This window comes from Ochlerotatus camptorhynchus, unplaced genomic scaffold (genome assembly GCF_037179485.1).
Source record: "Ochlerotatus camptorhynchus isolate MF236.1 unplaced genomic scaffold, CSIRO-AGI_Acam_v1.1 ptg000352l, whole genome shotgun sequence".
Classification (NCBI taxonomy): domain Eukaryota; kingdom Metazoa; phylum Arthropoda; class Insecta; order Diptera; family Culicidae; genus Ochlerotatus; species Ochlerotatus camptorhynchus.
This window is the reverse complement of record NW_027040840.1, coordinates 442,419-586,597: the sequence shown is the minus strand read 5'-3', so window position 1 is coordinate 586,597 and position 144,179 is coordinate 442,419. Positions and strand designations below refer to the sequence as shown.

The 144,179-nt window shown below is 42.0% G+C and overlaps 2 protein-coding genes across 2 annotated transcripts; both read right to left on the bottom strand.

The window, feature by feature from the left end:
- Nucleotides 1-32,154: 32,154 nt before the first annotated feature.
- On the bottom strand, nt 32,155-33,912 carry LOC135709160 (nuclease SbcCD subunit C-like). The gene has a single exon (XM_065231376.1). The coding sequence runs from the start codon at nt 33,910-33,912 to the stop codon at nt 32,155-32,157; it is 1,758 nt and encodes a 585-aa protein (XP_065087448.1).
- Nucleotides 33,913-35,052: 1,140 nt separating this feature from the next.
- LOC135709159 (uncharacterized) lies at nt 35,053-104,110 on the bottom strand. The gene is made up of 2 exons (XM_065231375.1): nt 103,454-104,110; nt 35,053-35,196 (listed from the first exon to the last, which is right to left on the bottom strand). The coding sequence occupies exons 1-2, from the start codon at nt 104,108-104,110 to the stop codon at nt 35,053-35,055; spliced, it is 801 nt and encodes a 266-aa protein (XP_065087447.1).
- Nucleotides 104,111-144,179: the final 40,069 nt, after the last annotated feature.

The window sequence follows — 144,179 nt, the reverse complement described above, 5'->3', positions numbered from 1 at the left end:
TAATATACCCGAGAGGCTGATAAAAGAGCACCAGAAGGGTGATCAACACCAATACATTGAGCCAACTTAGAAACCAATTCAGGGACATTTTCGTTAGCTTGTACTGGAAGACCAAGAATAACCGCATTATTGGAGATAGAGTCCTTGTTAGCCTTATCCGCTTTCACTTCCAGTTTGTGAACAAACTCTGTCAAAGACGACTGAGATTTTTTTAGCTCGTCTACTTCAGTTTTCAAGCGTTCATTATCCGACTTTAAATCTTGAACATCGGTCACTATACCATCAAATTTGGACGAGAGAAATTGTTGCGAATCTTCTATTGCGTTGACGATCGTATTTACCTCAGTTCTTACAACCTGTAGTTGAGCAGACACAACATTGGTCACAGTGTTTTTTATCTCAGTACTAAGCTCGGCAATCAATGCGGTACGAGCATTTTGCATTTCAACAATTTTTTTTGTAGATTTCAGAACATTTGGAGGAGCAAAAGTACATGTTTTCTTTGACTTTGCAAATAGCATTTTCAATGATATTGCGGCATTTGAAATGCGCACTTGAGAAGCAATACAGACACGTTACGAGTTTGCTAGGATCACTTTCTTTTTTTTTTACATTCAACGCAATAAACAACATCACTTTGATCTTCCGACATTCTTGAAGATGAGTACTGTAAACAAATTATAAACATTTTTTTTTTTTTTGAATGGGATCCACTACAACGAAAAAACTACAATAGGCTATAAACGAACATATAGAGTGTATATCGAAAGTAAGAGGCTGGCACAATACACTGAAAAAGTAAAAACCAAAAGCAAAGCTTTTCCAGTTCAACAATCGACTGTGGAAGAGTATTCGTAACTACGACGGGCATACAACAAATGGTGGTGTGTTAGATCCGACTATTAATTTGACTGATAAGGATCCCACGACCTACTGGCTACCAGAGGTGTCAGTTTCACTTCCGATTTTTTTTCTATCCAACTTCGCTAAATCTGCAGTACTTGACCACAGCCACCAGCATACCTACAGACTATTTGGTGCTAGCTGTACGCAGCGTAGATAGCCCTTGCCTTCGACAACAGAACCACTTTCATGTGCTACTGATGGATGTACTAATTCCAAAGACACAAACCAATCAAGAACTCAGAAGCTTTCGCCCACGGAACCGAGCAATATCAGCCGAATGAACAGTGTGTGAAACACACCACAGCTTATCAACACAAGAGTCAATACGAATGATACTCAGCCCATCAATACAATTGCTTCAAGGAACAACAAAACCATTTGATGATCACTTTAACAGGCAACAAACAGGCACTTTTCACTTTGATTTTGATGCAAACTCGCAACACTCGAAAAAACTTTGCAATAACCAAGGCTAAACTACACCTTTGGAAAAAATTATGATTAATTTAAACGTAAATCACTTAAAATTCTAAAAAAATAATTTGCACTTTAGGACAATAGTATTAGCTACCAGAAACAGCTACCAGTTATTAAATTTTATGTCTTTTTTTATTTTTACAGCTGCAAATTTCCAGAAATGTACAAAGAGAGAGAGAGAGAGAGAAGGATAGGTAATTTCCATTTAATTCCGCTCCCTTATTTGCTTATCTTTGACAAGGTTAGGAATTATTGTCAAGGATAATCAAATAAGGTAGTGGAATGAAATGGAAATTACTAACCCTTCTCTCTCTCTCTCTCTCTCTCTCTCTCTCTCTCTCTCTCTCTCTCTCTCTCTCTCTCTCTCTCTCTCTCTCTCTCTCTCTGTTTATATAGGTATTCCAGTAAAACGCCCACATTCATCAGGATTTTTCAGAAATGTTTCAATTCTGGCGTAAAAACCCTGCTTATAGCTTATGAAATTTAGCTGAAATTATAAACTAGACCTTAGCGATATGAGTTTAGTAAGTTAAATTTCTGATGCATCACCTATTTCTGCCAAAAAAAAAAATACCTGAAACCTCGCCACTTTGGAGTAATATGATGTGTGTTCACAACACATTCAATTGAAATAAAAAAAAATCAACTGAAATTCACTGATTTTTACTACCCTAACTACTGAATTATCACTTATTTAAAGCAATAAATAGCAGTAACAATTAGATTTTTTTATTGGAAATTTAATTATTATTTTAAATTATTCGTTTTCATTTTGGATTTTTGATTGCATCTTTTTGATTTTTGATTTGTAATTATTCAATAATGTATGGACATTAATGATTTGTTATTGCTCAAACATGTGTTTTCAATTGCTACTTTTGAATGTCTAGTTGCAACTTTTCAATTTATGGCTACCTTTTCTACGGTTTTACCATGAGCATGAGCATAGGCATGATTGACCGCCCACGGTTGCTACTCTGTTATTGCTAGATCAGCTGTAATTACACAGAGAGCCATTAGACGATGCTAGCATTCATTCTCAATATGTAAAAACTGGTGATCTCAAATCAGGCAATACCAGCGCCAGCCTTTGAGGAGAAAGCCTCTGTACTTCCACGAGAAATTACTGGAATGTTGGATAAAAGGGTTGGGTTTGCAGCAAGACTTATTTTAGTAAACGACAAGCTGATCCTATAACGTGAAGGAGCTTGAGATTGAACCCCCGGTCTTCTTCTTAGTAAGCAACACACCAATGATCGATTTGTTGTTATTCCAATGTACTCACATTAACAAATAAAGCGACTCACGAGTCTGGAATGTGAAGGGGCTTGAGATTAATAATGTTTTACTCAGAAAGCAAAAATGGTTGCTCTAAGGCCACCAAGCCCCTCATATCACATCATACAAGCTACGATTGCGTTGTTATTGCAACCATTCAATATCAGCCCCGATGGTGACGTTTATGACGGTGTTAAGTTTCACAATAATCAAGCGATGTTACTATAAGTCTGCTCAAAATGATGTATTCAAAGAACATGCGAGAATTTTTTATGTAACACTTCAATACTGTTACCCATTTTTTTTTTCCTTGATTTGTTTTCCGTCAATCTTGTTTTCCGTGCTGAGCACCAATGCTATCGACGCCAGGGAGGCAGCTCCCACACCTGGACCAACCTATCGAAGCATCAACTCATGAACCGGGGACCAACGGCTTTACTTCCTTTCCGAAAGAAGGCGTGATCGTAGATGTTATACCTCAGAACATCCCGGCGGCGCCGACAGGGATTGAACCCAGGCTTGCTGGGGTGAGAGGTAATCACGCTTACTACTACACCACCAACGCCGCTAATTGTTACGCATTTGACCACAAACGTTTGGTTGCTGCGTACATAATCAAAGAGTTTGGTGGTGATGTGGCTGGCAGCAAGGCGATCGAACGTGCAACGATAAATAACTCTTAAACAACAATAATTAATGGTGGTCCTTAAAAGAACTGGTTTTTGGTGATGGTTGAGTAATACTGAGCTATTAGGGTGTTTAACACGGATGAGGCTGTCGAGCTTTATGTTGTTTGGAACGAGAGTGACGCGCTTGTCATAGATGACCCACAGCGACTTACGGCGAGCAACTGATTCCGATCAGTAGCGGTGCCGCTTCTTCCTCATTCTTCGGTGAATCGAGGGCTCTTGAGAGCAGCCTTGATAGCTAGCTGCTTGCGGGAAGACTTTTGTTGTGTACTGGAGAAAATGGACAAATTTAATATTTCCCGGTGCATTTCCTAGCTCATAAAACCTTTGACTATTTTCACCTTCATTGCGATAGTAATTGGTTCACTGAACTGTGCTAATGCGAATAGAAAATCGATGTAGAGAATTGATCTTCGCCGTTTGGCCCTTATGATTCTGAACGCTTGAATATTTGTTTACGTCCATTCGTTCTGCACTGCCTCATCCATCAACAAGTGAAGCCTACAAATGAACTCATTGAAAGCGACACGCCGCCGAAGAAAATTACACCATCTCACAGCTTTTACACGGCGTGTGTGCTAAACGCATAACCACCAGGCTACACCCGTATTATTTACTTGCACAGCGACATTATCCTTGCTATCATGCGGAACAATCATAAATCTCATCTCGTCACGTTATGGAAATGTACACGCTCTACACAACATTTACCCAACCATAAACGCAAATAAGGGGAGCCTATCAAACATACCCTTGGCGTGGCGTCGGCGTCGGCGGTGGCGGCTCCCATCAAAATTATGGGTCTACTCGAACATGTTACCTACGCCACTCACCATACCATATCAAGAAGGTGGTCCGCGGTGCGCCTTCGATCCTTTTTGTAGATTTTCCCCATTTCGTCCTTGCCGTAATTTCCCAGCAATTTTCCACTTTGTTGAAGTGGGCGTTACCCCCAAACTCGTTCGAGTTCCATGGGTATAGGCAAGGATGGGACTCCAACCAAGACGAGCGCGTTGACGTAAGATTTATGTTGCCCTTCCTTCGTTAATTGAAAAATGAACGCACGAACCTTTTATTATTACACTAGGCAGCTGACGACGAGTGTGAAGCTGAAAACAACCAAGTCTCTCCATCATTGTCGCCTTCACTGGCACACCACCGGCGCGTCGGAACTCATTAGCCCCAGTTTGTTGGGTATTCAGGTGGGTGTAAGTGTAGAAAGGTTTTGGGACCGAGATTGGCATAATCAACGGAAGGGAGTTGGGGGAAACTTCCTGGCATTTACCTCAACCGTGGATTTTGGTTGCAAATGTCACCTAGTTAGGCTATTTAGTAGCTCATTACCGTGGGGGGCAGTTTAATCGGACTGATGAACAAGGATGGATGATAAATTTCCGGGTGAGGGAGACATTGAATAAACAACCAGTTTGGAAGTTCTAGGAATAAGGTCATGGTATTTTAAGGAATTAAAAATGTCAGAAAATTTGTTGCGAGCGATTATGTTCGTTTCAACCTTATATCAGAAGTTAATGCAACTTTCTTCCGTCCGTTGTATAATATTTACATGAAGCAAGGACACGAAAAGCCCTGGCACGTAATCCGTAAACCATTACCTCAGACTGATGTAGGTAAATGCCTATTTTCAGTATGTCGTTTTCCTCGGTTCGTTTTCCGCTTGCCCCCACAAGTAGGACCTGATTGCTGCACCTGCCAGCATTAGCACGGTAGTTTGTTGTATTTGTACACGTACACATACCGCCCAGGTAGCGATCGTTATCGGGGTTTTTATTTACAAAATTATGTTTCCGTTCCGTTTTTCCGATAATTTATAATGTTGACCAAGGGAATTTATGTGTCACCACTGCCTCCTCTGAAAGTTGGGGTCAGTTGAAGTCAGTTGGAATGAACCAATCGTGCGATGCATGCCAAATACACAAATGATGGCTTAGATCAATGCTAGTAGATTCGCAATTAATTAAACCTGTAGATTCCCAAGGAACTTTGCAAGTTTTTTGGAGGTTTTAAAGCATTCTTCAAGCCTAATCATTATCTGCAAGAGTGTGATAAAACCAAAATTGCTCCTTGGGTTGTGTTTTTATATTTTATTCCTTTTTTTAATTTCAAGTAAAACTCTAACTACACCTGATTAATGTACAATTTGTAAAAGAAGTTCTCAATTGATGAAAATTTGGAATCACCATGTTTCAAATACTGCGAAGCGTTTGACCTAAAGCAAAAGTTTGATAACTTTTTGCAAAGAATTCGAATCATCGGTCTCCGAAAATGACAATCTGCATTGTTTATGTATTCTTAGTCTCAGGATTGGGCTATTTTGAGAAAGTTTTGAATTTTGTCTGCGCTCCTTTTCGAGTATAAGAGGGTGATTGCAGTTTGTTCAAAAGTGCCTGAATAAAATGCAAGTACTTTCGATGATTACCCGTAGTTGCGACAGTGAAGACAGAAACTTTTTTATTTGATTTTGTGTTGGGTTCCGGGTGTGAACGGGCATATGGGTGATAATAATAAGTTTACGTTAGGATAAAGTTGAAACTTTGAGAAGTGTATCGCTTCAATTAGAGAAGTAATTCATTTCGTAACCGATGACACATTATGATGGCCCACATTACCGTGCAGGCGCCGTGGGTTGGCATGGTCCGATATGGGTTAGCGTGATGTTTATAAAGTTCTATCAGTTAAAACTAAATTTTCGAGCTTTATATCTATTTGGTGTTTCCTATCAGATATTCATGTTGGTGTTCGCTGATTCAAAAAATAAATGGGATAAACATTGAGCTGTCCATAGTTGGGCCTTGATGAACTTGTCGTACTTGCACAATATTTTATGTGAATATCAAAGGAACCATATAATCACAAAATAACTTTAAATGTAGGTTTAGAGTGAGACAATGTCACTGAGATTCGATATGGTTAATTGGGAATTCAGATGAAACTATAACTTTAAGAAACTAATCCTGGTTTTATTTCTTTTTCGTTTGCATGCAACACTGTTTGATATTACTAACCGTACCGAGCGTTCATTCCGGGTGGTGACCCGAGCAAAGTCTGAGATCAAATTGAAATCTAAATTTGATGTTGTGATTTCGCTGATAATGATTACTCAGGTTGCTGTCGTTTTGGTCGTTTTAACGGTTAAAATATCAAAATTGAGAGCAAAAAATTTTCCTGTGACATCACATTGAAAACTATTTCTGCTATCAGTGAGAGCAAACTGAAACCCAAATTTGATATCCATTTTTCCTGTTGATAACACAACAAGTATTAAATTTAAGGTATTGCTAAGGCAATGAAAACAAACCCGCAACAACATATTTTTGCAGAGCAAATGTACAGCAAAATGAAAACAAAGTTAGGTATCAAATTTGTCAATTGCGTAAACTGAAATCAAATTATGATTTCAGTTTGATGTTGATATCAAAACTTGATTTCAATTTGCTGTCATTTTGATGCTGGACTTTGCTCGGGGAGCGAACCTGGAGCAGAAGAAGAAGAAGAAGAAGAAGACTATACAATATGATTGGTACGATAGAGCCCCTTCTCGGAACGAGCGTATTGTTAAACGACCTGGTCTACGATTCAAGATTGGCTTCCGTAATGATTGGAATCACATAAAAGGTAAAATGTGTAGCACCATCTTCATCTTAATGTAAGTATTATTGACAATAATCATAACTAGATGAAATTCAAATTTATATGATAGGTAACTGGATCAACGATATTTAAACATGCGTATTCTCGACGACTTCTTATTCTGCATGTCAACACCTTTGACTCTCCTTTCTCTTATCCTTCACCTATGAATGTCCGCTTCTATGCTAAGAATCAACTTAGTGCTCATTTATTTTTGGCAGATTTCAATCGACTCGCATATTTTTGTAGACGTTATGCATCTGATTATCTGATTGTTATATAAGATATTACTATATATCAAATATTCGGGATGAGGAGGGACCATCAGGGCACCCAATTGAAGCGATTTGAATGGGAAGATGTCAACTCCCTGTTGCTAATATTTCATGGTTCTTCTACCGATTCATTGAGACATCGTCCTGTTGGATGGCTGGTTTTCCGACTAAATGGCTGATCAAGTTGTTGGAAGGAGATTCTTAACTATCAATCCATCCATTCGTTTTTCGCCCTTCATACAGCGATTTGCTGATGATAATCAGAGGTTATTAAGCTTGATCAAGTTCAATAGTGAGAAGTGTCGTGTTGGAACTCGGGACGAAAAGAAATAACAACCACTTCGCTGCGTAGTCTACCATCAACTCCCCGTGTATTTCGTTTTCTCTTCTCTACACACTTATTCTATGCTAGGGTTTACAAGTCACTGACTGCCGTCCAGTAAATCAGAATAGCTCTGTTACGCTAGACAGTTATCCCTATTCTACATCTTCCCTCCTTCTCGATAATCTGTAACTGCACCCAATCGATAATTGCTCAAGTACGCTGGTTTCTTGTTATCTCGACGGGGTCGTTCTGGTAGTGCCATAACTGCTGTTGATCTCGATGAATCTGTTGAAACTGAACTCTCTGGGCCAAGGCTGGAACTGGTCGACGATGATTCTGGAATTTTTGGGTTGTTTCCTGGTCTTGTTTCCAACCGCTTCAAATGGGACACATTCCGACGAAACACTCTTCCCGTTTCCTAAGAATGCAATTTGACGTCTGGGCCACAACGTTCTAATACCGTTAGCTCTTCCGGACTGAAATTGGTAGCGAGCTTATTGTCTTTCGTCATTCGCTTTGCTACCACCATGTCTCCCTCTGTAAGTGAATTGGGTTTAGCTCGTCGTTGAGAATCTGCGTACTCCGCCTCCTTAGCCTTCTTTTCACGATCCCTATCTAGAATTTCCTCAAGTAGCTTCATACCTGAATGTGGAACCGCTGCACACTGGGGACAAAATCGAAACAATGTGTTAAAATTCAATAACTTCGGTGCTCGCTGGAACAAGAGACTAAAAAATAGTCATTCTTATAGAAAAAAGTCTCAGGAATCGATTGGAGTGAGTTTCATCTTGGGCACGATAGGGTAAGATGGGGTTTTTCATAGTTTTACCCTAAAATCTCCTATTTTGCATGATTTGAATGCTGTATCTCAAGATACCGATGATATAGACGGATGATTTATTGGGCAAAGTTGATCAGGGGGTCAAGGATTGTTGGATGATGGACAGAACAATTCGGAATTCCTCCGCTAGGTGGCGCTAGGGATTATTGAAAGTGAATATATTTGTGTTGCTGTATCTCAAGATCCTGACTATTTACACGAATGATTTCTTCGGCAAAGTTTAGCAGGGGTCAAGGAATGTTGGATGATGGACAGAACAATTCGGAATTCCTCCGCTAGTTAGAGCTATCTATGATCTTCTCTGGCTATTACGTCCCAACTGTAACTTAACGCCTGCTCTCAACTTAGTGCTCTAGATGCACTTCCACAGTTGTTAATTGAAAGCTTTCCAAGCCTGTTCGATTTTAACATGTGTATATTGTGTGGCAAGTACAATAATATAATATGCCCAGGGAAGTCGAGAAATTTTCCAATCTGAAATACTAGACCAACCTGGATTCGAACCCAGCCACCTACAGCATGGTTTGCTTTATAGTAGAAGACTCTACCGACCGAGCTTATGGAGGCCCCCTGATCTATGAATTTAATCAAACTAAAATGCAAGATGGTAGCCTAATTAACAAGTTTTGAGGACAATTTGGTGAACCTAGAACGTCTTAAACATATCGAATTCAAACGTAAATAATGTGCATGATATGTTTAACCCTGTTTGGAGATGCTTTAATACAAAGGGCTTTGAATCTGTGAACCTGGATGAGAATTTGATCTGAACTCAAGGACAATTTGGAGAACCGTTTACTTGACTTTGTGTCTAGGGCACTGTCGAAAGCACCTGCGGCTGTTGCGCAACGTGTTAAAAACTAAATTGGTCAAAAACCCTCACTAAGGATCGATTCTTTAAGAAGAATGCAGAGCTTGAAAGCATATTCGAGGTAAGAATCCCTGGCCGTGCTTAATTTTAGAGAGTAGCATAAATTAACGAATAAACGTTTTTAATACGATAGCGTCGAACATTAAAAAAATTAACAGTTAGGAAAAAAAAATGTACCTGTTGAGCGAAGTGCTAAATTTTCAAAAAAAAAAACAACGGATTCCAAACCAATTTAAATTGAACTTGAATGAAAATTAGTAAAAGCGTGGAAATGCGTTAATGTAAAGCAAGACATACTACTGATGAAATCTGTTTTTGTTCATGTTTCTAAATAATCAATAGCATCAACCGCGATTAAAAGAAGATTTGATATTTGTATGAATATTTTATAAAAATCCTAAACAAAAACTACCGACTCTAAATTTCACGAAAAAATGCTTGAATATAATTCATCATCAATTATTTTATCAGGTCGAAGACCAACCCTCAGGATCCTAGCCTTCGAAAAATACGCGGGTTCATTCAAGGAAACCTAAAGATCCCTCGTCATAATTATCTCCTATTTCACCGCCTTTTGCCACTCCGGATTTGGATACCAGTTCCAACAGTCAGCGAAGACCGTCAACTCTAAAGCCTCGAGGTTGAAAGCGCAAGGAGTAGTTGACAAGATTTTCGAAATACAGACGCATTAACGGACTTTTCAAAGAACAAGGTCTTGATAACTTGCTGTATTAAGCCAAAATTGCTGCCATAAAGGCTGCTAATCCAGCAACTGCTCAAATCTTACAGCACTTGTTGAGCGGTGGTGAGGTTTGGGCAAAAGAGACCATCGAATCCGTTGACTCTGTTCGTGGAACATCTCTGTATTCGGAGGAGTCATCTTTGGCGATAAAATCAAAACTTGGGTTAAGTAAAACCAAATATGGAGAGCTGGCTCGATTCACTAAGAAGTATCTAGGTATGACAGTTTAATTAACGTATATATAAAAAAACTTAGTAGAACAATTTTTTGTTTAAAAAAGGTCAAGTTTCTAAATCTTTGATCAATTTTAGAGATGTGCATTGTTATTAGTCCCTTCATATTGTCCCATTTAGGTATTGCAATTTTGCAGCCCTGGAAAAAAGTAGCTGAATTTAGAAACGCCATAATTCCACCGTTCTCAACTCCAAACCGAGAAAAAGGATACTTATCGTCAAGCGTTTCAATCCGTGATATGGTTATATGCGATTTGCAACGGATTCTACAACTGGATGATGTAGCAGACAGGATTTCAAAGTTAAACCAGAAAGTGTTGACTTGTAAATTGCATGTCACGGCTGGTCCTGACTCTGCTACAGGTTTTACGCACTACAACCAGACTGGCTTTTTAAAAGAGGATGATTCTCTTCTCTCCGAGCATTTTATGAGCCTGTTGTTGGTATCCAAAAAGGAGAGGATATTTGGCGGAACCCGAAACCCCAGTCAGATTCGTTCTGCAGAATACGCTCTATTAATTGGACTAAAGAGACCAACTCGCTTACCAAGTCCATGTTTGAGCAGTTTTTTGCAGAGGTTGATTCTCTGAATCTGGATCACAAACATATTCATTTCAAATGCTCACTAGCGCCATCTAGCGAGAGAATTCCGGATTGTTCCTTGACCTCCTTATCAACTTTGCCGTAGAAATCATCCGTCTAAAAAGTCAGGATCTTGAGAAACAGCAGTACAAACATATTAACTTCAAATGCTCACTAGCGTCACCTAGCGGGGGAATTCGGAATTGTTCTGTCCATCTTCCAATAGTCATGGACCTCCTGATCAACTTTGCCGAAGAAATCATCCGTCTAAATAGTCAGGATCTTAAGATACAGCAGCGCAAACATATTCACTTTGAATGCTCACTAGTGTCGCCTAGCGGAAGAATTCTGAATTGTTCTGTCCATCATCCAACAGTCCTTGACCTCCTGATCAACTTTGCCGAAGAAATCATCCGTCTAAATAGTCAGGATCTTGAGATACATATTCACTTCGAATGCTCATTAGCGCCACCTAGCGGAGGAATTCCGAGTTGTTCTGTCCATCATTCAACAGTCCTTGACCTCCTGATCAACTTTGCCGAAGAAATCATCCGTCTAAATAGTCAGAGTCTTGAGATACAGCAGCACAAATATATTCACTTTCAATGGTCACTAGCGCCACCTAGTGGAGGAATTATGGATTTTTCTGTCTATCATCCAACATTCCTTGACCTCCTGATCAACTTTGCCGAAGAAATCATCCGTCTAAATAGTCAGGATCTGGAGATACAGCAGCACAAATATATTCACTTTCAATAATCACTAGCGCCGCCTAGTGGAAGAATTCCGAATTGTTCTGTCCATCATCCAACAGTCATTGATCTCCTGATCAACTTTGCCTGAGAAATCATCCGTCTAAATAGTCAGGATCTTGAGATACAGCAGCACAAACATATACACTTTTAATGCTCACTAGCGCCGCCTAGCGGAAGAATTCCGAATTGTTCTGTCTATCATCCAACAGTCCTTGACCTCTTGATCAACTTTGCCTAAGAAATCATCCGTCTATATCATCGGTATCTTGAGATACAGCATTCAAATCATGCAAAATAGGAGATTTTAGGGCAAAACTGTGAAAAACCCCAACTTACCCTATCGTGCCCAAGATGAAACCCACTCCAATCGATTCCTGAGACTTTTTTCTATAAGAATGACTGTTTTTTAGTCTCTTGTTCCAGCGAGCACCGAAGTTATTGAATTTTAACACATTGTTTCGATTTTGTCCCCAGTGTGCGCTGGTAGCTTATCGCGCAAAACTCTCCCAAACATTAATAGCGATGGCGCAACTCCTGTCGTTGAATGGGGTGTGGAATTGTACATGAGCAAATACATCCTTAAATCCCACTTCCAGTCTGAACCCACGGTTTCCTGGCTCATCTGCAATCTCTTCTTTAATGCTCGATTAGCTCTTTCCAGAAAATGTGTAGTGCCTCACTCACAAACTGTGGACCATAGTCCGTTTTGATTGGCTCTGGAATGCCGTATCGACAGAAAATTTCATGGAGAGCTTGAACCGTATGTTTAGCCGTTATTTCCTTCATGATAACTACTTCAACAAACCTGCTGAAATAGTCTACTATTACCAATAAGCTATGGCCTGACGGAAGTGGTCCCATAAAATCTACCGCAATATGCACCCACGGGCATCTTTGTTCGCACTAATGGCTCTGGTGGCCCTGTCGATGAAACCAGAACGCACTCCTTGCAGGTTTTTACAAAATGTTCCACCTGGTAATCCATACTCGTCCACCACACCTTCTGTCGCAATCGTCGTTTCATTACTACCATACCGGGATGACCTTCATGACCCAGCTCCAATGCTCGCTGGCGTAACGTATTTGGAATGACAATTATGTCACCTCTCAACAAAACTCCCTCCGTTTGATACAATTCTGCATCTGCTAAATTCGTGATTCCGGGTTCATAAACTACCTCGTAATTGAATGACTGCAACCGAAGTACCCACCGTTCTATTCGAGTACAGGGCTTGGATCGATGTTACCAACTTAAAATTTTCAACTCACCAAGCAAGTCCCAGTGCCTCCCGCTCGGTTTGAAAATACTTGCGTTCCAGATCAGACAAAGATTTACTCGCATATGTTAGATTTTTAGATTCCTGAAGCAGAACCGCTCCTAATCCGAATGGACTAGCATCAGTAACGAGAATACTTTTATCCTTATGATAAAAAAACCCAAGATATTGGATGTCGGACACTGCTGATTTGATTTAATCAAATGCGACTTGCTCCTTTGATGTAAATTCGAATTTCTTTTCAGTCCTCAGTAAAGCTCGCAGTGGGTCTGTTTTTGAAGCCAAGTGAGGTATAAATCGACCTACATAGGTTACTAGACCTAAGAAACTTCTCAGCTCCGCTACGTTTGCAGGTTCTCGAAACTGTTTGACTGCTGTTACCCGATTTTCTGTTAGTTTAATGCCTTCCGTAGATAAGTGATGCCCGAGAAATTCCAAACTATCAAAGTTAAAAAGACACTTCTGCTTATTTAACAAGACGCCATATTCCTCAAAACGTCCTAGCAACACCTAAACCCTCATGTCATGCTCTTCTTGAGACCTTCCGGAAATCACTACATCATCCAAATAAACAACTACCCCTTTGAGACCTACCACGATCGTTTCCATAACCTTCTGGAAGATTTCAGGTGCGCAACTAATACCAAACATTAGGCGCTTGTATATATGATCACAAAAAAAAAAAAAATTAAATATAGAAGATAAAACAATTTATTTATTGGAACCAAGAGAGCAAACAAAACAAATTTAGGCCTTTAACAAAGTTTACCTGAATAATCACCCGGGATCCTTCCGACAACTCCAACTGATGATAGGCATCTTTTACATCCACTTTGAAAAATTTGACTGCTCCATTTACTCTGCCTAGCAATTCTTCAATCAACGGAAATGGGTTCTTCTCCCGAAGGACAGCTTGATTTGCTTGCCTCATGTCCACGCAGAGTCTAATCTCTCCAGACTACTTCAACACCGGTACAAGAAGTGATACCCAGGGAGATGGCCCATCAACCTTTTCGATGATGTCCTTCTCTAAGAGATACTGCAACTTCTCGAAGATACGTTCTTTCAGTGAAATCGGTGCCCGGCGATAAGCCTGTTGCACAGGCTGCATATATCTCTGATCACGTCTTCCTTCGATCCCGGTCCATTTGTGTTGGATGGGTGCGATATCCTACGTAGGTGTAAAAGCTGCCTTCCTGCACATTCCATTGCCATCAATGGATGGCAATCGATGTCCGACCGTGATTGGCACTAGATTGTGGAACAGAGACCGACGTTGAATAAAGGAATGAAGATCGTTTTTAGCGAAGCGAGCGGGAGGAACTCTAATTGGCTGTTTCGGGTTCCGGCCACTAGATCAATGAATGAGTTCAACGTTCAAGTTAGGAAACACGACAGTCATCTCGTTATCCGTGTGGTGCTGTGCTTGCTACACTGAACCAAAACATCATCCTGGCATCGAATGATTATTGCCTCACTCAAGCCCTATAACTATTATCAGATGATTTTGATAGGATCGTCATTCAATTTATCATCTGGTGGAATATGAACAAAATGAAATGATAAATGATTTTAGATCGATTTGCGAAAACCAAAGTAGACATAAATCAAACATAAATTCATAGGATTATCCTATTATTTTCAACTAGTTATTAAATTGAAATTTTATGATCGATTTTCGGATGAGAATCAGGTGCACAACATCAAGCCATATTTTACAATATATTTATGATTATATTATTTACAAGTTGTGATTTAAACTGAGCTGGGTCCTTCAGAGAAGAATGATGATGGTGAGGTAGAGCCAACTGAGGGGCAAAGATGTAGTTATACAGCAGATTGATGATGGCTTCGTAGACCTCCCAGGAGTTGTCAACGAAGTCATTACAGGAGTGATTGCTCTGGCTCTTGGGAATCGTATCCGTAGGGAAATAATGAGAAAACTTCAATAGTCTCATCGTGCATGTGCATCTGGAAGAAAACTTATCTTCTGGCCTCGTTGTAAAATTCAGTAGCGCTGATCGTTCTCAATACTGACATTCTTGAACATTAAATGCATGTGGGTTAGCAAAATGATACGTATTCTTACATCTGAGCATTTCAATTCTCTTAAGACCTTTGATAATATATAACAACTTTGCCCTCAAGCTTTCACATACTGCATGTTATCATTTTTCTTCGTTTACAGTTTACAGTTGAAATCAAATGATTTTAGACTAAAATTTTTAGTTATGGGGCTATTTCAAATTATATTCCATTCGTTTTCATACGGAATGTTTTCATTATATCTATCATATTTATTGCTACAAAAATACATACAAAAACATGACAATACTCATTCACAAATCAAAAGAGCTTCACATGTTTCCGAATAGAAAATCATCCAACTGATTTTGTCATACGGTTCTAAGAAACATTGAAATTGGATGATGTTTCATTCTATAAATGGAGGATGATTTGGTTCAGTGTAGTGTTAGAATGTGTTTGTCAGAGTTTATTTATGTTTTGAGCCGGTCAACTCCGGTTTTTATTTAAGTCATTTCTGGTTAAAATTAATGCTAAGGTGGTGAAATTTGAATTCATAAGGCATGAACTCGCATCATTGGACATCGATGCGATTTGGTAAGCACGTTCCATTTGAAAATGTAGTGAATGTTCGTATGAATTTTTCATAATTCCAGAGAACTTTGAGATTTGGGCTTAATTGCTTTTGTAAACAAACATGTCAATCGTCGATTTCTCATGAATAAAAGAACAATCTCACCAACAAACTAGACCATATGATAGAGGAACCATTCATCTACCTGTTTGTGTTATTAGTTTTTGAGATTGAGCTTTAATTCGCGAGACAGACAGACAGACAGACAGACAGACAGACAGACAGACAGACAGACAGACAGACAGACAGACAGACAGACAGACAGACAGACAGACAGACAGACAGACAGACAGACAGACAGACAGACAGACAGACAGACAGACAGACAGACAGACAGACAGACAGACAGACAGACAGACAGACAGACAGACAGACAGACAGACAGACAGACAGACAGACAGACAGACAGACAGACAGACAGACAGACAGACAGACAGACAGACAGACAGACAGACAGACAGACAGACAGACAGACAGACAGACAGACAGACAGACAGACAGACAGACAGACAGACAGACAGACAGACAGACAGACAGACAGACAGACAGACAGACAGACAGACAGACAGACAGACAGACAGACAGACAGACAGACAGACAGACAGACAGACAGACAGACAGACAGACAGACAGACAGACAGACAGACAGACAGACAGACAGACAGACAGACAGACAGACAGACAGACAGACAGACAGACAGACAGACAGACAGACAGACAGACAGACAGACAGACAGACAGACAGACAGACAGACAGACAGACAGACAGACAGACAGACAGACAGACAGACAGACAGACAGACAGACAGACAGACAGACAGACAGACAGACAGACAGACAGACAGACAGACAGACAGACAGACAGACAGACAGACAGACAGACAGACAGACAGACAGACAGACAGACAGACAGACAGACAGACAGACAGACAGACAGACAGACAGACAGACAGACAGACAGACAGACAGACAGACAGACAGACAGACAGACAGACAGACAGACAGACAGACAGACAGACAGACAGACAGACAGACAGACAGACAGACAGACAGACAGACAGACAGACAGACAGACAGACAGACAGACAGACAGACAGACAGACAGACAGACAGACAGACAGACAGACAGACAGACAGACAGACAGACAGACAGACAGACAGACAGACAGACAGACAGACAGACAGACAGACAGACAGACAGACAGACAGACAGACAGACAGACAGACAGACAGACAGACAGACAGACAGACAGACAGACAGACAGACAGACAGACAGACAGACAGACAGACAGACAGACAGACAGACAGACAGACAGACAGACAGACAGACAGACAGACAGACAGACAGACAGACAGACAGACAGACAGACAGACAGACAGACAGACAGACAGACAGACAGACAGACAGACAGACAGACAGACAGACAGACAGACAGACAGACAGACAGACAGACAGACAGACAGACAGACAGACAGACAGACAGACAGACAGACAGACAGACAGACAGACAGACAGACAGACAGACAGACAGACAGACAGACAGACAGACAGACAGACAGACAGACAGACAGACAGACAGACAGACAGACAGACAGACAGACAGACAGACAGACAGACAGACAGACAGACAGACAGACAGACAGACAGACAGACAGACAGACAGACAGACAGACAGACAGACAGACAGACAGACAGACAGACAGACAGACAGACAGACAGACAGACAGACAGACAGACAGACAGACAGACAGACAGACAGACAGACAGACAGACAGACAGACAGACAGACAGACAGACAGACAGACAGACAGACAGACAGACAGACAGACAGGGCTACAAATGGTGAATTGACAACCTGGGAAGAGCGTTTTTCCTATCTCTGGTCCTCACAAGTTCCTACCTCACACCTCCCCGTGGTGTAGCCTGGGCAATGTTGTCCTTCTGACAATAGCAAAGTGAGGGGGTGCGACGCGAACACTGGCGCGGTAACCATAACACGGCGATCGAGGAAATGCTTCGTCAACCCGCAGGAGTGCCAACCGGCACATTAGGATCGACGCCAGTAAGATCCTTATTACGGCATACTGGATACGGCATGGAACTATGGACACGACACGGCACAATGGATTGGATACCACGCTACAGGGCTGACAGTCGTGCTATTCTGCTCCCTAAGTAAAGAAGGGTGACACCTTCTTGAAATGGCGAGTGGGCTAATAGTGCGGCTGCCCCCGTCCCGGTAAAACCTTGGCAGGCCTCCGGATACGTTCAAAACTCGTCACCAATTGGTGATTGGTGAGTAGTAGACTCAGATGTAAAATTCCTGACTTACGCCGATCTGGCTCTGAACACGGCCCCCATGAAGGACCGTGTCAACCCTAGCATGGCCTCCCTGCTTGCATAGATAACCATGGGATCACGATAGGCGACTACATACAACGAGTGGAGATAGCGGCCCGGAGGGGGGACCCAACAGAATGGAGAAAAACGGAGAAAAAAACAAAAAAGAAGAAAATGAGAAAACCCAAAAAAATATGAAGGACGACGGCAAGACGCCAGAAATTGAAAACGGAGGAGCGAACGTGTTCGCAAGGAGCGGGATATTGCAGAGATCACCAGTGTTGAACCTGGAGGCAACAGCGAGTTCCAACAGCAGCAGTAAGCCCCAAGGTGAGCAGCAAGGACACCAAGGAGAGCTAGGTCTTATGCTAAGCCAGGTGTTCACACCGAAATCCAGCAGTAGCACACCCCAAGAAGGATTGCAGCTTGGGAAGACCAAATTGATGGAGGTCAGGAGGAGGATCAATGAACTCCATGACTTCATCAAGGATAAGAGCAACGTCCACAAGGCAATAAAGGAAATGGTGACGGGCATCAAATCCGCCATTATTGCTGCCGAACGTGAACAGGATGCGCTGAGGACGAGGTCCGTAACTGCCGAAAGGGCACTGATCGAGGCCAAGGAGAAAGCAGCAGCTGAAATACAGGAGACGCCAAAGGGACCTCGAAATCCACGCTCGGAGAAGAGGAAAAGGGAAACTCCAGGAGAGGAAGAGGAGTTGAAAAAAGTCAAGAACGACAAAGAAGACAACAAGGAGGAAGGCTGGCGTACCGTCGAGAAGCCAAAGGAGAAGTGGAAAAAACGGAAGGAAAAAGACGTGAAGAAGAAAGCTGAACAGAAGAAGGAGATACCCAGGACTCGTCAGGAGCGAAGTAAGGGCGATGCTCTGATCGTCGAAGCTAAGGACAAAACGTCGTATGCAGCACTCCTCCGGAAGGTACGAGAGGATCCGGAGTTGAAGCAACTAGGAGAGAACGTGGTGAAAACCAGGCGAACCCAGAAAGGCGAGATCCTCTTTGAGCTGAAGAAGGATCCTGCTATCAAGAGCTCAGCCTACAAGGAGCTCGTTGAAAAGTCTCTTGGCGAAGGGGCGAGCGTAAGAGCTCTATCCCAGGAGACAGTGGTCGAGTGCAGGGACCTGGACGAGATCACCACAGAAGAGGAGCTAAGAAGTGCGTTGAGAGTGCACTGCGATCTGGGAGATGTCCCGATGTCAATCCGCATGAGGAAGGCGTACGGCGGCATGCAAACGGCGGTTATACGGCTTTCGACAGCTGCAGCGAATAAGCTGTTGGAGACGGGCAAGGTCAAGGTTGGCTGGTCATTGTGCTCGCTGAAAGCCACTCCTCGGGTTACCAAGCAATTGGAGCGATGCTTCAAGTGCATGGGATTCGGTCACCAGGCGAGGAACTGCAATGGCCCTGACAGATCTGATCTGTGCAGGAAATGCGGAGAGAAAGGCCATATTGCAAGAGGCTGCACGAAGCATCCGAGGTGTATGCTCTGCAAAAAAGAGGACGGTAACGATCATACGACGGGAGGCTTCAAATGCCTAGCATACAAAAAGGCGATGGCAGGCCAACAGTAATGGAGGTAACCCAAATAAACCTCAATCATTGCGACATTGCTCAGCAACTGTTGTGGCAGTCGACAACAGAAACAAAGTGCGACGTTGCAATCATTGCGGAACCGTATCGATAACGGTAACTGGGTTGCGGATAGAGCTGGGATGGCAGCTATACAAGTTATGGGCAGATACCCCATTCAAGAAGTGGTTGCGAGCTCATACGAAGGCTTCGTCATCGCCAAAATCAACGGAATCTTCATGTGTAGTTGTTACGCACCCCCCAGATGGACGATTGAGAAGTTCCACGAGATGCTTGATGGACTTACCGAAGAGCTGGTCGGACGACGACCGGTAGTCATCGGAGGAGACTTCAATGCTTGGGCAGTGGAGTGGGGAAGCAGGTGTTCCAATGCAAGAGGGCACAGTCTGCTGGAAGCTCTGGCAAAACTGGAAGTTATGCTGGCCAATAAAGGCACCAGCAGCACTTTTCGCAGAGATGGCCGAGAATCCATTATCGACGTTACTTTCTGCAGTCCGTCGCTGATGGCAAACATGGATTGGAGAGTGTGCGAAGGATATACCCATAGCGACCATCAGGCGATACGATATGGCATCGGTCAACGGAATACTGTGGCAGTACGGAGGACGAGAACTTGTGACCGAAAGTGGAAGACGAAAGCTTTCGACAAGGATTTGTTCGTTGAGGCACTTCGTGTGGACGGGAGTCCCGTAGATCTAAATGCGGACGAGCTGACAGAAACGTTAGTGAGAGCATGTGACACGACCATGCCGAGGAAACTGGAGCCAAATAACAGACGGCGTCCAGTCTACTGGTGGAACGAGGCACTTAGTACTCTCCGCGCTAGTTGTCTCAGAGCCAGAAGACGTGTTCAGAGAGCAAGAACGGAAGCAGACAGAGAGGAACGAAGAGAAGTGTTTCGAGCGGCCAGGGCCGCTTTTAAACGAGTGATTAAGCAGAGCAAGTCGAACTGTTATAAGGAGCTGTGTCGAGACGCTGATGCCAACCCCTGGGGCGACGCATACCGAGTCGTGATGGCGAAGATCAGAGGTCCAACGATGCCCGCTGAAATGTGCCCAGAGAAGCTGAAAGTCATCGTGGAAGGACTTTTCCCGAAGCACGACCCAACAACCTGGCCACCTATACCGTACGGAGAAGGAGAGGGAGATAACGTCGAAATCACCAACGAGGAGCTCGTAGTAGTGGCGAAAGGATTGAAGGTGAAGAAAGCTCCCGGTCCGGATGGAATCCCCAACGTAGCGTTGAAAGCGGCGATCCAGTCATCCCCGGACATGTTCAGGATGGTGCTGCAGAAATGCCTGAACGAGGGTCACTTCCCTGACAGGTGGAAGATACAGAAGCTAGTGTTGCTGCCGAAACCAGGAAAACCGCCGGGGGATCCAGCATCATACAGGCCTATATGCCTGCTGGATACACTCGGAAAACTCTTGGAGAGGATCATCCTAAACAGGCTGACGAAATACACGGAGAGTGAGCACGGATTGTCGGAGAGGCAGTTCGGATTCCGGAAAGGGAGATCGACGGTGGATGCAATTCGGACAGTGGTCGAGAGAGCTGAAAAGGCGTCCAAACAGAAGCGGAGAGGAGATCGATATTGCGCCGTGATAACGATCGACGTCAAGAATGCGTTCAACAGCGCCAGCTGGGAGGCCATCACCGAAGCACTGCATAGAATGAGGGTCCCTGACTACCTGTGCAGGATCCTGAGGAGTTATTTCCAGAACCGGGTTCTGGTCTACGAGACAGACATGGGACAGAGATCGATTAGGATCACGGCGGGAGTTCCACAAGGCTCCATCCTTGGTCCAACGCTCTGGAACGGGATGTACAACGGCGTGCTAACGCTGAAACTGCCCAAAGGAGTTGAGATCGTTGGCTTTGCGGACGACGTCGTCTTGACGGTAACAGGCGAGACGCTGGAAGAGGTGGAAGTGTTGTCAACCGAGGCAATCGACATGATTGGTAACTGGATGAAAGGAGCGAAGTTGCAAATAGCCCACCACAAAACGGAAGTGTTATTGGTCAGTAACTGTAAAGCGGTACAGCGGGCAGAAATCACCGTCGGGGAGCACACCATAGCCTCGAAGCGTGTGTTAAAATACCTGGGAGTGATGATCGATGACCGGCTAAACTTCAACAGCCACGTCGAATATGCCTGTGAGAAGGCTTCGAAGGCCATCAACGCGATAGCTAGAATCATGACGAACAACGCTGGTCCCAGCAGTAGCAAGAGGCGTCTTCTGGCCAGCGTGTCATCATCGATACTGAGATATGGAGGTCCAGCCTGGATTGAAGCGCTGAAAACGAAGCAGAACCAAAGGAAATTGAGCAGTACGTTCCGGCTCATGGCCATGCGAGTCGTGAGTGCGTACAGAACCATCTCGTCGGAAGCAGTATGCGTTATCGCCGGTATGATCCCTATCGGCATCACCCTGGCGGAGGACAGCGAGTGCTACAGGCAGAGAGAAGCCGGAAGAGTACGGAAAGTTGTGAGAGTGGAGTCATTGGCTAAGTGGCAACAGGAGTGGAACACGACGGAGAACGGTAGATGGACACATAGACTAATACCGATTCTTTCGACCTGGGTGAACAGAAAACACGGAGAAGTCAATTTCCACCTAACGCAGTTCCTGTCTGGCCACGGCTGCTTCAGGAAATACCTGCATCGGTTCGGACACGCAGCGTCACCCCTCTGTCCGGAGTGTGGCAACGTCGATGAAACGCCGGAGCATGTGGTCTTCGACTGTCCAAGGTTCGAGGCAGTGCGAACGGAGATGCCCGTCCTTAACGTGGAGAATGTCGTCGATGAAATGTGTCGAGAGGAGGACTCTTGGAATGCCGTCAGCAGGGCAGTCACACAGATTATGTCAGAGCTGCAGCGTAAATGGAGAGAAGAGCAGCGATCTAGCAACGCCAGCTAGCGCTGAGAGTACGACAAGTGCATGAGCACAGCCACCCCCCGAAGTAGTCGCTTCACAGTGGTCCCGGGGGGATCCAGGCAGAGGAGAGAGTAAGGAATGGGTTTTAGTGGAGCTGCACTAGGCAACTAGTGGATACCACACCGTGCCACCTTCACTACAGGCCAGGCTTCTTGAAGCTTTCCTAAACCTTACTATAAAAAAAAAAAAAAAAAAAAAACAGACAGACAGACAGACAGACAGACAGACAGACAGACAGACAGACAGACAGACAGACAGACAGACAGACAGACAGACAGACAGACAGACAGACAGACAGACAGACAGACAGACAGACAGACAGACAGACAGACAGACAGACAGACAGACAGACAGACAGACAGACAGACAGACAGACAGACAGACAGACAGACAGACAGACAGACAGACAGACAGACAGACAGACAGACAGACAGACAGACAGACAGACAGACAGACAGACAGACAGACAGACAGACAGACAGACAGACAGACAGACAGACAGACAGACAGACAGACAGACAGACAGACAGACAGACAGACAGACAGACAGACAGACAGACAGACAGACAGACAGACAGACAGACAGACAGACAGACAGACAGACAGACAGACAGACAGACAGACAGACAGACAGACAGACAGACAGACAGACAGACAGACAGACAGACAGACAGACAGACAGACAGACAGACAGACAGACAGACAGACAGACAGACAGACAGACAGACAGACAGACAGACAGACAGACAGACAGACAGACAGACAGACAGACAGACAGACAGACAGACAGACAGACAGACAGACAGACAGACAGACAGACAGACAGACAGACAGACAGACAGACAGACAGACAGACAGACAGACAGACAGACAGACAGACAGACAGACAGACAGACAGACAGACAGACAGACAGACAGACAGACAGACAGACAGACAGACAGACAGACAGACAGACAGACAGACAGACAGACAGACAGACAGACAGACAGACAGACAGACAGACAGACAGACAGACAGACAGACAGACAGACAGACAGACAGACAGACAGACAGACAGACAGACAGACAGACAGACAGACAGACAGACAGACAGACAGACAGACAGACAGACAGACAGACAGACAGACAGACAGACAGACAGACAGACAGACAGACAGACAGACAGACAGACAGACAGACAGACAGACAGACAGACAGACAGACAGACAGACAGACAGACAGACAGACAGACAGACAGACAGACAGACAGACAGACAGACAGACAGACAGACAGACAGACAGACAGACAGACAGACAGACAGACAGACAGACAGACAGACAGACAGACAGACAGACAGACAGACAGACAGACAGACAGACAGACAGACAGACAGACAGACAGACAGACAGACAGACAGACAGACAGACAGACAGACAGACAGACAGACAGACAGACAGACAGACAGACAGACAGACAGACAGACAGACAGACAGACAGACAGACAGACAGACAGACAGACAGACAGACAGACAGACAGACAGACAGACAGACAGACAGACAGACAGACAGACAGACAGACAGACAGACAGACAGACAGACAGACAGACAGACAGACAGACAGACAGACAGACAGACAGACAGACAGACAGACAGACAGACAGACAGACAGACAGACAGACAGACAGACAGACAGACAGACAGACAGACAGACAGACAGACAGACAGACAGACAGACAGACAGACAGACAGACAGACAGACAGACAGACAGACAGACAGACAGACAGACAGACAGACAGACAGACAGACAGACAGACAGACAGACAGACAGACAGACAGACAGACAGACAGACAGACAGACAGACAGACAGACAGACAGACAGACAGACAGACAGACAGACAGACAGACAGACAGACAGACAGACAGACAGACAGACAGACAGACAGACAGACAGACAGACAGACAGACAGACAGACAGACAGACAGACAGACAGACAGACAGACAGACAGACAGACAGACAGACAGACAGACAGACAGACAGACAGACAGACAGACAGACAGACAGACAGACAGACAGACAGACAGACAGACAGACAGACAGACAGACAGACAGACAGACAGACAGACAGACAGACAGACAGACAGACAGACAGACAGACAGACAGACAGACAGACAGACAGACAGACAGACAGACAGACAGACAGACAGACAGACAGACAGACAGACAGACAGACAGACAGACAGACAGACAGACAGACAGACAGACAGACAGACAGACAGACAGACAGACAGACAGACAGACAGACAGACAGACAGACAGACAGACAGACAGACAGACAGACAGACAGACAGACAGACAGACAGACAGACAGACAGACAGACAGACAGACAGACAGACAGACAGACAGACAGACAGACAGACAGACAGACAGACAGACAGACAGACAGACAGACAGACAGACAGACAGACAGACAGACAGACAGACAGACAGACAGACAGACAGACAGACAGACAGACAGACAGACAGACAGACAGACAGACAGACAGACAGACAGACAGACAGACAGACAGACAGACAGACAGACAGACAGACAGACAGACAGACAGACAGACAGACAGACAGACAGACAGACAGACAGACAGACAGACAGACAGACAGACAGACAGACAGACAGACAGACAGACAGACAGACAGACAGACAGACAGACAGACAGACAGACAGACAGACAGACAGACAGACAGACAGACAGACAGACAGACAGACAGACAGACAGACAGACAGACAGACAGACAGACAGACAGACAGACAGACAGACAGACAGACAGACAGACAGACAGACAGACAGACAGACAGACAGACAGACAGACAGACAGACAGACAGACAGACAGACAGACAGACAGACAGACAGACAGACAGACAGACAGACAGACAGACAGACAGACAGACAGACAGACAGACAGACAGACAGACAGACAGACAGACAGACAGACAGACAGACAGACAGACAGACAGACAGACAGACAGACAGACAGACAGACAGACAGACAGACAGACAGACAGACAGACAGACAGACAGACAGACAGACAGACAGACAGACAGACAGACAGACAGACAGACAGACAGACAGACAGACAGACAGACAGACAGACAGACAGACAGACAGACAGACAGACAGACAGACAGACAGACAGACAGACAGACAGACAGACAGACAGACAGACAGACAGACAGACAGACAGACAGACAGACAGACAGACAGACAGACAGACAGACAGACAGACAGACAGACAGACAGACAGACAGACAGACAGACAGACAGACAGACAGACAGACAGACAGACAGACAGACAGACAGACAGACAGACAGACAGACAGACAGACAGACAGACAGACAGACAGACAGACAGACAGACAGACAGACAGACAGACAGACAGACAGACAGACAGACAGACAGACAGACAGACAGACAGACAGACAGACAGACAGACAGACAGACAGACAGACAGACAGACAGACAGACAGACAGACAGACAGACAGACAGACAGACAGACAGACAGACAGACAGACAGACAGACAGACAGACAGACAGACAGACAGACAGACAGACAGACAGACAGACAGACAGACAGACAGACAGACAGACAGACAGACAGACAGACAGACAGACAGACAGACAGACAGACAGACAGACAGACAGACAGACAGACAGACAGACAGACAGACAGACAGACAGACAGACAGACAGACAGACAGACAGACAGACAGACAGACAGACAGACAGACAGACAGACAGACAGACAGACAGACAGACAGACAGACAGACAGACAGACAGACAGACAGACAGACAGACAGACAGACAGACAGACAGACAGACAGACAGACAGACAGACAGACAGACAGACAGACAGACAGACAGACAGACAGACAGACAGACAGACAGACAGACAGACAGACAGACAGACAGACAGACAGACAGACAGACAGACAGACAGACAGACAGATAATAAATTGGGTTCTAATTAAGTTAACAAGAATCAAATTAATGCAAACATTCAAACAAATCATTGATTTATTAGGTACATAAACCATCTCACATGGGGTGCCCCACAGATTTGTGTTCATTCACATTGTGGTACCCTCGTGTTGCTCACACTTTCACCGGCAACAGGTTTGAGCGATAGTTTTGAAAATGAAATATTCCAGAACGAAAAACAATTAACATCTTATTTATGAACAGTTAAAACCAAACGATTTTCTCCTGTCTCAAACCAATTTGAGTTTCCCTCAGACATATTAATTCAAATGTTTCTACAAATGTGTATGTGTCGTGAAACGATCATTATTCTACAAAATCAAGTTTCGTTGGGAGCAGTATCAGAACCATTAAAAATGCATCGTTTCACGAAAAACTAGTCCCGAATCGTGCTTCTTGCCATTATGCACTGAAGAGCAGAACAAGTTTCACTTGGGGGGGCACCAGCAGTGGTGTCGTGATGAGCTTTCAGAACGACGAAATGAAAACCTAAAAATGTCAGCATGATAACATAATTGTAGCTCTCACGCCTGGTTGGGGGTTATTTTATGGTTGGATGAGCGATTTAGGTTGTGTTTTGTTGTTTGTTCGTGCGATATGCTACGCATAATATGTTGCCGTAAATTTGACATAAAATTAATTCTTGATTCACGTAGCACAAGCATTATTTGGCCTGCATAATGTAAAGGTTATTGAACAATGAAGGATGTTGATTTAGTTAAATGGGAACTTAACTGAAGATTGTCATTCTCGACTGATGTGATCCAAAAAGGCTGGAATACAAATTACGATAAAATCGCTTATCTTTGGGCAAAATTATGTGATTCAAAGTATATAGACGTACATGAAATCAACCACCGTTAAAAATTCAAATTGCATATATTATATATAAATTCACACATCAATGACAATGACTACAAAAAAGCATCCCATTCATCCAAATCTCCAACCGACCGGCCCTGGCTGTGACTGACAGTCCCTATTTAAATACCGTACCGTTGGGTAAGCCGCTCCATCCCCGATCGACCGGGAGGCAACGCATTAAATTTTAATCAAAAACACTTAATCTCCTTACTTATTCAAAGCCTTTCATTAAATAAGGCATAAATAAAATACCGACAAAGGTGCATCCTCTGCAGCGGGCAGCTATAGCAATTCTCGAGTGGTCCTCGCCCTCCCCATCGTGTATCATGCTTCTTTAGTGAATCGGTAGCTTATTGCTGATGGAGAAAAGATATTGCACTAAACCAACCTACCAACCAACCAACCAACGAGGAAATGAGCACCGGTTCAAAGACGGCCTTGGGTTCGCCTACATATTGGAAGATCGACCTCGTTGAAGAACCTAACCTTTGTGAAGGCTGTGGTACGGCGGTATGCATAAATCATTTAATCGGTAAAGTTAATGTCATTTCCTTGTTAGAGGGGAGGCATGTTGCTCACAGGACTTATCGGTTTCAAAATAGGTTCGTTAACTGAAGGTCCACCCTAACCACCCAGCTACTACAAGGTATTCCAATCGATCCCATCATCGATAGCCTGAGGAGACATTCTGCTGCTTCAATGAACTGTGTTCAATGCAGTGAACCGACCGTATCGAATCTTTAAAAATCTGACCCACAAACCTACTGTTTACTCTCTCCGGATGCCTCTCTTCGACAGGTAGATATAGATATATTGTACTTGTTCGCATAAACACGTGTCTACTATAAAGTAGAATGATTCTATATAGGCAATATATGTAGGTACCTATATATTGTATTCATGGCACCAGCAACAAACGGGGCAGCCGAAGAAGAGGCGATGCACTTGTTGACTAACTTTTGATTTACGGCCCGGTTTACCCATAAACGACAGCAAACTCATGTTTCATCGCATGATGTAATCGATCGATAATTTATGCTGGAGAAAACAAAAGCTCACATGCAAATATGTATGTCTGAATATATGGGAGAATGATGGTGCTATAATATAAAAGCATGCATGCATGCGTCGTCGTCGTCGTCGGTGCCCAGGTCGTCCAGGTAGGTCGACAGGTTTTTAGGGCCGTTTATCAGAATTCACATGCCAGCCAACCAGCCAGCCATGCGAATGGGCCCGAGAGTGGAATAGGTTTTTGTGGCCCTCGGGCACTGCGATAGAATCTTGCTGCACATAGGTACAGAAGTAAGGCACAGGCGGTTCTTTATACAATGAAATCAAATGTAGGCCATCGTATATCTCGTTGCGAAATTTGAAGCACGCATGTTGAAATAAGATTAAATTTCATTAAATTGCTGAGTGCAGTGTGGCTTCTTCCTTGAGGTTGTTCAATTGATTGGATCATCCAATTTTTGAGTTACTGGAGAATCATAACTCGATGGTCTAAATTTAAAATTGAGATTTTAAATATTGCAAACGTTAAGAGAGAGTTCTATATTTAATCCGAAATCATCGTTAAAAAGGCTTCCACCTTGATTGATGATAACCAAACCGTGAGCATTTTTATAAGAAAAAAAACAACCACAGCCAGTAGTCGAAATGGTATGAGAGGGATTCTGCTCCCATTAAATTGGCTTACACTTCTAGCAGGGAGTATAGCACACCCGGGTAGAAATGTTCATATGGATTTGTATGACATAAAAAGGAAATTATCAAAATAATAATAAATAAAAATTGCATGCCGAATACTACTTTATAAATAAAATCTGATGGTTATATTCTTTTTTTTCCTTGATTTGTTTTCTGTCGATCTTGTTTTCCGTGTTGAGCACCAATGCTACCGATGCCAGGGAGGCAGCTCCTACACCTGGACCCTACCTATCGGCCCATCAAACTCATGAGCCGGGGACCAACAGCTCTACTTCCCTTAGGAAGGCGTGATCAGAGATTTTCTGCCTCAGAACATTCCGGCGGCGCCAACTGGAATTGAACCCAGGCCTGCTCGGGTGAGAGGCAATCACGTTTACCACTACACCACCGGCGCTGCTAATAGTTACATACTAAAAACCTAAACTTTAGTATTTTCTGATCATACAGTAAGCTCTCCACAACTCGGTTTTCTATAACTTGAAATTTTCTCTAACTCGATGGATTCATAAGTCCATAAGACGATATGTCTATAAAGTTAATGTTGCGTGCAGTGTTATTTTGTTTCCATGACTCGATGTGAAACTGACACAACTTCCGTGTTCTGTGAAAATTGAATCATTCCGAATTATCAGTTCACTAGTAAGTGGTTCGCTATGGAAGGTTTTGAGAAACGATAGCTGAAGACCTTGACCGTTGGTCAAAGGCTCGAAGTCATCGACCGGTTTGTATTATTTTCATTTTCATTTTGCAGCGTTTGGTGGGGCAATGGCAGCGTAAGTCAATCCAAAGCCGAGGATAAAGGAAGGGTAATGGCTGAATAGTCTATGCGGACCACTTGAACGCCATGGGAAAAGGAAGGGATTGAAGCGGTCGGTTACTGGGGGGTTTTGAAGAAATGACACATAGTACTAGAAACCAAAAATCCATCTCCCACTGATTCATCCATACCAAATTGATATTTTAAAGCAACCATCAAAATAAACAGACAATATCTGAAAAGGCTACTTGCCAGTTGCTTTAAAGGCTAGTTGTCTTTGTGGTAATCTACTTAATGTTATTAGGCTGTCTAAATTTTCTTATTTAAGTTCGTTTGTTGATTATGCTACCTCATTAGCCTAATTGAATAAATAATTCAAATCTCTAATCCACCTAATCAATTATAGCCCATGCTTCATTAAGTACTTGCACTTGTGCATGTAATCTAAAATTAAACGTGTTTAAAGTTGTTTTTGAATTTGACCTATATTTATTATATATTAGTTCGTCCCAGGTGACATCCACTAGTTACTAAAATGCTCCACTTTGAAGTTAGTATCCATTTTTAAATTACATAGGGTATATGCTCCAACTACGCCCACACGTTTCCACTATGTCGTCCCACAAAATTACGTTTGGATATGTCACAACAGAAGCACGCTACAGTGGAAATCCCGAGCCATAGTTCAAACACTTATCCCAAATCAAAATGAAGCACATATAATATTAGTTACAATACCATTGTTAACACCGGTACCGTCGAGTTGGTCACTCTATCCCAACCGGTTCCACCGCTTGACTGATAAGCCGACGCTATTGATAATATGTCATGAGTGGGATTTTGTAAATCAAAACAAATGGACAATAGATGAACAAAAACTTGTCGATCCACATGAGGTGGACGTTTATATTGAAAGTTTATTTAATTCGTTATTCTAGAGTGCTACTCTATTAATTCTACTAATTAGTGTCTAAAATCTAGTGTCTTATCTAACTAAGAACTAGTGAAGGTAAGAAAGGCTATTGAATTAAAACTAGAACTAGAATATAAATATAATGCAAATCTTACAAACTACGTAGAACCTAAACCTTACCTGAAGTTGGACAGTGAAAGTGAAAGGCCGATAGAATTGCAAGGGCCACTGAAATGTAAGTGATTATCCTAATGTTAAAACTAATCATAAACTAAACTAAACCTACTGTTGCAGTTTGAAGCGTAAATAAATCTAGCTACAGAAGTCGGTGCCTTGGTTTTCATTTATAGCTGTCGCAACAATCTTCAAAATTTCAACATGATGAGTCATCATTCTATGACCAGAAAGCAAGATGGATGCGCTGGCTGTAATAGGCCAGATGAAGCGGACAATATGGTCCAATGCGATTCATGCGATGCAAACGACCTTCTCGTGCTATGTCGAGAGCCAGCATCGCGAGTCGATCTTCGTCACATTTGTCAGAGAGTATGGCACGTCTGCGCGAGCGTCAGGAGTTAGAGAAACTGCGCGTGGAAGTGGAACTTGAAAAGAAGTTCTTGCTGGAGCAACGAAAGCTATTGGAAGCTACAATTGCCATCGAGGAGGAAAAAAGAAGCCGGGTGAGTTGTGGAAACAGTCGAAAAAGGGTACAAGAGTGGATTGGGAGCAGCGCGAATCTGGAAATTAGCGCGGCAGGAAAAAAACAAGTGCCAGCAGCTTCAGCGGTTCAGCAGCATATTTCTCATCCCCTCCAAACGGATCCTGATGTTGGTGCTGTAGGAGGTGTTCCCGAAGAACTACCGTCGGGGTCACTATCAGACTTAGACATCCAACAACACAGTTCTCCTCTTCGGGACCCAACTATCTCCGTGTTGAATGCCAGCGAAGGCGATTTAATAGACCTGAGTATCGTGGAAGTTGATATTGATCAACGGAAGGCCTGGGACATGATACGTGAGCTACGAGTGAGACTGGAGCGTTGTGTAGAGCAATCGGAGCCAACCTTCCCTCAGTTGGATGATTTGCAACGCCAATTGGGGCTATGCAGGACGGAAATCGAAGGAATGCAGTCAACCGTGCATCGCTTATCAAGGGTGCCGTCGTCAGTTACCCAGGCGGGCGCATTGAATGTTGAAGGAACAGCCAGAAACCGGGATGAAGTGCCCAACGCATCGGTACTAGGTGCCATTCCGAAGCACTACCCTAGTGTGTTTCCTCCAGGTAAGTGTCATGCCTCTGAGAACCCAATCAATAGTTCGAAGAAAAACAATGCCTCTCATCCAAATCCAAAACCAACCATGCAAATTCTCTCAAACGAGCAGCGTTTAGCCCACGCGCGCTCTAATTTGGTAATCAGCAACAACCTGTTACAGCAACAGACTATTAGACAAAGTACACCTTTCCCTCTGACGATAGCCCAATATGCACCCCTACAATCTTCGGTGCGTCAGCCTCCAGTGCAGCAACCTCCAGTGCAGCAGACTCCAGTGCAGCAGCGTACAGTGCAGCAGCCTCCAGTGCAGCAGCCTCTAGTGCAGCAACCTCAAGTGCAGCAGCCTCCAGTGCAGCAGCCTCCAGTGCAGCAGCCTCCAGTGCAGCAGTCTCCAGTGCAGCAGCCTCAAGTGCAGCGGCCTCCAGTGCAGCAGCCTCCAGTGCAGCAGTCTCCAGTGCAGCAGCCTCAAGTGCAGCAGCCTCCAGTGCAGCAGTCTCCAGTGCAGCAGCCTCAAGTGCAGCAGCCTCCAGTGCAGCAGCGTACAGTGCAGCAGCCTTAAGTGCAGCAGCCTCCAGTGCAGCAGCCTCCAGTGCAGCAGCCTCCAGTGCAGCAGCCTCCAGTGCAGCAGCCTCCAGTGCAGCAGTCTCCAGTGCAGCAGTCTCCAGTGCAGCAGCCTCAAGTGCAGCAGCCTCCAGTGCAGCAGTCTCCAGTGCAGCAGCCTCAAGTGCAGCAGCTTCCAGTGCAGCAGTCTCCAGTGCAGCAGCCTCAAGTGCAGCAGCCTCAAGTGCAGCAGCCTCCAGTGCAGCAGCCTCCAGTGCAGCAGCGTACAGTGCAGCAGCCTCCAGTGCAGCAGCCTCCAGTGCAGCAGCCTCCAGTGCAGCAGCCTCCAGTGCAGCAGCCTCCAGTGCAGCAGCCTCCAGTGCAGCAGTCTCCAGTGCAGCAGCCGCAAGTGCAGCAGCCTCCAGTGCAGCAGCCTTCAGTGCAGTAGCGTACAGTGCAGCAGCCTCAAGTGCAGCAGTCTCCAGTGCAGCAGCCTCCAGTGCAGCAGTCTCAAGTGCAGCAGTCTCCAGTGCAGCAACCTCAAGTGCAGCAGCCTCCAGTGCAGCAGCCTCCAGTGCAGCAGCCTCCAGTGCAGCAGCGTACAGTGCAGCAGCCTCAAGTGCAGCAGCCTCAAGTGCAGCAGCCTCAAGTGCAGCAGCCTCAAGTGCAGCAGCCTCCAGTGCAGCAGCCTCCAGTGCAGCAGCCTCCAGTGCAGCAGTCTCAAGTGCAGCAGTCTCCAGTGCAGCAGCCTCAAGTGCAGCAGCCTCCAGTGCAGCAGCCTTCAGTGCAGCAGCGTACAGTGCAGCAGCCTCAAGTGCAGCAGTCTCCAGTGCAGCAGCCTCAAGTGCAGCAGCCTCCAGTGCAGCAGTCTCCAGTGCAGCAGCCTCAAGTGCAGCAGCCTCCAGTGCAACAGCCTCCAGTGCAGCAGCGTACAGTGCAGCAGCCTCTAGTGTAGCAGCCTCAAGTGCAGCAGCCTCCAGTGCAGCAGCCTCCAGTGCAGCAGCGTCCAGTACAGCAGCCTCCAGTGCAGTAGTCTCCAGTGCAGCAGCCTCCAGTGCAGCAGCCTCCACTACAGCGGTCTTCGATTCAGCAGACTCAAGTGCAACAGCTTCTGATGCAGCAATCTCCGATGCACCAACCTCCGATGCACTAACCTCCGATGCACCAACCTCCGATGCACCAACCTCCGATGCACCAACCTCCGATGCACCAACCTCCGATGCACCAACCTCCGATGCACCAACCTCCGATGCACCAACCTCCGATGCATCAACCTCCGATGCACCAACCTCCGATGCACCAGCCTCCGATGCAGCGACTTCCAATGCAGCAGTTTCCGGTGCAGCCTCTGACGCAGTTTCCGGTGCAACAGCTTCCGATGCAGCCATCTTTGGTGCAGCAGCCGGTTGGTGACCTTCCGATATTACTTGGTATTCCACGATCAAACTTGGACGAACCAGAGAGAGCACTAGAGCTGCAGCCCACACAACAGCAACTTTCTTCTCGTCAGTCTTTGGCTCGAGACCTTCCTATGTTCTCTGGGGATCCAGCTGAATGGCCGATATTCATTTCCAATTTCGAGTACACGAAACGTGCGGTTATACTCACGGAGAGAACATGGTTCGCCTCTAACCAAAGATGCTTGCGAGGGCGTGCGTTAGATACTGTTCGCAGTCGTCTAGTATTTTCCGCAGCGGTTCCGCAAGTGTTAGAGACGCTACGCATGCGATATGGGCGTCCTGAGTTACTAATCAACGCCCTGTTGCAGAAGGTTAGAGCGATGCCTGCTCCTCGAGGAGATAAGCTGGAAGCACTTATTGAGTATGGGATGGCTGTTCAAGAGTTGTGCGACCACATTGAAGCGGCGAATGAACGAGCTCATTTGCGCTACGTGGTAATACCAACTAAGAAACATTTAAATTGACCGTTAAAAGCGATTTTGATGCACATGTGCATGTATTTTAAGAGTGTTATGTCTGCTTATCTGCGATCATACCTATACTATCGCAATTTAGAGTAATCTGCGAAAGTACTTGCATCTTTCTCAAGCAGTTTTGATCTAACTGCAATCATTCTCTCATACTCGAAATGTGCCACGGCCAACGACGCCCTATACGCTCTCTAACCAAACCGCAGGAAATGTTCAAATGCATTGCTTGCCTCAGAATCCCACATCCCTTCACCAATAGAGCGTGACATAATAAATATATTACAGAAAAACAATACACACATAATTCTAGACAAACATTTCAAAAGGTCCTATTTGCATTAGGCTCCACACCGTGAGAAGTACATCATCGCTGGCGACCTGAACGCCAAACACCAGCCTTGGGGCAACAGTCGACGCAACCAAAACGGCAAAATCCTGAACGACGACCTGCGACCTGGACTCTCCCATCCGCTTGAGCCGGTCTGGCGTACACTCCACCATCGAAATCTTCGTCAGCAACCTGGGAGACAACATCTCGCAACCTGTGACCCACCAGGAGCTGAGTTCGGACCACTATCCGGTGGTGGCCGATGTAGGCTCATCCGTCAACCGATTCTAAGCTTTCCGACGCAACTACCATCGCGTCAGATGGGATCAGTTCCATCACTGTGTCGACTCCACTGTCGACTCCACTATCGACTACGGTGTCCTTCCGGAGACGCACAAAGACGTTAACCGGTGTCTGCGTTCGATCGAGCAGGTGATATCCCGGGCCAGGGAACAACACGTGCTAGTATCCAGACAGATGAGCAATACTCTGAACCTTGACAGAATTACCAAAAATCTCATTAGACTCCGTAACTCCATTCGAAGGCAGTACCAACGCTCTGGTCTGCCTGTCCTTAAGACCCACTGTAATCGCCTAACAAAAACCATCCATGCTAGGATTTGTTGTGCGTTGGGCGCCAAAATGTAACGGTTCACGCGTTACGAGGCCAGAATCAGACAACTTTCTCCACTTATGCGCCAAGCAAGCGGTTCTAATCTGCTTGCATGTGGATCAGCAAGTTTTCCCGGCGAGACTCCTCAAGGCGAGTCTTTCTGTTTCTCAAATAATCCCGACAACTCGCTTCGCAATCTACCGTCCCATTCGCAACCACAAAAGAAACCAACGATGGGAAAGATGTATCGACCGAGAATTAAACAACACGTTGATCAACCTCCGACTTTCTTTCGGTCTGTCGCTTGTGCTATTGAAATCTTTTCGATATTACTTGTTTGAACCTTCTGGATTTTTTTTTAATGTTTTTTAATTGGTGAATAAGTGATCTGAAATTGCTATTTTTGACGCGATTCATCATGGCTTACTCTACTAACCAAGTTGGCCTAGGGTCGTATATCAACCCCGGAGACTTGCTTGCGGATGAGGTTCAATATGAATTGCTGGGGAGTTTTAAGAAGACTCCAACTCGATGAAATTCTGAGTCCAAAAATTATCAAATCCAACAAAACAATAGCTGATGAGCTGTCGGTCATCCAGGTAAAATTGATTACAATCAGGCAGGCATTCGAGATGGAGGAATCAAGGCAACACTTAATTTCACGATTGCGTCATTTACGGTTTAGAGTGATGCGGTTGAATGCTATTGACACCGAACAAGCGAAGATGAAGGAGGAGGTGATAGAAGAGATCGAGTTCCTCTTCGACACGTTCGGCGATCCGGAAGATCGAACCCCAATTATGAGAACGGTGCCTAGAGACAGGTCACTGTCACCATTTCGTCTGGGAAGGATTCCAAGGAACCCCGCATTAGAGTTTCCACGGTCTTCAGAGGATCAACCGCGACCAGCTCCCCGGACTAGTCTTACTAACCGTACATCAGTGCCGGCGAGTAGATTCGAAAATCCGAGAAATCATTCCCTTCTGAATAGGAGCCAGAGCCAGAACCGTTCTACGAACCCAACTCTGGAAGATTTTGAACCACTAGAAAACGAGTTGAGCTCCATCTCAGAGGAAGATCGAATGTCGTTCACGTCGGAACTAAGGGACCCCGTAATCGAGGAAGTAAGTCCAGACACCCCTACGATTGGGGACAACACTCGACTTAGAGCCGATGTTAGCATAATTGTTGAAAATGTGTTGTCCAATCAGATGGAGAGAATGATGCTTCGAATCGCGGAAGGTATGCAGGAGTTTCAGAGAAGAAACCAAGACCCACCCCTCGGTGCCCGCCAACCGGAGGAAATTAATCACCAGCCAGAGCCAAACCGTGAGGCCTGGAATCCTCCACAAGAACAAATAAGACCTCAACATCTCCAGCGTGACCCAGCTATGACGGTGTTGAAAAAGCACAAACTATGAGGGTGACCCACAAAAAACACTTCCGAGGTAAACAAATAAGATCCAACGTCGAGATGTCAGTTCGCTGTTTCCTCCGTTGTTGATCCCAAAGTAGGAGATCAGGATGTTAGAATGTAAATAGATTAGTTTTATAAAATTTTCCCGGTTCTTTTCCATATTATAACTAGCCGCAGCCGGGATCGGTCGTCTGTAAGAATAGGTCGATAAAGCAGATTTGAGGCGGGCAGTAGAAGAAGTACCGTCGTTGGGTAGTATACCGGATTACCGTTTGGTTGAGTGAATTTGTCAATAGTAGAGAGTAGTTTAAGGACGGATAGTTGCAAAGTATTGTTCGGATAGCAATCTGAAATAGCGAACCAAGTGTTCCAGTTCGGTACGATTCGTTGCGTTGTATAGTCGAGTGGTTACTTGACGGAGGAGTTTTATCTCCAATTGTTTGTCGTATGTTTAGCGGAATATTATCTGCGAATACCTGAATAGGTCGATAGGCAACTTTTGGTTGAAGAAAGAAGAGGACGAAGCAGAATCAGAAGAAGGTTATAATAGTGTGAAGGTAATCCGGAGAACAACACAAAAATTTAAAATGGTTCGGCGAATAATCGAAAATTGAAGGCAAATGAATAGTTTAAATATAGCTAGAGTAAAATACCTGTAATTTAAGTAAAAAATTAAGATATTAAAAAACAATTTAGAATTAACTTAGTGTAAAATGAAACTGAAGTGAATTTTGAAAACCAACTTTAGCCACTTTCCAATACAATATGGATAGAAGTCGCTAGTAGAAAAGGTGAGATTTATTTTGGATTCGTTTTCCTTTTTGGGTTTTGTTCCGTACAAAATTTAAGTAAAAGAATAGATGTGTCTCCAAAAAAAATATTGGTAAACTTATATTTTTTTTACGAAGTAAGGGGGAAATGTAACGATGTTACAAAATGATACCAGGCTAAAATTATGTACAACTTACTTTATTTTTTTGCCCCATGCCGCAGAATATTTAATTTGAAGCATGGGAATAGCAAGGGTTATTCTTGCACTTTCGTTTGATCTGAGCGCCCCTAGTGGTGAGAGGTTGAACCACAAAATTTAAAAAAACAACTCGTTATGTAATCCTATTTGGCTCATCTCTCTACCTAAGAAATGATAACGAATAGCCAGCTCAAGGACGTACTGATTATGTACATTCCGAGAGAACAAAAGCCTGGGAAACCGCGTCGGCTAAGTTTGGGGTGAATAGATACCATGAGGCGATGATCAACCTCTTCTTTATCTGATCGGCGAATAGAACAGACGTACCAGAAAAAAGTCAGTTAGTGCATTAAAGCAGTGAGTGAACGCCAATCAGGAACTATAGTGAGTGTTATTGGACAAGTGTCATTAAATGAAATTAAATTTGAAATTAGAACTATATTTTCAGTAAAAGTTAAAGGTGGAAAAAAGAGAAAATTAAACGGCCCTTGTGCATTAGTTTTTTTTTTAATTGAATAGTCAGTAAAAAAAAATAATACCATGTAGTTTTGGAAAATGAATCTAAATTTAATTAATTTAATCAGGAAAAGACTAGAAAAAACCGTGCTGCTGTGCTTTGCCGCACGGGTACTATTCCCTCGAGTCGCAGGTAATATTGAATTATATAATACAACCTAACTATGTGCTAGTGCCACGTTTTTTCATATTTGTAATGCGAACGTTTATTAATTCTCCTTGAAGGACACCAATCATCCTTCAAGTGAAGGTGTTCCCACCGGGTGTAGTGAATAGCGACCTGTCACGCTACACTAGGGACGAATCAGAAGTTCGGCGGCTTGTAGGCCTGTCCTCGTCGTCGTGCCAGCATTCGCCCCTCTAGGGCCATTCGAAGGTCATCCGCGCCTTCCCGAGAGGAATTCGGAAGCCAACTACCGAATTTAGCCTCTCTTCGGCTCGAAGGGAATTCGGTGCAAAAGTTGACCGCGTATATCATCAGGACACCGGGTGCGAATTTCGATTGACGCCAACAAGGATACGCACCATCGATTGCTCGGCTATTTTTGCCCCCCACGTTCGAGTGTCGGTTCAGTCCACCAACTGTGGCTTGGCTAATTGGCCGTCGAATTCGCCGCCGCTTCCACGGACACACACTCTCCAATAGTTCAACTTGGTACCGCCTTGATCGAACGCCGATACAGCGGTACGAATCAGTGAGGATTGCAACACCACGGCCGAGATTCCGGTAGGTGGCACTGCCAGTTCGCATTAGTGTCCCAGCTAGTACACCGCTGAATACGATCGACTCACTCATCGTCGGTGGCTAGACTCGCTCACTGACCAGCCGTTGGCTGTATGCAACAGTACCATCGAGGAAGGACATCCGAGTAAGGACTCGCCGATCCGTCGCAGGATCAACCAGGTCAGAGATTTTATTTAGTTTTTAATAAACGTTCACAGTTTAGAAACGGAACCGCACAAGCTAAACTAGAAAAAAAAACATTAGACCTAGAAGGTGAGAAACACTAACAATAAAAAAAAAAAATGAAATCCAGGAGGCTCAAGCAAGTAATATCGAATAGATTTCAATAGCACAAGCAACAGACCGAAAGAAAGTCGGAGGTTGATCAACGTGTTGTTTAATTTTCGGTCGATACATCTTTCCCATCGTTGGTTTCTTTTGTGGTTGCGAATGGGACGGTAGATTGCGAAGCGAGTTGTCGGGATTATTTGAGAAACAGGAAGACCCGCCTTGAGGAGTCTCGCCGGGAAAACTTGCTGATCCACATGCAAGCAGATTAGAACCGCTTGCTTGGCGCATAAGTGGAGAAAGTTGTCTGATTCTGGCCTCGTAACGCGTGAACCGTTACAACCTCAGAAATCAGAACTTTGCTAACAGGATCCGCTCTCCCAGATTGTGCAAAACCCTTTTGGAAACTAACCAAAATCCTTAACAATAAGCCAAGACCCATTCCACCACTGACCCCACTGGATAGTCCCGGCGACCCAATGTTTCATCTGATAACTCATGAAGAGAAGGCTGCCGCGATAGGTCAACACTTCGTCAGCTCCCATAATCTCGGACAAAACATCGTCAGCCCTCACAAAGCTGAAGTTGCTGTAAACGCAACCAATCTCCATCAGATTACGGCTGACAAACTGTTGGTCTATATCAAATCATAACCTAAAACATAACCTAAAGATTTCGACATCATCCTGAATCTGGAACTCAAACACATTCCACAACCATCTGGCACTGATTTTTAATTTGTGCCTCCGACTTGGCTACTTCCCCTCGTGTTGGAGGTCAGTTAAAGTCATACCCAACCGGAAACCTGGGAAGGATCCGTCCTCTCCTTCAAGTTATCGATCAATCAGCCTTCTCTCAGGGTTATCAAAACTGTTCGAAAGAGCAGTCTACCACTGGCTCCTAACATCTGCCGAAGAAAACAACTTGTTACTCGAGGAACAGTTTGGTTTTTGGAGAGGTCGTTCGACCGTCCACCAGCTGACTCGAGTACCAAACATTCTCAGGCGAAACAAGTCTGTGTGGAAAACATCTGCCTTGGCGTTGTTGGACGTTGAAAAAGCATTCGACAATGTCTGGCATGATGGCCTGGTGTTCAAGTTGCAGCAGTACGGTCTTCCAATCTTCCTAGTGAAGATAATAAATAATTATGTATCGGACAGGACGTCCCGAGTCTCTCTGAATGGCATCACATCGGATGCTTTCAACATCGGTGCCGGGGTTCCACAAGGAAGCATCCTTGTCCCCATTCTATAAAACCTGTTCATCTCCGATATGCTGGCTCTCCTTGATGGTGGATCGTTGTCTCTGTTCGCAGACGACACACCCATCGTCTACAAGGGTAGGGCCATCGGAGCTCTGACTGCCAAACTTCAGAGGGGCCTGGACGTCCTGTCTGAATATTTCAACAGCTGGAAGATCAGTATCAACGCGGCAAAGACCCAGGTCATCATCTTTCCACACTCAAAACCTCCCAGACTTGTTCCGTCGGAGAATAATAAGATCTGCCTGAACGGCACAGTGGTGGAATGGTCCAAAGAGGCAGACTACCTCGGCTTAACACTAGACAGCTAGCTGATTTTCAGGGAGCACGTTGATAAAACGAAAACCAAGTGTAACATTTCAATAAGATCCCTGTATCCACTTATCAACCGGAGGTCTACCCTGTCATTTTTCAGCTTGCTGTCTACAAAAAAATCATCCTTCCCGTAATCGAGTACGGTATGCCAATCTGGGAGAGTTGCGCCAAATGCCATCCCCTCAAACTCCAAAGGATCCAGAACAAGATCCTTAGGATGATACTAAACAGTCCCCCGCGAACTAGAAATTCTGAGATCCACCTTCTGGCTGGAATTCAGACATTAAAAGAACGGAGAGTTTTTATCCTGGAAAGGTTCAGAGACACCTAAATGAGATTAACTCATCAGATTATACGTGATCTAGCACGTTAGGCTAAATTATACTTGTAGTTAGGTAGGTTAGCACTTTTTCAATTCAAACATAACACACCCCAAGGGGTAGTAGAAAAACTGTAGACTAGTGGAAAAACGTGAATACGTAAATTAGAATAACAAATGAAACAAAGATGAAGAGCCTGATAGGCTTATCAATTAAAATGTTTAGACAATGTAAAATCATAATTAACGTTATTTTACTACTACTTTTACTACTTTATTCCATCCGACCCGAAATCAGTAGTTCTCCCAGTGATTTTTATTTTGGACTTCACAAATTGTGACCGACGAATTTCGCGTCACAATAAATTGTTTGGAGGAAAGGCTAGTTGAAGGTTTAGACACACTGAAAAATTGTAAATATTTATGTTTTGTGTCATTTAGGATTTCCCTGGTGCTCTAATGTCAAATAAATGTCTGTTTCCGCTTTGTATAGAGTTTGAGTGACGTTTATTTTTCATTTTGTAGTTTAAGGGTGTGTACAATTAACTGTACATTTAAAATATGGCACATGTAATGCCCTCCTCAGACGGTAACCGTGGCTAGACCAGTTCCCAGAGGCTTAGTTGGAGGTCCTTTTGACCTCTGAAAAAAAAACAGTTAATTGTAGACCTCCTGGTTGATATCCCGTGTATCAAAATATTTGTTTTGATTTTTGTTGTTACTCCGGCTGTAAATATAAGATTTTTTATTTATTTATTTAATATTCAATATTTTTCATATTTATTTATTTATTTTCGGAAGCAAGTGTAAGGGATTTTGAATTCGTTAGGGCTATGCATGCAGCCACTTTGTCGAAGTAAATGAGTAATGTTGTTTGATACCAACCGAAACCATTCTAGTGTGTAAGTTTTCGCCCGTGTTTTCGTACAGTCATCATTTCTGTCATCGTTCGTCCATCATCGTGATTCATCGTCATCGTCGTCATCTGTGTTTGTGATGATAATCATGATGGGCTCGCTTCAATTGAGCTGACTCATCGACCACTATAAAAAGGGGTGGTCGAATAGGGTCAGGTCTCTTTTATAAATTAATAGTCCGGAGGAGTGACGTTTGGTGTCGGTTCGCGGAATAGTACGTTTTATACTATCCGCTAATAGTTCCGTGTAAGTGTGTAGTGTCGTTAATCAACGTTAAAACTACTGTCAATATTTTTTTTATAATGCGTTTAATTTTCCAGGCTTATTTGCCGTAGCTTTGCGGAGCCGATGTTCATCATTTGGGTTACAAAATTACTTAAAACTAACGTTAGTAAAGCGGGGACCGATTATTCGTGGCAATCTCGAGGTTAGGGGTAACAAACGGATGGCAGGGTTGAAAACACAAGGTTTTTTCGAGCAATGTGCTCTTGATCTCGAACTAAGCGACATACTGGGGCCACATTGCGCATCTCGAAACGAAAACTTTTTCATACAAGCGTTCGTACAAAAAGTCTTTCGTTTCGAGATGCGCAATGTGGCCCCTGATGAAAAAGACAAACATGGGGGTACACCGAAAAGGAAGCAAACAACTTGGGAGAACACAAGTCGTCTCGGCCCTGCAGTCTGAAATAGTGAGGGGTTCTTCCAGTTGGCGTTGCCAATCAAGTACTTCGATTGGACGTTCCATCTGCCTCCTGATAGTGTCGTGGTTTCCAGCTCATTGTCCAGCGATGTCAGCAACAGCGCATACACATACCCTCGCAGTCAAATTGATCCTATGTTCACCATTTACTACCAAAACGTAAGAGGTTTACGAACGAAGACAACCGAGCTCCACTTAATGCTTTCAACATGCGACTACGACGTTCTGGTTCTCACCGAAACCTGGCTTCGAGCGGACATTCAGGACTGTGAGCTATCGTCAGATTATCATTTCTTCTGCTGCGACCGTAATCGAGCTACCAGTCAGCTTCCCAGAGGCGGTGGTGTACTTATTGCGATAAAATCCAAGCATTTATTATTCATCCAAGCAATCATCTTACGACTTGATGCCGACTGCAATCCGCCCATGATATTGGACTGTGATTCGTATCCACCTGAATTGGATTTCAGGCCCTGCGATTTCGGCTCGTTGAATAATGAACTGTCCACTATCGATTGGCAACAGATTCTGGATGGTGTTTCTGTCAACGCTGACCAATTCTACGACAATCTGTATGAAACACTCTATGCGCGAGTTCCTCTCCGGAGGCGTGTTACGAGGTTAACTTCAGTGCAACCCTGGTGGAGCCCTGAGCTACGTAATTTGCGGAACGTATTGCGTAAGTCGCGCAAATGCTATTTCAGTACCAGAACCAACGAGAGCAAAAATAGTCTCCGATTAATTGAAACGAGATACAACGGACTAGTGAGGTCTAGCTATGGGGAGTACGTCCAGCGAACGCAAGCGAATCTGAAGCAGCACCCATCGGCGTTTTGGAAGTTCGTGAAATCACAACGGTCTGGTAATCGTATTCCGGACATAGTTGAGTTTAACGGGATTGCTGCTAGCTCCCCTGTCGAAGTTGCTAACTTGTTTGCGAGCTTCTTCCAATCAGTTTACAACACAAATTCACCACCTCTAAATCCTTCAAGTTTCGATCAAGTACAACCTGAATATCCCAACGTTGCGCTTCTCACCGGACGACGTTATGAAAGCCTTGAATGACCTCGATGTTTCTAAAGGCCCTGGAGTAGATGGTATTCCCTCATCTCTGCTCAAATATTGTGCACGCTCACTCGCTTCTCCGATCTCCTGCATATTCAACCGTTCACTGAGCGATCATTTCCCGACGTTTGGAAGACAGCTTCAATTGTGCCAATCCATAAAGCGGGTAATCGAAACCGAGCTGAAAACTACCGTGGAATATCAATTCTCTGTTGCATTTGCAAGGTCTTTGAAACCTTAGTGCACAATGCTCTGTACAATGTGGTTCATCCTTTAATATCGGAGTTCCAGCATGGGTTTGTCCAGCACCGCTCTACTACTACAAATTTGCTGTGCTACACTAATACTCTGTTTCAAGAGGTTGAAGCCCGGCGACAGGTGGACTCCATTTACATCGACGTGCACGCTACCGAAAAATTAAGAGCTATTGGATTCCCTACTTGGTTAGTTGATTGGATTCTCTCTTACTTTACCGACCGCCATTCTTTCGTTTCGATCAATTCTGCACGCTCGAAGGCCTTTGCAATTACTTCAGGAGTGCCGCAAGGAAGTGTGCTCGGCCCAATGCTGTTTGTCCTTTTCGTCAACGATCTGTGCCTTCAGATTTCTTCATTTAAGCAAATGTTCGCCGACGACATGAAGATGTTCAGAGTCATCGTGACCGTACTCGACTGCCTCACCCTGCAAAATGACATAAATGGGCTACTCATATGGTGCCAAGAAAATGGTATGAGTGTCAACATAGGAAAATGCAAGGTGATATCGTTTTCCCGTCGGAGCACCACCATCAACCACCAATACACAATTGGATCCGTGTCATTAGAGCGTGTTACCTCAATTTGTGATCTTGGTGTTACTATTGACTCGAAGTTAAGATTCAACGAACATGTTGCACTTGTCACGGCTAAAGCTTCTACGGTTCTTGGATGCATTCGACGCTACACGTGCCAGTTTACAGACATTTTTGCACAAAAAACATTGTTCTGTACTTTGGTACGTAGCATCCTGGAATACGTGGCCTCTGTCTGGACACCTTATCACGCCGTAAAGTCACTGATTCCGTGTTCGTTTGCCATTTTCCTTATTGAACGCACTGAATTCACGCGAATCTTCCTTTTGATAGCAGCGATAACCCTCGGAACCTTAGCTGACCTCGGACGACCTGTGGCCACCTTCGCGGATAGTTGTCCTTTCTTTTCTCGGTCTAAAACCCTTTTGACGGTCCGCCGGGACATACCTTACCTTACCAATCAGGCTAAGGCCTTGTTGTCTTCTGCTGTCCGAAGAAGTCGCCAGCCTCGTAGTCTGCGAAGGGTCCGCAGGTCACCTTCTACTTGGTCGATCCACCTTGCCCGCTGCGCGCCTCTTCTTCTTGTTCCTGTTGGGTCGCTTTCTAGAACCATTTTCACTGGGTCGTCGTGCGGCATTCTTACGACGTGCCCAGCCCACCGTAGTCACCCAATTTTTGCAATGTGGACGATGGATGGTTCTCCCAGCAGCTGGTGCAATTCGTGGTTCATTCGCCTCCTCCACGTTCCGTCATCCATCTGCACTCCACCGTAGATGGTACGCAACACCTCCGCCGGGACATGGACCTTTAAAAAAAATTGGTATTTCGCCAAGAATGTGGCTGCCCGCTCAATAATGGTGCAGGCTTGCTTGATGGACAACTAGAAAATTTTGCACGCGCGTTTTTGTACCACTACCCCGACCTGGAACTATGACTATTGGCCTTACCGACAAAGTGAAGTGGTTCCCTTGTCAAGTGTGGGAATTAAACCTTTTAGAAGCGATGAAACCCCAGAAGAAATAATAGAAGAAAAATAAAGAGATCCTGAAGAAACGTTCCAGAGAATACGGAAGCAGTTAACCCTAACGTCCCAGCTTGTCGACCATCGAACGGCCGCAACGGTGAGCTCACGAAATTAAAAATAAAAGGTTAACCTGAATATCGATTTTATATACGACCCTGTGAAGCGCCCATACTCCGTTGCGCATCCATGTTTCACTCCCGTATTGAAGTGCCCAACGTAGAGCAACAACTCGCGTGGTCTTTCTTTCTCCGTAAAACGAAAGACAGTGTAATTCCATTTCTACTGTATGGAAAAAGCTCTTTGATGAATCAGTTATCCTGAGGTTGGAACTGTGCTCGTCCGCACCTAGCAAACCTCGGATAATAAACTCATCAGAACAACTGCCCCGATTCTTTATTATTCGAAACCTTTTATACATGAATTTGTTACTTAAACTCTACACAATAATTTTTTTCCAGTATGTACATATAAAAATCAACGATACAGTGGTTCCTTTATCTCACATGTACTTAACCATTTACTTTACTACTTATACTCTCTTTATTTCTCCTACTTTCTAGAACCTTCCTCTCAATCATACCTGTATCTAGCAAGCCACAATTCTTGCCATAACTTGTATACAACTCCTCTCTCTCTATGTGTACTCTCATGCTCTCAGCGGGCCAAACCGCCTCTCTTAAGTCACTTGAACCCGCCTCTTAATTCTTAGTACATAGTGTTCGTTCATTAATTCATTAGCATATATTCTAGTCTCTTTCATGAGTCATGTCCCCTGTTCGAACGTAGCGATATACTCTGGCGTCTTCATTTGTTTATATTGATATTTAATTTTGCTACTCTGCATGGCCCTGTTATTTGTTCCCATTTGGAGCGCCACTATGAACGTTACGCTGCCCTTCAATGTTTATTTGTTTACATAACCGAATGAAAACATTTCCACCTGTTTGGCGTGTGGTGGTTATTCATTTGCTAATCTTTTCTATGCTTACGTTTACGCTGAGTCAGTGAATCTTGGGTTTACGGAAAATGGGGCGTTGCATCCCCCTATACTTATTGAGCTTGAGATTAATCTAGAAAAGATTGATCACAAAAGATTGCGCGGGAAAATAAAACCTAATTTGCCAAAATGACTTACGGTAATTATGCGTTTAGTTGAGTTATACCATTCTTGTTGCAATTGATATTTAATGTTAACATTCTATAGAATCATTACGAATAACTCACTATAAGGATTGATGTTAGAATTTGGGGTTGTTGCACCTGAATGGCAAGGTAGGTAAGGCACCTCTTACACGCCTCAACCATACAAAAAATTAATTATCACAATTCAGTCTACAATGGCTACCAAAAATTATGGCCATTGTCTATTATGGTATATTATTAGTTATGGCAATCGTGCGTATGGTAAACATTCGTTTGTCCAACATGTTTATGGCTTTTGTCTGGTCACCAGTTTTATCCATAATATGATGGAAGATTATCGCGATAAAATTACGAATGTTTCCGTTGACGGGATTATTTTTTTTACTGCATGTAGGCGTTGACGTCACCATGCCATCTCACAGAATCGCAATCCATAGGTCTGTTCCCGTACTTCCTTTTTTTTGTAAGATTCTGAACAGCAAAAAGCAAAACTTTGTTTCCGTTCTTTCTGCAGGATATGCTTTTCTTACAGCAGCAAAAATGCAAGCACGGGAATAGGCTTCATGCTTCATCAATTCATACCTTATGCCTCACCTTTCAGTCTTGAAAAGGATCAGCTACAGTCTGACACCCAGTAACCTTCTTAAGACCCGAAGGTGAACCTCCTCGACATGATGGATGCTGCTGAGATTAGCACCGAGCAAGGTCCAAGAGCAGAATCAGCAGCAGAAATAAGCCAGATCTGACCAGAGCGACAACCGTCCGTCAGTGAAAAGTTGGCACCATAAATCACCGGCAAGGAATCAAAACATGAAATCTTCACCCACACGATAATGACTTTTGTCACAGCAACGTTGAGCTCCCCGGGCAAAATTTGCGAGGACAACTAAAACTTGGTGGCTTATGTTTCTGCTGCTGATGGCAATGATGCTGTGCTGTAGTGTTCTTTATCGTTCGGTGGTCATCATCGTTTGTAGCGACTGTCAACGGCAGCTGCAGTTTTGGAACTAAGAGAGATGACTACGGCATGATAGAGAGAACGCGTAGGCCGGTTTTACTGGGGCACAAAGAAGCACACACCGAAAAGATCATCCGAAACCGGGGAATTGCGATGGGGGAGCGTGCGTTCGGGTGGGACCTAGGGTTTCACGAACCGCTCGAATACATTTTAAAGAAGCTGGGCTCCCGACCTAACGTTCATACAGAATCAAAAATGCATCAGCATCCCTATCTTCATCACGGGATTCTAGACGAGCATCTCCCACAACTAACAAATATTCACGCTTGCAAGTGACAGTCACGGCCAGCCAGCCTCTATCCTAATTTATCATTCTTAAAATTAAATGCGAGAATAATTATCCTACGGGACTTGTGCTCGAAGGCAAGAGCTCTATACACTAACATCATACTCATCACCTACCGCCGTCGTCGACACCGTCGCCGTCACCGTCACCATCGAGCGAGCGGCTGTTCCAAAAACATACGTCCTAGATGTGTGTGCAACAAACTTGATGACGACGGCGATGCACATGCAAGTGATTGCACTCTTTCTCCGTATCATTTCATGCATGGAAAGAATCTGATGGCGTTCGTTCGTTGGGACAGCCGCCAAGTATACTTACATGCAAGCACTGGGAATCTTCAGAGTCGTACACATTCGTGCAATCCATTATGAACGACCCTTCCTCCTGGATTGGGATGAGTGCAAGAGTTAAATAGTAGCAAAGTTTTATCGTAATAAATTTCATTTAATTTATTGCACCGAAAAATTCAACACACTCATAAATAACGGCTCCTATGCATGATCCGGCTTCTGTGCTGAAAGCAGCAGGAGATGCATCTCTCAAGTGCAACCATCACTATATTCTCAGCGGTTGGTAGCACCGCACCGTCAGCAACATTTGGTCGTTCATTATGGGAAATTGAATGCTTTGATGGGTCGGTGGTTGCCAATGTTGATGAGAGCAATTTTCAAAATAATAAAATATTGATTGCAATATTATGAATGTAGCTCTATACGCTTAGAAGTTGTGTTATTAGAATTACAAAATAGTTAACATTTTAATATAAATTTACACAAATGGCAACCTTCCCCAAACAAGTTGTGAATCGATGTTGTCCACAGCAACACTACCGTCGTCCCTACCAACTATCACAGTGTTGGTTGCTACTGGTGCACTCAGTAGCAGTAGTAGCCACATTAGAAATAATGTTACACTCTGAGTTTCCTCTTTTCACATCACAAATGCATAATCATAAAACAGAGAGTCAAAGCTCTCCGTCCATCCCACTAAAGGACCAACACTACCTTGCACAATCACACAGAGGACTGCCACTGGAAACGAGTTCGTCGTAACAACAGTTGCCCATAAACACATCATCTATCACACGCATCGGGGCCACTGATGCTCCCAGGGGATATACTTTTGACCAGTACTAGGAGTCCGGTCAGTTGGCAGATAGAATCCTAGCGTTACCACATCCTAAATTAATGCAACCGCTCAGCAACAGTGTGTGTGTCGTCCTCGGCTGACGTCCTTGCCTTCCTCGGTGGGTGGATGCATCCCTTTGGGCCCGAAATATTCAGCAAGGAAGTCTGCTTTTCCTAAACAAGCCTGCAACAGTCCGTTGCCTGTCCGTATGCAATGATGTTTGGAAAAGTGTTTGCGTAAACAATAATGTTTGTATTTGATTATTCCTCTACAGCGAAATTTCAGCGTTTTGGTATCAATGCGTTGGATTTGTTTTTTCCCCGAGGGTGATTTGAATTGAAAATTGATACTTTGTAGATATGATTGATTTTAGTCGATAAGCGACACTGGTGGTGCAGTGGTAAGCGTGATTACCTCTCACCACAGCAGGCCTGGGTTCAATCCCAGTCAGCGCTGCTGGGATGTTCTGAGGCATAACATCTCTGATCACGCCTTGCTTCGAAAGGGAAGTAAAGCCGTTGGTCCCCGATTCATGAGTTGATGGGTCGATAGGTAGGGTCCAGGTGTGAGAGCTCTCTCTCTGACGTCGGTAGCATCCCAAGTAGCACCTGTAACATCTCTTTATAAGAGAGAAAGAGAAACATGTTACATAATTATTACATAAAAGTAGCCATGAAATATATGTAGTTACATATCAAGCCAACATGAAGTTACCTGATGACTTTCTAAGTAATAGGACACATTAATGTGACACAACGGTCATTGGTAACTCTAAAGTCAGCTTGTCACGATGTTGAGATAAAATGCGACTTATCTGGTTTCAATGATGACACAGTGTAAACTTTTTGTATCGATCTAATGTTATCAATTGGTTGAACTGTAACTGAGTTGCCATAAAATAGCGACCGAAAATTTACGAATATGTAACTTGGCAACTATCGTATGCCGCATTACAGTTGCATTTTCGTTTCAACGAAACCCTAATAGTCGCATGTCTCCAGATAGTAACACATATGCATTCTCTATGATCTGGAAAAATGAAAGCTACACTGCCGCTCTAAAATGTTTCACCAATCGCAATTTAATTGTTTGTTCCTTTTTTATTTATCCAAATGGAAAAATATTTCATAAATGGTGATGCAATTGTGAATGCTGAGCCATAAGGACAAACTATTAGAAACGAGTTTTCTTTATAATCTCAAGTAATGTTTCATATCATGAAACTTTTTATTAAAAGTGTAACTTTCAAGGATTATTTCTTCGAATAATTTTTGATCAAAAATAAAGTAATAAATCAATTGAAATATAAGATGGCGCATTTATTTTATCAATTCAAAACTCCCAACTTCACCTTAAATATGAAACTGCATATTTTTATCACTGGTACGTGTATTCGTTGCAAATATCTCTAATGATTATTATAATTTTATCAACGCCTCAAAATGATTATGCCATAAAGGTACTCTGTAAAACAATATTCATCGTCGAAATTAAACAAAAGTTAATCAACGTTACTTAACTTATTTGTATGTAATCCAATATTGTTATTTCGTTACTACTGTGTAACTAGATTTGTAACATTGAATTGGTAACATATCAACTAACATCTTGCGCTTTTTTGGTTGCATTGCTGTTGCCTTCATGGTTACAGTAATGATTTTACGACACATAATTGGGTCACAAAATAGTGGCAGCAACTTTTATGTGACAACATGTGCTACTTGGGATTTATGGTAAGCACGGAAAACAAGATCGACGGAAAACAAGGTCGACGGAAAACAAATCATGGAAAATAAAATTACAATGGGTAAACGCTCCTTTAGTTGCGGTACGTCAGAAGCGTTAGGTTCATATAGGGGAAACAATCCTATTGTTGCGATCGTTAGAAGTGTTAGGAGCATATTGTTGTGAATGGAGACCTCCATATACAGCAATAGGCTTCTAACGCTACAAACGTACCGCAACAATAGGACTGTTTCCCCTAGTTGTGTATGGAGACTCCATCCACAACTAAAGGAACCTAAAGCTTCTGACGTACCGCAATTATAGGAGCGTTTATCCTATTTAGCTTCAGCAGACAGAGCAAAGCACTGTTACTGTTTTTAAATATTTTCGGTTAAATCTAAAGATCACTAAGGTTGTCGATTCCAAAGAAATTTTTAGATCTACGACGCTGATTAACATGATCCTCGCGTTTGGGTGCGCTATTCTTAATCTTGGGTGCAGACACATAAAACCAGGTGTTTTTAAGGATTGATTTGATTCAAGGAAAAAGTAATTTAGTCAAAATGTACTTTCAAAAACAAAAATTGCAAAATTTCGCTGGCAGCTATCGGATGAACTTGTGGACTTTCTTTAGAATTCCCACCATCATCTGCCTCAACATCGAACTATCTCCGCAGCGTCCTGAGTCGCCTTTCCAACTTTCTTTATCTTCCGCTTGACAATTGCCCATTACTTTCCAAATGGGCGAAAATGCGGGCATTTGGGTGGATTGATATCCTGGTCGACGAAACCCACCTTATTGTCGTGGTACCACGAAAGGACCTCCAGGCTGTTAGTGGCAGGTTACCAAATCTGGCCAGAACTTAACTGGACCTTTTTTAGCCTTAATGAAAGATAGGGGAAATGGTTCTACTTTTGGCCTATGGATCTAATCCATCGCTAAAAATCTGCTATTTAACAATTTTATCTAGATAAACGCGTCATTGAGACGGTACTAATGGATATTTTTGGTCGCTATTTAAAATTTAGCCGATTGCTGAATTTATGTATGGGCCTAAATTAGGGGCATTTAGGCCGACATTACATCCATTTTCCCTAGTATACATTTCTCCAGACACTCTTACTTATACAGCTTCGAGTCCATCGTTTTGTAGGTGATGAAAAGCTTGGTGTTGAGTCCGTAGCTGCAAATTCCTTGCCAGATCATCAGTTTCCGGGAGAATTTTTCGGTGAAAACAAACCTGAACTTTGCTGAAGACATCATTCCATACTGTGGCCAGATAAAACATGGGATCATCTTGTAACCGACTGCTACAAATTGTAAGTATTTTTTTTAAATTTGTACTCTTATTTTGTGTACAGTCACTTCTCTAGAGTTAGTGGTGCTGGATTAAAATTAGGGTTTATTTGGTTGATTTGTATGTTGGAAAATTCAACTGACAATTATTGTCTAAATGAACTAAACTTAAACTAAATAGATACGGTCAACGGTACGGAAAAGGCCAAGTAACCGAAGATGAAATAGGTCAGCTGATATATTGAAGTCGAACATATAAAAAAGTTGTTGAATTGCCGGCTGATTGCTTGAATTGGCTCGTGTTGTTTATAATTTCGGCGCCGTGGTTCCAAAAACAGATAGTCGCGTTGACGAAGAGGCCTCTCAGGGGTATACATATTTAGCTGAGACAGCAGTGTTGGACAGTCAAAGTTTCTTTTTTTATTGCCTTGATTTGTTTTCCGTTGATCTTGTTTTCCGTGCTGAGCGCCAATGCTACCGACGCCAGGGAGACCAGGTCCCACACTTGGACCCTTGTAGCGCGCAAAATGCGGCTAAAGGTTTTCCGTCTTCTGGATCGTTCCCTGGCTCGATAAACGGACGGCTTAAGCGCCACCTCCAAGGAGGACCGTCCGTCGAGTCTTGTTTGCCCGGCTAGAAACCCGACCTCAGGGCGGGTTTGTTCAATCAGAACCAAAAATTTAATTTCAAAACGAAACAGAAGACTCAAACAGCACGATTGATCGAGATTCTCCACACAAAGAGGTCGCCACAATCACGACGAGAGAATAGTTGATGCTACCGGTCGTTCTACCTACTCACGAAAACAACACTCACCAGTATCATCACCGGAGGAACTCACTTATTCAAAGATCCCCGCCGATCGAGACACGTGAGTGGAGAGACTGATTTCCTAGGCAGTCTAACCTGGCGTACAAGAACATCAACACAAAAAAGTAGAACGACGCGAAATGTGAGAATTCTCGAAACCAAAAAATAAGTTACATGGGAAACTTTAGCATTTAACGGAAAAACATTTATTGGGGTAAACTACTATAAAACATTTAAGTAAGTTTATTTAATTGCATAACCTAGGTTTTCATTATTCGTGTTTCTTCCTCTCTAGTTCCCTACTGTGTGCGGATTTTGATCTAGTGATCGCTAGCTATTTGTTCTCATCGAGCTCTTCGTGGTGTGTGTGTGTGTGTGGTGTCGTTAACGCATGCGCATTAGACTGATGCAAAATTTGACTTTTTCGCTCCACAGTGCTTAAATGGTTTCAAATCGGGTCCTGTTTAGCCTCCCAAAGTTACAACTAATTTGGTTAGAAACAGACTTCGCACAAGCCATTTGAAGTTTACTTGTAAATTACTATGGGAAATCTCTACTTTTTGTTCATTGCCTGCTAGTCTTTTTCCATATTGAGCTGTGAAACAGTTCTATAGCCATTTTTATAGAAAATTTTCTCAGCTACAACTTTGCTGAAGATCGTTTCTATGTAAAACGAGACAAGTTTTTGAAGCAGACCGATATGGTGAATTATTAGATAGACATGAACAAAAATCTTGGTTTTCCCATAGTAATTCCCATACAAACTACAAATGGTTTGTGCCATCTCAGTTTCTCACCAAATGGGTTCAAATTTTGAGAGGTTAATCAGGATCCGATTTGGAATCGTTTAAGTATTGTGGAGCGAAAATTTCAAAATTTTCATCACTCTAATGCGCATGGTTAGATTAATTGTTGGGTTTACTCACGGTACCGAAATATCTGCCTGATGAATTGGTCGGTAAAGCAGATACCGGCTGGTTTGCGGCGGTATTGTGGCTATCACCCGAAATGCGGCGATTGGCGATGATGTTGTGGAAATTTCCAGTCGATGGATGGTCTCGAAGCTGGTACTGAAATCGCGCCGAAATATGAATTGGCGCTGTAGACGACGTTGGGACGTCGATGTTTTACACGTGGCGGAAATGGCAAAATGGCCGCTCTGTCGAAACGGTTTGTTTCCTTCCGGCTTTCCCCTCAAGCCGGGACTTTTGACGCAGAATCGTGGGGTCGAGAGTCGCGCTTTATCTCGAGATGCGGTGTGCCGAGCTTCGGCCGTATATCGCTAGAAGCGAATCCTACATAAAAAGCCGTCGAACGGCAGTTCGACGCGTTAACAATAACCTTTCCACACAAAACAATTACACGGAGAACAAATTATAGCAGACACAATTATTTTTCCGGTCAAAATAACTATATTGTTCAATTGTTTTAGAGATAACCCGAAACTATAGTTGATTTGACTATATATAGAGGGCAACAACTATAGTCCATAATTGGCTCCTCGGTTGGCTCAACTATATTTTTCAGTAGATGAACAAACGTCAAACTCCAAAATACAACTATGCTTTAGTTGATTCAAGAAAACTATTGTTAGGAAAGCAAAATTTTACAATGTTTATTAAACGAACTGCTCTTCATTATCGACATATCAAGGAGGTTTGTGTTGCTTCTTTATCGATCTCAAAAACACAACTGCAAAATCATAAAAAAAGTGACCAAGAACATTCAACTTAGATTTGAACCGTGTTCATCTGCGTGAGAGCCAGCTATCTTATCGCCTGCTCTACGCATCACAAGTTAAAAGTATGTGGATTTATAATGATCACTTGAAACCATTACATTACATAATACATTTGGCGGTTGTTATAATTGATCAAAGTTATAGTTGAATTGAGTATAAGATGAACAGTTGAATCTATTAGGTAGATATGATTGAGTTAACGGTCAAATTAATGTTGAAATAACTATAGGTTTCTTTCAAACAACAATATTTTTCCATGTGAAAGTAACTATTAGGATTGTTATCTTAACTTAACGAATTTGTTCTCCGTGTATCCACGAATTACCTTTTCTCTACGTACGCACACACAAAAATTGACCGCACGTCAACTTTGACCTTACTGATTAACTTTAGGCTACACGAAGGAAACAAAAAGTAACATTAAATTCGGTCACTAGACTTCTCACATTTTTAAAGGTACCAATTAAAACGCACCACGACACAAGAAAACTATTTCACGCACCCTCGCCTCTTCCACGGTCCAGGTCAAAATGGACGAGTGGACGTTCCGAAAACCCTCAGATCAAATCGTGATCATAGTCTTCGTGGCCGGAAGTACGTCAATTACCGAAGTAATTAACGACCTTTTCAAACGACAAATCTCATCAACTACGATCTCGAGCCGATTGAACGCTCTATCTCTTTCTCGCTCGTACCGTTCGATTAAACTGTCTCGCTTCAATCTATTTCTGGTTCGATTGATTTTTTTACGAGAGAGAATGTTCGGATTCGAACCTCGGACTTTACGACGAGTCTCGCAAACCAGTGAACGTTTCCAGTGGCGGATCAAATGAATTTTGGAAGGCAGCTTGTATGCAAGCGTTTCGTTTTTCTGCGGATTTACAATTCGTTTCATTTGTAATGGTGATTTCAATTTAATTTAAGTGAATATGTAGTTATTATGTAAAGAATATAAATAATAAATAAATAACGTGAACGATAATTATCAATGGAATTCAAAAATAAATGGAAAACAGAATATGAATCCAAATAAATAAGTGGCAATACTTAAATTAGTTAAATTATATTTACATAAAAGTGACCATGCTACACCCTACTTTAGGGTGTTCTGGATCCGAGGAAGAGCAGGCGGTGGCATAAACCTCTTGGCAGTTAGCAGGACGGTTAGTAAATTTTATTAAAAATGTAGACCAGCAGGTGAAGTGGGCTAAAATCCAAATGTGGTGCCTGCTACCATTCCTAAAGCAACATAATAGACCTGTGCTGTTCTGGCCGGACTGCCACTATGGGAAAAAGGCAATTGATTGGTACGATGCGAACAACGTGGTTGTGGTACCCAAAGACCACAACCCATCCAACAGCCCAGAACTCCGCCTTATCGAACGGTATTGGGCCTTGGTCAAACGGAATCTCAAAAAAACTAATAAATCCATGGAAAACGAGCAGCAGTTTAAATCTAACTGGCGTTCGACGGAGAATAAGGTCGATGAAACCACTATGCAACATTTAATGGAAGGGGTTCAGCGAAAGGCACGGCAGTTCGGATTTGGCAAACCAAAAGAATAAACGAACATTTTTTCCTTTAAATAAATGAATTGAACTACCAAAAGAAAAATAAAAAGATTTTTGTGATATGAATTTTGACTCCAAGAAACGATTTTTTTGTCGACCAATTTTTGCGCGTTCCAGTCTTTATGTACAATACATTTTCATTGCAGTATCAACTATAATATCCATATAAATGTATTTTCAGTATATCATATTTAAATATTCTGATTTATTTCTTTTCTCCATTACATATATTTACATAGGGTTACGGTATGTAATGTGGGTCTAGTCCTTTCATTCGGCCTATCACGCAAATAAATAATTAATTAAGGAATATTACACAAAAAATAAGGAAAATATTGATCACTGATGATTGATAAATGTGTACCACACACAAATCAATTTATATCACAACATTTCAATACATTTTCAGCTCTCGTAAGTAATAAAACTGGTTGAGAATATCACTCTGTTCGGAGTTTTTAGCCGCCATGACTTCTAAGGTTAAGATGGGAAGGTTGCACTGACGATCATCAAATGGCCTGATTATGGCATTTATTGAATGGAATTACCTGATAATACACACTAGACGTAAAACTCACAGTTACTGTTTGAATATTTTATGTTTATTTTAATTGTTTAACAACGTTTTCACAAGTAAATCATGGACCCAACTTTAGGGACACATTTCTTTTCTATGTTCCTAACTTTGGCCCATGAAATTCATTTGACAGCATATAGCAATAAGAGTAACGTCAACAATGTGGTTTGCATTTGGATGATAAGGAACGAACAGGAAGGGAGATTTTTTCTGCCAAATCTGTATAATGAACATCACAATGTTTTGATTTAGATATTCTGCGGTCGAAAGACGATAAGCGAAATTTTTAATTTTTAATTTTTAACTTGAGTGATTTAATGTAGTTTTCGTAAAATTTTCTCTAAGAAATGTTTTGAGGAATGAAGAGTATTAAGTTAACAGTGATAGTGATAAAAAAAAATACATAAGAAAACGTTACCAAGAGCGTTTTTTTTGAGAATCAAACAGGATAGGACGAAGTTGCATCCATAAATAGACCCAATTTGGGGACAATAGACCGATATTACATACATTTCCCTGGTGAGTTTTTGTCTTAAAAAAAGTAAGTTTTTCAACTTTTTGCGGTTCCTGATAGCAAACGACATGATAAGCATATCTAAGCATACCATTTAGCAGTAGAATATCGTTTGCAGGTAAATTAATTGATGAGTTATGATTAAAAACGTAATCTATGGCTGCATATTAGACCGAGGTTAGGGACGTATACCCTATATTACTTTATATGTATAAATATTGGGTTGGAAGGGAGCATCAGTTTTTCATTTTACCTGGAACTGTACGATGGAGTGGGTATGACAACCGGAGTCTAGGAGGGAATAAACACCATCATTTTCTTTATCCTACCGATTCGATTGTGGTGGTGTGAATTCTACTCCAACAGTTTCAGTGAGATTGACACGCCCTTCTTAACAAACCATCCTGTAGGAAGCTTAATAAGTATTGCGAATTGTGTTATTCGATTTGTTGGATCGATCCTTAAATTCCCGTGGATTTCGCGTAAGTGTCTCTGCTTACGGGTCCACCCTTTCGTTTTTTGCCCTTCATACAGCGATATTATGAATTCAAATCAGTAGCTCAAATTGATCTTGTGTTGATCATCGGAGCCGCATACAAGACAAGATCTTCGAAGGGATGGTGGCTATCTTACAAACATTTTATTGGATATTTTCAAAGTCTGTCACCTGGAATTAAATGTAACTCCCAATGTTGGTAAAATGTTTGTATGAAATCCAAATCCTTTCAATTTGAAACAAGGCCCAGAAGATTGAAGATTTTGTCTGCAATATTTTTTTCTATGACCACGGTATTGAAATGCCTTTCCATGAAATAGGGAAATTTAATGTAATATCGGCCTAAATGCTTCTAATTTGGGCCCATACATAAATTCAGAAATCAACTAAATTTTCAATAGCGACCAAAAATATCCATTAGTGCACCCCAATGGCGCGTTCATCGAGATAAAATGATAAATAGCAGATTTTTAGCGATGGGCCAAATCTTAGATCCAAAGGCCAACATTAGAGCCATTTCCCCTATTTATGTTTATTCAAGGAATACATCAATATCTTGGATTAATCTTTACTGTCCAATAGTTGGGTCTCATGACCAAAGCCCAATAACCTTAAAAAAGCAAATAATTATCATAAATTGGACAATTGATCGTTGAACGTTGATCATATGTCAAGAATCTTCAACTTATAAAAATAAATCTTTTTTTTTGTATATGTAAGATACTGAGTAGCAAAGCACACATGATCGGGAAGTTAGGTGTGTATGGGAAAATTTGTGAAAAAATCTACCGCAACTGGTGGGATCACGATCCAAGAATTATTATAGCAGATAGAAATGTTTTATTAATGTTATTTATATTTTTATTGTATTAGGGCGAGTGAGCCAGTGTGTGACCCCGCAATAATATTGATAATTTTCAATATCATTGCGGTGAATAAAAAATGGATTGTTTTTGCGGAAATAACGCGCATTTAGACCTCCACCCCCATACCCCTTCAATGGTCAATAACATTATTTGGACATGTGCATGGACCGTAGATACCCACCCTCAAATGGAATTTTGTAAGTGAAATTAAAAAACCTCAATCTTATAAAATTAACTGGCCAGGCCAGGCCACGCACCATCGTTTAATGTATTTCCAGTAGAAATTCAATCTATGTCGGTTTTCACACATTCTCTACTTAGAAAATTGTGTATGCAAATACACAACACCTTACTCGACCAACCTTCATCATCATCTGAGACCCAGCATGGTGTATCGCTTGCAATCTGAACGGATAATTAATACTGATTTATGTGGAAAATTTGCCGTCCAATTTAATTAAATGAGCTGAAAAGTCGAGCTAGATGAAAGCAAATGCATCACTCAGCTCTCCAAGTTGACTCGTCGTCGTCGTCTTCGTCGTTTGTGTGTCGTTTGCGTTCACTGCTTCTGCCATATCGCAGTTGAACTTTGCCAAATGCCGAAGACGATCTATGCCACCGGTAAGTCCAAGTGGCAGAGAAAGAGATGGTCGGAAGCAACAGCAAGTAGCGTCGGTAGAATATCCGATGCATATAGAAGGGCAGTGATGCAGCTCAAAACACTGACAGTGACGGTGCTTGCTGCTGCCTATGTTCCTTTTGACGACGATGATGCGAATCCGTTAGCTGATGCATTTGGTGTTGACGTAGCGTTGATCAAAGAAGATTACCGGAGCGGCTGCTGTTGAATGTGATATACCTACTCATCTGATAGTGATGCTTTTGGGGAAACATAAAAATATAGAATGGAGTCAAGAGTAGACCGGTGCTAATGAGGTGCTGGATGGGTCTAATGGAGTGTAATGAGATAAGATAAACCTGGGCCATTTTAGTGGTATGTACTATAAATCAGTGGCATTATAAGGGATGAAGGGGTAAAACGAGAATACTTTTATTTAATGAAGCAGAGTGATAGTTCTTCAATTGTTATGATATTCCTTAACTTTTTAAACTATTTACTTGAAAATCCAACAACTATTTTCATAATCTATAGAAGCCATTGTTTCGGTGTGCGATCTTAGAACTTCGAAAAAAGAATAATTAAAACAAAAACAGGACACATTCTAATTCAGGACAGTCTTCTAATAAAAACAGTTAACGGCATATCAAAGTCAAACAATGCATAGACGTCATTAAACGCATTAGCGACGGCTCGGATTTATTCATTCAACCCATATTGCCGATTACGAGCTGCGAGATGCACAAAATTACGGTGTCTAATCAATCTCTCAGGTGCGTAAAAGAAAAGCTGCCTAAGTAATTCGGGGGAATCAATCTCGCTGGTAATGATTTTAGCAGCAAACACAGCTTGAGCGTTCCGTCTTCTTTGTTCCAAGGTGTCAATTCCAAGCAGACGACAGCGATCCACGTAAGACGGCAAGTTAGCCGTGTAACGCCAAGGCAGATGACGAAGCGCGTAGTGTACAAACTTTCTCTGTACACTCTCAAATCTGGCTATCCAGCATGGGCACCAGACGACAGCACTATACTGAACATAAAGCCAAGCTGCCTGTTAGCTTTAGTCAGGATGTCATTGTAGTGCGGTTTGAAGGTCAATTCACAGTCGAGTGTTACTCCCAAATCTTTGACCTGGCTAATCCTCTCTAATGGTTGCCCGGAAATGGAATAATCAAATATTATCGGGTTTTGTTTGCGGTGAAATGATATCACATTGCACTTGTTGATGCTGAGCGTCAAGAAATTACGGGAGCACCAACTCTGCATACGGTCCACAATCAGCTGTAACTCCTCACAATCAGCGATGCAATTGATAACCGCATACATTTTGACATCGTCAGCGTAGAATAGCCGGCATCCAGGTGGCAGTAGACACGAAAGCTCGTTGACGAAAAGCGAAAACAGAAGGGGTCCCAGATTACTTCCCTGGGGAACGCCGGAAACGTTCGTGAACACTTCAGAACGAGAAGCTCCAATCTTAACGCAAAGCGAACGGTTCGTAAGGTAAGATATGAACCACGAGATAAAGGATCCAGACACTCCGAGTTTCTCAAGCTTGCTCAAAAGAATGTTGAGGTCTACTCTGGCAAATGCAGCCTTGAGATCAGTGTGAACCACGTCGATTTGTCCGCCAGAGTCCATTGTCCGAACGCAGAGCGACACGAATTCGGTCATTGGTAGTAACTGACCGTTTTGGGTAGAATCCATGCTGAGCCGTGGAGATGTAATTTTTACAAGAGCTGAAGAGCGCCTCATTGATCATAATCTCGAATATTTTGGAGCAGCAACATAGTGATGTGATGCCTCTGTATTTATGGACATTCCTTTTATCACCTTTCTTGTGGACGGGGAACATATACGAAAACTTCCACGCCTCAGGAAATTTACTCTCCTGTAGTGACAGATTAAATAACTTCGCCAAGGGAGTGAGCAACGACTCCGAACACAGCTTCAGAACGGACGCAGGAATGTTGTCTGGCCCAGCAGCAAACGAGAGTTTCAACCTTTGAAGAGCTAGATCGACTGATGTGAAACGGACGGAGCTCGAATGCATCTGTTGGAGGATCGCTAATGAGTTAAATTTGGAGCGAAAATTTCAAATTTTGCATCAGCCTAATCGTCATGGAGGGAACTTCGACAAACACATTGATATGAATGTGCCAAGCGTTCTACCATCACCTGTTTGACGATTGTTATTGTGATAGGTTGCAACTCAACCTATTAGGAGAACCAGGGCTGTGGAGTCGGATGAAAATGTATCGACTCCGACTCCTCTGATTTGAAATTAACCGACTTCGACTCCGACTCTGATTCAATCAAAATATCCTTTGTTTTAAAATTAAATTGAACACAACTCCAAATGATTTTGAGTATTTCAAAATTAAGCTGATCTCTATCTTTAACATAATTAGCGACATTTCTAAAAAATATGTGCCAAACTTTTGCAGTTTTTGTTTGAAATTATTTCTTTCATAACAGTCGGTACTATTTCTTCGACTCCGACTCCAACTCCTTATGTTCAAAAATGCGTCCAATTCCACGACTCTGACTCTACAACTCCAATTCCACAACTCCAGCTCCATGACTCCACGACTCCACGACTTCACGACTACACGACTCCACGACTCCAATTCCACGATTCCGACTCCACGACTCCGACTCCATGACTCTGACTCAACGACTCTGACTACATGAATCCGATTCCACGACTCCGACTCCACGACACCACGACTCCGACCCCACGACTCTGACTCCACGACTTCGACTCCACGACTCTGACTCCTACTCCGACTCCAACTCCACGACTCTGACTCCACGACTCCAACTCCGCGACTCCAACTCTGCGACTCCAACTCCGCAACTCCAACTCCGCGATTCCAACTCCACGACTCCAACTCCACGACTCCGACTCCAAGACTCCAACTCCGCGACTCCAACTCCGCGACTCCAACTCCGCGACTCTGTCTGTCTGTCTGTCTGTCTGTCTGTCTGTCTGTCTGTCTGTCTGTCTGTCTGTCTGTCTGTCTGTCTGTCTGTCTGTCTGTCTGTCTGTCTGTCTGTCTGTCTGTCTGTCTGTCTGTCTGTCTGTCTGTCTGTCTGTCTGTCTGTCTGTCTGTCTGTCTGTCTGTCTGTCTGTCTGTCTGTCTGTCTGTCTGTCTGTCTGTCTGTCTGTCTGTCTGTCTGTCTGTCTGTCTGTCTGTCTGTCTGTCTGTCTGTCTGTCTGTCTGTCTGTCTGTCTGTCTGTCTGTCTGTCTGTCTGTCTGTCTGTCTGTCTGTCTGTCTGTCTGTCTGTCTGTCTGTCTGTCTGTCTGTCTGTCTGTCTGTCTGTCTGTCTGTCTGTCTGTCTGTCTGTCTGTCTGTCTGTCTGTCTGTCTGTCTGTCTGTCTGTCTGTCTGTCTGTCTGTCTGTCTGTCTGTCTGTCTGTCTGTCTGTCTGTCTGTCTGTCTGTCTGTCTGTCTGTCTGTCTGTCTGTCTGTCTGTCTGTCTGTCTGTCTGTCTGTCTGTCTGTCTGTCTGTCTGTCTGTCTGTCTGTCTGTCTGTCTGTCTGTCTGTCTGTCTGTCTGTCTGTCTGTCTGTCTGTCTGTCTGTCTGTCTGTCTGTCTGTCTGTCTGTCTGTCTGTCTGTCTGTCTGTCTGTCTGTCTGTCTGTCTGTCTGTCTGTCTGTCTGTCTGTCTGTCTGTCTGTCTGTCTGTCTGTCTGTCTGTCTGTCTGTCTGTCTGTCTGTCTGTCTGTCTGTCTGTCTGTCTGTCTGTCTGTCTGTCTGTCTGTCTGTCTGTCTGTCTGTCTGTCTGTCTGTCTGTCTGTCTGTCTGTCTGTCTGTCTGTCTGTCTGTCTGTCTGTCTGTCTGTCTGTCTGTCTGTCTGTCTGTCTGTCTGTCTGTCTGTCTGTCTGTCTGTCTGTCTGTCTGTCTGTCTGTCTGTCTGTCTGTCTGTCTGTCTGTCTGTCTGTCTGTCTGTCTGTCTGTCTGTCTGTCTGTCTGTCTGTCTGTCTGTCTGTCTGTCTGTCTGTCTGTCTGTCTGTCTGTCTGTCTGTCTGTCTGTCTGTCTGTCTGTCTGTCTGTCTGTCTGTCTGTCTGTCTGTCTGTCTGTCTGTCTGTCTGTCTGTCTGTCTGTCTGTCTGTCTGTCTGTCTGTCTGTCTGTCTGTCTGTCTGTCTGTCTGTCTGTCTGTCTGTCTGTCTGTCTGTCTGTCTGTCTGTCTGTCTGTCTGTCTGTCTGTCTGTCTGTCTGTCTGTCTGTCTGTCTGTCTGTCTGTCTGTCTGTCTGTCTGTCTGTCTGTCTGTCTGTCTGTCTGTCTGTCTGTCTGTCTGTCTGTCTGTCTGTCTGTCTGTCTGTCTGTCTGTCTGTCTGTCTGTCTGTCTGTCTGTCTGTCTGTCTGTCTGTCTGTCTGTCTGTCTGTCTGTCTGTCTGTCTGTCTGTCTGTCTGTCTGTCTGTCTGTCTGTCTGTCTGTCTGTCTGTCTGTCTGTCTGTCTGTCTGTCTGTCTGTCTGTCTGTCTGTCTGTCTGTCTGTCTGTCTGTCTGTCTGTCTGTCTGTCTGTCTGTCTGTCTGTCTGTCTGTCTGTCTGTCTGTCTGTCTGTCTGTCTGTCTGTCTGTCTGTCTGTCTGTCTGTCTGTCTGTCTGTCTGTCTGTCTGTCTGTCTGTCTGTCTGTCTGTCTGTCTGTCTGTCTGTCTGTCTGTCTGTCTGTCTGTCTGTCTGTCTGTCTGTCTGTCTGTCTGTCTGTCTGTCTGTCTGTCTGTCTGTCTGTCTGTCTGTCTGTCTGTCTGTCTGTCTGTCTGTCTGTCTGTCTGTCTGTCTGTCTGTCTGTCTGTCTGTCTGTCTGTCTGTCTGTCTGTCTGTCTGTCTGTCTGTCTGTCTGTCTGTCTGTCTGTCTGTCTGTCTGTCTGTCTGTCTGTCTGTCTGTCTGTCTGTCTGTCTGTCTGTCTGTCTGTCTGTCTGTCTGTCTGTCTGTCTGTCTGTCTGTCTGTCTGTCTGTCTGTCTGTCTGTCTGTCTGTCTGTCTGTCTGTCTGTCTGTCTGTCTGTCTGTCTGTCTGTCTGTCTGTCTGTCTGTCTGTCTGTCTGTCTGTCTGTCTGTCTGTCTGTCTGTCTGTCTGTCTGTCTGTCTGTCTGTCTGTCTGTCTGTCTGTCTGTCTGTCTGTCTGTCTGTCTGTCTGTCTGTCTGTCTGTCTGTCTGTCTGTCTGTCTGTCTGTCTGTCTGTCTGTCTGTCTGTCTGTCTGTCTGTCTGTCTGTCTGTCTGTCTGTCTGTCTGTCTGTCTGTCTGTCTGTCTGTCTGTCTGTCTGTCTGTCTGTCTGTCTGTCTGTCTGTCTGTCTGTCTGTCTGTCTGTCTGTCTGTCTGTCTGTCTGTCTGTCTGTCTGTCTGTCTGTCTGTCTGTCTGTCTGTCTGTCTGTCTGTCTGTCTGTCTGTCTGTCTGTCTGTCTGTCTGTCTGTCTGTCTGTCTGTCTGTCTGTCTGTCTGTCTGTCTGTCTGTCTGTCTGTCTGTCTGTCTGTCTGTCTGTCTGTCTGTCTGTCTGTCTGTCTGTCTGTCTGTCTGTCTGTCTGTCTGTCTGTCTGTCTGTCTGTCTGTCTGTCTGTCTGTCTGTCTGTCTGTCTGTCTGTCTGTCTGTCTGTCTGTCTGTCTGTCTGTCTGTCTGTCTGTCTGTCTGTCTGTCTGTCTGTCTGTCTGTCTGTCTGTCTGTCTGTCTGTCTGTCTGTCTGTCTGTCTGTCTGTCTGTCTGTCTGTCTGTCTGTCTGTCTGTCTGTCTGTCTGTCTGTCTGTCTGTCTGTCTGTCTGTCTGTCTGTCTGTCTGTCTGTCTGTCTGTCTGTCTGTCTGACCCTTATAGACCCTGTGGAACCAATCAGCGTGGAAATTTGTATGCAGGGGTTTTTGGCGCAGGGGAAGGTTCTTTTGATGTATTGAGACCCCTCCCCTCTTTAAAGGGGGGCTCCCATACAAATGAAACAGAAATTTCTGCATAACTCAAGAACCAATCAAGCAAATGGAACCAAATTTTTCATGTGGTGGTCATAAGGGGTAGCCCCTTAGTTAAGGGGGGGGAGGGGCTACGTACAATATAGCATGATTTTTTTTAATTGGCACATAAACTCAAGCTAATATTGAATCCTGAGCAAGGCTGGGCACACTCAGCTAGTAAAGATATAAAAAAATAGTTGAAGATTGTTCTTATACATTTCTCGATTGCATTTTTGAGGGGATGTTTCTATTTTTGTGGGCAGTGCACTTGTTTGTCGGTTTGGTATGGCTGGTGGCACCTCCGCGCGTGCTGCGCCGCTATCAGGCAGGAGAAAATTTAACTATATGATATTTGGGGGAGTAATCGAGATTTATTTTCTTCGTTTCCATTTGTCAGAGGGATGACCTCGATCGCATGAAGCATGTTCCTTGAGTTTTCACGGTTAGGTGTCTACGAATAATCTATTTTTTTTTTTTCAGTTGAAGCATGATTCGTTAAGAAAATAAATGTCGCGATCGAACATGCAAGCTTGGCACTTGACCGATTAGTTTTTGTTGTGTTGTTAGGTGTGTCCTTAACATGATCATGAGGACCGTGGTTGAAGACTGACGGTAGTTACGGCGGGTTGTGTTGTTTGATTGTGGGGTTTGGTGGTTTTGACGACGAAATATGAAAGAGAAAACAGTTTTAAAGCGCAATAGAATTCGGTCGAGATTGCTTAAAAGATGTGCAATATGTGTACGCTGCTAAAATCGGCAAGCGTGAAGAAAGGGGCATGGTAGCCCAAAAATGTGAAAGTTTTATGGATGCTGTTCTCGTCTTACGTAAGGACTAAATCGAAACAACGAACTCGCGTAAAAGTAGAATTTAATGAAGGCATAAGCACTTTTTCGTAGTTTTTTTTTGTCTCTAGGTTTAAAAAATCATCGGTAGTAGAGGCTTATCCTTGTGTAAAGGGCACCATCGTGTGGTTTGAGTTTAAATAAATCACAGATCATATTAAATTATTATTATACATTCAATAATACATATATAAAACAGAATCAAAACACAACTGGAAGAAGCAACGTAACATATGAATTTTTCTAATGTATGTTTAACTTTTATATGACAGTGCAATTAACCATTTTATTTTTCAAATAGAGTGTTTTGATTTTAAGATGCTTTAAGAGGGATCGGTTTTGCTTAGTGAGCAGAATATCACGGGTTTAATCCCAAGCTCTCCCACAACATAATAAACCGCTATCGTTGGGTTCCGAGATCATAAAGTGCAGTTAATAACCAATAGTTGAATTGTTTGAACCATGAATTTCGGAAAGGGTGTATGCGTGATCTAGGTTGGAAGACATTGTTGGCTGCTTCCAGAGACGTCGCTTCATTTGAATAGCTTTTTGTTAAGTCGATCGTAGATTGTAGTAATGTAAGGGGCACGGTGGCTATAGAGCAACCGTTTTTGCTTAATGAGTAGAAGATCATGGGTTAAAACCCAAGCCTCATTACATTACTAAGTTAATCTATCATCCAGGCCACTATTGTAGAAAATTGTTAATAACAGAAATTGGATGAACGATTCAGAAAAGTAATAAGTATATTTAGACCAATGTGACGTACGCCTGATCCGATTCGGAAGACATTGTTAACTACTTTGGAGGATTTCACTTCACTGTAATAGCTTCTTGTAACCGATAATGAACGATCGTCGGTCGTAGGTTGTTGTGATGTAAGGGGCACGGTGGCCTTAGAGCGACCGTTTTTTCTTACCGAGCAGAAGATCGTGGGTTAGAACCCAAGTTCCTTTACATTACTGAGTTGATAGAGTCGCGTAATTTGCTTAACAGGGTTTAAAATATCGCATCACTTCCCAATGTGAATCCAGATCTATCTCACCCTTCCCACTAACAAAACCGTCCTTCCCGGGACAGCCGTGGAGATGCAGAGGTATACTCGGTCTCTAGTAACAATCCCTTCCCTCCCCGATGACCTTAAGGACGTAGCCGGCGCCGTTATTGATCTCAAAAATAAGGTTCTCCGGATTTTGTACACTGAGAATGAATTGTTAGTCCCAAGCCTCATTCAAATGGTTCTTTGTGCAAATTTCGCTAAATTTGTTCAATCATGGAGTAGCAACTACTGAAATGTATGATCGTCAATACTCATGCTTATGCTCATACTCATTTATTGTCGTGTCTTCACTAGCTAGACTAACGGATGGTTATAACACTTGGCATTTTAATCTTCATTTCACCACAAATTTGTGTTGTGTTTTGTACTTCTTTAGTCAAACCCATCGAATTTCAAGAGAACTGCAATGAGATACGATTCGTTTTATATTCCTCCCTCATAGCAAACCGGTTCAAAATGAGCCAATTAGCGCAAATGGACCAACCAATAAAATCTAAGTGCACTCTGGGCCATAAAATAGAGAGGAAGGGCAAGCGCAAGCAAACTGCAGAGCAAATGAGAAAATTTCATAATACCTAAACTCGTAAAAAGATATTCATATTAAAAAGTTCTTCGTCCAGTCCGGGACTGCCAAACTGTAACTGCCAGTAGTTGCAAGTGGGGGAAAATGATTTCCCGGGGATAGAAATGTGGCTGCTGAATGTCTTCGTCTGCCAATCACCATCATTCCGTGTCGGCGTTCTGCTGGGCGGCACTCCTGGACGGTTAGGATCAAGCACTGACGACGACGACGACGACGACGCCGAAGGTAAATAAGTATTTCCAAGTCTAGGCCATGTGCACTATGCGATGGGACTGATGGGGGCAAATCCGTGCAGGTTCTGTCGCGTTTCATAGCAACCGGTAGGTACTGCCAAACCGGAAAGTAGCAGCTGGAATTTAATTTCAACTGATGGAGAAAATCGTTGCCGCTCTGCCTTGGTTCGACGCGGATGTTGGTGGGTTAGAACTAGAGCCGCCTGAGCTGTCGATTTAGCCGGGCGTAGCAAAAAATGAAAATATAATATTGATACTCTGCCCAAGTCGCTAATGTAGCGTGACTAATTCAATTATGCAAATAGAGAAACGCTAACTCCTTAGTACACTTATTCCGAGAACGAGTCAAGTTTCGACGTAGGTACCTACAAGAAGTGCCATTCTTATGAATTTGTCTTTTCCTCTATTCCTTCATCATATCCTTTGCGCTAGAAATTGGAACGGTAGGGATGAACCTTTTTTCTCAAACAAAGACTATCATTATTTGTCAATGGTAAAAGTCCGTTGTTGAGAAGATTAGTATTGAATTCAATAATTCGTGTCATAATTGAATAACAAGAATCATCACATCGGTTGCACCCCTGTCACAAACCTATTGCTCATTTTCATTTTCCAACTCAACTACTCTATTCATAGATCTTATGTAGAAGTCCAATCCCCAGTTAGCAGCTGGATTTCTCCCATTCGAACATCACCTTCCCAGCAGAGACCACTAGTAGTGTGTGGTGTTAGGTCCCTTTGGCTCGGTTGAAGATTTTATGTCACGACAATTTTATTGCCAAAGTTTTATTGCTTTATTGCTGTGTACATTCGAGGAAATTAATTTTCATATTTTAGCAGCAAAACTGGCTAGTGAAATGAAAAACTTTTTCTTCGCCAGGAATCGGCCACGGCGACGACGACGACGACATTTGCGCGAATGACAATCCGGGGAATCGCGTATCCATTTCTGAGGAATTTTCGCCAATTTGCTGCCATTATGCTTCGCCCAACGAGTCACAAAGAAGTGGCCGGAACGCGCTTTTATGTGTTTGCTTTACACATGATTAGATTTAATTAGCTTGTCACTCTCTATCGCTCTCTTCTCCCTGCTGCTCTGTCTCTTTTCACTGGGTTTGGTTGCAAATTTTCGTGAGGCAGGAGCATCCGGAAAAGTGATAATTTTGGAATTGTGTCTGCTCGAACGTATCGTAAATCAAAGAGATCAAAGGGCAGCAGTTCGGTATGGCACAGTTGACGCGTGAAATTATGGCACAATGTGTAGCGCAGTAAATCATTAGATAGCGGTTCTTGGGAATTTTTGTTGCAGTGAGACTTTGATTTGGCGTGGTTCATTGATTTTTTGATGAATCACGGCAAGTGTAATTTTTATTTTATTTGTGAGGGCTGCGATGCAGTGCTGAAAAGTGTCAGTGTCATTATGTTTGATATCGTCACTGGAAGCATTGATTTTTCGTCAATGACAATGATTCACCTGTTAACAAAAAGTGTAATTCCGTGCATTCTGTGTCACATTATTGCTCTCCAGGTAGTTAAGGACGTAGATTCTGTTGGCTCGACTGCCAACGTGATGTTTGACTTGAATCTAAAACGGCTGCTCGTTGGGCCTTGCCAACAGATGACGACAAATTCCAGCTGCACCAGCTGCGAGCCGACATCGCTTACTCGGAATCGGTAGTTCTTAAGAGAACACCGCGAAAGTAAAACTCTTTTTAGAGCAGCGACGGCAACAAGCAACGGTGGGAACAGCAACTCTCCATTTCGGAAGTAGAGGGAACAGGAACTCCACTGAGCAGGACCACCGACAAAACTAGGACGGTAACAGGGACCCCTTGCATCGATATCGAATCGACGGGAAAACTGGAATTTTCTTTCTTGGATAGGATAACTTCAGCTTCTTCACTTTATATCTGTATTGCTTGGCAATTCGGAAACGACTGACAATGTGAATGTAGTAGTAAAATTTACGTTTATTTTCTGGGTTTTATGTTTCAACATTTGATTTAACATTTCAATTGGTTAGCCTTTGGCTCTTCATCTTTGTTCTAGTTAATTGGTTATTCTAATGTGATGATTGCGTTTAGCGCTAATTTACAGGATACCCTTTGTGGGATTGTTTTGGTTTGAATTTAAAAATTTGATAACCTACCTACTTGAGCACCTAACTACTTAAACTAGGTTGCCAAATCACGAATGATCTGGTGGTTTGATCGCAGACAGGCGACTCTGAACCTTTCCAGCGTGGAAGTCTTTCGCTCCTCGAGTGTTTGAAGACCGGCCAGGTGGTGAATCTCAGAATTACGAGTTCGCGGTGGACTGTTAAGGATCATTCTGAGGATCTTGTTTTGGATCCTCTGAAGCTTTAAGTGGTGGCACTTAGCACAACTCTCCCAGATTGGCATACCATACTCAATAGCCGGCAGAATGATTTGCTTGTGGACAGCAAGCTTGTTTTTGAGGGACAGGGTGGACTTCCTGTTTATCAGAGGGTAGAGCGACCTGATTAAGATGTTACACTTGGTGGATGTCTTGTCCACATGGGATCGGAATAGCAATTTGCTATCGAGGGTGAGACCAAGGTAGACTACTTCACTCGACCATTCAATGGGAGTGCTATCAAGATGGATCTTGACGTTAGCAGGCGGAACAAGCCGAGGTGAATACGAATGTGGAAACAGAATGGTTTGTGTTTTAGCTGCATTGATACAAATCTTCCAGCTCTTAAAATAGTCGGACAAAACATCCAGGCCTGATTGTAGTTTACTCGCCAGAGCACGGATCACTCGACCCTTATAGATGATGGAGGTGTCATCTGCGAACATTGACAGGATACCACCACCCGGCAGGGGAGGAACGTCTGACGTGAAAATGTTGAATAGGATAGGCCCAAGCAGGCTACCTTGAGGGACCCCTGCATCAACGTTGAACGTATCAGAGGAGACATTGTTCAAGTAGACCTGGAATGATCTGCCCGACAAGTAGTTTTTGATGATCTTCACGAGGTAGTTCGGAAAGTTGTATCGATGCAGCTTGTACACTAGACCATCATGCCAGACATTGTCGAACGCCTTTTCGACGTCCAACAATGCCATGGCAGATGTATTGGAAACGGACTTGTTCCGCTTGATGATGTTAGTAACCCGTGCGAGTTGGTGGATGGTAGAGTGGCCTTTCCTAAACCCGAATTGCTCTTTGAGAAAGATGTTATTATCATTTGAAAACACCAGCAGACGGCTGAGTATCAATTTTTCGAATAGCTTCGAGATGGAGGACAAGAGACTGATGGGGCGATAGTTTTTGGCACTGGTAGGGTCTTTGCCAGGTTTGTGAATTGGAATAACTTTGGCTAACTTCCAGCATGCAGGGAAGTAGCCAAGCATTAAACACTTGTTGAAGACCACTGCAAGGTGCTTGAAGAAGTCAACACTCAAGTTTTTCAGCTCGAGGTTGACCACTCCATCGACACCAGCGGCCTTCATGTTCTTTGTTGATTTAATCGCTGCTATCACCTCATCAGCCGATATTCTACTTTCGTCAGGGACAACTACGGGGGTGGCAGCGACTCTAGACATTGCCTGTGATACTGCAGGCTCGTGGGGACTCACCATGGCGTGGCCAAGGTTATGTGAATTTACAAAGTGTTGTCCAAGAGCATTGGCCTTTTCAAATGGGGTTATTAGTAAAGATGGGTCCGAATTTTGGTTAGGAGAGGAAAGGGGAGGAATGGGCCTCGGCTTATTTTTCAAAATCTTTGCCATTTTCCAGAATGGCTTAGCACAATCTGGGAGAGAGCGAATCTTGATTGCAAAATCGATATTTCTGAGATCCACCATCCTGGCTTGGATGATTTTGTTCAAACGGTTGCAATTGGTCTTCAGGTTAGGCAGCCCAGTACGCTGGTACTGCCTACGGATCGTGTTGCGGAGTCTAATGAGGTCTTTAGTAGGCCTGTCAATGTTCAGAGTGTTACTCACCTGTCTGGATACTGGCACATGTAGCTCCCTGGCCCGGGAAATTGCTTGATCGATGGAGCGCAGACACCGGTCAACATCTTCGGACGATTCCGGTTGGACATCGTAGTCTACAGCGGTGTCGACGCAATGTTGGAACTGACCCCAGTCAACACGATGATAGTTGCGCCGGAAAGTTTCAAATCGATTTACGGAGGATCCCACCTCAGTCACCACCGGGTAGTGGTCCGAGCTGAGTTCCTGATAGGTGATAGGTTGAGCGATGTTGTTGCCCATGTTGCTGATGAAGATATCGATGGTAGCGTGAACACCGGACCGACTCAACCGGGTGGGAGTTTCCGGACTCAAGATGTTGTACTGCGCTTCCTACAAGTCGTTGTTCAGGATGGTGCCGTTTTGATTGCGCCGATTGTTGCCCCAAGCTTGATGTTTGGCGTTCAGGTCGCCAGCGATGATAAAGTTTTCTCGTCGTCGTGTTAGCTTGATAATATCTCGTCGCAGATCTGCTGCCGATCCGTCCCTGATGTTGACTTGTTTGGGGCAGTAAGCCGCGACGATGGTGATGGGGCCGATAGGAGTAGAAACTTCCACCCCTACGGCTTCGATGATCTTCAGCTGAAAGCTGGGCATCAGTCGACAGCAGATGTTTCTCCTTATTGCAATAGCCACTCCTCCTCCTCCAGAGTTGGTTCGATCTAGCCTCACGAGCCGGAAATCGGGAAGGTAGACGTTTGTTTCAGGCTTCAGGTGGGTTTCAGTTATGATGGCAATGTCGATGTTTCGTTCATTGAGAAACTCAACAAACTCGATGTTTTTGCTCTTCAAGGAGCAAGCGTTCCAATTTACGATCTTGATGGCTTCACGGTCCATACTTAGTGACAAGGGACAGGGCAGCATGAAGCTGTTCAGATCGAGTCTTGCAGGTGCGCAAGATGATGATGACCTCGGCCACGAGCGTCACAAGTTCCTCCGAGGTGAACGGAGAATCGTCGACAGGCTCACCTGAGACAACACCAGCGTATGATAAACCAGGGGCGGTGGAGGGACCTGGCATTGGCTGGGCAGCAGCAGCAGCGAGACGATGCTGGACTGTTCGATTGTAAGGAATACTCACATGCTTGACTTGTTGGTTGTTGAGCGGAAGTGATTCTAAGTTCGGAACATGTCGACGGGGCTGGAGAGCTGGGTACTGGACTTCCGTGCGTGCAGGAGGCGAACGATGATTACGGAGGCGACCGGGCTGATTATTGATCGTAGCCTTCCGACGGATATTGATGAACTCCACTCGCTTGGGACATCCGCGATTGGAGGCTTGGTGGTTACCACCGCAGTTGACACACGTTGGCTCGATGTCATCATCTTGCTCACAGGACGCAGTCGAGTGAGTTCCAGCACACTTGCCGCAGATAGTCTTCATATGGCAGTTTTTGGTGCCATGGCCGTAGGAGAGGCAGTTCATACACTGCGTAACATCACGATGTTGGGATTTGTAATGCTCCCAACTGATGATGACCTTAAACAGGTCCCGGATTTTGGATCTCAGAGCCGCTAGACTGGTGGATCCCTTCGTGAAGTGCACCAGGAACAACTGGTCACGGAAGCTGGTGTTGTGGTTCGAACGCCGGTTTATTGGGAACACCGCCTCAGGTTTGAGCCCAAGCCGCTCCAGCTCGGATTTAACCACAGCCGCCTCGAACGACGGTAATCCACGCAATACCAGCTTCAGTGGCTTGCTCGATGGCAGATCGTGCGTGAAGAAGTCAACGTTGTTTTCCTTTAGGAAACATCCTGTTTGATTGTACTCCTCCAGGCTAGAGCACATAATTTTGGTGCCGATGCTGCAAAGCTTGAAGCGAGGCAGCAGCTTGTGTTTTGCCAGCTCGGCACGCAGCTTGGCAACATCCTTCTCCGGCGTGAAAAGCGGGGGAATCCGCTCTCTTGCAGCGATGGGAACGACGTCACCATCGCCATTTTCTTCGGGGAGCACCGCAAACTGGTTGGCTTGCAGTACCCGTTTTCCGGCGTCATCCTGCGACGCGCTGTGCTGGATTACCACCTTCTTTGAAGGGCCCGCTGCTGAATCATTGGTACGTTTACGCACCATTTGTTTCGTGTTGGCAAGTTGCAGTAAACTTGCCAGAACGCGCGAAGGTGGCGACGCTTCCACGGCGCAACGCGACAGCACAAACCGAATCGAAGCGAGAACTCGAGCGAAAAAGAAAACGAACTGAACAGCTCAACAGTCGAGCAAAGAGTGGGGAGCTCAAGACAATGTGAATGCGTGATTCGCTTGGTTTTATACTTTTTTGAATCAAAGAGAAATTAAATGACGATGATGATTGGTCTAACAATCTACTACGCAAAACGGAATGAACGTGTACAATGTCATAAAAGCTAGATTCTTATTGGATGTTTACACTTATTTCTGTTCTTATTGCTAGTGTTAGTAAGGGAAGCCGTTTGCCCGCGGCGTTCTCGGGGTTAGTAAAACAAAATGCAAGGAAGGGAAAAAAGGATAGGGAAATATTTCTGCTGTGCTGATTTCTGCGGCCAACATCGGAAACGTGGAGTGGTTAGCGGTGGCGGTGTAATCGATACACGGCAGTGGTACCAATCTATTCGCTGTTGCGAACAGATTCTTATTTACAATTACGGCTCCATGGTAGAGTTTTACACCTTGTGGTAACCTATTGTATGCATACAGTCCTTTAATAGTATTTATCACCATAAATTACTAAGATCTGTCTGACACATATAGCAGTAAGTATGAACTAGAGTGATGCCAAATTTGAAATTTTCGCTTCACAATACTTAAACGATTCCAAATCGGATCCTGACTAACCTCTCAAAGTTTGAACCCATTTGGTGAGAAACTGAGATGGCACCAACCATTTGAAGTTTGTATAGGAATTACTATGGCAAAACCAAGATTTCTGTTCATGTCTACCTAATAATTCACCATATCGGTCTGATTAAAAAACTTTCAACTGTACTAGACCACTTTTTTTTTTATTAAATTCAAGGATCGAGAGTTATCAATGGTTGAATGCTTATGATCATGCTCAATCAACTGCTCAGCAGGCAACATTGGTGTTTCTGGGGCGTTGAATATGACACAAAAATCATGGTTGCTATGTCACACTGCAAAATACAGTGTTGCCTACAGAGCAGCTGCTTGATCATGTTATAAGTTTACCAATCTCTTAAATCTCCCTCCAAATCTCGATAAGAGCTGTATTTACGGAGATAAATCGATTTAAAGATTTTCATACCCACCAGCCTGGAAATAATGGGTTGGGACAATTTTTTTGACCAAAATAACCTAAAAACCCTCAAAATCTCGATTACAGCTGTTTTTACGGAGATAAATCGATTTAAAGATTTTCATACCCGCCAGTCTGAAAATAATGGGTTGGGACAATTTTGTTGGGACAAATTTTTCTGACACCTAAAAACAATCCAAATCTTGATTAGAGCCGTATTTACGGAGATAAATTTATTTTAAGATTTTCATACCCGCCAGCCTGAAAATAATGGGTTGGGACAATTTTTTTGGGTAAATTTTTTCTGACACCTATAGACCCTCCAAATCTCGATTAGAGCTGTATATACGGAGATAAATCGATTTAAAGATTTTCATATCCGCCAGCCTGAAAATAATGAGTTGGGACAATTTTTTTGGGGAACATTTATTCTGACACCTGAAAACCCTCCAAATCTCGATTGGAGCCGTATTTACGAAGATAAATCGATTTAAAGATTTTCATACCTGCCAGCCTGAAAATAATGGGTTGGGACAATTTTTTGGGCAAAAAATTCTGATTCTTCAGAACCCTGCAAATCTCGATTAGAGCCGTATTTACGGAGATAAATCGATTTAAAGATTTTCATATCCGCAAGCCCGAAAATAATGGGTTGGGACAATTTTTTTGGGTTAAATTTTTCTGACACCTAAGAACCCAAAATCTCGATTAGAGCCGTATTTACGGAGATAAATCGATTTAAAAATTTTCATACCCACCAGCCTGAAAATAATGGGTTGGTACAATTTTCTTGGGAAATTTTTTTTGACACCTAAAACTCTTAAAATCTTGATTAGAGCTGTTTTTGCGAAGATAAATCGATTTTAAGATTTTCATAACCGGCAGCTTGAAAATAATGGGTTGGGACGATTTTTGAGGGAAACATTTTTGCTGACACCTAAAAACCCTCAAAATCTCGATTAGAGCTGTATTTACGGAGATATATCGATTTAAAGATTTTCTTACCCACCAGCCTGAAAATAGTGGGTTGGGACAATTTTTTTGGCTAAATTTTTTTCTGACACCTAAAAACGCTCAAAATCTCGATTAGAGCCGTATTTACGGAGATAAATCGATTTAAAGATTTTCATACCCGGCAGCTTGAAAATAATGGGTTGGTAGGGTGGTAATCGAACCGGATCATTCCATGGAAGTAAACGAAGTGCATATCGAAGAAAGTTCCTTTGAATACGCTCGATCCGGTTAATCTAAACGCCATGGTATGGCGCCCACACCAGCACTCTTCAAGAATACTGCGTACCAGCGCGCAGTAGAGACTTTTCAAGCAATGAATGTCTTCAAACTACTGCGTGTTTCGTTTGATGAATCCAAGCACTGCGTACAAGGCGGCGGTCGTTGCAGCTATGTGTTGGGTAAACCTCAGCTTACTTTCAAGTAGCACACCCAGATCTTTAACAGTGCTTACTCTGTCGATACTAGTTGTCAAAATTCTATAATCGAATCCGTGCTGGAATTCGGAAATAATATAATGAACGTGTGGATAAAACGAATCGAAGACGAGGCTTTAAAAAATCTTTGGCACATTCTTCGGTGATTGGTCGGTGATGCTCATTGCTTCGGACAAGTTGCTGTAGTTCGTTGTTGGTACCTACAAAATTTCTTCCGTTGTCGCTGAAGATTTCGGCACACAGCCCACGACGTGCGACGAAGCGTTGAAGGACCTGGATGAATTTGGTGGTGCTTAGGTCTCCCACTAGCTCTAGATGGACAGCCTTCGTAGAGAAACAGACAAAGATCGCGACGTATGCCTTGCATGGTGCTGCTCGACGATGGAGTGGTTTAAGCGAAATTGGGCCCCAATAATCGATTCCGGTTAATGGCCGGGTAGCGGTGATTCGTTCGACGGGAAGTTCGGCCAAAAATTGTTGAACGAGGTTAGGGCGAGCTTTGACCAATACCGCAGTCGGAGAACATTGAGCAGCAGTTGCGGTGCGGCGTGTAAGTTGATTTCGTGGAGATAGCGAATGAGCAAAGTCGATAGGGGTTGAGAGGACGGTAGTAAAATCTTGTGCTCGGTGTCATAAGGTTGTTGTGCGTGTTTCAACCTGCCTCCGATGTGGATCAGCTGATCGGTCGATAGAAAGGGGTAAAACCAACGAATGCGAGATTTTGCTGATACAGGTACAGTTGTACTTCTGCTTGCTGTATTTCTTCGGCGGTGGTGGTAGTAGTAATTGGTCTCGATTTCCATTGACAGTACAGCAGAAATCGACGGCAGTAAGCAGTCACGCGTAGCAATTTGTTGTAGTTGGAGAATTTGATGACAAACATATCGACAAATGATGGATTGTCGGCGACTAGAATAGCTGTTGTGCATAACTTTCGTGTGTCTGGGTTGCTGTTATGGTCTGCTGAGTTGATTGGCTGCTGGATTGGCCAACATTCTTTGTCGAGTGCCAAACATTGAGGACCCTTCCACCAAAGTCCATCGTGTAGGAGATCTTCTGCTGGTAATCCTCGAGAGATGTGATCGGCTGGATTCGGCTGCCCCGCTACGTGATTCCAACTACAATGTTGTGTCGCAAGTTGAATCTTCGAAACGCGGTTTGCAACGAAGGTAGTCCATGTCGATGGTGTAGAATTGAGCCAACAGATAACGATAGTTGAATCCACCCACTCGGTTGCGAGTTTCAACGATGCAGACACTTTCTCGTAAAGCTGAGCAGCAACGAGAGGTCGAAACGAGGGATACTCTGCTGCTTTAACGGAGCAACTTTCGATTTTGCGGTTAACAGTGCAGTTTTGGTTTCGCCGGTGGAGTTGGAGGATCGGATGTAGCAACAGGCTCCATATGCATTCTCCGACGCATCAGAGAAAAAGTGCAGATGAATAGAAGAAGGTTTTGGGCAGAGAATGAAACGTTCGATGCGGAGTGCATTCACTAGCGGTAGTTGAGCCATGTAGTCAAACCATCGTTCCTTAATGGGTGTTGGGAGTTCTTGATCCTAACCCCAACCCAACAAACAATTCAGAATTACAAATAAGCATATATATTGAATAAATGCTTTATAACAGTGTACAATGCTAAATAAAACGCGTTGTCAAATTAAGTGCTGATAAAAACCTCATTGAGATCGATAGATGCGCTGTTTGCTCTGATTAGATTAATATACTTATTAAGAGCTACACAAACGATGACTGTCTTCCTGATTCAACACAAGAAGTTTGATCTAATAACATACTGAATAAGTGTAATTTGCACATACATTGACGATTTAATAAGACTGTTTTCAATTTTATTATAGGTCTAACAATTGTTTTCCAGCTTCATTATCACGAAACAAACAATTTAAAGTCACAAATAAGCATACACATTGAATAAATGCTGTTTAACAGTATACAATACTGAATAAAACAGGATGTCGAATTATGTGCTGAAAAAAATTCATTGAGATCGATGGATGCGACTTTATAACACTGTTTGCTCTGATATGATTAATTTACTTATTAAAAGCTTTATAAACGTTGACTGTCTTCCTGATTCAGAACCAGAAGTTTGATCTAATAACAAACTGAATAAGTGTAATTTGCAAATTCATTAATGCTTTATTAGTCGTCTTATAAATGTTTTCTAGCTCCATTATTAGATTTCATTGCATTGCTTTACAATATTGCTGTATAAAGATGAATACAGTCAGCAAAATAGCTCTTATACCACTATGCGTTCATGTTTTAATTGCATGCTTTGTAAATGCTTTATAAACGACGTATTAGATTCATTATTCCGCAACACTTGTTCAGTCTAACAACAAGACGAAATCTTTAGAGAAGTGGTTACGCGCAACCCTTTTTTTATTCGTGTTCTAAATCTTAATCAACGATCACATCACTCACGACAACAAATTTATTGATTTATTTTAATAAGTAACCCAGCATCCTTTCCATGATAATTGGAGGAATGAATAGGTAGAATTCGTCTCATGTTAAACAACGATGAATGAATTAATGATTCCCACTGGATCTGGGGACGATCGGGAGTGTTGATAGGTATTCAGTTTCAAGTAAGCTTTTATTGAATATTGAGCAGCCCATTTGATGTATTCCAGGATAGCTCAGATGACAAGGCAAGCGGCTGGTGATCGGGGAAGGAACATGGTTCGAAACCCATGCAACGGACTTGTATATGTATTAGGCTGGGACACGGATATATGAAAACATTAATTCTCGTTCCAGTATGATTTCCAGGCGCCTTATGGGTCCTAGAATAACAGTGTAAAATTTCAGGTCGGTCGGTGACACTATATTTTAGCCCCAGCGGTTTTAATTTAACATAGGATTTTCTATGGGAAAACTTACTTTTTCAAATAAAAATCTGGTGAGGTCACCCATTATCCTCTAAAAATAAACCAACCCAAATTTACCCTAGTAAATTTTACAAGAAAACTTTTCTTAGAAGACCGCAAAACGATCCGACGCTTGTGGAAAAAGTTATTTAGCAATTACTGATTGCTAACCAAACGAACTGCTCATTATTCTTTTTTTCTAGCAGCACTGCCAGCTGCCGCCTGCTGCTGTCTGCGCGAGGCAGTCACGATGTGTGGGGGTTCACTCAGCATGGAGGAAAGCCGATATCATGCGCAAAGAATCTTCGATTTTGATGAAACTTTACACAGGTTTCCGGTAAAGTACAACAATTATGTTTCACGGGGGTCATTTGGAAACAAGCGTGATTTTTCACAAGGGTGTATTTGCTTTGGCGCACAATTTATTCAAACCTTATCAGGCGATGTGCTGCTGCTCAGACTTCAATATTTCATCGGCTTCATTTTTCGGTGGTACTCCACAACTTGCAGTACACATCAAAAAAAATAATTTTGATATCACATCCAAGTGGATGCACTACAATCATGTCGAAAATTTCATGTAATTTTTATGACCACACAAATAAACAAATGCAGTAAAAGCAGCGTAATGTCAGTTCATGCATTGTATTAATGATAATTTTGTCCTTTTTAGCAAGTAATATTACACCATATTTTCGACATGATTGTAGTGCATCCACTTTGACGTGATATCAAAATTATTTTTTTTGCTGTGTAGGTATTCATGTTGTTTGGGATTCTTGGTTACCGAGTTGTTGAGGTCGGAAACAAGCTTTACGGCCCTTTCCGCGACATCATTCACAACCCCAAGAGCTTGAACTCGCTGCTGCGATGTTAAGTAGAAAAGAACCGCCGTCACTTTCAATAAATTTAAAGCACTTTTTTTGTTCAAAATCGAAACAATGTTTATGAAAATATGTCACTCTCGTTCGGTTGGTAACAGTGAATACATATTCATGAACAAGATAAATTAACAAAAAATAACTTTGATCTTGATGATTTCTTATATTTACTTACTTCTCAGATAATCTTGTTCAGGGTTTTCACCGAGAAAATCGGTGGAGATGTTCATTAGAGTAAAAAAAACTCACTTGAAGCCTTAGTAATAAAGTCCGAAAGGGTCGAATGGTCTTAGTTGTTCCTCATTTTCCGGCAGATTTTTAAGGTTTTCCACAGGAAACCATGAGACACATTTAATCATCGCTGAGTTCCTGCACTTTTGGCGATAATGAGTGAACTAAACTCAAATTTTGGTCGTTCTCATTCGCCGTGAAGTCTCTTTTCAGTAGAACTGGAAGACGGGTTATAATACAATTTTTTACGCCAGATTTAACACTAGTTGTATCACAGCTCATTCCAACTATTCTTTCCTGCAGACCCCACTCGTTGATTGTCTCCATTATCGCAGCTGATTCAGCATCCGCCGATCCACTTGATAGGGAAGGTACCGAAAAAAGTTTAGACACCCCTGCTCCAGTAACAAGATTGCGAAGCCGATCAACGCGCTTTCCGTTGATGTCAGGCAGAATCTTTCCATCCCAGTGTACTACCAAAGGTACATCAGGATCAAAGCTTTGATTCAGCTGGGAAATTTTCAATCAGAGAGTGACATATTTTCATAAACATTGTTTCGATTTTGAACAAAAAAGTGCTTTAAATTTATTGAAAGTGACGACGGTTCTTTTCTACTTAACAGCGCAGCAGCGAGTTCAAGCTCTTGGGGTTGTGAATGATGTCGCGGAAAGGGCAGTAAAGCTTGTTTCCGACCTCAACAACTCGGTAACCAAGAATCCCAAACAACATGAATACCTACTGCAAGCTGTGGAGTACCACCGAAAAATGAAGCCGATGAAATATTGAAGTCTGAGCAGCAGCACATCGCCTGATAAGGTTTGAATAAATTGTGCGCCAAAGCAAATACATCCTTGTGAAAAATCATGCTTGTTTCCAAATGACCCCCGTGAAACATAATTGTTGTACTTTATCGGAAACCTGTGTAAAGTTTCATCAAAATCGAAGATTCTTTGCGCATGATATCGGCTTTCCTCCATGCTGAGTGAACCCCCACACATCGTGACTCGCGCAGACAGCAGCAAGCGGCAGCTGGCAGTGCTGCTAGAAAAAAAGAATAATGAGCAGTTCGTTTGGTTAACAATCAGTAATGACTAAATAACTTTTTCCACAAGCGTCGGATCGTTTTGCAGTCTTCTAAGGAAAGTTTCCTTGTAAAATTTACTAGGGTAAATTTGGGTTGGTTTATTTTTTGAGGATAATGGGTGACCTCACCAGATTTTTATTTGAAAAAGTAAGTTTTCCCATAGAAAATCCTATGTAAAATTAAAACCGCTGGCGCTAAAATATAGTTCCACCGACCGACCTGAAATTTTACACAGATATTCTAGGACCCAGAAGGCCCCCGGAAATCATACTGGAACTGGAATTTGAATTTTGTCCCACCCTAATATGTATGTAATACATTTTCTAGTATATGTGTGGTGCTTGCTTCGTCAGAAATCATGAAAACAATCATTAAAGAAAAGAGAACTCTGTGTCTGTTTTCTACCATTCTTTATTTTCGGGTTGATTTTTCTTAAGTTGAACAATCGTTTAATAAATGTATAATATTGTCTAATTTAAACGTAACTTCACGTGCTAATCAAGTGTATACATCATCGTTGTTTAAGGAACAAAGATGTCCTATTAACGCTGAATAATAAAACATTTCATCGAATGAACTTTTTTACAACTCATGGAAGTCGAAAAAAGCTTTTATTCTCGACATGCCTTAACCAACACCATGTTGTGGTTGAATAAATTCTCCAGATTTGTGTGATCAAAGCCTGGACAGAAGTTATTTTTAAAAATTGTTCAAGTATTATTAAGCATGCAGTTGAATAAAATCGTCAAGAAGTCGTTTCTTCATTAGGCGATTGTTTGTTGGGTAGAACTTATCTTATAGCAGCGATTTCAATACCGAATTGCCGGTTTTATAAAAAACCTCCCGGTAATAAAACCCCTACATACATGCTTAATACTATTACCGGAATTTATTGCCACTAATAGCCACCTAACCTTCATCGAACCGCATGTAGACAATCCCGAACCGAAAAAAAATAATGTCCGCCCAAATCAGCACTTTCGCTAAATTTATCACCAAGCATCGAATCGTTCCCAAATCGAGAACAATGCCCCTTCGAAGTGGATTAAACACAAATCCTTTTTCTGTGCGTACATACATGTCCTTTCATTCGTCCAACAGAGCGACCGCAAACACACGTCAATCCTGCCAGTATTGGCAGCCAGGCCCCGAAGCAGCGGAAATATCAATTTTGTTCGAGGTTGATTCAGCGAATATAAAGTCACTCCTACAAAGTATGTAGGGTTCGATGTGCATTCGGTCGTTTATCCCATAGAGTGACAGTTTTGTTTATTTAATTTTAATGGAGAATAATAATGCTCCTGAATGCTGGGTATCAGACTGCTGGAATTGATTTGAGGTGGGGTGCATCCGAGTGCACGACCAAGGATAATGGAAAGGTCAGCACCATATGTGAGAGTTGCGAGGGAAATGCTTTCAGTATTGTCTGTTTGAAAAATTCGCTAACTATCTCTTCTGCTACGCCTAACTATGTGAGTAGGATTTTTGTCATAATCTGTCACAATAGAAAAGAATAATTCGTTCAATCACCGTACATAATGCTGTCTGTTATTCATTTTTACATGCAGACAGAATAGGCGGCTAGGACTGACCGGAAAACGGATCCTTTTTGGATACTTGAGCGTAAGAAGTGGCCTTTATTCGAGCATACTGTTCAGCGTTCATTGAATTTAACAATGTAACAGAAACCGAGATGACCATTTGCTGATTATAGCCTTGAATGAAAAGGAAGCGGAGAAAGATTTGAATAAAATAGGTCACCCCCTGGAAGATCCGCCATAGGTTCACGGTTTCCGGATGGCGAGGGAGGATCCGCTGCGGCCGATGGTTGATAGCAATAAATTATACGTAGGCTGTGCAGCTTATCTACATCAGCCAAAAGTAGAAGCAAACAACAGGCAAGCAACTGTTGACGGTCATTTAGCAGATTATCGCTAATCTCAAGTACCCCCTAGCTAGCTGGGTTGATGCACTCGCAGAGTCTTCGTGCCGTTTCATACAGTCTCAATTTGTTCTGGGCGAACTAGACATAAGAGGCGCTAGGCATGAGAAGAGAATGTAACAGATTTATGCGAGGCCTTTTGTGCTAACCTGTAGAGGATTTGAATTTATTATCGACAAAAAGGGCGAACCAGGATTACTGCTGCCACTCTTAGTGACCGAATGAACCAATCTGGAGAGGATCAATTTTATGGACCTATTAGCAAATGGTCGGAAAGTGCTGCTTGATGGGTTTAAATTTGCAATCTCACCGTGCCATCGTCACGGTTGTCTGACTGACTGACACCTTGTTTTGTATCACCAAATGACTAACATCACATCTATTTCCGACTGGACATTCTTTCGCACGATCAACCCTCATTAATTTTTATCACTAAATTGGTCACGGCGTCTTTTCAGTGCGCGCAGAAGAAACAAAGTTCCCAAAACTAAAGCAATAACAATTAATAACACCAAATTCATAAGGCGCACTGAGATGACTGAACCATTCGAATGTTTGGATGTTCTCTCCCATACCGGTTAGAAAAAACCCAAGCCGCGAATGCCGAATAATTTCCTGAATTTTATTACCGTCGATTAATATCTGTCGTTACAACAGAATCAGCTAAAATGGACAATTTAGCTATCGAGTTTCCAAGAAGCAGTATCGTAAAAAATGGACCTAGCCTTCACTTTGGATTCACCTAACTTCGACTTTATTTAGGGCGTTCAGTTTCGTGAATCATGCTTCTGGAGCTGCGCTTGATCACGATTACTACGCTGCGATCAGTGAAGACCAACAGCGGCGATGAAGTTTGCGTTATCGGGATTTATGATTCAGCAAACATTGCCGCCACGATGATGCTAGGTTCCGATATTGCTACCTACTGTGGACGAAAGTGGTGCAATAAAAAATTGAATTCCAACGCGTTTGAGACTAAAGGGCCAGGGAAGAGTGAGCGAATGACAGTTCTATAAAGGTTTTATATCATACTTTTATCGATGGACGATGGCGGCAATTGATCGGTTGATCGTATTAGCGTGGATTATTCCCTAAAGGGTTTATTTTATTAGTGGAAATGCACAATTATTCGGATTGATGGACGGTTTATGAGTGCAGGAGGATGCACGGAATCGATGCTAGTTAAAAAGAGTTTTTTTTAGAACATTCGAATGCAATCACTTAGGATTTTCACTATGGTATTAAACAATATTTCAGCTTTCTGTGGTTTCGAGAAAAACGCTTTGAAATATTTGAGTTATATTTAAGTCCCCTATTCCACGCTGCATCTTCGTAACGATTTTGTGTATCGAATTGGCGTTTTGACAGAACATTCTAGAACGTATAAAAATGCGAAAAATTAAAAAAAAAAAGCTTGATTTTGACGTAGGACTATGTCTGTGATTTCTATATGGGGGTACACTTTGTGAAAACCGAAAATGGAACATGTAACAAAATTATGAAAGATTGAGCTTGAGCTTGATTGATCACCCACGGTTGCTACTCTGTTATTGCCAGATCAGCTGTAATTACACAGAGAACCAATAGACGATGCTTGGGACTAGCAATCATCCTCAATGTGTAAAAACTGGTGATCTTAAATTAGGCAATAACAGCGCCAGCCGCGCCCGAACACAGGTCAAGAAAGGAATGGGAAGGATTGTGTTGACATGACACTCGCTTTGATGGAAGCCGAGAACACCTCTGCACTTCCACGAGAAATCACTGGGATGTTGGATAAGAGGGTTGGGTTTGCAGCAGGGTTCGTTTTGGTAAACGATAAGCTGAATTGATGTCCTAACGATCATATAACGCGAAGGAGCTTGGGACTAAACCCACGGTCTTCTGCTCAGTAAGCAAAAACGTTTCCCACTAGGCAGACGAGCACCTTTTTAATCACCGAGTTGCTGTTATTACTATGTAGTCATATTAACAAATAAAACGAATGACGAATCTTGAATGTGTATGGGCCTGAGATTAGACTCATGATGTTCTGCTCAGTAAGCAAAAACGGTTGCTCTAAGGCCACCGAGCCCCTTATATCACATAATACCGTTGCTCAAATTTTTGTATCCATTCAAACCCGGAACCAACGACAACAACGAGTTTCGCAAAATGCACGATACACAAGCAATTTTACCATACATTTCTTTGATATGTAAGGACCTGGGACCGCGTTTTTCTGCTCAGTAAGCAGGTATATATGAAATAATGATGTAATTGTAATTTTGTAATTTATCAGCACATACCCTGGTCGACCACTGTAAACCAATCTGCCGTTAAGCGAGTGTGTACCTACTGAAACCTGGCCGTAAGCCTATGCTAGACCGTATAGCATAACGACCTTCTTCCAATAGCAGGCCTGTTCCTGTTTGCACAGACAGTCCCACTAGTTTCCGATACATTTATTGGGGATAGTAGGAGATTAAAAGAATGGAGAAGAGTTATAGAGGTTTTTTTGTTGTTGTTTTGCTGAAAAAAAAAACAGAACTGTACGAAATTACACCTGCTGAAAAAAAGATAAGTCTATTATTTTGGTTGGTGTTCGTTTGGATTTGGGTCACCCCACGTTGTGTTTAGGTTAGTATAAATAAATAATACTATATAGTCATATAAATCACCACAGCTCATTATCTTCAGCGTTATAGGTTTTTGTTTCTGGATCTTTAGTTGCCTCTGTGATATACTTACTTGCGGCATACTATTTTGGGAGTGTATATGAGCGTGTACCATGTTCGGTAGCTCATCTCTCATCGTGATGGTGGGACATAGTAGACAAATTAGAGAGAAAACAAGGAGGTACAAAACAAAAGAAGAGAAGAGGAAAGAAGAGCAGAAAATAAAAAGGGGATAGAGTAGATAACAAAGAAAAGAAGGCAGATTATTAGAAAAGGCATTATCCGAGACCTCAATCAAATGTCACTCCCGCCGAGATCTCAGCGAAACCCTCTCCGCCGAGACCCGCACAGCCGAGCTCGGTAGAAAAAAGCTAAGTGTGTAGATAGATTAGTAGGAAAATAAATAAAACTACTTTATGACTCAAAGTGCAATGAATGAGCGTTAGTTTCGGGATCATTTAAGTGTTAGAGTTATGTTAGTTTTGATCCGTAATCAGCCCTTCCGACCCCTCCAACATTAGTTGCAGGCAGTGGTTGTTAGATAATGCGGCCCTGTAACTACTACTATTTTAGAGGTATGATTCGTCAAATTTATACAACTCAATGTTTCAATTGAGGCAAACTATCTACATATCTTACAATTACAAAAGCAAACCTAAACTTACAATTATATGCAAATGCAAAATGAAACTTGACAAATCATCGTCAATCCCCTTATTCCAGGGCAGGGCCTGACGATTTGAATCTAATTTTGATCAGTGAACTGGCACCATATGGTACATTTTCTCACCATGAACCTATCATTTCCAGCCTATCTGAACTGTTTAATAAATGGAAGCCATAACATGGGTTACGCTCCCCCTAAGCAGGCCCTCCGCATCCTGTCTCTGTCTTATCTCAAATACAAAATGCCAATGGTATGAATGTATCTATATATAATTTGGAAATGACGTACAATCAAATAAACCCGTAACCCACTCACTTGGTCAGGCTTCAGAATCGTCCAGTGGGCAAGTTCCCTTTTTTCAAATTTACCGCAAATTTGATATTTTACCCATTGAATGTTGATTAGTCACAATGAAACATTGTGACAGAAGTTGAGGTTACTAGTGTATTAAATAATCTAGGTCCTGTTTAGGATTATATCTGAAAAATCCAAATCTGGTCAACGCCCACCCTAAACCTAAATCTGTTCTAATCCACCTGAAATGACTAACGAATGGAAGACTTTGACTACCCAGCCATGCAATAGTCTCATTCCGTGCCTTATGGCAACTTGATGATTCTATTGCGCTCATCTTCTGGCACCACCCAGGGGAGACTTGGTCCTGTACCCAATGCTTAACTTATCTCCATTCCACTCAGCTACTCGCAATTTCTTGTGATGTAGTGGGCGGAATATTATTATATGAGACAATTCAATGCAGACGTCTTTCCAAATTTGGCAGATCGACAGGTAATCGGTGAGTTACCACGATAGTTGCTATTCAACAACTCGACAACGTCCCATCGTCAACGCCTGCTATGAGAATTTCCCATTGCAGACGCCAACGAAATGACGTCATCGAGCTATCGATCAACTACCCTGGTTATCGCCTGGTACCTTATAGCACGATGCTAGGAGGCGAACCGGAAGAATCGATGAGCTACCTCCCCCTGTAACAAAATTATGAAAGATTTTAAACGTTAATAACTCAGCTGCGAATGGACCAATTTCAATAATTTTATCACCAATTGATCAGAAATATTTCAACGCATCCGTTAAATTTAAGATGTTATCATTTTTCAGAATTGCACTATTGAAAATTGCACGAATGTGCAACTGTTGCTATGATAATTAAAATTATCACCGGTTGGCTGCGAAAAGCGATTTTCCTAACACAGATTTCAAAGTTGAATTCCATCCGGTCTCACCATACGGTGTTTATTCAATCACCACGTGGTGAGTGGTGGCGTTCTCCAGTACACAACGAAAGGCTGCCTGCAAGCAGCGAGCTGCAGCCCACATGAGCATCCATAGAAGGAGGAAGAAGCCGCACCGCTATTGATCGGAATCAATAGATCTTCGTGAGTAGCTGTGGGCCATTTATGTCAAGCGCGTCATACTGAAGAGTGTAAACAGAGCGAACCCCGCTCAAATTGCTATTCCTACACAAAACACAAGTTCCTGCTGCAGTTAACATTTATAACATTTATTATTTAAGACCAGAGGTGGCAGCAGTTCATTTTTTGCAAAACCATCCTCCTGAGCAAAACAAAACAGCCAGCACACGGGCGGTTGTGTATTTCTACATTACAAGCAAACGGCGGAGATAGAGAATAGGAAAAATGTCGTAGCCCATTATTTTTCAAACAGTTTATTGGAATTACATTTTAGCTGCAAGCTTGCGTGTGACAGTAAATTATTAATTCCCTTATTTACGCATAATTGTAACATCTATGCTTATGAGTGGTTTGCATTCGTTCTTATTTTATAATTCTATGCAATAAACATCAAATAATTGCAATAATTAGCCAGAAATCAGCAAAATTCTACATGACATAAATTTATGTCGCACGCGCCGCGGGTCTTGTCTGCTTCATTGTGCGCAAATGTTCTGTCGACTGCAGAAAACAGTTTAGAAATGTCATGACATTTTTTCCACTTGCCAGTTTGTGTTTGTGCGTCTTCTCTATGGTCATCGCGCAAAGTATCAAGTGTTAAGGAAAAAACGTTAAACTCCAGTACTCGTGCCACCACTGTATAAGACCACGTAGTCCTATGTCACCATTGCGTAGGGCTGTCATAGGGCTGTCCCCCTTGTAGTTTTTTAAACCCACCAGTAGTTGTCCCTCCTTAACTGACGTTCAATAGCATACAATTACATGCTTCTTTGACTAAATATAGCATTCGATGTGTTTAAAATATTACGAAAATATCAAATTTCAATGTATTTTCGTCAAATTTCAAACGATTTCAAAGAAATTTCCAAGGTATTTTAGCTTAAAATAATTTTCTCCCAAGGATTCCTACGTCTTATTTGGATTCAAGGTTCCTAAATTTTTCAAATCACATTTACTATAAATTCACTGGGAAGCTATTTAAAGGGTTGATCAGTTTCACAACATATCGACATCTTCAAGTTTGATCTTTCCAAAATTTCATATAAATAAACAAAACATGATAAGTAATCATGAAGTACGATAGCTGAGGATACTGTTTTCAAAAACATTCGTTAGTCAATGGGGGTTATTCCGACAGTCACGTCGGTATAAGTGAGATTTCTCACTTGGGTGTCACATGACAATTCTCACGCAATTCCGAGAGTCGGGTGACGGTGAAGTGACGCGTTCATTTCATGGTGACAAACAAATGAACCATAAGTGAGCTCGAGTTCATCACAAGAAACGTCAAACCAACTAGTTTTTCACAGAGGGGCCAATGCTTGAAATAGGGGTTCACAATCATTTCAAAAATATAATTCTGTAATTTCCTTATTTTCATGATTTTTTTTTTCCTTGTCGGGTATTTTTATCACTGCGACAATTTTTCTGATCTATTGTGATATATTCCCCATTTTTTTCTTTAGCTATATCAAGATGCCGTATCACTATTATTAGGAGTGATCGCCATCGTTTGACTAATAGCATTATCTCAGCACGGCATTATACTTCGAATAAAGTGCACTGCCGTACTGGGAGTTGTTCTCCAAATGTCAAAGGGTAATAGAAGCGTTCTTCCAGTTTTCCTCCACTTTTGAAAATTCCCACACTTTTAGCTCCATTCTAAGAGATGCAGCCGATAAGCCACAAAAGGGCTCTGGCCCGATGATCTTATGAGAAGATCAGAGTCTTGCTAGTGCATCAGCTCTTTCATTTCCCTCAATCCCGCAATGAGCAGGAACCCAATATAAGTTGACTTGATTATGACAAGACAATTTTTGAAGTGATTGAACACACTCCCAGACAAGTTTTGATGTACATGTCGCCGACTTTAAAGCATTTAGACCAGCTTGACTTTCGGACATGACGCATATATTTGAACTCTTATAGTTTCTACGCAAACATATAACGGAACACTCCAAAATTGCTTGGATTTCAGCTTGGAACACAGTTGGCCATTTGCCCATAGGAACCGATATTTCTATCCCTAGGCCAGTTACTCCTGCTCCCACTTGATTGTTCAATCTTGAACCATCTGTATAAAAAACAATCGATCCTGGACGAAGAACCGGGCCACCAAATTGCCATGAATTACGCCCAGGGTCAACTACTCGAAAAAGTCGATTGAAATTGTATCTTTTCTCCATCCAGTCTTCGTTGTTCCTTACTAGAGAGTTGATACTAACAGTTTTTAGAATCGTTAGATGTCCTCTAAGGTCTCCTTCAAAGAGTTTCACTGACCTTGTAATCCTTAGAGCACACTTTTCGGCTTCTAATTGTACAAATTGATGCAATGGTACCATATAAAGCAAAGCATCCAATGCCTTCGATGGTGTACTTCTCATTGCACCTGTTATTGAGAGAGTTGCTAACCTTTGGAGTTTTTCTAACTTTCACACTCTCTTTTGTTTTTGGCCACCAGACCAATGCACCATAAATAATCCTGGGTTTCACAATTGCCGAGTAAATCCAATGGATCATTTTCGGTTTCAGTCCCCACTGTTTACCGAATGTTCTTTTGCATATCCATAGAGCATTAGTAGCTTTGTTTATTGCCTGCTCTAGGTGCATATTCCAATTAAGTCTACTATCGAGGATTACTCCAAGATATTTGATAGCATTAGAAAGTTCCAAAAGTGTGCCTTTCAATCTTATGTTGTCTAATGAAAATTTCTTCCTTCGGGTAAATGGCACGATAGTAGTTTTAGAAGGATTTATGTTTAATCCTTCCCTATCACGCCACGATGAGACAAAATTTAAAGCAATTTGCATCCTGTTAGCGATAATACAATCATATTTGCCACGTTCAATTATGACTATATCATCTGCGAAGCCAATTATTTCGAAGCCATGGGATATTAAATTTTTGAGAAGATCATCAACTATTAAAGACCACAATAGAGGTGATAACACGCCTCCTTGCGGGCATTCTTTGGTTGCTCTTACACTGATGAGTGAGCTTCCAAGGTTTGCTGATATTTCTCTTTTAGGTAACATTTCATTGATCCAATTTACAATGCTTTGATCGAAATCACGTTTCATCATAGCTGTAGTCATTGAATCGTGAGATGAATTATCGAATGCACCTTCAATGTCAAGGAAATTTCTTTTGCTTCAAAAGATCTTTCTAGTTTTGTAACAACCGTATGGAGTGCTGTTACTGATGACTTACCTTCCTGGTATGCAAATTGATATTTGCTCAGAGGATTTGTAACTAAATATGATGACTTTACGTGTTCATCTATTATTTTTTCACAAAGGGCCCAATGCTTGAAATAGGGGTTCACAATCATTTCAAAAATAAAATTCTGTGATTTCCTCATTTTCATGATTTAGAAATGTTTTTTTGCTACGAATTATGATAGGTTAGACAGTTTACAACTTTTACTACAATATTGTTATTGAATAGTATGATTTTAACCTGTATATTACAAACATTTTGAATAATAAACATTTCGGTACTTGCATAGTCCCTTTAGTTTCAGCTATCCACTTGTTTACGTCTAAATTCGCGTTCAAATAAAATTTGGTTTTTTTTTAATGAGATTTAAAACATAAAAAAAATACAGTTATAGTGACGGGAACTTTTAAGTTAGTATGCGAGAAACTCCTGGGAGTCACACAGTTGGAACGAGTGAGTCCGGAAACTAGGTAAAATGACTGAAACCTTCTGTATTAGGCACGAAAATTATCAGCTATCTTTAACAGAGTTTTGCTGCCGCTGCGGTAAGAACACACACCGGACCGGAAAACCGCATCTTATTTAACTTTAGAACCTGCTTCGAAAATGAGCATCGAATTGTGGTTCGATTCGGACAGTGAACAGGACTGTCTGGAATATACTTCAGTTCAGTGGCGGATTGTAAGAGATTCGTTCAATCCATTAAACCTTCCGAATGATATGTAAGTATTATCGTTATGATTGCTGAACATGGGTTGGATATATTTTCAACAAATAATTTTAACCATTACAGGATCATCAAATACTTCAGAGTAACAAAATGCCTCTTTGTGGACCTGCTGGAAAATTGTTGTGAAATAAGCATTTCTGGAAACTCGGACAAATATTTCCGAATTTCAGGAATGACCGTAATATAATGTGGCTCAATGAAACTTAATATTTAGTCGACCGGAGAATCTAATGATGTGATGAGGTCCCACGGAGCTCTATGGATGTGAATATAAGTCTAGACAACGTGAAAGACTTTATTGAGCATGTAGAAAATGAAAATCTTAAAAAGAATTTGGAGAACCTGACATATTTAGCTCTATGTTTCATATGATTTAATAAAGCTCTGCAAGTTCAAACCTGTAATCAATGTTTAATATATCGATGAGTCTTTATTTATTTCCTTTGATTGACAGAATTAAGGATATTGTTTTAACGTACAGTCAAGATTCCTATAGTGCGGATTCGTTCTTACCGGATTCCTAAAGTACGGTCGATCCGGCATTAACGAATACACGTAGCATATGGGATTAGAGCTAAATGGGACCAAACACTGATTGTACGGCAATTTGAAGAGATAACTTTCTGATGTCTTTTGAAAAGTTGTTAAGCAGAAAGTTGGCCACCTTTTGGGACGATTCAGTATCCGGTAGGACACAAGCCTGATCCTTTGGAAGATCCAGAATATCCGTAAAAGTGGCCAATTCATGTAATTGATCCTAGAGCTCCGCGGATTTTTCGAAACCACTCATAAACGACTTATTAGAAAGAATTCGGAATTGTGAACGAAATATGGGCCCTGGGGATTACGGGATGGTTCACCGGAAGATCCGGAACATCCGTAAAAGTGGTCAATTCATGAAACTGATCCTAGAGCTCCACGGATTTTTCGAAACCACTCATAAACGTCTTATCAGATTGTATTCAGAGTTGTGACCAGAATATGGGTCCTGGGGACCACGGGATAGTTCACCGGAAGATCCGGAACATCCGTAAAAGTGGCCAATTCATGAAACTGATCCTAGAGTTCCGCGGATTTTTCGAATCCACTCATAAACATCTTATCAGAATGAATTCGAAGTTATGACAGAAAAATTGACCCTGGGGCAGGGTGCCTTCCATTCATTTTGACTAAAAAAATGTTTTATGAAATTATGGAATGATAAGATATTATGATGATATTTTGTATGTGTAAGTCACCCTGCCCTGGGGACTATGAAATGGTCCACTATAATATCCGGAACAACCGTAAAAGTGGTCAATTCATGAAACTGATCCAAGAGCTCCACGGATTTTTCGAAATCACTCATAAACTTCTTATCAGAAAGAATTCGGAGTTGTGACCGGAATATGGGCCCTGGGGACCACGGGATAATTCACCGGAAGATCCGGAATATCCATAAATGTGGTCAATTCAGCTCCGTGGATTTTTCTAAACCACTCATAAACGTCTTATCAGAATGAATTCGGAGTTGTGACCGGAATATGGGCCCTGAGGACCACGGGATAGCTCGTGGGAAGATCCGGAACATCCGTAAAAGTGGTCAATTCATGAAACTGATCCTACTCGTATGACACATCAACGAGTAAGCAGCGGAGTACCTGTTCCTACAGGAAATTAAATTTAAGTTTACCTAGTTTCTAAGTGAAAATGTACCTGTGTTAATATATATTCGGTAAATGCGATGTTTTTCTTCAGTCGAGTATTAGTACAACACACTGAAGAAGTCTGCACATTGTAGACAAAATACGCGTATCTGTCAAGGATAAGCAAATAAGGTAGTGGAATTTACTAATCCTTCTCTCTCTCATTATACAGGTATTCCACTAAGACGCCCACATTCATCAGGACTACGGGATGGCTCACTGGAAGATCCGGAACATCAGAACATCAGAACCACAGTGGTCAATTCATGAGACTGATCCTAGAGCTCCGTGAATTTTCCGAAAACACTCATATACGTCTTATCAGAATGAATTCGGAGTTGTGACCTGGGGACCACAGGATGGTTCAATAGAAGATGCGGAACATCCGTAAAAGTGGTTAATTCATGAAACTGATCCTAGAACTCCATTTTTTTTTCGAAACCTTTCATAGACGTCTTATTACAATTATTTCGAAGTTTTGACTAGAATTTTCTAAGGACTACAGTATGGTCCACCAAAAGATCCGGAACATCCGCAAAAGTTGTAAATTCATGAGACATGTCCCCAGGGCCCATATTTTGATCACAATTCCGAATTCTTCCTGATAAGACGTTTATGAGTGGTTTCGAAAAATCCGCGGAGCTCTAGGATCAGTTTCATGAATTGGCCACTTTTACGGATATTCCGGATCTCGGAGACGAGCCAGCCAACGGCTGAAAGTCTCCTTAATAAAGATATAAAAAAAATATTCCGGATCTTCCACAGGATCAGACTTGTGTCCTACCAGATACTGAATCATTCCAAAAGATGGCCAACTTTCTGCTTAACAACTTCTCAGAAGACATCAGGAAGTTATCTCTTCAAATTGCCCGACAATCAGTGTTTGGTCCCAATTAGCTCTAATCCCATATGCTACGTGTATTCGTTAATGCCGGTTCCTATTAACCGTACTATAGGAATCTTGACTGTATTTATATATCTCACATGAAGTGATATGATCCTACGAAACTGTACAGATTTGTTTAGTACATCATACAATACTTTTTGAACTGGTAGAGCTTCAAGATCTTAACTTCAGGATAATTGCTTGCTACGTGGCAAAAAGTGACATCGGAAGCTTCAAATACTGACCATGTCAAGTCAACAACTCGGCATACGTGAATGTTATTTTTACGTGGATGCGATAATTGATTAGATTTTAATTAGAATTCTTCAATATTTTTTTCATAAAATAAGTATGCAAAACAGAAAACAATAGTTGTAAATATTTATTTAACATAATGAACGATCTCTTCTTGAGTTAGAACGATGCAAGTCTAGCTTCATTTTCTTGTATTCAAGAACTTGAAGCTGGAATTGTAACTCGTCCGCTCTTTATTTATCAGCTCGAGCCAAACATTCCTTTTTAAGTTTCGATTTCTTTTTTTGAAGCACATGTGCATCCCGCTGGAGCTGGAGACTTTCCCGACTATGTTCCACCAGTTCTCGTAGATGATCGGTTTTACCTCCAACAATTTTTGTCTGTAATTCCTTGGCGTTGGATGCCTAGGTGTTAAAGGAGTCCTTGCTACAGGTGCTTCAGCCGAGTGACCTCCAGTTGCTTCAAGATCCACGTCATTTTCATCATCCGACGAGTCCTCGTGCGAGTTGAATGATTGTGGCCTCGAAGATGAATGTAAATTGAAACCGAAGGAAGGACCTGTTTGAAGAAACATGGTGATTATTAGATTTACAGAATTAGTAAAACATTAATAATTACCTTCATGGATGGTGGTTTTCTGGAAGGATAATAGATTGCCTACTGCCTCTTCGTACGTTGACAGAATCATCATACGGTTTGGTCCTCCACCAGTCAGTGGCTTTCACTTCGGTCTGATTGTGCTGGAGCTTCCTTTTTACCTTTAATTTTAGGTCACTCCACACATGAAGAGAAACGCACCAAGCTTATTTTTAAAATTACAAATAAATAACGAACCTTTTACCACTCCGTCGTTTTCCTGCTGGGTGGACCCGCACTGTTCAGCGTCGCCGTGATGTCAGTCCACACATCATTAAATTACCCCCGTCTCAAACTAGCACACTCTGTGAATTTCAATCCTTTGGCCACTGCCCGATTCTTCTCGAATATACCGACCATTAGTTCGAACTGTTTTTTATTCGTGACTTTTTGCCTAGATTGGATATTTTGGAATATTAAAAGAGATACTTATTTTTGTGTACTTGGGTATTTCAAGTTACTTTTCTGCCATTTTAAGCAAGGAAATCACACCAAATCTTACCAAGAAACAGGTCCCGGAATGAAACAGAACACGGGACTTTACCAACAGCGTAAATTTAGACGTAGGACGTACACGTTTACGAATTCTACTTCACGTTGAAAAAGTAAGCAGAACGGCGTCACTAGGAAAAGGATACCGACTCAAGCCGTCACATTTGGGCCTATTCTGCACGACGTGTGAGGTGAGGTGACAGCGAAGTGACAATTGTCACCTCGTGTGAGGTGACTCTCCTTGCAAATAAAATGGAGAGTCACCTCACACGAGGTGACTATTGTCACCTCACCGGTGAGAGAGAGAGAGTCACGTGACTCGCAGAATAGGGGGGATTTTTGCGACAATTCTCACCTAAAAGTGACTTTCGGAATACACCGACAAATGAACTGAGTTCATTCCGTGTGACGATTGTCATTTATCCCGACTCCCGGAATACCAAAACATGAGTGACTCGATTGTCCTGTTCTGTAGAAACGTATTTCAAAATTTACTTCAAACAGTGGACAATCTGCCCCCAGTTTACGGTTTTTTTTTTCATTATTCGATACAAAATTATTTGATTATTTGTTTTTGATATTCATTAACTACGTAAACAGTTTTTTGGGACTATTGCCCCCGATCCCCTTCTTCCTTCATAGACAATTGTCTATACACAATTTTTAAAGTTTGAATGGGCCGTGGATAATTGCCAACCCCTCCTTCTCCCCTAAACTGTCTACGTAGTTGATGAACAGTTCCTTATTGGAACCAATTGAACGTTTAACCGACATCCCTAGTACCGACCAAGTGCGGTCTTACGTCAACCTTAAATTCATACTCTTCGGTTAGATCCTTCTACTTCCCAAGTAACAATTTGGGTTTTATGAGGGTTCTGTAGACCATGATTTAGACTTGTAGAGTGCTTTAAAACCCCAACAAAACTTGAAATGTTACTTGGGTTGTTTGCTACAGCAAGCAAGTATGTCTCTTTATCGATTATCATGACCTATGCAAAAAAACTCGAGTAACGGTTATGTTTAGCACCCGTTCCAGCCATTATTGGAACTTTTCGTACCATTTTCAACGCGGGCATGCAGACGCAATCATAGTCATGTCTCATTCTTCCAAGAAATCGTCAACACATCATCGATCACTGATAGCGTAATGAATGCCGAAACCACCCACCTCTCCAACAACGGAACCGTACCCAGTTAATTATTTCCATTTTCTTGCTTTCCACGTGCCATCATGCACTGCTGTTGATTCGAAGCATTTTTGTTTCCTTTCCCGCCAGGTCGGGTCCATGATGTGCCAATCTTGCACGAAAAATAGAACCACAATCTTGTCGCCAGGGCCCAACCAACGAGCGAGCAAGCGTGTGGCAGCAGAACATTGGCATCAATGCTCGTAGGCCGAATGTATTATCATCACAATTGGAAAGGTGATAAGGTGTGGCATATGACAACAACGTTGTTGTAGCTCTTAATGCCGTTTGATTTGTTACCTTTCAAGAGTTCGTTAAGGGCTTTGTTAGCTACGAGACTGAGCTGGTTACGAACCGTACCTATGTATATGTACTACCTACTGATGATGAACTTCCCGGAAATTGTCTATTCGATTCGGTTCAATGAGTTTGTTGGGGTGGTTCCGAGAAAATATTCGTACACGCAAACGAAATGGTTAATATAACATTCTCCGTAAATGCTGCTTACTAGAAATTGTATGGCATTTGCGTCGTAGTAGCTGCTTTAATAAAAAAATACTGTTCTAAGTTAATATGGTCGAGCAAAGCGAAAGTCTACAAGGTCAATCGACTTATAAGAATGATGTAAACAGCTTTTCGGTGCTGATTAACATTGGCTCATCAATTTCTGGCACAAACATGAACGGATTGCGGATTAGAAGATCGTTTGGGCGGTGGAAAAATTCAAACCTTACTTGCTGGGAACACGATTTCAACCAATTACTGATTGTAAGGCTTGAAAATATCTTTTCAATCCTCGATCACGCCCTTGTCCGAGAATCGAGCGCAGGGTCTTGCGGCTTGAGGCTTATGATTACAAGATTATTTACGAACCAGGATCGAGTAATCTCGCTGATTCGTTAGCTCGATTGTTGGTGTGTTCCCCTAAAGCATTCGACATATCAACAGATGCCTACATTCGCCAGTTGATAGAACACTCAATTTCCGATGCTGTAGTATTAAATGATGTCATACAAGCGACCAAGAATGATACGACGCTCCAAGAGCTTATGTAAGCTTTGGAAACAGATGTATGGCCAACGAGCGTTAAGGGTTATTTTTGAGAGCTTGCGACAGGTGTGTTATAAGGATTGCTGCAGTAAAAAGACTGAAAGAGCCGTTAAACCCTTCAATCAATCCCGTTAAGGGTTATAAGCAGTTCAAAACCGAGCTTCACACGGCGGCTGGATGGACATCCTGGGATGATCGTTATGAAACGCCGTCTACTTCGAAAAGTCTGGTGGTTGAAAATGGGCGACCAAGTGGATAAATACGTCAAAAGCTGTAATCTTTGCACCATGGTGTCAACATTTGGACCTCCCGAGCCTATGCAAAGAACCAAGATGCCTACAAAAGCGTGGTCAGAGGTTGCCATTGATTTTTTGGGACCGCTTCCTAATGGATACAATTTGCTAGTGCTAATTGACTACTTTAGTCGGTTTGCGGAGGTCATTATCATGAAGCAAACAACAGCAAAGTTAACGGTGAAGGCTCTTTTCGAAACTTTCAGTCGTTTCGGAATTCCGGATATACTTCGATCTGACCACGGGCCACAACTTATAAGTGAATCAATGAAAAGGTTCTGCAAGGAATTCGGCATTCAGCAGCAGTGAACAACGCCATATTGGCCACAGGCTAATGGAGAGGTCGAGCGTACGAACAATACAATTTTGAAACGGTTGCGCATAAGTCAAGAATCGCAAAATTCTGACTGGAGATGGGACCTTAGAAACTTTCTACTTATGTACAATAGGGTGTTTCATTTTGAAAAAAGTGATGAATTTTTGATAGGCCACCCTCCAGTTCGATTCATAGCCCCAAAATATGAACCTGTGCAAAAAATGGTAAAGATTGATGAAGGTTTAGAGGTCGCGCCAATGATTTGGATTTTGTATGGAGATTTTGGTGAATTAGTATGGGAAATTATTGATTTTCGTTTACATTGCTCTAACTTTGGTTGTAGTTGTCCAAACGTTGAAAAAAAAAAATATGTGGTTGTCATGACAATGATCAACAAGCCTGTTGTTGTTGCGATGAAATTGGCGTTGTTGCCTTGTACATATTCATCTGTCAATTTACCCTATTTTGCCATTTTTTCACATTTTTATTATTCTTGATACGCTGCAAAACTGAGCGTAGCAACTGTAGGCTTTTTGTTTATTGCCATAGCAATAACATACTAAATTTTTTCGACATTTGGACAAGTAGAAGCAAAGTTATAGCGATATAAGCGATTTTTTAAATTCTTCCATAGTAATTCCCATACAAATTTCAAATCATTGGCGCGACCTCTAAACCTTCATCAATCTTTACCAATTTTTGCACAGGTTCATATTTTGGGGCTATGAATTGAACTGGAGGGTGGCCCATCAGAAATTCATCACTTTTTTCAGAATGAAGCACCCTAATGTACAACTCCACACCACACACTACAACTAGAGTTGCTTCTTCAGTGCTGATGTTCGGAAGGATCCTAAGAGATAAATTGCCAAGTGTCACGGGAAGAGTGGACCAAATGACTGAGGGGATAAGAGACCGAGATTGGAGTTTGAAACTACAGGCAGCGGAGTCAACGAACAAACGAAAAGATGCAAAGGAAAATACGTTGAAGGTTGGTGATTTGGTGATAGCGAAACGGACTATGAGAGAGCATAAGTTGTCCAGCAATTTTGGATCAGAGCTGTTTGAAGTCATCAGCCGCTCAGGATCAGAAGCCAAAATCTGCTCTAGATCGACAGGAAAATCGTTTCTCATCTGAAGCCGATTGCGTTAGAAACGCAAGATGAACCCGAAGCTGACCCAGTAAAGCAAAATGAAGGCGCTGATAATCCTCTAGTGAAGGATACACCACAGGAAAATGAAGACCAGATGCCAACTGAAAAGGTACGTGATCGTCGTAATTCAAAACCGCCCAGATACTTGAAGGAATATGTAATAAAAGTTGATTTTGATTCTAAGAAAAAGGGAAGTGTGCTATCTAACATGTGTTATTTACCATCAGTGTATGACAGACAGATAGCGCATATAGGGCATGAACAAAGACAAGCATAGGGCGGTAGCCAGAAGCGTAGGAAAAGTGAGACGGAGGAGTTGAGGAGAAGGTTGGAAGCGAACGCAAATAAAGAGTGAGTGTAAAAGCTAAAAGTGTTACAACAGAATATTCAGGATTCATTCAACATTGATCACATTTACGGATTTTTCGAATCTTCCGGAGGACGGTCCTATGGCCATCTGAGTCCATGTTTATGTCACGACCACAAATTCATTCTTATATCACAATTCCTAACTTTTTCAAGAAAACCACGGAGCTCTAGGATCAGTTTCGTGAATTTTCCACTTTCACGGATGTTCTGGATCTTCCGGAGGACGGTCAGATGGCCATCAAGGTCCATGTTTATGTCACGACCCCAAATTCATTCTATCATCTCAGTTCTTAGTGTTTTTCAAAAACTGCGTAGCTCTAGGATCAGTTTCACGGATTTACCACTTTTACGGATGTTCCGGATCTTCCGGAGGACGGTCCCATGGACATCCAGGTTCATGTTTATGTCATAACCCAAAATTCTTTCTATCATCACAGTTCCGAATGTTAAAAAAACGCGGAGCTCTAGGATCAGGATCGTGCATTTACCACTTTTACGAATATTCCAGATCTTCCGCTGGACGGACCGATGGCCATCTGGGTCCAAGAAACAAATTCATTCTTATATCACAGATCCTAATGTTAAAAAACGCGTAGCTCTAGGATCAGTTTCATGGATTGATCACTTTTACGGATGTTCCGGATCTTCCCTGAGGACGGTCCTATGGGCATCCAGGTTCATGTTTATATTACAACCCCAAATATTTCTTTCATCACAGTTCCTAATGTTTTCAAAAAAAAAACCCGCAGAGCTCTAAGATCATGATCTTGGATTTACTACTTTTACGGATGTTCCAGATTTTTCGAGGACCGTTCCGTTGTCTCCAGGATCCATATATAGGAACCATGACTGTTTTCTGGCTGATTGTGAACATTTGTGCCCATTAATCTAAATTACAGATCTTGCGACACTTACAAAAAAACGTGTAACAACTCTTTTCGCTTTAAAAAAAAAATAGACTACTCTGTTTGCAATATTTTTACAATGTAAATAATCTGCAGATCCTAGGAATTCTAAAGGTACCACAATTTTTGAAATTCATTAAGAAATGGCTAAGTTATGCCATTGCAAACTTGCCGTTACACGTTTTTCGGAGGCATCGTATTCGGAGTGTTAAGAAGGTTTAACACATTTCAGGTCGGTTTTAGCTTTATGGGCCATGAACACAGGAACTTTTTCTAGTAATATCTCCGAAACAAGTTGAATGGCTTAAAAAAGTCAATAGAGTTCTATGAGACCATAATACCTATCAGTTGGTGGTTATTAAATTCCTTGCCGATAATTATAATTACACTTAAGATGAACCATCATTTCAAACTGCGTGAAATATTTCAAAAAAAAAAAAAATCTGGCTGCATCCTGATATGTATGTACATCTTACTATAACACGTGTTGTCAGTTGTTTTGAATAAATATCCTGAATTTATAAAGAGACGTCATGTCAAAATTGGAACAATAGATTGTCTGTCAAAGTCATAGGAAAAGTTATTTCAATCGAGCAGAAGATCTGTCAAATGGATAATATGTCGCCTCTTTACCCCATTCAGTCTCTTTAATTTTGAATATTTTGCGAGGAAATGTGAAAATGCGTGGCCTTACTCCTGAACAAAGAAAACGGATTGTGCACAAATGGTGTACCGTGAGTGGACTTTTCCAAATAAAACTGGCTAAGAAAGAGGGTGTGAGCGTTGGAGCAGAACAAACCGCATTCCGGAAGTATGAAGAATCATGTACTTTCGATGATTCTCCGAGGCGTGGAAGAAAATCTGGCCCCGTTGACCCTGCAATCGACCGGAAGATAAGATATCGTTTTGAACAGCAGTCATCAGCATCAGTGCGTGATGTTGCGAAGATGATCGGTACTTCGGTAACAAATGTCATGCGACCAAGAAAAGATTGGGATTGGAAACCCATCGGCAGCATAAGCAACCAAAACGAAGTTAAAAGCAGGCTGCATTGGTGAAGACAAGAGCTCGGAAGCTGTACAACTCAATGCTGGGGGAAAATCTGGTTGTATAATCATGGATGATGAGACATACGTGAAAATCAATTATATATATATTTTTTTTAGTTCTTTATTAAGGAAATTTTTTGCCTATGGCTAGTTCATCTTAGGAGAAAGGAGAGGGCTCAGAGTGAGTAGCCTCTAGATAATGGTATATTAACATTTAGTTAATAACTTTGGTTGCTGGCTCTTCAACTTATATGAAAAAATAACAATATATAAAATAATGAAACAGAGGAACAACAGAAAACAAAATGATTTAAGACAAGCTACAAACGATTAATCCAAACAAAACAGAGCTCAGCTGGCATGGGTCCAATAGGGGAAATCCATCCAGATGTCCCGACGGCCGAAAGAAATTCATGCTATACCAAGTGGTAGATTTTGGCTTCTTTTAAGAAGGTTAGTAGTGCTGCCGAGGCCGAAGTATTATTCCCGAGCAGATCGCTGATGCTGGAAGTTAGGCAGAGTGACTCTCGAAGATTTTGGAACTCCGGGCAGTTGCACAGGATGTGTTCGACGGTGTAGGGTACCCCACAGATGATGCAGCTTCTGTGGAACGGCAGGCCACCATAGTTATAGTAGAGTTTTATGTGCCCGGTTCGAAGCCACGAAATCACGCGTTGATCCCTCAGGTTGTCCAGTTCGCTCCATGGTTCAGTTGAACCTTTTACTTTGCGGATGAAGGCAGTTCTGTTGCGGAACCACTCAGCTTCCCATGCCGCTCGAATGGTCCGCATGATCCACCGTCTGACGTCCTGTAGGGGTACCTTGTTGGTGAGTCTGGGACCCGATGTCCCGGCTCCGGCAAGGTGATCAGCAGACTCGTTACCTGGTACTCCGCAGTGTCCGGGAATCCATGTGTACACGGTGTTTGGTGGGGCATACTTGATAATCGCCTGGATCCATGGGTGTTTTGCTGCTTCCGAGGTGATCGCTTGAACGACGCTGTGTGAGTCGGTTAATATAAGTATCGGTTTGTTGGCTGGCGTCGTACCGGCACGGAAGATCGCTGCAGCCTCGGCCGAGAAAACCAAGCATTGTGGAGGAAGACTGCTGCTTTCAGCAATACCGTCTCCAAAAATCCCAATACCTACTCCGTTTATCGATCGGGAGCCGTCGGTGTACCGATGTACGTGGTCGGCATAGTTGGACCCAAGTAACTCGGCGACTGATCTGCGCAAAATCATGGATGCATCCCCTGCTTTGAAGCGGTTCTTGATCCGATTGTCCAGTTGGATTCGTGAAGAGTGCCAACTTTTCTCTCCATGCCAATGGACTTTGGCCACTGGGGGGAGGTCGATGTCGGCGGCCGTGCGGAGGACTTTGTTCCCCTCGTCGAGGAGAAAGATCCTATTGTTTCCGGAGTACTTGGCGGAAAAAGCGGCGGCTTTTGTGGCAATATTTGCGTTTAAGCAGAACCGGAAAGGAAGAAGACCCACTTAGATGCATGCGGCGTCTGCTGGAGTGGATGGCAGGAGACCAGATATGATACGGATGTAGCTGTTGTAGACTAGTGCTAGGGTTCTAACCAGCTTCTCGGAAGCGATGCAAGTAATTTCCGTCCCGTAAAGCAACCGACTGTCGATGATGGCTCACGTCACCCGGAACCGAACATCGCGGTTGTTCGATCGGTGAGGCCGAGAGATCGTTTTGGAATGGCTTGCTCGTGGATCGTAATTGGGGTGCTATTGACTCTATGTTGAGACGGACATACGTGGCATCGGATGCTCTTCCTGGCGGATAGCTGGAAACCCATCGAGTCGGTCCATTTGATGACGGCAGAGACTGCCGCTTGCGCTTGCCGTAGGGTTCAGATCTGTGTAGGACCGGAAGCCATAATCAGCACATCGTCAGCGTAAACAAATATATAAATGCGCACAGCTAGCCGGTCAAATACCCCGTTCATTGCCTCCAGAAACAACGTGACAGCGATAACGGAACCTTGAGGGGCTCCGGTCTCCTCGCTGAAACTTTTCGACCGCGTGTTCCCCACCAATACACGAAATGACCGGTCGGTCAAGAAGTTTCGTATGAAATACATCATATGCCCCTTCAAGCCCCAGTTTGTTAGTTTTTTTCAGGACGGCTGGCGTCCACGTCCGGTTGAAAGCCTTGGATATGTCCAAAGAGATGATTTCAACGTGGTGCACTGGTGGTGTTCCTGGTAGTAAGCTTCCTTGAGCACGTCCCCCAGAGTGGCAAAGTACGTGGACGTACCGAAACCTTATCGAAAGGCATGTTGTCGGTGGTCGAGCAAGCTGTTGGTCTCAAGGAGCATCTTGAGTCGACGGTTCACCATCCGTTCGAATACCTTGGCCATGCAGGATGTGAGAGCGATCGGTTGGAACTTAGATGTGCCCCTGTCTTTTTCGTTTGCCTTCGGGATGGGCACGACGAGACTCTCCTTCCACAGCGTCGGGTAGGTATCAGAGACCCAGAGTTGGTTGAGCATCTCAAGCATGCAACACTTGCCCTCAAGGGGCAGCTTTTTTAAAAGTGGATACCCGAGATCGTCAGGTCCTGCAGATTTGCCGTTGCTGCGGCTTCGTGCGTGCTGGAGTTCCTCCCAGGAGAAAGGCTCGTTGATCTCGAGGTTGTCCGTGTCAGGCGGGATGCTGAACTCAGCGACTGATGTACGGGTAGGCTTTACCAACCGCTGAAAGTGGCTATCGTAACCAGAGATGGCCGAAATTTCTGCGGAATATCCTCCGAGTTCTTCGGCGACGGCTGCCGGTTTGGAGATGGTAACTCCGTTAGCTTGTACATGTAATGGCGTCGAGTGCCGTTTACCGCTGAGAGCATTAACCCTGCTCCAGAGATCGGCAGAGGACTGGGAGGCGTCGATGCTTTCAAGGAAACCAGACCAACTGTTTAGCTTCGCACTTTTCACTTCTTTTCTGCATTTAATATGCAGTGCACGGTACCGGGTTAATAGCTCTTCCCTGTTTGGGTCATCTCTTGGGGTTCGCCTGAGTTTCCGTAGAGCTTTCCGGTGGGCTTTAACGGCTGTTTTTGGTGTCTTCACTCCACCAACAGAGGGCTTTTCGTCCAGGTAGGCTACTGGTCTTTGGTATGGTAGCGAATGCAGCATCTAACACCAACTTAGAAAAATCCGGGATGGTTAGCGGATTACGTTCGAGGATCAGCGACAGAATTGTCCCCTGAAACCTATCCCAGTCAGCCTCGTCGTACCGCCAGCGAGGCCTTTTCGTGACTTCTGGGGCCGTGGCTGACGGAAGCTGCATTTGGATGGGGTAATGATCACTTCCGTACAAATCCGCATTGGTGCACCACGTGACTTTTCCTGCTATGGAACGGCTGATCGAAGATACGTCGATAGCCGAGGCGTGACGTCCGTTGAAGAATGTTGGGTTTCCATGGTTGAGCACCACCATGTCTTCCTGATCGAGTAGGTCCATTAGGATGCTTCCTCTAGGATCCGGACGAGGACAGCCCCAAGTTGGATGATGCCCATTGTGGTCTCCGACAAACATCCTTGGTTCGGGTAGCTTACTGAAAACGCCGGTGATTTTATTTGACAGATTTTGTAGCAATGTTCTCCCACATGGCAGGTATGCTCAGGCAATCGCAATGTTTGCCGGCTTCTCCAATTGAACAGTAACTATGGGAAGATCAGTTTCCAGGTCAATCTCGTTAAAAGGTATGCTCCTTAGAACACCAATGGCTACGGAGTGGCGAAAATTGCTGCCTCTCTTGAGGGTCCAGGCGTATTTTCCGGTAAGAGAACGACCCATCTGGTCCACCATCACCTTGTTAACTTCTTGGAGAGCTATCACCCAGGGTGGATTGCTGTGGCAAAGCATCTCCAAGTCGCCGAGGTGGTTCAGGAAACCGTTCACGTTACACTGGAGGATAAAGTTGATGGGTACTGGCAGAGCAGAAACGGGGTGTCTGCTGGTGGTAACGTCCTCGGAGGGACAGCTCAAGTCTTCCAACTCGCTGATATCAAACAAGTGGGAGGCTTGCGTCTGACTAGAGTTGCTGCTTGACAGTTCGCTGTGTCCAAAATAAGACAGGCAGGCGATAAGTTTGGCAGGCGATATGCCAGTTTACCTGAAAGAATGTCTGCAAAACAGATTACTACCCTTCATCAGACAGCATGACAAACCTGTAATCTTTTGGCCTGATGTTGCTTGCTGCCACTTTTCAAAGGATTCGCTAGAGTGAATCATAAAGTCATATATGTGCCAAAAGAGATGAATCCGCCAAATTGCATTGAGGCTTGCCCTATAGAAACTTTCTAGGCTTTGACGAAGGCAAAGCTTAGGAAACATGTTAAACCAGCGGATACAGTTGAACAATTCAAGAAAGATTGGGCTAAAGTGGTAAAAATGGTAGGTGAAGGTAGGAACTGTGCAAAGCTAATGAGCAGTGTCAATGACAAATTTAGAAAACTCGGATTCTCACAATAAAATCCTGCAAATTGAATTTATGTATGAAAGAAAACGTGATAATAAACAACATTTAAAAAACAAATTAGCTAAAACTTTACACTAGTTTTATTTAAATCACTAACAAAGTGCATTTATAATTAACAGAACAGTCTATACGTCGAGTGGTTGTCGGGAAACATGACTTAGTTTGCAAAATCCTTGTTTTCGGATTGTGTTCCAGCCATATCTCTGGAACCGGATGACCGATTCCAAAACTATTCAAAAGCATTATATGAGACATTTTCCATTTGACGGTTGTAGCGTCCAATTTGGTTTAGAGGTTACCGAGAAACACTGCTTGAATCCCAAAATCCGTGTTTTTTTGATCTCGTTCCGGCCATATCTCCGGAACTAATTATCCGATTCTAAAAACATTAAATAGCATGTTATGGGACTATTATACCGTTCATTTGGTGTTTGTTGCTGAATAAGTGATGTCGGAATTGTTTGACTCATACACAAATCGCCAAAAGCGAATCATAATTATCATTATTCTATAGGAGGGTTAAGCGGACAAAGCAATAGTTGACCCTATATTACACTAAAATCAATAGTTTTGAAACCTTTTGAGGGATTGAATATCGCTAAAATCAAAATTAAGGCCATTGGCCGCATTTTCAAAACGGGACACCATTTGCAAAACACTGTTTGAAGTTTAGAGTAACGCTGAAGTGTTTTTATGAATAATACGTGATTTTTTTTTCAAATTTCTAACACACAGTTTTGTTTTTATTAGAGCCTAGAAGAAATGCCAAGAATAAACTAGGGTTCATTAGCATGCTCGAAAAAATACATTTCTGCGATGGTGTCCCGTTACGAAATGTAACGCGTTATAATTATCACATTAAAGACGTTACATTCTGAATTGAATATCACATCAGAAAGCAAATTAAGCCATAATTCAAAACCTGTTTCATCTCTTGGCCACAAAGTTTATTCCCTAAAGTGGGCTTAACATGTTAATGAAAGTCGACTCCTCTCTGTCTGATTATCGACGTTATTTTTTTATATTTTATATTCCGTTTCGAAATCGATGTTTGATAGATAATTTGTGAAAAAATTTGTAGAACCATACTTTGCAACCCTTTTCTTTAGCGTCATGCGTGATATGAAATCAACCATGTTTTGTCAGGCTTATCAGAAGCCCCCACATGCCACATCATTCATGAGTTGCACATTTCTGCTTCGTTCTTCTACAGCATGAAGAACAAATTAAAAGTGACAACTACTGTAATCCCATTACCCCCGGAACAAGCTATCGGAATTACAAATTTGTACCTTTCGATGCATCATTCTCTTCAGTCCGTCCGTAACTCCAACACTGGGCAGAGGCCAGCCACGAAACCAACTCCTCCGAATGGAAAGTGAAAGAAGACCTGCCGGAGACAAACATTTGCATTTAAATTAGCTCCGATCGCGAAGAATCGTGCCAAATGGTATAGAAGAAGCATATAGCATCTGCATTCTGGTGCGGCCCACACACGATGTCCACCGCGCAAGTAGATATGAAAGTGTACTTTCAGGGCTCTTCTCTCTCTCTCTTTTAGCTATCTCTCTCTCTCCGCTGGCTGGAAGGTTAAAACAAAAAGCATACAGGATTGCAAACCACCACCACCAACCTTCACCGCACCGGCACCGACCTCGATCTCGTGTTGGGCTGGACTGAACAGCAGTATAAGATGTGGTGTAGGTGGCTTCTACGAAGGCAGAACAGGCAGCCAGTGCACAGTGAAATGAGCAAAACGAATGGGAATCAATTTTAATTAAATCGATGTTTATTCGCTGTTGCACATACACACACATTGCCGCCACCGCTGCCGTCGTCAACTGCCTTTTCGTCGTTGGAGTTCCAAGGAGTGCGCCGCCGGTGCCCATCTCCCGCTGGGTTTTTCTGTTCATACCCGGGTATAAATGATTTGTTTATGCTGAAAGGAGTAATTAGACACGGCACTGGGCACGGACAGGATGGTTTTGCGACGACGAAGATTTGGTTTATGAGGAAATCTGCTCATGTTTAGTTGAAGAACATGTTCAAGGTGCTAAAGGAAGCTGGCGATTAATTTGTTTTAAATTGGAATGTTTTACAAGTTTCATGGAGTGCAAAGTGTGTCAATCTTTTTTTAGAGATTTTGAGAATTGCATAGCTGTTGCTTTTTTGGCACATGTCAAACATTCTGTTGTCACAGACAATGTGATTTTCTTCAACTCGGGGTTAACTACATTGTTGAAAAATGAACTAGTTTTATATGGTTAAGGAATGTTCAAATTATAAAAGGGACATCAAAAATTGACTGTAACTTTTTCCGTATTTTTTATTCTAGATATGTATAGATTATAATCCAAACAAAAGCATGCATCACGTTTATTAATGATACTCAAACGCATAATTATTCATCAAAGCAAGTATTTGCAAAAGAAATACTTCAAAAAATAACAACAACACTACTACACTACACTACACTACTCTTAAGTAGATGCTGTTTGGCAAAAATTGTATCCTCTACATTTGTCAGATTATTTTATTAGAACACAATGTGATAAAGAGTTTGTTGACAAAGTTAATATTCGGAATGAAATGTATTTTATTTGTTTCAAATGTGTACATTAAATCCAAATCTAATGAAAACTGTCACTGAATATATTAAATCTACGGTATTAGGAAGTATCAGAATTTAATCGTTTATTATTTTTTCTATGTTTCTTATAAGTAGAGCCTTAAAACTGCCCAAAAAAGCATTACGCTAAGTAGTTAAATAAAAGTAGAAGGGTCTGTGCCTAGGGGCACGAACGGAAGCTTGATGTAGGACCGCTAGTGGACGGAATAAATGTGAAGAGCATTTAGTTCTTTAGTTGATCAATTATCTTTTATCTCAACTCCTTCCGTTTTTGAATTGTAGGCGTACCAAATTTGTAGTATTTTTTTTTCAAAGAGAAAGTTAATTAATAGAAACAATCAAAATCACTTGCACCCCTGCTTCCAAGTTTGGTTACAAGACTACAACTCTGGAGAGCATGTTGTGTGGTCGTTGGGGGCTTGTGGTTTTGAATATGGACAAACAAACACAGATAAATTCTATTCCAACTCTTTACTGATGTAAGCTTGATGACCCTGAAAAGAGCCATTTTATTGAAGAGGGCATCCATGGCCACTTACGCTTGGCGTGTTTAGTGTAGGTGACAGCATCACGGGCCTAATTTTCCAGGAACACCTTCAGCACACCTCGTAGATCAGACCGGAGATACGTTTGACACCACCACGGCGAGCCAGACGACCGATGGCGTTTATATCGAAGAACATTGCGATGACGCTTGGCGCCTTCTTTACCAGACCTTTTCCTCCTTTGCCACGACCAGTCAATTGTTGCTTGTTAGGTGTGAAGGAGTGGACTAGCTACCACCTTCCTACTGCTGCTATTGCTGTTCACCACGCCGTCCGAAGCGAAAATGAGCTAATGCCATACAACAGCGCTCTTTTATATCTTTTCAGGTTAAAGCAGAATGATGTGAAACCAAGTGGTATAAAAGCTACAAAGACTCCTCCTATTATGAGTAGTTTGTTGGTTCTTTTCCTTTTGCGTACACGGCGAATGAGAACGACCCGAATTTGAGTTTAGTTCACTCATAATCGTCAAAAGTGCAGGAACTCAGCGATGAGTAAATTTGTCTCATGGTTTCCTGTGGAAAACCTAAAAAATATGCCAGAAAATGAGGAAATTGACGAAAATTTATTTCAGTTTTGGAGTAGTAGCAATAGACTTCTTTACTTTTCACAAATTCGGGAATTTTTCCCGGGAAAATCCTGGAAAAACCAGAGAAAACATGAGGCAAATTTACTCATCGCTGAGTTCCTGCACTTTATTTCGTTGTCTGGGTAGCAACACTTACAGAATTTAAAAGGCACTACATTTCACACGCTAAATCTGTTCGAACAGTTTTCCAGTGATTTTTTTTTATGAATTGACTTATTATGTATCTTGACGAAGTTATCTCTAACGGATTATTTTATATGGATAGCTGTCATAACGACTTTTTTTTTTAATAATTATTGTAGCACTGCAAAAACGATTGCTGTTCGTCACGATAGTGATGATGGATTTTTAATATTTGATTTAATAGTAGTAGATTAATTAAAAAAAGTTGTCTACAATGGTTTGAGCCTCGTGCGCGTATTACGGATATAGAGGACTGAATTTAACATTTGATAAAAAAATGCAATTTTGAAGCTTATTTGGAAGATATCTTGTTAATAGAGGGTCAGGCGAACCCTCCTACAATGCCCTCGATCTCTGGTCTAGCCACGGGTACCATTGAAGGTGGGCTCTCAGGGCCTCTTTTGATTGCTCCTAGAAAGCTCGAGCTTGAGGCACTTTTGCGCTCAGGGTCGGCTTTTATCAAGGGAATCTGCTTAACAAGAGTCCAGTCACCAGATAAAAAAAACTTCACAACGCAAACTAAAGTTAAACAAATTTTTATTTTGACTAACAGCAATGGTATGTGTGTTTGTGGGTACGATGGGCCGGCCGGCTGCTGCTGCTGCTGAAGAGCGTGGTGGGACGTCGTAGATTCACGATCGATGGTTGGTCATGCGGACCGAAAAGCACCTGATCGGCTGCGTTCGTTGATCTGCTGGCTGGATACAATGGCGTCGGAACCCCTGGCCTAACCTCTGCGGACGGATGCCACGTGGGTTGTGGGTCTATTCGTGAACCTGTGGTCACACTGGACCTTTGGCTGGTCGAGGTTGGGGTTTGGTTACGCACCTCGCACGGGACTTTTATTCCAGGTCAGCTGCCTTAGCTAACCGGTAACGGAACGGCGAATACAATGGGTCCTGGTTAGGTGAGGGAATTACCAAAGGGGGCAGGTGTTACCATAGAGCACTACTGGTTTTGGTTCCGGGGTCCATAATCGTTTTATGGGTGATTAGGCCCACCTGGTTCGACTTTCTCCAACTTAGCAATATAAATTGAGATTGTAGTCACTTTTCCACTTCACTGTGCACAACTGGTCTAGTTTCGAGATGTTTCTCACTTGGGATGTTACTTGGAAAAGAACATTCCATCACTAATAGGACCACCAGTAGCCTCTCCCTTTCTGATACACCATTTTTCATCGTAGTCCTTTGTCTCCTCTGTGGTAATGCATTTAGCTCTGCAGCCTGCACAAGCCTCTTCATACACCAGAATGGTGCAAATTTACCACCATAAATTTTCAATAAAGCTTGCCAGAAAAATGAATAAACCTTGCTTCTACATTCACCGCAGTGTTGCAAACTTTCCACCAGAAATTTTCAGTTAAATGTTCACCTCCAAATGTTTAGCGTGATTCAATTTTTCCACCAGAGTTATTCATTTTGATTAGTCCCTCCATGCACCACCTTGATGATATTTCTACACCAGAAATAATCAATAAAAAGCTTTTTATTCGATTTAATTTGAATTTTGTCAATCTTAAATTTACCCACTTCTTTTAACCCTCCATGAAACACCTAGAAAAAAAAATTACACCAGAAATTTTGTGTATGCACCACTGTGGTGTAATTTTTTGATTAAAAGATTTTATTGACATTTGTCCCTTTATGCACATTTGTGGTGCAATTTTCAGGCACCATCTCAAAGGAATTGACGCAATAAAAGGTTTTCAGTGCCCTTATATTTTAAATGAAGTTATTTTACCTTCAGATCAAGTTATCAAATAAAACAAGCTATTTTATATCATAATTTTGTCAGTGTGGAAATAAAAATCTCATTTATAAAAGGAGGGGCAATCGCCCCCACCTTGCCCCACCCTGTGCATGCCAGTGCCCAATAGGAACATAATTCGGTCAGCATCGCATCCTGATTTATCCAAAACTGTATTGAGGTTTTTAATCATACCCATTGTTCCTGTGGGTTATGTTTTCCTCATAATTTCCAATGATTGTGATATTTTCTGGTTTTGTGCCGATCTCTCGGTGAAAATTTTTTATTTGGAATAAATGTCTTTTTATAATTTTATTCTGCCTGTTCGAAAATCAAAACGGGGTCTCTTTGTATTATGACAAACGTTAGTTTGATTATTTTCTTTTGAAATTTGAATCATATCGAGGTTTGCACTGGCTATTTGCTTGTGGATAGAAGCATCACTGTAAATAGTACGCAACTAACTATTAAAAAAAATCGTTCTAATAAAATCACGTAGACAGAAGATTCACCCCTTCTCCCTTGTAGACAAGCGTAGACATTTTTGGAATCCTCCCAGTGTCTACGTAGCTTATGATCAGCCTCTTACTAGAAATATAAATTCCAAAAGAAGTGCTGAATTACTGATTGTCTATTAAATAACTCTCTATAAAAAATCACAACCAAGGCTGAATCATTACCCTAATTATGCAAATGCACACGAATCCATTTTTCCAGATGTTCCAACCGCTCGTATTTTAATCACGCCAATATTATGGAAGGTTGACATTTATCCTTTGGCAGAAGGTTTTAATCTACCAACCAACGCTTGAATGAATGTTTGAATAATTATGCTCACATTCTTCTGATTACGCCTGCTGATCGAGGGGAAAGACAATCAAAACATTGATATACATACCATGCAACTTTCCACGATCCCGTTTGAGTAGGTACGTGCTTGGTTAGCAATAGAAGGTTTTTAATATCGTAAAGGATACAAATTTATGATTCTGGAAAAATCAACGAGGGTAACATGTTAAAATATGCAAATCAGCCCGAAATCGTTCACTGCGGTGATTTGGTTGAATGTAATGTGGGTATATCGAGTACCCACACCGGGCCAGCTGCTTCCTAATTGATGATTGATTGTGCGCAAATGGTTCCACGAGTGAAAGTTGTTTATTTTACCCGAAGCAAACCGCACGTGCGGGTTTCAAGTGAAGTTGGCTCAATGGGCTGCTCAGTTGATTATGTAAACTAACACGCAGTGCAAGTTAATCGATTTGACGTGAACGTCTGGCAGATCTTTCAAAATCAAAACTTTTTAGTACATAGAATGGGTGCAACGTAAAAATCATATGGCTCAGACTCCTCGTTTCTATGATAACTATGAGCCGCTCGATTCCGGGAACAGGCTGGTACGGTATTGAAATTTGTGGTGTCCTGTTTCACCATTTTCCTTTCCACGGAGAACTTTTATCATACCTTCTGCTACTGGCCTGTTTTCATAGCAAATATTTTGATTGATTTATAGACAAACATATTAGAATCATACCGATTGCATGTGAAAACATTGTGCTAGGAAATTTTCCGCTCCCTTCGAACTACTCCACCATCACCCCCACAGTACTGTCATCATCATCATCGTCATCATAACTAAGTGGCAATAGTGATGGGGGACGGGGGGACGGTGGTAATATGGCAGCAAGAGAGAAAATGAATCGTGTTTAGTGCGATGATCTCGGTCCTAATATATCTCATATCTCATCCTGTCGTCGGTGCACTACAACCACTCTCCGGTAGATGGTTCGGGAGCTGGCTGCTCTGGGTGGACTCCATCAATGTCTGCCCGGTACCTATCTGCGTATCGGACTAAATAGAACATAAGGGGGGTTGAGGGTTGGTGTACATTGGAAGGAAGCGATTCGTACAAGAGTCCCGCATGTGTGGCGACTCGTTGGTTCTAGCATGACGTTGAGCGATGTTTGAATCACATGTTGAATAGAACGTAACACCGAAGCGTTACGATGATCAGACTGAACGGGGGTGCGTTTGGTGCAGGCACGGTGAAATTGTTTGAGATTTCAATTCCATTATTTTGATTTGATTGATGTTTATCCGTTGGTTCTAATCTAATTCTTAACGTTTTGTGTCCACTCAGGACAAACATAGAGCTCATGGAAAATCGTGTACTAATTCTCACAGTGTCACCCCCACAGTCTCGGCAAGTGGTGGTCGGATGGATTTGTTATTTCTGGATGATCTACAACCGGTTACCTCCACTCTCGGCGATGATGACGTTCTGCAAACAGAGAAAGATTGTTCGTGCCGGGTTCTTTCTCCCATGTTTAGTCAGTGCGTCCCCGTCCGTCCCAGGCCGTCCCGTGTAGAGATTGTGCGTTTTGTTCGTAGTGGATGACATGAAACCAGAGGTTCTACAAAATGGATAGAGGCGCTCGGGAAAGTATAGGATAGTAGCATCCTGCTACTTTTGTCGTTGCTCGTGTCGGATCCGTTGTCGAAACTGTCTATTAGCGCTGGAAGAACGGTATGAGACCGGGTTCAACTCTCCTTCCCATCTTGGTGATCCGTCCGTTATCTAATATGATGTGGTGATGCTGATGGAAGCCTGTCCTGATGGAGTGAGAGCAAAAGTGTGCAACAGAATGAATTATTGGCCAGATTGTGCGTAACATGAAATACATTCGGAAGGTATTACTACAAATGTGTTCGGATAGGTAGCAGTGGTGTGTTTGTGTGAGCAATGTTGGAGACAGGAAAAATAAATACTGCAATGTTTGGGTATGCAATTTTGCTAATGTTGATGTTTGGTTAGTGCGGATGATGAGAAAACAATATTATGGCAGGGATTGCATTATTCCTGAGGAGCGTATGCTTCCGACAGCTGGTTAGATGCACTGACAGAATGGGAAGACTTTCTTGGGGATGGAAACAGAGTGCTTTCATTTATCGTTTATGATAACAAATTCTGCACTTCAGAATATCTGGTTACATTTATGCACATTGTTGCAGGGGTAAAACGAAAATCTAGAATGGATAACCCTGATGTTCAGGCGAAGTTTTTTCATGCTAAAAGAACAACGGATATTAGTTCAACTTTCAAAACCCAAGGCAGAGGTGGTACAGGTCTTTAAAAAATGTACACGGCAAATGAGAATGACTCAAATTTGAGTTTAGTTCACTCATAATCGCCAAAAGTGCAGGAACTCAGCGATGAGTTAATTTGCCTCATGTTTTCCCAGGTTTTTCCAGGATTTTCCAGGGAAAAATTCCCGAATTTGAGAAAAGTAAAGATTGGATTCACTCAGTCTATTGGTACTACTCCGAGACTGAATAAAATTTTCGTCAATATCCTCATTTTCCGGCAGATTTTTTAGGTTTTCCACAGGAAACCATGGGACAAATTTTACTCATCGCTGAGTTCCTGCACTTTTGGCGATTATGAGTGAACTAAACTCAAATTTAAGTTGTTCTCATTCGCCGTGTATTTATTCAAACGTATGGGGGAAAAAGGACACTTCCCTAGCAACACACATGTTCTATTAAAGCTTATAACCTTAATATGACTGATTTTGGTTGTAAAGCAGTTATCTCAACATAATTCTATGAATTTGTCTTACTTCCCGAGCCAAGTCTGAGATCAAATTGAAATCTAAGTTCGATGTTGTGATTTCGCTGATAATGACTATTCAGGTTGCTGTCATTTTGGTCGTTTTAACGGTTAAAATATCAAAATTGAGAGCAAAAAATCTTCCTGTGACATCACATTGGAAACTATTTCTGCTATCAGTGAGAGCAAACTGAAAACACAATTTGATATCCATTTTTCCTGTTGATATCAAAACAAGTATTGAATTTGATGTTATGCTAAGGCAATGAAAACAAACCCGCAACAACATATTTTTGAAGAGCAAATGTACAGCAAAATGAAAACAAAATTTGGTATCAAATATGTCAATTGCGTAAACTGAAATCAAATCAGCTTGATGTTGATATCAAAACTTGATTTCAATTTGCTCGGGTTGGGCTACCACCTTTGATCCAGGGAAGTGGTCAAAACACGAGTAAACGAAAATATCAACTCATTTGTATCAAAAATACGTCCAACCGAGCAGCTTTATGACATCTGCACGGATGAGGATTCTCATTCTGAAACTAAGGACATAGAGGAAGCTTCGTTTCGGTGCGGTCGGTGGTGTTGCATGGGTGGAAAGCTAAAGGATTGTTCGGCTTCGATTTTGTTCGTTCAACTCAAGATACATTGCAAGTTTTATCGAGGTTATAAAGCATTCAACAAGTCTAAATCATGGCTTAAAAAATCCTCATAAATCCAAAATTGTTACTTGCGAACATTGAAAGCTGATTAAGGGGTTATTCAGGTAATATGATTCTTCATCTAAAAATAGCATATTCAGCTTTTCATGAGCTAAAGACAAAGAGAAGGAAGATGATGACGATGATAATCGGTCACGGTTTGGAGGTGTTCCAGATTGGAAGCAGATGTGATTGTGAGGACAAACGAGTTTAGTTCACTGGCTAAATTTTGGAAGTATTTGGTGAGGGGTTGGTGTCCGGATCTTAAGCGTGAGATTATTGGTTGGGAGCTGTATATTAAGAGTGGCGGAGCAAGGTTTCTACCTTCCTCCCCTTCCGCTGCTCAGAAGGCAGTATAGGAATTCGTCGCAAGCCGAACCAAGCAGCACTCCTCCAGGATTCTGGGGAACCCAGCCTGGCGCTGTAACGTTGATCCCTCTAACCGATGGTCTGACGCAGGTAATCAGTCATCTGACAACGCTTGTCAAAAAATGATGGTGCAAATGAACTTTCACGTTCACCATCAACACCCTTAATTGTAACGTCCATTCAGTGGCGAGAAAACAGCCGGAAATCGTAGATTTCCTGCACCAACATAACATCGATGTCGCGTTTCTAACCGAGACGTATCTCAAGTCGGAGGTCAACTTTAGCCTGTCAAATCACACAATTAGCGGCGCCGGTGGTGTAGTGGTAAGCGTGATTACCTCTCACCCCAGCAGGCCTGGGTTCAATCCCAGTCGGCACCGCCGGGATGTTCTGAGGCATAACATCTCTGATCACGCCTTCCTTCGGAAGGGAAGTAAAGCCGTTGGTCCCCGGTTCATGAGTTGATGAGTCGATAGGTAGGGTCCTGGTGTGGGAGCTGCCTTCCTGGCGTCGGTAGCATTGGTGCTCAGCACGGAAAACAAGATCGACGGAAAACAAAACCAAGGAAAAAAAAATTGCACAATTGCTAGACTGGACCGAGCTCAAGCACAGAGGGGCGGTGGCGTTGCCATTGCCATCAGGAGAGGACTGAAGTACAGTATGCTGCCTAACTTTCGTCTATCGTTCGTGCAAGCCATTTGAGTCGAGCTGGCATTGCCGGATGGTGCACACTCATTGAAATCTACTGTCTTGCCCAATGCAAAGAATCGGATTGAACAATCGGTCGTCTCAAGAATGACATCCAGAAGTTGATTCGTCGGAAGGGTTTTCGCCGGTGATCTCAACGCACGCCACTTGCGTGGGGCAAGGCAAGAAGTAACAAGATCGGAGCAGTGCTGGCCACGGACCTGCAGGCGGGACACTACGTGGTCCTCCATTCGGACTCGCCTATCTTCTACTCATCAGCCGGTGTCGGATCCACTCTCGACATCGTTCTCACCAACATGGCGGACGGTTGCTCTGAGCCCGGTGCAATTACCGAGCTGTCATCCGACCACCTACCGGTGGTTTTCGATATGAATCAAACCATCAACCAACGTCAGCAGCATCGTAGGCGAAACTATCATCGAGTGATTTGGCCTCAACTCCAGCGGTTTGTGGAGGATCGAGTGGTCGAAAATCCTGCGTTAACGACGACGGAAGAAATCGACGGCGTGCTGCAAGCGCTCTCCGATGACATAGGCAAAGCGGAACAGGTTCATCCCAACAATCGCGGTGACATGTAAGTTTACCAATCTTGATGATGAGACCAAGCGTATAATATCTCTTAGGAATTATGTTAGAAGGCAGTTCCAAAGAATTCAAAACGTTAGTAGGAAAGATATATATATTTATAAAAAAATTAAACACAATTATTGCCATTAGGGTGGAAACATTTTAAAACAGGCAGTTTGCAAAAGACCTTAGTAGTTTACCAAATTACTCTAGACCCTTCTGGCGTTTAACAAAATTGCTTAAAAACATACAAAATCCCATGCCGCCTTATGCTTCGCATAATCTAGGTCGAGATATTGTCAGCCCGATAGAGAGTCCGGTGCTTGATAGAGTCTACCAGCTAGCTACTGAGCCTAGCGAGCTTCCGGCGGACCGGAAAATCACACTTGATGAGTTGTTGAACACCATCAAGTCGACGAAGAACATGAAGGCACCGAGTTTCGACGGACTCTTCAACATTGTCCTGAAGAATTTGGAACCGAAAGCGCATACCCTTCTGGTGAACGTCTTCAATCGCTGCTTGGAGCTCGGACACTTCCCAGCTGCTTGGAAATGGGCCAAGGTGGTACCGATACCGAAGCCGGGAAAGGATCCTACCAACCCACTATGGGCAAAAATGGGTCCAAAATTACCCAAAATTCAATATCTCAACAGCACGCTGAATTCCGAAGGGAAATCGTCCGGGGAATCGATTGCACGTAGTCTCATAGACCGGAGAGCCTTGTAGGTATGTGTTTTGGACCATTTAACCCCATTTTCCCCTACTTTTTGGAGGAAATGTTTTTTCACAGCTCTATTTTTCGTAAAACATAAGCACTTTATGCATGGTTTTAGAATAATATGTCTTTAAACAACAGTTCATGAGATATTAGCGGAATACGGGTTACAATTTATAGGGGAGTAAGGGGTAAAAGTTAACCCTCGTTAAAAATATATTCGTATATATGGAGATCTTTTAAATATTTCCTGCTGTCTAGGAGAGATGTCTGAAAGAATATCTTGTAACTTAACTCCCCTAAGTTTTACTAAATTTCCTCAACTTCTACGAAGTTCCCTGAACTTATTCCAAATTCCATATTTTTTTCAATCCCTCTTAATTCTACGAAGATCTCTGGACATAATTGCAGTTCTGGGAAGACACCTAAGACATCAACAAACATTCTTGAATATCTGGAAAGCTCCTTGAAATTTAACGAAGTTCTCAGAACCCCCAAAAAGTTCATTTAGCTTTTACAAATTCAGATCTCTGACAATCTGCAACGAAATTCCCTAAAGAGGATCCCTGAAGTTCCTTTAGATTTTCTACAGAATCCCTGAAGTATCTTTAGATTTTCTCCCTGAACTTTTTCAAAATTCCTTACACTTATATGAAGTTTTATGCAGCTCCTCAAAATGCTACGAAATTCGCAAAACTTCTACGAAGTTTTTTATACTTCTACGTTTCTCGATGATTTTTCGCAAAGTTCCACGTAAGAAATTTCTTACACTACACACAATATTGAACGCAGAATAATAGCTTATTCAAGCAAAAATATGCTTCTTCAGCTAAAATATGGCTTATTCAGCTCTTAATCAGTTCAAATTGTTTGTTGGGTTGTACGTAATTTACACAACTATTCCAAGACCATGAGGTTTCAAAAAAAGCCCTGAAATTATATAGAGGTTCCCGAAAAATAATGAGCTTCCCTGAAATAAAATAATGTTCCCTTAACTTCTACGAAGCTTCTCAAACTCAAATAAATTTTCCTCTTCTACGCAGTTTTAAGAACTTTTCCAAGTTTCTTGTTTCTACGATTTTTCTAGAAATCTATGAAGTTTTCAAAATTTCTAAAAAGTTTCCTCAATTTCTACGATGTTTTTTTTTCCGTGTTGGGTGTATTCATTACTGCGACCATTACTTTGATCTATTGTGATATTCCCCGTTTTTATATTGCTTTATCAGTTATGTCGTATCACTGTTTTGTGAAGCGACCGACATAGACTGACCAAAAGCATTTCCCCAGCCAGGTATTACATTTCGAATGAAATGTACTACTTTACTGGGACCTGCATTCCAAATATCAAAGGGTTCTGCCAGCCCCTTATCCAGAAAAATACGCCTTTTATTGAAGATTGCTGCACAAGAGCATAGCAGGTGTTCAGAGTCTTCCTTTTCCATACCACAGAATCGACACATATCCTCTTGAAGTTTTCCTATTAACTTCAAATGATATTTACATGGACAATGTCCTGTTATCAAACCAGTAAAGACACTGAGATCTTTCTTTAATAATTCAAGAATTTGGCTAGTCATTGAAATGTTCGGAATTATGAACCGTTTCGACTGCCTAGCAATGGAAGTGTTGTTCCAATTGGTCTCCACTTTCATTTTTTTCCATTTCTTGATCTCCATTTTAAGAGAACAAGTAGAAACTCCACAGAATGGTTCTGGTCCTATGAATTGCTGTGATGATCCTAGCCTGGCTAACGTATCGACTTTTTCATTCCCTTCAATTCCACAGTGGCCAGGAACCCAATATAAGTTTACTTGATTTTGACAGGCCAATTTCTGAAGTGACATTGCACATTCCCATACGAGTTTGGAATTGCATGTTGCTGATTTTAAAGCATTTAATGCTGCTTGACTATCAGACATGATGCAGATATTCGAATGTTTATAATTCCTGCGCAAGCATATTACAGAGCATTCAAGAATTGCTGGAATTTCTCCTTGGAACACGGTTGGCCAGTAACCCATGGATATTGAGATATCAATCCCTGGACCAGTTACCCCTGCTCCCACACGGTTGTTCAATCTTGAACCGTCTGTATAAAAAACAGTTGAACCTGGACGGATGTTTGGTCCCCCACTTTCCCAAACATTACGATCAAATTCTGCTGCATTGTATAAACGATCGAAATTATATTTTTTCTCCATGCAGTCTTCATTTTTTAATACAAGAGAATCAATATCAAACATCTTTAAAATGCTAAGGTGTCCTGTAAGATCACCTTCAAGGAAGTACTTCGTTCGTTGAATCCTTAAAGCGCTCCTTTCAGCTTCTAATTGGATAAATTGATGCAACGGAATCAGATAAAGTAGAGCATCTAGTGAAATACTCGGTGTGCTGTTCATTGCACCAGTTATTGAGAGACTAGCTAGTCTTTGCAGTCTCCCCAGCTTCTTCTGAGCCGATTTTTCATTAGTTTTTTTGCCACCAAACTAATGATGCGTAGGACAAAAGTGTTGGCGTAGCACAGTTGGTAGTGTCAAGGTTTGCCAAATGCGGTCGTCTCGAGTTCGATTCCAGGTTCCAGTACAGGGTAAAATAATTTCTTTCAAGTACTGGCTGTGTATGCGTAGACTAGACTAGACTAGACTAGACTAGACTAGACTAGACTAGACCAAACTAATGATGCGTAGGATATTCTGGGTCTTACAATCGTCAAATAAATCCAGTGGATCATTTTTGGTTTTAGGCCCCATTTCCTACCAAATGTTTTTTTACTTATCCAAAGAGCATTTATTGCCTTATTAACAACCTGCTCTATATGTGAATTCCAGTTAAGTTTACTGTCAAGAATGACTCCCAGATACTTTACTGTTCGTGAAAGTTCTAAAGAGGTTTCTTTCAATTTTAAGTTATTTATAGAAAATTTCCTTTTCCGTGTGAACGGTACAATAGTGGTCTTAGAAAGGTTTATATTCAACCCTTCTTTAGCGCACCACGACGAAACATAATTTAAAGCAGTTTGCATTCTATTTGAAATGATATTATCAAATTTTCCTCGTACTATTATGACTATGTCATCAGCAAAGCCAAGTATCTCGAAGCCCTTTGCTTCTAAGTTTTTGAGAAGTTCGTCAACAATTAAAGACCACAAAAGAGGTGAAAGCACACCTCCTTGAGGACACCCTTTTACAGCTCTAACTGTTATGGATGAGCTTCCAAGATTTGCTGAGATTTCTCTTTTAGAAAGCATCTCATTAATCCACTTAACGATGCTTTTGTCGAATCCACGCTTCAACATATTGTTTTTCATGGAGTTATAAGATGCATTATCAAATGCTCCTTCAATATCAATGAATGCTGCTAGTGACATTTATTTTGATTCAAAAGATTTTTCTAGTTTTGTAACAAGCGTGTGAAGAGCTGTTACTGTTGATTTACCAGCTTGATATGCAAACTGATATTTACTCAAAGGAATTGTAATCAAGTACGTTGATTTTATATGCTGATCTATTATTTTCTTCATTATTTTTAGCATAATGGATGATAAACTGATCGGCCTGAAGGATTTAGAAGAAGTTTTATCCTTTTTATTAGCCTTCGGAATAAATATAACCTTTACTTGACGCCAAGTTATCGGAATATAACTTAATCTTAAGCTTGCTCTAAACAAGCCTGTTAGAATGGGTATCAAAGTTTCTTTCTGAAGTAGTACTGGAAAAATTCCGTCCCTACCTGGTGATTTGAAAGGAGCAAAAGAATCAATCGCCCATTCGACTCGTTTTTCTGTAAAAATTTTATTGGCCAGATTACGAGCGTCTTTCCTGGAAATCTCTAACATAGTCGATTCATTCATTGGTGTCTGAACTTCCATCCTGATTTTTCCAGAGCCAGTTTACGCTGCACGTGTATTTTGGTCTTCATTTATGTTGGTAATTGAACATGGAAAGTGTGTTTTCATCATTGTTTCTAATATTTCTTCCACAGACTTAGTAAAAGTGCCGTCTTCATTTTTAAGAGTTCCTAAGCCATTTGAGTGATCTTTTGAAAGGACTTTTTGCAATCTGGCAGCAACTGGAGTATTTTCAATGTTTTCACATGTATGCCTCCAGTCCTTCCTTTTAGATCTTCGGATTTCCTTATTATAACATGTGAGGGCTTCCCTGTATTGATCCCATTGTCTTGTTATTTTCGCCCGGTTAAATAGCTTCAGGGTTTTCTTCCGAAGTTTCTCTAAGGTTTTATTCCACCAAGGTACATCCCTATTCGTAGAGCGTTCCTTTGCAGGACAGCTGTCGTAATAAACTTGTTGGATTAAGCTTGAAAGCTCATGAGAATTTTTCTCAAGTTCATTGCATGTTCTTGAACATCCTCTCAAGTTATTAACTCCAACTATAAGCTTTGAGTTGTATTGCTCCCAGTTAGTTTTCCTGGGATCTCTTATAGTTTCAATGATTTGTTGATTAACTTCATAATCAAATATAATTTGCTTATGATCGGACAAAGATACTTCATCCGATACGTGCCAATTCTTGATTTTGTCAGAAATCGTTGGACTACATAGTGTTAAGTCAAGAACTTCTTGCCTAATTGTGTTTATAAAAGTTGGATCATCCCCCTTATTACATATATCTATTTCATGTTTTGAGATAAAGTCTAAAAGGCACTTACCTCTGCTGTTGATGTCTGAACTGGACCACACTGTATGATGGGCATTTGCGTCACATCCAACTATGAAGGCTTTATTTTGTTTCTTGCAGTAAGACACAAAATGTGCAACCTCTGGTGGTGGTACATCTCCCACGTCTCCAGGAAAGTATGCTGAAGCAACATAAATTTCCGTTTTGCCGTGGGTTGTTGGCACTTCCATCATGATTGCTACGATGTCTCTTTTAATAAATTCTGTAATCGGAAAATTTTTAACTTTTTCATTTACTATAATGGCAGCTCTTGGAGATAGCTGCCCTTCATCATAAATTAAATTACATGATTTTGTAGGAATTCCTAGAATCCTACTTTTGTTTGCCCATGGCTCCTGGATTAGCGCTACGTCCAGTTTACTTTCTGTGAATCGTTTGTAAAGTACAGCGGTTGCTCCCTTTGCATGGGCAGATTCACTTGCATACATTTTATTTGCTTACTTTTCATGTTGTTGATTGGATTTGCTGCGCTTATTGCGTCGAACTTTCTCCCCAACATTGGTCCTGCGGTTACCGATAGGTGGATTTATATTCGCCTGGAGATTTATTTCTCTGTATCCCAGCGCTGATCCTGTATTTGTCACTCGATCATCGTTTGTTCTCTCGTTAACTGTATTTGTAGTATGACCAGAATCTAGTTTTTCTTCCATGTCCTTGACACCACTGGATCCTGGGATTTTATCTGAATGATCTACGACCATTCTGTTATCACCAGTTTCCTCGTGGGTCTTATCGGAGCCTTGCTCACTCCTGTGTTCTGGTCTCCCACTATAATTTGATTCATTTCTTTAAGCCAGATTTCTTTGAGCCAGATTTCTCTCCTGGAATTTCTTCCTAATTTGGGCGTTGTCAAATTTAAAATCCAGCACAAAGTCGCAATCTTTGATAGAGTTCATAGAAACTCCATCCACGGTGAAGATTAATTCAACGTGTTGTTGGTTTATAATGTTGCGCTGGAGTATTCTCCATGCATCCACTATTAACCCATCGTTTTGGCTGTCTAAGAGTGCTAGAATCCCTTCGTTTCTGTCTTCAGCACTCCATGGAAAGAACTTAATTAGTATTTCTGGACGAGGGATGTCTTTTTCCTCCACCACAGTAAGTTCCGCCCCAGTCCAGGGTTTTAAAGTAGGAATTATGCTACACAACCAGTCTGCTGTTTCCTGGTTTTTACAAACAATCACTAAGTAGCCCGACTTGAAGGCACAATGTCCAAATTTTGGTTGAAGTGCTTCTTTCCTTTGTCCAGCAACTTTGGTAATGATTGCTTTTTGTGTGGCCATCAATTGTTCTGTAGTAAGTTCCACATTGGGATAGCCTTTCGGAAGGATGCCCAGCTTCACACCATAAACTACTTCCTTGTATGAGGGGTTGATCTTACCCTCAGTCCCTTTATGTTGTCCTGAGCGTTCGGACCTATGCGCATGAATTCGATGCTGTACAGAGCTTCTTGATTTAGAAGGCTTGTTATTGCCACAGCTCTGTCGAGGAATTTTTGGTGGACGTGGATTACCACTGCTGTTGGAACCGTTTAGGTCTGAGTTCCACGAGCGTTTTGATAAATCCGCCGGTGCTGTGGTTTTTGAGCCAAGCGGAAAGCTTCTTCTCGACTATGCCCACTCTCCACAAGACGCTTGAAGCGTTTTTGACCCGCTCCACTTAACTTTTTCCCCCTTTTCCCCTTCTCTTCCTTTGATGGGGTTTTTGGTTGTTCCAGTAATCTTCCTTGGAACTGTTTCGGTGGTAGTAGTGTTGGTGGTGGTGATGATATCAACGTTACATTAATGCCGTCTTCGTAATCGTCGTCATCTTCGTAGTCGTCATCATTACCGTCACCATTTCTTTCTGGAGTGTTTAAGATGGATGAAGAACAGGAAGGTACATCATCGACGGATTTGCTTTGCAGCTGTAACTCCTCTTCCTCCCTTTCTCTATCAATTTCCATCTTCGATCCACTCATGATACCGAGAAAATTTGGTGTTGGTACAAATAATGATCCTTGGCACTAGAGTACTGTGTGCACTAGAGTGATGCAAAATTTGAAATTTTCGCTCCACAATACTTAAACGATTCCAAATCGGATCCTGACTAACCTCTCAAAATGTGAACCCATTTGGTGAGAAACTGAGATGGCACAAACCATTTGAAGTTTGTATGGGAATTACTATGGTAAAACCAAGATTTTTGTTCATTTCTATCTTAAAATTCACCATATCTGTCTGCTTCAAAAGTTTTCAACAGTACTTGTAGGAAATTTTCCCAGCTACAACTTTGCTCAAGACCACTTTTTGATTAAATGCAAGGATCGAAAGTTATCAATGGTTCAATGCGCTGATGTCTTATGATCATGCTCAATCAACTGCTCAGCAGGCAACATTGGTGCTTTTGGGGCGTTGAATAGGACACAAAAGTCATGGCTGCTATGTTACACTGCAAAATACAGTGTTGCCTACAGAGCAGCTGCTTGATCATGTCATAAGTTTACCAATCTCTTAAATAATTAATAACTTTTTCCTGTCTTGTTTTACATAGAAACGATCTTGAGCAAAGTTGTAGCTGAGAAAATTTTCTATAAGAATGGCTATCGAACTGTTTTGCAGCTCAATATGGAAAAAGACTAGAAAGCAATGAACAAAAAGTTGAGATTTCCCATAGTAATTTACATGTAAACTTCAAGTGGCTTGTGCGAAGCCTGTTTCTAACCAAATGAGTTGTAACTTTGGGAGGCTAATCAGGACCCGATTTGAAACCATTTAAGCACTGTGGAGCGAAAAAGTCAAATTTTGCATCAGTCTAGTGTGCACTAATCACTCGCAAATAAATTCTCACTTGAACAGCGAAAATAAACTATCAATTTGTGAGCCGTATAGAACAGCACTTGTGTATTAGCAAATATTATAAATTAACAATATGGTTCACTCTTCTATTATCCCCAAGACACGATTTTTCCCGACACTAGCGGCTCAAGTGACGCGAAAGGTGACTAGTACACTGCAAATTGAGCGTAACAAGGCTATCAAAAACAACTCACTGTTGAGTAAAATTTAACCACACGGTAAGAAAAAAAATAGTCAAAATTAAGTTTATATCTCAAGCGCCGCCGGGATTTTCTGAGGTACAAAATCTCTGATCACGAAGGGTGGGTGTAGAAGCTGCTTTTTGGGCGTCGGTAGCATAGGTATTCAGGACGGAAAACAAATCAAGGAAAAAAAGTTTATTTCACCCAACTAGGTACTATGCGCGAAGCCAAAAGTAACTAAAGTCCCATGTACTCAATTAATCATGTTTTGTTGTTTTTGACATCATCCACATCCGGAGGGTCAGTTACTTTCGAATATATGGAAATGGTAGGAAACCATTTGGAAATGCATGAACATTTTCAGTTTTTTTTTCTCATTATTGTCTTTATTGAGTTCTCCAAGCAGGATCTCACGAACACTAATCTAATAATATTATTTTACACATACTAGTGTATACTACCATGTACACGGTAATAATCAAACACCCATTTATGAGTAAAAGTTAACCCATTGTCAATAAAAGTGGTACTACTAATTAACGAGTAATTTATTATGCCAATTAAGTAGTAACTGTTAGCTACTGTTAACAGAAACTTATTGTTATTAAAATAATTTAGTCATAAATGAGTAAAGCCACTTTTATAAAAAAAAATGGGTTAACTTTTACTCATAAAAGAGTATTTGACTGTTACCGTACAAGCTTAGGGTTTTTTTTCGTTTTGTTGTTTATTTTTACTTTAGAATGACAGTTCTTACAACAAACAAAAAATTTCTCACAGCTAACAAAAAATTTCATCTTACTAACACACGCAAATCGCACCAATACGAACCCGCCTGGAGAGGACTATGATCAGTTTGGCAGTTGTCACAAATGACATCAAGATGCCTAGCCGGAGTCAATTTTGTTCTGAATAGTTTTCAATCCGACAAGTACTCAGATTGGGCTTTTCCGCTTTTCGCGCTGCCGTTCCGCTTCCGCTGTAAAGGCCCAAACGCAATGTGGGCGGAAGCGGAACGGAAACGGAAAGTTTGACAGTTGTCACAGATGACATCAAGATGCCTAACCGAAGTCGATTTGATTCTAACTAGTTTTCAATTCGACAAGTAAGCTTACTCAGATCGGGCTTTTCTGCTTCCGCTGCCGTTCCGCTTCCGCTGTCATTGCGCTTGGGCCTTAATTGCGTAATAAATAATAAAGCGGAATGAAACGATGCAAAATGGCAAGCAGAACCAAAACAAAACCGCAAATAAGGCTACCAGAAACTCAAATTTCTAATGGTCATAGGGTTACAAGAAGTTCAAAATAAAAATAAACCCCGTTAATATGCACGAAGTGTCATTCAGATTAGTAGGGGTCCACAGTATTGTAGGATATTTGGACACCGCAAAAATCTCCCTTTTATACCTGCACCATTCTAAACATGCGATTATAACCATTTCCCCAGAATTTGGGTACATTTTACTCATCGTAATAAAACTGGTTTACTCAGATTCTGCCAACTCCTTACTGCACATAAGAATGGGCACCGTCTACCCAGTCTCAGGGTACACAGAAAATGAAACTTACCCAAAGCTTGAGTTTAAACAACTCAAATTTAAGTAAAACCGCAGTAAACTCAGCACGGAAAACACGATCGAAGGAAAACAAATCAAGAAAAACAAATCGCTGTTAAATCTCTATCCAGCTTTCCATGCTCGGTAATGGCGGCCTGTTTGTATGAATAAATGTATCCTTCACTGTGCTTTTTGACACTATCTGGATGTTCGAATTTCAACCCCTTCCCTTTCCCTCTCCCAGGAACAGAAGAAAATGGAACAACATACGCCCTCCAGTTAGTGTCAAAAAGCACAGTGAAGGATACATTTATTCATACAAACAGGTCGCCATTACCGAGCATGGAAAGCTGGATAGTATTTAGTGCTTACGACCACTATAAATTTCCAACGATTGCACATAAACACTCTCCATAGTCCAGTCCACAACACTCAACTTTATCGTTTTTGTTTTGAGCTATGATGGTTTTGACGTATGATACAGAAAGCTAGTAAGTAGAGAAACATGTAAAAAAACCTATTTACCAAATATAAGCAATGACTTTGAACGATTTCTCATGAGTATTGACTCAATCTGGCAAACTGACACCAACATCTGAGAGATGATTTGCTCTATCAGATGATATAGTTAGTTTGAGTGGGCATGTTGCAATTCGGGAACAACTGACGTTTAAATGCATTACATACATGTGGCTTGTATGGCTTTGCACATGTTGCTGCATGGAGAACGAGGTACCCAACACGCTAACTTGAAAGTAATGAGCAACTGTTATCCATTAATGGGTAACTGATACTCATGAATGGTTAAACATTGCTAATTTAATGGTAATTCACTTATCTTTAAAATTTATATTTTTTACCCAATAATGGGTACTTTAAAGTTAGTTAAAAATTGAGTTCACTTTCACTTATCATGTGGCTTCCATGAGGCTAGGTTAAATTAAATAAATTATGAAAACTAAATTTTGAGAAATCCTCATCATTAATCCATTGAGTGAAAATTACCTATCCATCAATTGGGTTATTTAATTTTGAAAAACATATCGGTTTATATATATTTTCTGAAAGAGCTTTGTTTTCTGAGCACAGCGATATTTTTTTCGAACCCACACACTTTCATCTCGATTTATAAATCAAGATTTAAAGCAAAATAATAACTTCACTGTTTGACACTAAACTAACAAACTGACAGCTCGCTCCCGTACAAAGTGACGGCGAGGGGCGCTAATAAGGTGATTTAGTACCAGAACTGAGCCAAAAAGATGAGCACATTTTTTTGGGACCTTCTGGTCTTAGAGTTACCTCTATGGTACTATCCTTTCACTTCACTGAAAAACACGAAGACCATTTTTCGACGGTGCCGTCAACGCCAAAAATGGAGCACGAACGAAGGCGATGAAGCACACAAAAATGACAGTATCAAAGGCAGCGCAGGTTGCTATGATTTTCATCCAAAAATAAGTTAAAATTTCCCAATGTTGAAAACATGACGGTTGAGTACTTTTAACTTAAAATCGAATTTATTTTTATTTTTTTGGTTTTTGAGCTTTTTTTTTAAATTCAAGTGTTTTGAGTGTTTTTTTCTTGCCGTGTTTGTTAATCTATTACCCAAAATTGGGTTAACGATTATTAACTTGTTGAAAGTTTTCCTCCTGTCAGTTGCCAATGTGGTATGTAAAGAGGGATGATAGATATAATCTGCATTTTCTTTTGTTTGTTTGGATTACCTCTAAGCTTATTGTACATTCAAACTATAGCGGATATCACGTTATTTAGGCACTTTTGATAACGCTATTACGTTATTAATATCAACTATAGTCTGAACGTAGTACAATGTCATGACGTCAGGGTAGGCGTGTAACATGCATGAGAAAGCTAATACTGTTTGCCACACCTTTTATTTGACTAAACGTATGAATTGATTACACGCTTAAATAATAAGGCCACGAATGTTTTTAGTCGCCTTTCTCACCGGGAGAGGGTATTACTTATGCGTCTTTTTAGAAATATATGGGAATTCTGGAAGTGAATTATATTGTTAATTTATAATATTTGGTAGTAGGTCAACAGAGTTGCCTATGAAAGTTACGATGTTCCCTTAACCTCTTACCTTGAAGTTTTACAAAGTTTCCAGAAGTTAAAGAAAAATCCCTGATCTCATTACAAATTTGTAGAGCCTGTAGACGTCTTATTATGTCATTGATTGAATCGATTAAATATCAATATAATATAATTTATCAAAATTGCTGCCTCTAGTCCAGAACGTGAGAAAAGTAGTCAACTTTAAAAACTTAAAAAAAAGATAAGTAACATCAAACTTGACAAGCTTGACAAAATACTAGTGAATAAAAATAATGCTTACATACAGCAAAAAGCATCTGCAATACAAATATGAGGTTAATATGCTGCAAATTATTATGCTTAGTGGCTACCTAGGTATTCAGTGACCTGCATTTTCATCCAATTTCAAGAACCTCTGCTGTTTCTGCGATACGGGAAACAAAAAGAGAGCTGAAGTGCGGCAAGTATCAATCACACAATTCGTTATCATATTTTGTTTTCTACTGATCTGAAACAAAGAAATTGAGAAACATAGTTCATACCTAAAATCGCAACAAACTAGCTATTCCACTGTACCATATTGAAGACTGTTTTGTTTTCAGCCTATCTTTATTTAAAGAGGCTGTCAGAACTATTATAATAATAAAAAAAAATAATTATATGTTCACAAATATGAAGACTGAATTTGACACGTACCGTTTCTCATTACGGTTTGTTAAATGTGTGTATTATGAGTTATCATGACCGGGTTTAAATTCTATGATACCATGCTTTAATATAGCTTTAAATGAAAAATATTCTTCATTAAATCTCATACTCCTTTTTTTTTATTCTCAAATCTGAGCTTCACTTGACAGGCTCGCATAACATACATACCGGAGATATATGAATAATTAAAATTAATGATACATTTTCGCACATGCAACAACACATGAGATCCCACATCAGCTGGTGCTTGTACACATATTCACAACGCAAGCGGTGCCAAATTTTACATGTCCCAATCTCATTAGTCGCTTTTATTACAAAATTAAAAGGGATCAATTGGGTTTACGATGAATTGCGAATGCGTCCTACTGACGGAGTGACGTCCCGAGTGTAGTGCGTACGTAAAGATTTTTTACAGCTTGCTGCATATTTGGAGTTATAAAGCAACGTATTAGACTGACAGACGGTGGAAAGGGGTCGGCCAGTAATGCCAAAGGCTGTAAAATGGCAGATGTAACCATTTGTGCAAGAGGAGAAGGTCCGCTTTCTACGCATCCTTATTTTGGTAAATGTCCGTATCGCGCATCACACCCCTAGACACGTGTGGGAATTCAAAGGGATCCCGTGGCGAAAATGTGCGCATTTTTTTCATTGCATTCGTGCGACCAAGAACTTGATTTTCTAATGCACAACCCGAGCAAAGCTGGAGATCAAATTGAATTCAAAATTTGCTGTTATGATGTAACTTATTTTGAATACTCCAGTTGATCTCATTTTGGTTGACTTAACGGTTAACACAGCAAAAATGAGGGCAAACTTTTACACTGTTGAATAAAACCGAAAACTAATCTTGCTTTCAAAGAAATCAATTTGATTTCTGATTTTGCAAACATAATGTTTAACTGAATACGGGCCTGGTGTAAATCGTTAACATCCACGCTGAAAGACTTGAGCTCAAATCTCACCCCGGGTAAGTAACGAATGATCTAAAATGTGTTAAACAAAACAAATAAACAATCATCGTTAATTCAACGACAGATGAGCTTAAATTAAATTTTAAACAAGACGTTAACAGCAGAACTTCAAGTTTAGTTGCTTTGATTAAAAAAGTCTTGACTGCATAATGAAAGCACAATATGATATCAGACTAATGTCGTGACAATTGAATTCAAAATTAGTTTTCTTTATGATAGGAACTGCAAACTTTAATATCGGTTTGCTTTAATTTTGTTAACCGACTTTGCTCGGGAATTCACCCCTTCCTTTTACGATGCGACGAAGAGAAAAAAAAAGAAGCCAGCAGTATTGTAAACCCCGAAACCGTAAGCGTGCGTTTAACACGGCAGCAATCTTCCTCGAAAAAAGACAATTCCCCGAGGGGTTGATCTCAGACCATTTAGCGTACGGGTGCTTCCATCAAGGGGCAAATAGATCAAAAGCGAATCGGTTGCTTTTTCATCTATCAATACATATCGGATGCGGATACAGCAAATAGTCGTCAAAACGTTACAAATCTAGGATATCTACATGTAAACATACCGCAATGCGGACACGCAAACGACTCTAGGGGAGGCGGGATTGAATGTAAAAATTAGATAAATAAAGGATTGGTAAAAGATAAATCCTCAATTACGTACACCTGGGGCGATGATGGCGTGGAGTAAATTAAAGTTGACACCTTGGGGTGAATCTTTTTGATCTATGGATGAAACACCAAGCAGGTTCGGTTTGGTGTTGTTTTTCTTTTTTTTACAGAATTGATTTAAACACTGTATGTGTGTATATTTAAACACATTATTGATTCAATTTCTGCATTAACAGGATTGTGGCCCCAATGATGTAACTCACGTGACATATGAAAGTCAAACACAGATGCAACTCTGTTAAATAATCTTTGAAGACCGATGATAGCGCTATGCATGCCGTAGTTATTGCCAATTCAGAGAAAAATTAGCATAAGGCGTCATATTTCATATAGATCCCGTCGACGTTCATCTCGATTTTTGAATCAAGATTTAAATTTTTGATCGTTGACACTTAATCTATTCGTTGATAGCTCGCTCCTATACAAAGTGCCACCAAGGGGCGTTAAGATGGTGGTTTTTGCTAATGTAATCCTACTTATTTAAAATTGTGTCAGTGTATCAAAATTGATATTTTGGATTTCGGTTCCATTTTTAATGCAGATAACGAATATGTATAAACCTCAATGATAGCAAAGAACCCGACCAGAAGGAAGTATCAGAAATAATACACACTGTGTTACTGAGATATAAAATTATTCGTAACATGGTCTGTTATAAAACATGTACCGTTAGTAGTTAAAATAACAAAAAAGGTGTTGGATTATTTCAAGCGTAATCCGAACCTTTCGATTCGCGACGCGGCTCTGAAGGCAAAGTGTTCCACCTGGTTCGCTCAGCAAACCATGAAACGAGCTGGGCTTCGTGCATTCAAGGTTCGGAAGGCACCGAACCGGCGTGATCAACAAAACGCGGCGGCCAAATCCCGCGAAAGGAAGCTGTATCGAGAGTAGTTAACGAAACCGATGTGTGTGGTTATGAATGACGAAACCTACATCAAGGCAGACGCAAAGCAGATACCGGGGCTGGAGTTCTACGCTGCCAAATCACGGTTTGATGTTCCGGAAGACATAAGGAAGAAGAAAGTGGAAAAAATTCGCCAAAAATACTTGCTCTGGCAGGCCATATGCCAATGCGGTAAACTGAGTAAACCGTACATCACAATGAGTACCATCAACAGCGAAATTTACCGCACTGGGTGCCTCCAGAAGCATCTGTTGCCCTTCCTGCGGTTCCACGGTGGCGAGACATTATTTTGGCCTGACCTGGCATCATGCCATTACGCGCGATCGATGTTGGATTGGTACAGAAACAATAACGTTGTTTTTGTACCCGGAGGCGAACCAGCCTAAGGCTGAAAGCCTCCTAAATAAAGCTAAATTAATTAATTGTTTTTGTACCAAAAACCGCCAATCCCCCAAATTCACCAGAGATTCGTCCGGTGGAAAGATTTTGGGCCATAATGAAGGCCAAAGTTTGAAAATCTTCCACGGTGTTTAATAACGAGTTGGAGTTGAAGAAAGAATGGATGAAAGTGACCTAAAAGGTTGACTCCACCATTGCACAAAATGTAATGAGGGGACTTAAGGGAGAGGTGCGGGCTTACAGCGATGGAAAAGAAATTGAATAAAGTAATTATGCCGAAACATAATCCATATGTATTAGTTCATTCCCTGAAAGTTTCAAGAAAATCCGACTTAAAATAAATTTTTGGCGAATACTTTTGCCTGGTGCATTTTTTTCGAGTACAGTCCTTAAACTGTCCTTATCAAGCGACAAAGAAAAAAAAATGGCTCAATTATCCGGTTGATTTGATTAACAGTAGTGATTTTTTTCAAGTCTCCGAATAATTGAGTCTGACCTGCACTTTCTAGGACACACTTTCATAATCGCAAGATTAGGAGTTTGCTAAAATATGTCCTAAAATGTTCACCCCTTATCGATGATTTACCTCCTGTTTTAAGAAGCTTCGAAACAAAAGCTATACAATCAGTGTTTACAGATTTAGCATTCACCAAACTACCGCCAGTTATACAAATTGCAAGATAACAGATCACATACCCACATTCCATTCGTTGAACTCCCGCATTCAAATCCAAACTGCACAAGAGTGATTGCATTAAAACGACATAACTTATTCATTGCTCCTCGCAGACATTGACAGACGATTTCTGTTCTCAGATGTGTGCTTTGCTACTCCATTCCGGAGAATTCCCCTGCTACCCTCCACCCCTCTCAACTCCTTTCGTCGTTGGAAAAAAAGCCACTTGCCGGACTCTCTTGCTGACTTTCCAATGAACTCAATTAGTTAAATCGAATCCCATGATATTATTCAAAGTTTTGTGGCTCTCGAATGCTTCAAAGGCCACTCCATAAATTAACCCTCCCTCCTTCGATCCATCCACCATGGGTTCCATGAAAACCGACGACGATGTCTTGTTTCCTTGACTTGTGGTGCGATGAGTGGAGAAACGTGATTGATAAAAGCAGCAGCAGCAGCAGCACCATCAGGCGACAAGGAGCGAGAGGACTTTAATTTATTTGCTCTTGTGCAACTCACATTTCGTCAAGTCTCCTCTCGCTACAGATCCTGAAGCTGGGATGCATTGGACGATGGACGATGGACGACCGCACCAGGGAAGAGATGGACACAGACCAGAGTGTGTAGCTAATAGTTCGTCGTCTTGACTTTGCATCCCGCACGGCACTCTGACTGAAGCCCGAAAGATCATGATAATGGCCAGATTGATATTCAGCTGAGAGAAAATTTGCATTACATTTGGGTTTAACCCTTGTTAGTTGGCTTTTTTATCGGATGACGCTGCTGGCTGGACCAACATGTCGAGCAGTCTCCTATGACAACCACCTTCTCCCCTGGTGTGTTTGCACTCGCCAGTGAACGAAAAGCTATAAGTCTAGTGTTTGGCCTCCGAGGGGGCAAGGCCGCGCTTACTCCGAGAAAAGTCACGTTCATCGGGACCACTTGTGTGCATAGGTTAACTGCATCGATATACCCCCTTAGGTTGAAATCCTGACCACATCTATGACCGGCAGTGCGGGCAAGAAAGTTCTAAACCAATTCATTCACTCTGGGATGGTTCAGGACATTTACATACAGCACAGATCACTGGAATCATAAAACCTCCTTAGGAGGATTTCCTCGAGTCGAGTGGCGTCTTGGAGACCGCGATGTCTGAGTTAACATGACTGATGGGATTCGTTTAAAATATCCTCCCATGTGTTGCATGTTCTTACGTTTATCACCTTGTCTGGTAAACAAATTTCTTTCGACTGTTTTCTGCTCCAGCTTCACCGTCGAAGAAAAATTGTCGACTTTTTCCCCCAATGCAACGGCGCTGCTCGACGGAAAGACGTGAATGGAAAGAAAATCAAAAGTCACGAATTTATCCTGTGTGTCAAAGGTAAGTCAGATTCCCAGCGAACTGCAAGGTATGAACCTGCTGTCGAGAGTGATTGAAGACACTGCCGTGTTGAAAGGGTTCAACCTTTCACACAGAGCGAGAGGATTTGTGTGGAAGGACGATGGTGGAGATGAAAAATATTGCTCCTTTGCTGTAAGCTGTCAGATCAGACGTCGTTAGATTTACATTCCGAAGAGACAGGTTTGGACCTGACATTTGACAAGAGTTGCTTATCTTCTTGTGGTTTTGGGATGTGTGAGTGCTGGGTTGTACCTTTCATGTAGGTAATTCGTTTTTATTGGTTGATCGACTCGGAAGCAGACTTTATGGCTTCCCGAGTGACATTTGTAGCAACATCTTAATTAAATGTACTGATGTTTGAACGTGTATTTCAAAATATTACATTGTAATACATTGCAATGGAAGAATTCCGTAATGCACAGAAATCTGGAAGCTTTTAAAAATTGATAATTAAGGTGAAAGTTAATGCTTTTCCGTTGATACTGAATCCACACCCGTTCAAACCACACCCAAATTCGAAATGCACCAATACCAATAAGCATTGCAAATTAGAAAAATGGGAAGTATGGAAATTTTGAACATATTCGTAAACACAATAACTACTACTGAAATGACAACTTCCATTCGAAGTTTCCAATTTCAGGGTAGTCCTACTTATGCTCAGGGAAGTATTGCCGTAGTTCAGGGAAGGCCTGCCGAACTTCAGCCGAGTCCTGATGAAGTTCAGGAAAGTCCTTCCGAAGTTCAGGGAAGCCTTGCCGAAGTTCAGGGAAGTCTTGCTGAAGTTCAGGGAAGTTCTGTGGAAATTCAGAAAAGTTCTGTTGAAGTTCAGGGAAGTTCTGCCGATGTTCAGGGAAGTTTTTCCGAACTATAGGGAAGTCCTACTAATGTGCCAAGAACTCCTGCCGAAGTTCAGAGAAGTTCTACCGAAGTTCAGGGAAGTCCTGCTAAAGGTCAGGGAAGTTCTGCCGAAGTTCAGGGAAGGGCTGCTGAAGTTCAGGGAAGTCCTTTCATTTCAATCAGGGAAGTCCTGATGAAGTTCAGGGAACGCATGCCGAAGATCAGGGCAGGCCTGCTGAACTTCAGGGAACTCCTGCCGTAGTTCAGGAAAGGCCTGTCAAAGTTCAGGGAACTCCTGCTGAAGTTCAGAGAAGTTCAGGGAAGTTCTGCTGAATTTCAGGGAAGTTATGCCGAAGTTCGTAAAAGATATATCGGAATACCTTTATCAAAAAGGCTGAAATTATTACAAAATATACTCAAATACTTGTGATACAACTTGATAAATTTGAAGATCAAATTGGTTTTAAAAATATTTTATTTATCAAGGGCAAAGGTGGGTGATTTCTAAAATAGTTCCATTTATATTTAAAAATATCCAAATATATCAGAAAACCTCCATCAAATAGGCTGAAACATTCACAAAGTATCCTTCAATTAGTTTATACATACACACACTTGAATTGTTTTTATTATTTCACAAATACACGTGTTTCCAACACGACCTAAAAATAATCTTAATTTAGAAATATGTTCACTATTTATTTTCAAGCACTTTCATAATGGAGTTCTTGTGATAACGCATAAATGACATTGCCGAATAGCATCCGTTTTCAATTATCGATAATTTTCGCAAAATATTTTGAATTGAAATACCAATAGATATCTTACAATATGCATCAATTATTTGGAACGGAAAACGTCACGCGCGAACTTGATCCTGCTGACGCACCGTGTACTGCTCATAATCGCAAGCCAGTCCCATCTGTAAAAAACTGGAAATGAGAAAACAACGTTCTAGATTCTACAAGTTTTCTGATTTGACACTTATTTTGAAGAGATAAATTTAAAAATAAACATACAATGTGATATAATGCATCTATGTTTACCCAAAAGTATTGGAAAAACATCGTGAAATTTTTATTTTATGGCCAAAATCTGAGTGGGACTGACTTGCGATTACATTTAACGTCAACGAGAAAAATAACCGCAAGTCAGTCACAATTCCATGACGATGCTGCATTAGTTTAGAACTGTATTGAACAGAAGAAACATACCATGGTTCAATAGAACGATATTGAATGTTTCTGGATTTGTTCCGCTCGTTCCAGAGCAATGGCCGGAACATATTCCGTCGAGTATGGGTTTCCATCAGACCAGAGCTTTTCAGAGCGATAAATCAATTCACATGAGAATTCAAAAATAAGATCAATAAGAGTCATGATGAGTGACCAGCACCATGTAGGCCACACCCGGACATGTTCCGGGTATCCCCGGGGAAGTGGTAAATCCTTGTTAAATCAAAATCCCCTTCAAGCGATACATTTAATCACATGAAAATTCAAAGCCATATCCATCGGCCACATCCGGACATGTTCCAGATACCCTAGGTGAAGTGGACAAAATCTATCTTGAGACAAATCTCATGATGCGATGTGTTATCTAACATTTTTAACATATTTTTTTTCTAATGGGACTGACTTGCGGTTACTTTTCGCTGTGGGACAATTTGACTTGTTATTGTTTTTCATTTTTCTTGAACAAACCACCTTTTTTCAATAGCACATTTAAAAAAAAAAACATGGAAAGATAAACTGAATAATGATGCTAACTGCTATGCTACCAAAATTTATGAATGTTCTGCCACTAAATGTTAAGATAATTTATTAATTATGGAATTATCACACTGTATACCATGAAAATGCAGCCTGTTTTCAAGTAAAGAGTTCTCTAAAAACTGCAACGTACAGCCCTATGGAGTTGTGCGCAATGGTAACGTAGAACTACGTAAGCTTATATAATAAATCTAATTTGTTAACTGCAGCAGGAGCTTGTGTTTTGTGTAGGAATAGGAATTTAAGCGGGATTCTCCCTATTTATACTCTTTAGTATAACGCGCCTGATATACTTGTAGATGACCCACAATGACTCACGAAGAGCTACTGATTCCGATCAATAGCGGTTCGGCTTCTTCCTCCTTCGATGGATGCTCATGTCAGCTGCAGCTTGCTGCTTGCAGGCAGCCTTTCGTTGTGTACTGGAGAACACCACCACTTACCACGCAGTGATTTAATAAACACCGTTTGGTGAGACCAGATGGAATTCAACTTTGAAATCTGTGTTAGGGAAATCGCTTTTCGCAGGCAATCAGTGATAATTTTAATAACCATTGCAACAGTTGCCCATTCGTGTAATTTTTAATAGAAGCGTATGTAAAATTTAATATATGCGTCGACATATTTCTGATCGATTGGTGATAAAATTATTGAAATTGGTCCAGGAGCAGCTGATTGCTTAGGATAACGAAATCTAATGCTTGGAATTGCGTTACAAAAAATGGTTTGCATTGAAATAATGCATTTTACAGGTATGTTGTCTTCGGAGGAAATGTTCCTAATAATATTATGAAACGATCTACGGGAGTGAAATGTGGCCTTTCATACGAAATACTTGTTTAATTGATAAGCATTGTCAGCGACCACTATGATTGTGTTCCTAAAATTGAACTTAGAAAATTGTTTACAGAAAATTTAAACAATAAATCAATCTTGTAAAAATATCTAGAGATAGCAATTTTAGTCCTTTGATTTGCACAGAAAAGTTTCTTACAATTGTGCGTTGCGTTATTTTGTAAAAAATCGGTGAAGTGAGTCATTCTAAACCGATCCACTTTCACTTTAAAGGAAACCCCACACGCATCAATATATTGACGCGAAGGGGAATTATTGACAATAATATTGATGATGTGAATTCAGAAATATTGTCAATCTCGATATATTGACGTCAATATAGCATGTATTGACAATACGATTATTGTCAATAAAAGCAATCGTGTAGGGTTCACTTAAGGCCAAATAAGATCCAAATGCCACAAAAATGCTATAATTTTCCTATAGTGTCGTACACGTACACTTGTATGTTATGTTTCCAAGTGGATGTAATATTTAACAAAAAAAAATAAAAGTTCGAATGTCTGATATTCGGTGCCTTACGGTATTCGATTGAATTAGCAGGAGTTATTATTATTTACGAAGCGTTTTGATGAAGAACGATTATTGATATGTTTAAGCGTCAATTATAAAATTTCGCAAATACTTTAGCTGGTTAGAAACAATGTAAACATTCTTCTTCTTCTTCTTCTTCTTCGCGTTTCAAGCTTATTGCATATCGCATATATTAGCTTATTGCGTGCTCTCAACTTAGTGTTCTAGATGCACTTCCACAGTTATTAATTGAGAGCTTTCGATGCCTGTACCATTTTTGCATTGGTATAATTGTGTGGCAAGTCCAATCATACTTCTATGCCCAGGGAAGTCGAGAAATTTTCCAACCCGAAAAATTCCTAGATCGGACCGGGAATCGAACCCAGCCACCTCCAGCATGATCTTGCCTTGTAGCTGCGCCTTTACCGACTGAGCTAAGGGAGGCCCCATTACAATGTAAACATGAGATTCTGAAAGATCATATGAATTAAAATATTTGCACAATTTACTTCACAATTTTCCGTAATCATAAATTTTGCTCAGACCAATTTTTGTCAAAACGAAACGAAACGGAACGAAATTAGCAATTTCATACATACAGCAAATATTGTATTCAAATGAGAGATCTGGCCAGCCAAACCATTTCCCGCATGTTAAACTTCCTTGATTATGTAACAAGTGTAAGTGTTGCGTCCAAGATTGGTGAGTTTAATTGCGTGTAGTTTTCGTATATATTTTTTATTAAAATCCAAGAAAAAGGTTATTATGTTTGTGAAAGGTGAAACGCCCCAGAACCCCCAAGAACGCAGCCAGTAGGAGACACTTCTCTATAAAATGTAGCCACCGCCAGAGGACGCTGTGTGCAGTCATGATTGGTCGGCCATTGCTTGGAGAATTCGTGGCATGTACGATGGTTCAACAGGCATAGTGCGGGATCATCGTTCACCAAGAGGCATAGTCATTAGCCTGTGGTGATCTTTGCAGATGATAGTCGCAAGAAAGCTATACTGAAAAGACAAGTGGAAATAGGCAAAAAGCAGAGTTTTCTATTCAAGCGTTAGGGGAAATGGCTCTAATGTTGGCCTATGGATCTAAGATTGGGCCCATCGCAAAAAAATCAGCTATTTATCAATTTTATCTAGATGAACGCGTCATTGGGACGGCGCTAATGGATATTTTGGTCGCTATTGAAAATTTAGTCGATTGCTGAATTTATGTATTGGGCCAAATTAGGGACATTTAGACCGACATTACATCCATTTCCCTTAGTAATGCAAAGTGCGGAGTGGAGTTAAACAGGGAGGAAGAGTAGAGGAAGTTACCACGTACCGTTGAACATCTAGGAACTCGCAGTTTCACCGTAAAACTTACGGTATACCGTTAATCGTTCGTATGTATGTATGTATGTATGTAAAGGATACCACTCATTGTTGCAAGGCACAGCCATTAGACAGTGGATCATCCTCCAAGTATGACTTGATCAAGTACGATACCTGGTTGTATTCAATTTACCATTGTAAGAAGGGCCAAAAACGGAGGGGCGGACCCGTAAGCAGATACACTTACGCGCAATCCGCGGGATCATGAGAATCGCCTTCCAATGATAAAATCCTACAACCCGATGTAGAACAAGCCATCATACGAGGGAACGTCCCAATGAGTGGGGAGAAGAGCCCGCCGTCAATTCACGAAATGTTAATGACAGGGAGTTGGCAATTCCACTCTCCCCATCCAAATCGCTTCAATCCGGTGCCCTGGTGGAACCATCCCTCCCCTTTGCATTTAATGTGTGTATATATATATATATTTATATCGGCATTACCCGTTAGATTTTGTCAACACAATTTTGCCTTCTAAGCTTTTAAAAATCTTTAATAAATGAAAATCTTATCCTCTGACCTATTCCGCGAGTCGTGCGAATCTCCGCCACCAATGAGTCAACAAAAGTCACGCACTAGTGGGGTGACTCTCCGTGCAATCAAATGAAGAGTCACCTCACACGAGGCGACCACCGTCACCCTACTAGCGACAGAGAGCCATACTACTCGCAGAACAGGCCTGCAGGTGGCGTTTAAAGCTCCACAATTTTACTGAAAATCTAAGAAAATTATTAAACAGAATTTAATAATATAACTGCAGAGCACAAGCAGTTAAAATATACTGAGAACGTGTTGCCAAAATCGAACGAATACTTTATATGTTTATTAATTTATCTTACCTTGATGGACCAACTACTTACCTGTCCTTAATGGCCATAAGCTCCAATCGGTATTTCCCGGTAAATCCGATCACGATCCTTTACAACATTTGGCCGACACCAACGCGCATCATCGCAACCACTCAGCACTTTCTTCCTCTTCACTAAATTGAAGGGCTTCTAGGGAAACTATTTTCTTGCGGACCGCGTTGCGGTCGGACTTCACTGTTCTTCTCCTTCTTTTTCTCTTTTAACCCCTACTACGAGAAAATGAAACACCTATGTGGCACTCACTCTCCTACTATCGGTTGTCGCTGCATGAAAACCGCTGCCGCTCTCTTTCACCGTTTTCTTTTTGGTCCTCTTTCTACTCTCTTCGTCTCACAGAATTTCACCACCGCTTTACTCTGTATTCCTTTAGGGAGCTCACTCACACACTACTGTTTGCCGCTATATTTTTGGCTTTTTATTTTCCCCGCACTATCAGCTTCTTCTTTTCTTCCCCTGTCCTGCCTTCTCGCACTCGAAATTATCGCTACCGTTCGGCGTGGAATCCACAATTTCCACTCTTAAACGCAACTCCCCTTGCGCTCCCCTCGCACACATATGCACACTGGGCCTCACCGCATAGACCCTTCGCCCCTTCAGCAGCAATCCTACCAAAAGCAGTCTCAATCACGCTTTTTCTTTCTTCTTCTATCACCGCCACCGATTGAAACCGTCACGCAAATTATAGCGCATCACCTGCGGATGTTAACCGCCACCTTATCTTCGTATCACTCCACCAATCCGCCTCCTAATCCGTATTACCGGACCAGCCTTCCGTCGAACACTTTCCTCGAACCAGCAACAGCCTGAACGCAGCAGCAAACAGCACACACGTCCGACTCAGTCGGTAGTCACTCACGTATGCGGTATACCGTTAATCGTTCGTACACGCAAACCAAAAATATATTACAATCAATGTTAGTTCCGTTTCATATCATCCTCTGTTCATGAACATCACAACGAATGTTAGAAATTGACCTTACAGGCGATGTAATTGTTTTTTATTTCGTGTTCTATCTACGCTTTCGACTATACCAGTAAGCTTGTAGAACGACGCACATTGTAGAACATTGTAGAACGACGCACACACTTGCCTCGAATCTCTCCAGCAGAAAAAGCATACGAAGTCGAGTATGCGAGAAAATGAGCGCTTCATGTT

Excerpts from the sequence above, each read along its gene's own strand:
- LOC135709159 (XM_065231375.1), bottom strand. The coding sequence starts at position 104,110 with ATGATTTTGCGCAGATCAGTCGCCGAGTTACTTGGGTCCAACTATGCC. Across the intron at positions 35,197-103,453 it reads GAAGCTGCATCATCTGTGGG|ACACCGGTTAACGTCTTTGT; the intron begins GTACCCTACACC and ends GATCGAACGCAG.
- LOC135709160 (XM_065231376.1), bottom strand. The coding sequence starts at position 33,912 with ATGGCTGCATCGGAAGCTGTTGCACCGGAAACTGCGTCAGAGGCTGCA.